Genomic DNA, 144,179 nt, shown 5'->3' with positions numbered 1-144,179 from the left:
CACAGTTGTGGAGACACTGATACAGATAGAATGAGACAGAGAGAGAGAGAGAAAATGAGACAGAGAGAGTTCAGAGAGGGAAATAGAAAAAAGGATAGAAATTGAAACAAATAAATACAGACAGATACTGAAATAGAGAGGAAAAGTGACTGTTATCGAAGAAAAGAAAGAAACGGGCTAGGATTGCCCGATAGGTGGAGAACCGGTGGGGAACCCCCATAACAGCAAAAGGGATTATTATTTAAATAACAGCAAAAGGGATTATCATTTAAATGATAAGAGATTAAAATATACTGCTGTGCAGAGGGACCTGGGTGTGCTCGTGCATGAGTCGCAAAAAGTTGGTTTACAACCGCAACAGCTGATTAAGAAGACAAATAGAGTTTGTCCTTCATTGCTAGAGGGATGGAATTTAAGACTTGGGAGGTTATGCTGCAACTATATAAGGTGTTAGTGAGGACACACCTGGAGTATTATGTTCAGTTTTGGTCTCCTTACCTGAGAAAGGACGTACTGCCACTGGAGGGTGTGCAGAGCAGATTCACTAGGTTAATCCCAGAGTTGAGGGGGTTGGATTACGAGGAGAGGTTGAGTAGACTGGGACTGTACTCATTGGAATTTAGAAGGATGCGGGGGGGGGGATCTTATAGAAACATGTAAAATTATGAAGGGAATAGATAGGATAGATGCGGGCAGGTTGTTTCCACTGGCGGGTGAAAGCAGAACTAGGGGGCATAGCCTCAAAATAAGGGGAAGTAGATTTAGGACTGAGTTTAGGAGGAATTTCTTCACCCAAAGGGTTGTGAATCTATGGAATTCCTTGCCCAGTGAAACAGTTGAGGCTCTTTCATTAAATGTTTTCAAGATAAAGAGATAGTTTTTTGAAGAATAAAGGAAAGCATGGGGCTGGTTTAGCTCACTGGGCTAAATCGCTGGCTTTTAAAGCAGACCAAGCAGGCCAGCAGCACGGTTCGATTCCCGTACCAGCCTCCTCGGACAGGCGCCCGAATGTGGCGACTAGGGGCTTTTCACAGTAACTTCATTGAAGCCTACTAGTGACAATAAGCAATTTTCATTTCATTTCATAAAAGGTTATGGTGTTCGGGCTGGAAAGTGGAGCTGAGTCCACAAAAGATCAGCCGTGATCTCATTGAATGGCGGAGCAGGCTCAGAGGGCCAGATGGCCTACTCCTGCTCCTCGTTCTTATGTTCTTATGTTCCAAGATCAGTGAAGAGGCCTGATGGAATCAAGTGCCTTTCCGGCATTTGGATAGCCACCATCAGGTCTTCCCTGCAATCGAGGTCCCTGGTGGCAGAAATCCTCTCCACTGAGAGCTGGCAGCTAACCAGAGACTGGCAATTCTTCATGCCACCAGTGGGAGTAATATCACCTGGCAGAAATACACCCACCCAAGGTTATAGTGGGATACCAAGACAAAAGGTGAGATGGAGTCACGTGGGGGGAGAGGGACAGTCGCAGAGGGGGTTCAGAGGCAAGGGCAGGGGGCTTCTTTTCAGCAGCTTCCTTTATCTGGCACAAAGAGGTGACTAGAAGGGAATCTCCTGTGAGGCCGTTGACAAACTCAGCAGATTTTGCTGAGTGGGTTTCTGAGGGTGTGGGATAGTCGTGCAGGCCTTATCTAATCCCTGAGCCACCTCTATATTGCAGTGGGCTCAGGGACAATGGGTGTCAATGGGTTAATTAATGGCTATCTTAGTGCTGATGGTTGGGAATCCCACATCATTCCCTTTCACCCTCCCACTTAAAAGGAGATGGTTTTGCTGTCTCGCCCACTGCCAGCTAATCAGAGGCCAGCAGTTCTATTGATTGGAGCACCAGCAGAGACGCGGTGCCTGCTCACACTACTACCACTGGCCAAGGCCTTGCATCATCACTGGATTCCAGGTGATCCTAGGAGGGGGGGACATTGCTTGTGGGGTCATGGAAGTGGGGGCTGAAGGGAGGGTTGGCAGTGGGGGGGGTTCCTTTAAGCAACCCCCCCTCCCCACCCCCCTGAAGCCAGCAAGCAACCATAAGCGGGTTTGCTTGTTGTGCTCCATTCAGGTCAGGAACCCCTTGACCACAACTCGGTTAATGCCAGCAGTGATGGAATGTGGCCCATAAGTGGGAAACTAATGACCACTTAAGGGCCCTAAATGGCGGTTGCATGAGAAGACTGTCCATGGGCCTTTCCACCACAGGCTTTATCAGAGTGGAGGCAGGATGGTGGCAGGGCCTCCTCGTGTACATATTCCTATGTACACTGACGTCAGGTGCTCTGGGCGCAAGAGAGATTCCTCCTATTTGTAGCTGCTAGCAATGCTGCTGTGAGCTCCAGGGCCTCTGGTGAACAACCCATTAAGAAGAAGCTGAAATCAGGAACAAAGCAGTATAAAGATGATTTTTTGAGGTATGGCTTTATTAATTATGCCAGTGAAAATCAGGATGCAAAGCTCATGTGTGTCATATGCAAGGAAGTACTGGCAAATTAAAGATTAAAACCCTCAAAACTTCAAAGGCATTTGAAGACTAAGCATGGTGAGTCAGAGACAAACCTCTTGATTTTTTTCAAAGGATGTAGTGAGAACTTAAAACATCTGCTGAAGTCCTTAGCAACAATGTAACATCGAATGATAGAGCAAGTGAGATTGTGAGGACCACGCAGGCACACCTGTCTCATTAAAGATAAGGAAAATGGTGGGTCCTAAAGTTTAGGGGGCGTGGATCGCGAAGGTTGGCCGGCATGGATCGTGAAGGTCAGCAGGCGTGGGTCACGAATGTCGGCCAGTGGGGGTCCTGAAGCATGGCTGGTTGGTAAAAATGGATCCTGGGCAAAAAAGTTTGAATAACACTGATGTAGAAGCACAAAAAACCATAGAAAATAGGTACAGAAGTAGGCCATTCAGCCCTTCGAGCCTGCTTCACCATTCAATATGATCATGGCTGATCCTTTATCTCAACACCATACTCCCACAATCTCCATACCCATTAATACCTTTAGACTCTAGAAATCTATCTAATTTAATCTTGAGTATATTCAGCGAAATCTATCGAATGCCATCTTAAATATGTTCAGGTGATTAATAATAATAATCACTTATTGTCACAAGTAGGCGTCAATGAAGTTACTGTGAAAAGTCCCTAGTCGCCACATTCCGGCACCTGTTCGGAGAGGCCGGTACGGGAATTGAACCCGCGCTGCTGGCATTGTTCTGCATTACAAGTCAGCTGTTTAGCCCACTGTGCTAAACCAGCCAAGGTAAAGCGATTGAAGTACAGAGAGAAATTGTCAGAGGAACAGTAGCCAAGATTGGAGTAGAGAGAGAACGAGACAGACTGAAAAGCAGATAGATAGAATGCAACAAAAAGAAACAGACAGAAAGACTGAAACAGTAAAATAGGGAGAGACAATAACCAGACAAAGGTAGTAAGACTGAAAGGCAGAGTAAGATATATCGACATAGACATCAATAAAGATACAGATACAGGAAGAAGCAGAAATAAACACAAAGGTTGGGATAGGACAGAAATGTGATACGGTGTTACAAATAGAGATAGAAATAGAGAGATACAGACAATTAGAGAGAGGCAGAAACAGCTATCAGAAAGAGTATAGCAGCTGTGAGTGCACCGAGACCAATTGCTCTTCCATTGCCACATTTGCATCTCATTCTGTCACCATGGGAAATGCCCTTTGAGCAGGGAGAAGGATGAGTGGAATTGTCCTCCCGACCTCTTCAATGAAACCAGTCCCTAGAAGTCTCACAAAATGGCTGCCAGTGGATAGTCCCTCAATGTTGTTCCCCATGCAAGGTATTGGATAATTACAGCCCCGAAGAGACATGTTCACATGTTTCCACTCAACAATTACTAACCAAAGTCATAGGTAAAAAATGGTGACTAATTGGGTGATGTACCTGTGGGGCAAGGAGAGGTGCGAAAAAAATCCCAGAATGAAAATTTCAAATGCCTTTGCATAGGGTAATGTGGATTGAAACTAAAGTGAATGTTCTGAATGGGGACACATTGAAATATTTCTGAGAGCTCATGGTGTCAGCTAATTCAAATAATGGCTCAATGTCCTTATTAAAATGATGGTCATAGTAAATTTCATACAGGCTTATTGGCCGGTTCATCAGTAACATATCACAGTCTGATCTCAGGAAGGAATGATAAGGAGAATGATCATGTCACTTTTTCTAGGTTAGCTGGGCATCAAATGACAACAAGGTATTTTAAATTAGGCTGCCAGCCCAGTTGAGCCTCTTCATTACATCATTCCCTCATAGTTAAAGCCAGAGCTGCTCACTTCTGCTGAATCAAGTCCTTTATTTCATCAGAGGAAAGATGTTAAAAATTTGCTCCTTTCACATATCTCTGGAGGGTTTGTCACGGATCGTGTTCCATTTTGACACGGCCTGTGACTATTTTTATATTGGGTACTGTGTGTTATAGAAACATCCTGACTGAAGAAAAGCAGGCGGTCAGATGGCTCAGTTGTAGCACTCTTGCCCCATTTTACTGAGGCAGGGCTGCACTGTTGGACTCTTGGATAAGGCGAGATCTCTGTTCACCTGGGCACTGAGGTCAGGAAACGTGAATGCCACTTAAATGCCTTATTTTTTTGATTACAATATAAATTGAAGCGTTTCCACACACACACTGTTAAATCTGGGTAGGGAATTGATTTGTGGACAGGAAGCAGGGATCAGAGGTTTATTTTCCGGAAGAAGCAGTTACAGTTCGATGCTGAGGTTAACAATCCATTCAATGGCTTCAGCTGAAGCCACCATCATAGAATCATAAAATCCCTACAGTGCAGAAGGAGGCCAACAAGTCTACACCGACCCTCTGAAAGAGCACATTAATTAGGCCCACTCCCCCAACCTATCCCTGTAACCCCCTAACCGCACCTAACCTTTGGACACTACGGGCAATTTAGCATGACCGATCCACAACCTGCACAACTTTGGACTGTGGGAGGAAACCGGAGCACCTGGAGGAAACCCACACAGACACGGGGAGAACGTACAAACTCAACGCAGACTGGCATCCGAGGCTGGAATTGAACCCTGATCCCTGGCGCTGTGAGGCAGCAGTGCTAACCACTGTGCCACTATGCTGCCAAGACTGGATCTCTTGGGGCAGGGGTTCAGCATATGGGTGATGGTCTGACTTGGATGGGCACTGTTACAATTTCAGCTGTTCCTTATGTTCCACTTGTGGAGCAAGAGGCCAAATATTCCCTGGTCTGTCCTCAGAGCAGTTGAGGGCTGTCCTCATTTTCCATAGAAAGGATGAAATCTGAGATTTCACCAGTCAAGTCAGCTACCAGGTTGTGGTTGATGATGTTTGCAGGAGCTGGGTCATTGAGATGTGGAGGGCTCTCGTCAGTTTGCAGGGTGTGGAGTGTGTTCCAGTATGGGCTAGAAAAAAACTACTGGAAAGAGGATTATTGGGTATGGACATAAATGGGAAAGGAGATCTTATAGACCGGTGAGTAGCCTCACAGCCTCTGAGCCAGAAGCTCTGGGTTTGAGCTCATAACACGGCAAATAGATTGAGTATCAACCTGCAAAATCCTTCCAACACGCCAGTGGCAGGCAGTACAAGTGGGAGAGACTCCTGGTCAGCCATGCTTGATGCGGAGTGGTGTCCCTCAAACTATAAGCTTCAGGCGACAGCCTCGTGACCAGTTTTACATAGTCCTCACTACCGGGACAGGTAAAAGTCTGTCTTGTGCATCAGAAGGTGTGGGAAGAGAAACAACACAAATGAGCAAAGATGTGACAAGTGTGGTGTCTCTCCAGTATCTGTACTGGGACCTCAGCTTTTCATCACACTTAGAAATTACTTAGGTGAAGAAACAGAGAGCTGTATACCCAAGTTGACTGACGCCACTAAGCTAGGTGGCACAGTAATAGTGCAGAAAGTTGCAATGGACCATTGGTAAGTGAGTGGGCCAGGCTGTGGTAGATGGAGTTCAATAGGTGGAGGTGTGAGGTCATCCACTCTAATACTAAAATAGGTAGATCAAAGCATTTTCTAAATAGAGGAGAAGCTGAAATGTGTGGGCATGGAAAGAGCTTTAGGGGTGCAAAGGCAGAAAGATCTCAGAAACTAGCAGGCAGTCACAGAAGGTAATTCAAAAAGACTAATGATGCCCATTACCTCAAAAGGGTTGGGAGTTAAGTTACAGCTGTAGAAACCTCTGGTTAAAACTCATCGGGTACATTGGGTTCAATTCTGGACACTGCAGCAGAGGGAGACAGCTGAGAGCCTAACACTCTGAGGTGAGAGGTCAGGGATGCCTGGCATTCACCAGTGGATTTTTGTCCCCCTTGTTTCGCTACTTTCTGTGACTGCTCCGATAGTTTTACTATTGAAAAGGCTGAAGGGGCTGTTTTCCTTTATCTTGAGATACAAAGGGAAGTGATCCTCCAACGTGCAGAGCCTTGGCCAGATGTCCTTTGAGGATACTGTGGTCAATTCAGAGCAGCACCCCTCAGGAATCATATATTGGCTTTCGAAGAGTTGTAGCAAAGATTCACTGGGATTCTTGAAGAGTTAAATTATGAGGACAGGTTGTATTCCTCTGAATATAGAAGCTGAAGGGGTTTGAGATGATTAAGGGATTTGATAGACATAGATAGAGAAACTATTTCCTCTGATACAAGTGTCCAGAACAAGAGGTCATAACCTTAAAATTAGAGGTAGGCCATTGAAGGATGATGTCAGAAGCCCTTCTTTGCAAAATTGGTCCTTGCAATAATTTGGAACTCTGTCCCCCAAGAAGCTGGAGAGTCAATTGAAAATTTCAAGTTTGAGATTGATAGATTTTTGTTTGTTAAGGGTGCCAGGGATATGAATCAATGGCAGGTAAATAATAATAATCACTTATTGTCACAAGTAGGCTGCAATGAAGTTACTGTGAAAAGCCCCTAGTTGCTACATTCTGGTACCTGTTCAGGGAGGCCAGTATGGGAATTGAACCCGCGCTGCTGGCCTTGTTCTCCATTACAAGCCAGCTGTTTAGCCAACTGTGCTAAACCAGCCCCTGGTTAAATGGAGTTGAGTTGTCAATGGGCCATGATCAAATTGATTGTGGAACAGGATCGAGGGGCTAAATGTTCTACTCCTGTTCCAAGTTCCAACCTTGTGCGAGTATTCCCAGGTATAACACAACTCGCACTTACGCAGTGATCCACCTTTAAGATCTTGGAGTCTATGTGTGTGTGTGCAATGAATGTCAGTATGCCTTTTTAAAATCTGTTCTTGGTGAATGGCTTTGCTGGAAAGGCCTCATTTACTGCCCATTCTGGTTTCCCTGAGATGGGGTTGACAAGTATCCCATGGAGGCCACGTTTGGGTGAGAATGGCAGGCTATCTTCCATAGCCTTTTGAAACATTTTCTTTTGTAAATTCAGCTTGCCACATTTAAGTATAAGTAATAATTGCTTATTGTCACGAGTAGGCTTCAATGAAGTTACTGTGAAAAGCCCCTAGTCACTACATTCCGGTGCCTGTTCGGGGAGGCCGGTAAGTGTAAATCTGCGCATGAAAATATAGGTGTGTGTTTGTGAAAAAGTGTAAGCAATTGCATGAGTTTTTGTGGTCCACAGCAACTATCACCAAAATACTGATGTCAACCTTAGCTCAGCCTACAGCCCCCAACATTTTGGTCTCAATTTGTCTTATTTCATGATCTAAAGCATTTTCTGATTGAATTTAACAGCCAATAAGTTCCCATTGGAGGATGGATCAAAGGTCTGAATACAAAGATCTAATAATAGTTATTAAAGCTTGAGATGCATGTAAATTAGTCATTGTAAGATTTGATGTGACACCCCCCCCCCCCCCCCCCCCCACACACTCAGACCTCTGGGGAAGAGGAAAACAGCCTGTCAGATCTGTGAATAGGCTTGCAGATCTGACTCACAACTGCCCTCTGGTGGCTATTGGGTCAATGTTATTCTGTTTCTCAGTGAAAACCCACAAAATTGAAAAGCATCAATGGGGCGATTCTGCAGCTGTGCCTGCAGCCACCCTCCGAACAGGCTCCGCGCCTCGCGAGATTCTCCAAAGTCCCGTGAGTTGTCGGACTTGGAACTCCGCCCCAAATGGGCGTGACCAAACGCCGATCCCGGAAGTAATAATAATAATCTTTATTATTGTCACAAGTAGGCTTACATTAACACTGCAATTAAGATACTGTGAAAAGCCCCAGTCGCCACATTCTGGCGCCAGTTTGGGTACACAGAGGGAGAATTCAGAATGTCCAATTCACCTAACAGCACGTCTTTCGGGACTTGTGGGAGGAAACCGGCGGGCACCTGGAGGAAACCCACACAGACACGGGGAGAACATGCAGGCTCCGCACAGACAGTGACTCAAGCCGGGAATCGAACCTGGGACCATGGCTCTGTGAAGCAACAGTACTACCCACTGTGCTACTGTACCGCCCTAAAGCTACTTATGATCTACCTGCCCTGGATCCACCGGCCTGTGTCGGTTCTCCGGCCTCCCCAGGCAGGCTGCAGCTGGGCGCCGAACAGTGCTGGTCCACACAAATGTGGACCAGGTGGAACGGCACCCGGGGTGGGGGGGGGGGGGTCTCCCAGGCCATGGGAGACCCCTATGTGGTGAGGGTAAGTGCAGGGAGGCCACTGGCCCTACTCCATGGCACGTGGGTACCTTGGCACTGCCCAGCTAGCACCTTGGCACTGCCACCCTGGCCACTTGCTTTTCATGATATATATCAATGATCTAGATCTTGGTGTTCAGGAGACAGATTCAAAATTTGTGGATGACGCAAAACTTGAGAGCATTGTAAGCTGTGAAGAGGACAGTGTAGAATTTTAAAAGGACATAGTCAAGTTGGTGGAGTGGGCAGAGAGGTGGCAGATGATGTTCAATGTGGAGAAGCGCGAGGTGATGCATTTTAGTAGGAACAACATGACAGACTGGATAAAATAAGGGGTACAATTCCTAACGGGTGCGGGAGCAGAGGGACCCGGATGTATATTTGCATAGATCATTAAAAGTAGAAGGACAGGTGGAGAGAGCAGTTAATAAAGTATACGGTATCCTAAGATTTATTAATAGGGGCATATAGTACAAGAGCAAGGAGGTTTTTCTGAACTTTTACAAGACACTAGTCCTCAGCTGGAGTATTGTGTACAGTTCTGGGCGCCACACTATAGAAAGGATGTGAACGCATTGGAGAGAGCGCAGAAGAGCTTTACAAGAATGGTTCCAGGATGAGAAACTTCAGTTAGGAGGGTAGATCAGCGAGGTTGGGACTATACCCCTTGGAGAGAAGAGGGCTAAGACGAGATTTGATAGAGATGTTCAAAATCATGAGGGGGCTGGACAGAATAGATAAGGAGAAACTGTTCCCGCTCATAAAAGCATGAGAAAGCAAGGAGACAGATTTAAAGTGGTTTGCAAAACAAGCAAATGTGAAGTGAGAGAAAAACTCAACGAGTGGTTTGGGTCTGGAATGCATAGCCTGAAAATGTGGTGGAGGCAGGTTCAATCAGGACATTCAAGAGGATATTGGATGGTTACTTGAGTAGAAAGGGTGTGCAGGGTTACGGGGAAAAGGCAGGAAGGCAGAGTCTGTCAACTGCAAATGCTGGAGTGAATCAGTCTCTGATTTCACAAGAAGCTCCTTGAAGACCTTTCATTCAGCATAGCTGTAAATTGAAGAGTGAGTCCATGAACAGGTTACAGGGGCTTCGATTGTGGCCCATGGGCTGGAGATTGGACTAGACTGAGCGAAACAATTTTCTGTGCTCTTATGGAATAATCCCACAATCTACACCAGATTTCCTGGCTCATGAGTTAATGTTTAAACATGTTCCTGAAACAAGGTTTGGCTTCCTTAAGCCTGAAGTCAATAGCAAAGTAAGACAAAGCAAGACAAAATTAAGATCAGTCATGATATGTGAGGCATGAGACTTCAAGAGTTCAGTGCTGCACAGAAGGTCATGGTGCAAAACCACCAAGGGGATAAGAAGAAGGATAAGATTGAAGGTGTTGGAAAAAGACTCAGTCCGTTCACACATCAAGTGAAGATTGGAGAGAGCCTATCTGTGTCATATAGAGCATTTACTTTAAAGAGGAGATCAGACAAAGGGAGAACATGAGGCCCTCCTACAGCATAAAGTGAAAGTCAGAAAGTCAAAAGCAGCTGAAAGTTTGTCCGTATTGGAGATTACACTGGGAGAACAAAGTGAGTCACGGACTATGTTTGAGACAAATCGATCAGTGTCACAATCCCAACCATTGAGTTGGTAACCAAAATCAAAGTTCAGCTTTGCAGTCAGAGATGTTAAGAGAGCGGAGTCAAGCGAACAGAAACAAGAGATAGCCAGACAGAAAGAGAAAGAAGCCAGGTAGAGTATTGCTTAAAAAAGAGACGTTGTTTTGTTGAAGCTTTTTGTCTTATGCTCATCAGGACATTTGCAAAAATAAAATCGAAGGGAGACAATAAATTTATACTGTATGAGAAGAGACTGCTGATTGGTTAGCCAGTGGATTCTGATTGTGGTGCACGATCAATTGCACAAAGACGAGAGTTGAATACAACTGAGGCTTTATTGCTCTAAGATGTGTGGCCTCCCACAGCAGCTGGCGAAATGGGCTCTGATACGGGCGAAGGCCTGTTGTGCCTCGGCCGTCAGGGGAAAATGGGTGGACTGTATGAGTGGGCGGGCCTTGTTCGCATAGTTTGGGACCCAGTGGGCGTAGTACGAAAAGAACCCCAGGCAGCGTTTGAGGGCCTTGGGGCAGTGGGGGAGGGGGAGCTCTATGGGGGGGCCCATGCGGTCATGATCAGGCCCCAGAACTCCGTTCTAGACCACATAGCCGAGGATGGCTAAGCGGCTCGTGCTAAACACGCACTTCTCCTTGTTGTAGGTGAGGTTTAGGAGAGTGGCGGTGTGGAGAAATTTGGCAAGGTTGGTGTCGTGGTCCTGCTGATCATGGCCGCAGATGGTGACGTTGTCTAGGTACGGAAAGGTGGCCCGCAAACCGTTCCGGTCGACCATTCGGTCCATCTCCCTTTGGAAGACCGAGATCCCGTTGGTGACGCCGAAAGTAACCCTGAGGAAGTGATAGAGGCGACCGTCTGCCTCGAAGGCAGTGTATGGACGGTCCGATTTACGAATGGGGAGCTGGTGGTAGGCGGATTTGAGGTCTACCGTTGAGAAGACCCGATACTGTGCAATCTGATTGACCATATCAGATATGCGTGGGAGGGGGTACGCGTCGAGCTGCGTGTACCGATTGATGGTCTGGCTGTAGTCCATGACCATTCTGTGTTTCTCCCCAGTCTTAACGACTACCACTTGGGCTCTCTAGGGGCTGTTGCTGACCTCAATGATGCCTTCAGCCGCTGGACCTCGGACCTGATGAAGGTCCTGTCCTGGGTGCTGTACCGTCTGCTCCTGGTGGCGACGGGTTTGCAATCCGGGGTTAGATTTGCGAAGAGGGAAGGCGGATCAACCTTAAGGGTCGTGAGGCCGCAGACAGTGAGGGGGGGGGGTAGGGGCCCGCCGAATTTCAGTGTTAGGATCTGGAGGCTACACTAGAAGTCCAGGCTGAGTAGTAGGGCAGCGCAGAGATTAGGGAGGACATAGAGGCGGAAGCCGCTGAATTCTATGCCCTGGACAGTGAGTGTGACCGTACAGTACCCTCGGAACGCCACGGAATGGGATCCGGAGGCCAGGGAGATTCTTTGGTTGGCGGGGTGTACCGCGAGGGAACAGCGCCTTACCATATCCGGGTGGATGAAGCTTTCGGTGCTCCCGGAGTCCAGCAGGCAAGAGGTCACGTGTCCATTGATTTTCACGCTGGTCGATGCGGTGGCAAGGTTGTGCGGACGAGACTGGTCGATGGTCACTGAGGCGAGTCGTGGTCGGTCGTCACTGGTGTAGGATGATGGGGAGCCCGGGGGGCACAGGTCATGGAACGCTGGCCCTGGAACGCTGGCGGTGCCCATGTGCCGTGGGGGAGACAAGATGGCGGCGCCTGAGGGTCTTGAGAACAAAATGGCAGCGCCCATGGGCCGCACGTAGCGGGGGTTGAACAAGATGGCGGCACCCAATGGCCGCGCTTGGTCTGAGGGTGAGAAGATGGCGGCGTCCATTGGCCGCATGTGGTCCGGGGAGGTGAAGATGGCAGCGCCCATTGTCCGTAAACGAGGGGGGTGGGGGCGATAGCGGTGACTGCATGTGCCTGGCACACTGCGGCGAAGTGCCCCTTCTTACCGCAAGCCTTACAAAAGGCAGCGCGGGCCGGGCAGCGTTGGCGGGGGTGTTCTGCTGGCCGCAAAAGTAACATCGTGGACCCCTGGGTTTCGCTGGCTGGCGCGTGGCGCAGGCATATTGGCTGGGTAAGGCCCCCGCTGGGGCGGCCGTCTGTGGGGTCCACGATGCGTAGGAGGGGTGGGCCGCGTGGCTGGGGGTGTACGCCTGAATGTTGCACGAGGTGACCATCATAGAGAGCGCTAGCTTCTTTGTCTCTGCGAGATCGAACGTGGCCCCTTCTAACAGTTGCTGGAGTATGAGGTCTGACCCAATCCCCGTAACAAAAGCGTTCCGCATAAGGAGGTTTGAATGTTCCGTGGCCGTAACAGCCTGACAGTCACAGTCCCAGACGAGTGGGATGAGGGCCCGCCAGATGTCTTCTATATATTCACCAGAGAGTTGAGAGCGAGTGGCGAGTGCGTGCCTCACGAAGAGCGTGTTCGTCTTCTGAGCGTAATTTTCTTTGAGAAACGTCATGGCTTCGGCGTAGTTTGGCGCGTCCTGGATCAGCGGAAAGACGTTGGAGCTCAACCTTGAGTACAGTATCTGTATTTTCTGAGCCTCCGAGACAGGGCTTGGCGCCGTGTTGATGTACGCCTCAAAACAAGCTAGCCAGTGCTGATTTTGGCGTCGCCTGATTGCAGATCCAGCTGCAGGCGATCCGGCTTGATACGGAAGTCCATCTTTTGAAAATCGTAGAGCAATAAATTGATACATGATCAATTGCACAAAGACAAGAGTTGAATACAACTGAGGCTTTATTGCTCTAAGATGTGTGGCCTCCCACAGCAGCTGGCGAAATGGCTGCAACACGGAGGATTTATACTCCGGAGCCAGCAGGCAGGGACTACCGACATACCTTTAGTACAGGTCCTACCATACATCACCTAATATAGGTGCAACAGTGGTTTACCACAGATTGTTAGAGGCATTTTCATGGGATATGCACCAATTGATTGTGACTTTCAACTGGCGAGCATTGCTTGAAATTTAAACCAGGCAGCTTGACTCCGATTGGTCATGACATTTCCCCGAGCAATAAACCAGAGAATGACAAACACTTATTTGGTTTCGCAGGAACAATGTGAGTACATGTTCTTTCTGTCTGTAAAAATAGAGACCTGTATATTAACATATGTAGCTTCTCTTACATACAGCGAGCCACACTGTGAGCCGAACTGACAATCTCAAACTCGCTGTCAATGTCATTCTTAATGCACTGAGAATCAAGGGAGAAGGATTCTCAGTTGGGATTGAAACCCTGTGAGAAGGGCCATTGAGATAGGCCCACACACTGAGTGGGAGTGACCTTTCCAGAGAATTCCAAGGCAGGATCTTCAATGGTGCAGATTGGAAGCTCCCTTGAGAAAGACAAACTTTCAGTAATTGTGGTTGACTCAGAGTGGGGCTAACATCGCGTGATTTGTTGATAAATCTATGGTATCTTTTTTGGTTGTATCTGTCATTTCCTCTATAGTGTGGTGTGTCCAATCAGTTTGTTTGACAATTCATATGGAACTCATAATTACCCTGAATGTTGGAGTAGAAGATACACACTGTAAATTGTTTTTTTTTTGGATTGGATTTGTTTATTGTCCCGTGTACCGAGGCACAGTGAAAAGTATTGTTCTGCGAGCAGCTCAAACAGATCATTTAGTACACAAAAATAAAATAAAATGTTTTTAAAATACATAATAGGGCAATACAAGGTACACAATGTAAATACATAGACACTGGCATCGGGTGAAGCATACAGGTGTGTAGTATTGATCAGGTCAGTCCATAAGAGGGTCATTTAGGAGTCTGGTAACAGTGGGGAAGAATCTGTTTTTGAGTCTGTTCATGCGTGTTCTCAGACTTTTGTATCTCCTGCCCAATGGAAGAAGTTGGAAGAGTAAGTAAGCCAGGTGGGAGGAGTCTTTGATTATGCTGCTGGCTTTCCCCAGGCATCGGGAGGTGTAGATGGAGTCAATGGATGGGAGGCAGGTTTGTGTGATGGACTGGGCTGTGTTCACGACTCTCTGAAGTTTCTTGCGTCTTGGGCCGAGCAGTTGCCATTCCAGGCTGTGATGCAGCCCGATAGGATGCTTTCTCTGGTGCATCTGTAAAAGTTGGTAAGAGTCAATGTGGACATGCCAGATTTCCTTAGTTTCCTGAGGAAGTATAGGTGCTGTTGTGCTTTCTTGGTGGTAGCATCGACATGGGTGGACCAGGACAGATTTCTGGTGATGTGCAACCCTAGGAATTTGAAGCTGTTAACCATCTTCACCTTTTCTGAACTTGTATAGTAAAGTTCACTTGAAAAAAAATGAAAAAATTAAAATCGCTTATTGTCACAAGTAGGCTTCAATTAAGTTACTGTGAAAAGCCCTTAGTCACCACATTCCGGCACCTGTTCAGGGAGGCTGGCACGGGAATTGAACCACGCTGCTGGCCTGCCTTGGTCTGCTTTAAAAGCCAGCGATTTAGCCCAGTGTGCTAAACTTGTATTTAAAGTTTATACCCATGGAATCTTGTAGCTTTTTTCCAAAAGCAAGTGTCTTGAACCTTAATATAATAATAATAAAAGCAAAATACTGCAGATGCTGGAAATCTGAAATAAAAACACAAAGTGCTGGCAAATCTCTGCAGATCTGTGGAGAGAGAAACAGAGTTAACATTTCAAATCTGTCTGACTTCTTCAGAGCTATGATGTGCATCATTGATTTTATCTATATATGTCGTTGTGGAATCCACCTCTTCACTCACCTGATGAAGGAGCTGCGCTCTAAAAGCTAGTGATTCGAAACAAACCTATTGGACTTCAACCTGGTGTTGTGAAACTTCTTACTGTCTTCAGAGCTAAACAGAGGGAGAAGTGTGATGAACCACAACCTTTATCTACTTTAAGCAAAATGTTATTGATCCGTAACTGGACATCCCCCGACATCCTAGGCTCTGATCAAGGATTACAACAGCTCCAAAATGTGGAGTGCTGCTTGAACTCACAACCTTTTGGCCGAGAAAGGGAAGAGTTTGACACCTCAGTGACACTGATAATAAATCATTCTTCAATTTGTTTCTATTGAAAAAATGATCCTCCCCGATCACTATGGCAATGTCATTGAATGGTCGCGCCTTGGTACGGAAATGTTTCAGGCATTATTCAGCTAGAGCCTGCTCCCACTGAGTTCAACGCAGCTAATTGTATGAATTAATGACTACACGCACAAAAACTGCTGACTATCTGACAAGGCAATTAATAATAATCGCTTATTGTCACAAGTAGGCTTCAATGAAGTTACTGTGAAAAGCCCCTAGTTGCCACATTCCAGCGCCTGTTCGGGGAGGCCGGTACGGAAATTAAAATTAACCCTATATGTGCCTGAATGCAACAAGTCTTTCCTGCTGCATCAATTCACATTAACAACCGTGCTCTGAAAAGTCACTCGTGAACTGTTCTTCAAGTGAAAGTCTGGTGAATGAGCATTAGGAGGCACTGGTGTGACAACCAAGCCTGACTCTATCCTTACTCAATATCCACATGTATGTTACAGCAGTGGATATGGGACACGAGGGAGGATCAAGAACTTTGGGAAATTAGGCTTTGTTGTTTCCCTGAGACAGGGCCATTGAGGTTGATTATAGTGCCATAGTTTCTGCCTTGCATTTTACACTCATCCTCACTCCCCTCCCCCAGCACCTCCACCCATTCTCTTTCCCGGGTCGAGTTCTCACCTTGTATGAGAATTAGAAATAGGAGCAGGAGTAAGCCAATCAGCTGTTACGACCAGCCCCATATGAGACTCCCCAAAGGTTGTTGATTTGGATGAGACCCCTCGATTTGTCATCGTTTGGTTGAGATACCCCAGATTGTTACAAACCTGTGTGTGAAGGGAGGACTGGCTCCATGTCCAGGGTCCCAAGTTCGATTCCCGGCTGGGTCACTGTCCTTGCGGAGTCTGCAAGTTCTCCCGGTGGCTACGTGGGTTCCCTCCGGGGGCTCCGGTTTCCTCCCACTAGTCCCGAAAGACGTGCTGTTAGGTAATTTGGACATTCTGAATTCTCCCTCAATGTACCCAAACAGGTGCCGGAATGTGGCGACTACGGACTTTTCACAGTAACTTCATTGCAATGTTAATGTAAGCCTACTTGTGACAATAAAGATTATTATTATTACGTTTTTATTCAAACCAACCCCTGCTGATAGCAATGAAGGTTCAATTTAACAAGGTTCCCTCCAGACCCAATAGTTGCATTTAAAAAGGAGCCAATTTAGCCAGGCTTTCTTGAGATAAGATACAGTAAGTTTATTAGCTACTAAAAAGTTAAGGAGATAAATGGTAAAACACATGCATCGATAGTCAGATGGATTAGAAGTGAGAATTAAATCCAATGGTAAACAAATATGAAACGTTATACGGAGCAATCCTTGATTTACGAGGAGTAGATGATGATGCTCAATGCCATTATGAATTGATTCCAGTACAGTTGGCTCCTTCAGGTGCGTAGTTGATTTTTTGATTCAGGTGTTCAGTGGTTTGGTAAAGATATATCAGTTCTTTTTTCCAGCTTTGACCCTTTTTGCTGGCTGGTTGACTTCCAAAGTCAGAGAGAGACTTGTGGATATTCCTGCAAAAGATGGCTATTTTTGCACGGGTTCTGCTTCAGTTACAGTATCACACACCTTCAGTGTGGAAACGTTCCAGCTGCTTTTCCTCACAGCACACATGCAGAGACTGCCAGACAGTACATAGGCAGGAAGCAGGCAAGCGCGCTTCTTTTAAAATATATTTTTATTGGATTTTTTTTTTCTTTTACAAATAATGCAACAAAAAAAAAGTTTTCAATGCAGAACAGGTACAGGACAGAACAATAATCAGTGCAAATATATGAACGAGCAACACAAGATGACTTTAGAATAACAGACTTTATGAATTAGTGCCTCCAGTTTTAAGAGCAGATCAATCATAAAAAATCAATTGGGGAGACAAATGATAAGACAACATAAATGGATATCATGACTTGCAATGTAGCTCCAGAGAAATCTAACAGCAGTAGGTCAGACAAGGTGGAGTCTGTAAATTTGATGTAAGGGTCCCATACTTTAAGGAATGCATCAGACGTAGAACAGATCACAGACGTCAGGAATTCCATAGGAATACATTCTGTGACTAATTATGCTAATTTTGAATTGTAGGATACTTGTCATTGCTCCAGCAGCAGAGGATAATTTTACAAGCTGCTGAAGTAAGGATATTGTCCAGCCTTATATCATTAACGTCAGTTATTCTCCCACCTGGATGACCCAGGATTAAGAACAAAGAATCAAAGCTCTGTCAAATCTCCTCTCAAGCTCCCTAAATACACCAGACCAATAGTATTGAATCTTAACACAAGCCCAGTGAATATAATCATCTTTAACTACCAGGCACTTTAGGCACATCAGGGATATAGCAGGATCAAACCTGTGTCTCAAACTAGGCATGAGATGCACACGATACAGTATCTTAAACCGAGTCTTCGTCATTCTATTGCAAGCTAAAATGTTATTGCTTTTAATCCGATATACATAATCCATGTCTCCTCATCAATATTAATCGCCAAGTCTTTTTCCGAAGACTGCAAAGAACTAACACATGATCTAGAACACAAGGTATCATAGAACTAGCTAATCACATGTTTAAGCTCCGCAGAACTCAGGGTTTTTTCCCACTGGGGAAATAGAGGAGCTGTGCTGCAGGATTGATTTATTCAGGATAATGTCTCTGAGTTGCAGATACTTAAACAAGGAGTGTCATGGGATGTCAAATTGTTGGCATAACTGCTCAAAGGAGGCATCTCTGAACATGTCTACCAGCCTCTATCTCTCCAAGTATCGAATCCGTAGTCCATAAGATCTGGTGGGTAGTCTGGACTCTCCTGGATGGGAGAAAGAGCGAAGTCAGTTTAGATCTCCCTTCCAGTTGGTGAACCATTCTCCATGCTCTAAGATTATTAATAATGATAGGATTTTTGCATCTCATTGCCCCCATAAAATAATAAGACCTGCAAGGGGTGAACTGACTGATCTGCTTCAATATCAAGCCAAATAGCGGCAGGGTCCTTCCTAACCCAATACTTTTATAAATCCATGGTGTGAAGCCAGTATGTAGCCTGATATTCAGGGCACCAAATCCTTCCTTGGGACCTGGCAAACTTTAGACAAGATTTCTTCCTATTCCAAATAAACAAACTGATCATTCAATTAATCTCCTTTAAGATTCCAGTTGACAACAAGATTGGCAACATCTGCAAGAGGCACAGTAATCTAGGCAACACATTCATTTTAATTAAGGCACTCATGCCCAGCCAGTCTAGTGCCCGCTTCCAGAAAGCCTGAATCACATTCAATAACCTTCTAACATTGTTACTGGAAAACCTACCCTTCGTAAACCCAGTCTGATCCTCCCGAACAATCATCGGTAAAATTCCCTCTAACTGCCTCGCCAATACCTGAGACAACAACTTCAGATCAACATTCATAAGTGAGACTGACCTGTAGGAGGCACACTCCTCCAGGTCCTTCCCTGTCTTCAAAATCAGGGAGATGTTTGCCTCCCGAAGTGTCGGTGGCAGCAGACATGTCTCAAAGGAGTGACAGTACATACCAACTCATGGGTCTATGAACATACCCTTAAATTCCCTGTAATACCCTGTAATACTCACACCCAAAGCCATCTAGTCCAGGGGCTTTACCCATCTGAAGTTCCTTCATGGCTACAGGCAAATCATTTTTAGAGATAGGACCACGAAGAGCCAAACGCTGATCCTCTGAAACCACAGGGAGCTCGAGGAAGAGAATAAGCACTCCATAGTACAATTCAGCATAAAAGTCCCTAAATGCCTATTAATATCTTCAGTTTTCATTAACCTCTCACGCCCCAAGTTCGACACAGAGGGGATATCCCCAGGGTGAGCCCTTTTCTAACTCAAAAACACCAAGTACTTACTCAGCTTATTCCCAAACTCATGCAGTTTTTGCTGCATGAATCTTAGACTTCTGTCAGCATGTTGTGTCAATAAAAAATCAAGAGCCACCCTCAACAACTGTTTGCTAGGGTCCCTCCTGTATTTCTCCTCTACATCAGCCAGACAAACCTCCAACCTGCTCTAGCTTTCCAGTAATCTCCGCCTTTTGTTAATTGTGCAAGAAATAATCAACCCCCTAGTTTAGCCCTTGCAGGTCTCCCACAGAATGGAAGGAGCAACCTCAGGAACGGAATTGACGGATGCCATGGTGGCGCAGTGGTTAGCAGTGTGCCTCATGGCGCCAAGGACCCGGGTAGGATATCGGTCCCGGGTCACTGTCCATATGGAGTTTGCACATTCTCCCCGTGTCTGTATGGGTCTCACTCCCACAACCCAAAGATGAGCAGTGTAGGTGGATTGACCACACTAAATTGCCCCTTAATTGGAAAAAATAATTGGGTACTTTAAATTTGTTAAAAAAAAGAAAGAGAATTGATCAAGTAAAAAAACTCAAACTCCTTCTTAAAGTATGTAGTAACGGATTTATCCCTAAGCAGGAGGGGGTCAAACTTCCATTACCAAGACCGGTGGGGGTGGGGGAGGGCAGAACGTTCAAGTAAAAATTGTACGAATGGTCCGAGATTACAATGCTTCCCATAGCGCAAGAGGACACTAAATCTAAAATAGTCCTAGGCACATAAAATAGTCAATTCTAATGTGCCATTGAAGAGGAGCTTAGAAAACAGAAAAATCTCTATCTCCATGTTGCGAGGTCCTCCACACATCCAGATATCACATTTCCTTACACCCCAAGGCCAGCACTCTAGGCTGCAGGGCTGGGGGACTTGGAGCGACAGGGAGCTTGTCCATTAAGGGGTTCAAAATACAATTAAAATCTCCACTCCAAATGAGTTAGCCGAGGCCAACCCCACAAAGTCGATACAAAGCTCAGGGCGGGATGGGGTAATTCGGCGGGCCATATACATTGATTCTTGAGACAGTTTCTCCATGTAGTAACCCTTAACAATCACATATCTGCCTCTCTTATCCTTAACACAATTCTACACCCTGAAGGGGACACTCTTATTGACCAAAACTGTCACACGCCTGTCATTGAGAAGGAAGTAAAAAAGACTAGCCCCATCCATTCCCGTCTTAAGTGTTCCTTGTCATCCGAGTCTCCTGTAACAAGGCTATATGCATTTTCTCTTTCTGATGAAAGCATTGTTTTCCTTTTCATAGCATAATGTATTCCCCATAGATTCCAAGAGCAAAATTTAAAATTAGTTGCTGCCATTGCAGAGACCACCAGAAAAAAGCAGATAGGATTTTCGTGCAACATTCGAGCATGTGTCATAACACCCTTACCAGAGACACCAAGCAAACATATCCCTAGCATGTTCTTCTCTCGGATAAAAGACCTGTCTGTACCAATATAGGATATGGTCAACAATACAGAAAACCCAACATAATAGACTTATAAAAGAATCACATCCACAATAGTTGTAAAGGGACAATCCTCAACAAAGGTGAGGACTCGCTGGCTAAGCCTATGGCCATACTGTCATTACCATCAGGAAACAACCTCCTCAACAAGGAGGAGAAGAGAAAAGCCATCAAGGGAATGGGAGTCAAATGTCCCTCCCACATTTTGAATCCACCCATGGAGACCAGCACCCTCACCCACCTGCCAGCAATGACACCACTCGGTTATGACATGATTAAAAAGAGAATATAATAAGAAAAGATGACGGATAATTGGTGCATTTCACAGCTACCATGAATAATAAAGGTCCCTCAAACACTTAAGGACAAGCAAAAGATATTCATTACAGCGCTCAAATGTTAACACCTCCCAATAAGCAGGATAAATGACAATGACACCAGGCAAACAACATGACAGGGAGAAAGTCCAGATTTCAAATATTCCTAGCTTCAGATTATCAGTCCAACTCCTTACCCTCTCTGGACTTAACGAAGGCCAAGGTACTGGTCGGCTCATCAAAAGACTTAACGGAGCCGTTGAATATCACTTTCAGGGTCGCAGGATAATGCATGACATCATTAATTCCAGCTACTGGAGTTGCCTTCGAACTTTGTCAAAACCTCGATGCTTCAGCTGCATCACCGTCGAGAAGTCCTGGAACATGGAAATCCTCACCCCCACATGGAGCCAGGTCCCACTACACCTCGCCATCTCCAGGACCCTCCAGCGATCTCTAAAATTGTGGAAACGAATTACTATAGACGTGGGACATTGATTGTACCTCAACCTTGAAGACAGGATACATTGTGCCCTTCCTAATGTGAAACACCTTCACATCCAGTTTACAAAAACATGGCAGCCAGTTCTCTAAAAACTTAACAAAAGTTTTACTCTCCTCTCTTTCTGACAGACCAATGACCCGGATATTCTTTGTCTGGCCTCAGTTCTCCAAATCTTCCAGGAAATCTGATGTACCACCTAGCTGGTTGTCCAAGGATTGGATATGGGTTTCAGCTGAGGAAATAACATTGTTGCCATTCAGGATTCATTCCTCCGTTTCATTGAGCCTCTTATTAGTATTATGCAGCACGGCACGTAAATTTCCCGTCAGCAAGCCTAGCCTCTGATCCCTTACTCGGATAATGTTTACAGTCATAATTTTTAGCGCCTGAGAGACCGCTCGAGGGTCAGGTTGTCATGTTGAAATGGCGGCTCCACCCCACCGGCTGCTCCCTTTTATCGCTGGATTTCTTCAAATGTTTCAGCATTTTCTCTCCAATACTTATCCAAAAGTCTTCCAGGGACACTACCAATTATTAACTTTCAGATTAGGTGAGCATGTGTCGGGGAAACAGGATACAAGTTGGGTTATAAAGTGAGGGTGCCAAATGCTGAGGAAAAGCTGCGGTTCCCACGCAGTCCCCGCAAGCAGCCTTATAAACTCATTCTTTGTATATTTCAAGAGGAACTGGAATGCACGAGTCAGTCTGAGCAATTACACCCAGGCTGTTTGAGATGTGATAGTCCATCAAAGATACCATAGAATCCCTACAGTCCAGACGGAGGGCATTCAGCCCATCGTCTACACCAACCCTCTGAAAGAGCACCCTTTCTAGGCTCACTTCCCCACCCTCTCGTCATAAACCTGTCTAACCTGTGTGGTGATCACAAGTTAACCAGATGCAACACAACTGAGCGACCACTAGAGGGAGCACGGGAGAGCCATATAAATAGATCAGGACAGGAAGTGAGGACAGACTCTTCACAGCAGGGGGGCTGGTAAGCAGGACACACGGCAAGCAAAGCTGGTAGTTAGCACTGGAAGGTAGTTCTAGGTCGAGCTCTGGAAACTGAACGAACCCACAATAAAGCATCTTCTCCACACTTGAGACTGCGAGCTTTATTAAGACACGAGGAACAACACATGGTACCAGCAGTGATTTCAGGACGCTTACGACAGGACAACTCAGCTGCAGATACAGAAAGCACAAAATGGCATGGAAATCTCCTACTGGACATTTGACTGGGGAAGACATCGCTAATTCGAGGATGTGGCATGGATACCCACCTCAGCTGGACACGACTGGTAATGTAAGAAATGTCTGGAAAAGGTTTAAACAAATGTTCGATTTTTATCTCATAGCTAATGATGTTGCAGAAGCCTCAGACAAAATTAAAATAGCAATTCTCATCGAAGGGCCTGTCAATAGGAAAGTGTATAATGGACTTAAACACTCAAAAGGTGAAGACAGGAACAGCTTACAAACGTTACTAAACAAATTTGAAGAGTACTGTGAGAAATTTGAACAGCAAGGCATGCTCACAGTCCAACCTGCACAGAGACTGAGTGATGCAAGACTTAAAAAATCACAAAAAGATCAGGAAATCGCGAATGCACAGTACAGATCAAAAAGAAGAAATAACATGAATTTTTCACAAAGCCAAAACGCTGAAATCCAGTCCAGATCGGTAAGAAAAGGTAACTTACAACTTTTAGAAAGAAAAAACGCTGAAATCCGCGATAAAATGGCGTTGGAGCACATTTTGCAGTCTCTGGTAAGCAAAGAACTACAAATCGCGTCTGCGCATGCACCGGAACCGGAAGTCGCGCATGCGCCGGAACCGGAAGTCGCGCATGCGCCGGAACCGGAAGTCGCGCATGCGCAGTTTACAAAAGATCGTGGCGCCGATCGTTATGCGCATGCGCAAGCCGCGCATGCGCAGTCAAAAAAAGTCTTCGTCGCGGACCGTCATGCGCATGCGCAAGCCGCGCATGCGCAATGGACACCGAACCGCACAAGGAAAGAAAGCCGATTTGCGCATGTGCAAGTCGTTCCTACGCGTGACGTCATGACGTCTGAGAATCCTGACCACGCCCACTTAAAAGGGAAATGCCCGAAAATTGAAAACAAGACACTTAAAGTGGTAAAACCAAATTTTCTTGCCTCAGAACACAGAAAAACGCCTGAACTTAAACCAACAGTGAAAAACAACTTGCACAAAACCTTGGAAAAAGCTGCCTTCACCACACACAGTGAAGCGAACAAAAAGAATTCCGAAACAACAAAAGATGATTTGTTTTTCGACGATTACCTCTCAGACCTGACTGGGTCAGTCGGATATGCTTATCACAGCATCAGCGACACGGTCGCAAAGCACAACACGAACCAACTCGTGGTAGATGAATCCAACCAAGATGATTTGGTTTTCAAAGAATACTACTCAGACATGGCTGAGTCAGTCGGATATGCTTATCACAGCATCAGCGACACGGTCGCAAAGCACAACACGAACCAACTCGTGGTAGATGAATCCAACCAAGATGATTTGGTTTTCGGAGAATACTACTCAGACACAGCTGAGTCAGTCGGATATGCTTATCACAGCATCAGCGACACGGTCGCAAAGTTCAACACGAATCAACTCGTGGTAGAAGAAGCCAACGAAGATGAAATGGGTTTCAAAGAATACTACTCAGACATGGAGGAGTTATTTGGACATGCTGATCACAGCATCAGCGACACCGTTGCAAAGCTCAACACGACTCTACTCATGGTGGATGAATCCAACACCATGGTGCCATGGCAGCTCGTCGATACATTGGATGACAGCAATACCCAAGACGAAGACGACGCCACACAGAGAGCACAGGAAGACTCCACGGAGCGAGCGATGACAGGCTCCACAGTGCGAGTGATGAAAGACGCCAACAGGGATGCAAGCAAACACTCCCGGGCGGACACCAAGCATGAACAAGACCATGAAGGTAAACCCGCTGTACCTGAGCAACCGCAAGCAGACTATGAAAGTCTACCAAGCTCACAGGAACAAGAAGAAAGAGCGGACTATGAAAGTCCAACACGCTCACAGGAACAAGAAGAAAAAGCAGACTATGAAAGTCCAACACGCTCACAGGAACAAGAAGCAAGAGGAGACTATGAAAGTCCAACACGCTCACAGGAACAAGAAGAAAGAGCGGACTATGAAAGTCCAACACGCTCACAGGAACAAGAAGAAGACAATGCACCTCTGCCCACTGCATGCGAAGACAGTGACAAGGTGATCACACTCAACGTACAGGATCACAGTGAGACTGACAGTTCTCAGCTTGTCTGTACCGAAGCACAGAGCGAAAACAGTGACAAGGTGCTCGCACTCGACGTACAGGATCACAGTGAGACTGACAGTTCTCAGCTTGTCTGTACAGAAGCACAGAGTCGGGCCACCCAACAGTCCAGAGAGACGATGCCAAAAGAAAACATGCAGATTTTGACTCCAGAAGAGGAGCACCTGGAGCCCAGAGAGACAACGCCAAAAGAAACCATGCAGATTCTGACTCCAGAAGAGGAGCACCTGGAGTCCAGAGACATCAAACAAAAAGAAACCATGCAGATTTTGACTCCAGAAGAGGAGCACCTGGAGTCCAGTGAGATAACATCAACAGAAATCATGAAGATTTTAACTCCAGAAGCGGAGCACCAAGAGTCTAGAGAAACCACGTCAACTGAAATCATGCAGATTTGGACTCCAGAAGAGGAGCGCCGAGAGTCCACAGACACCGCGTCAAATGTAATCGAGAAGACTTTGACTCCGGAAGACGAGCACCAAGAAAGCAAAGATGCGGAATCCAATTCTCCACAACTGATTGATGTCACCTGCACCGATGCAACATCAGATCATTCGCACCACTCGCGAGACGGAATGCTCAATGACTCAAATTATCCACTCGGGACACTCATAGAGTATAACAAGAAAAACAAAAGTCAAAAGAAACACAGCAAGAACAAAAACAACATGAAGCGCGACAAGACCAACAACAATAGCAAGAAGCACAGCAGAAACGAGAACGACAACAGCAAGAATAAAAGCAACATGAAGCGCAACAAGACAAACAACAACGTCAGGCACAACGATAGCGACAACGACAGAGACAGAAACAACAAGAATGGCAACAAACACAACAAAGTCAGGAGCAAAGATAGCGACAACAACAAAGACGGAAACGACAAAAACAGCGACAAGTACGGCAACGGAAACAACAAAAACAGGAACGACAGAAACAACAGCAATGAAACAACGACTTGTACACAATGGCAAAGCACACCAGCATCCAAGGCGGATGAGACAATAAATCAACACCACAAGCACAGAAAAAAGTCCATGCCAGTCAACATCAGTGATGTGACCATGCAGACACCTCGGGATGACGCATTGGGTACTTAAGATAACAAGGAACACCAACAACATTCACAGCGGACTTGCAATATCAATATCACCACGTCATCAACAACAAAAAGAAAAAAAAAGCTCTGAACAAATTCATCAAGTTTGGACTCATAAATGTTTTTATTAAGATTGGACATATAAATACATTGGCTTTGTTAACTAAGGCAATAGCATCATCACTTGTATAGATACGCATATCATAAGTTACTGTTTTGTATAAAATTTCTTTAATGATGTACAGAAACTATGTAATGAGAAAAAGGGGGATGTGGTGATCGTAGATTGACCAGAAAAAAAAAAACAACAGAGCAAACACGAGCGGGAGAGCTATAAATACACTGGGACAGGATGTACAATTTTCTTTAACGATGTTCAGAAAATATGTTAAGAGAAAAAGGGGGATATGGTGATCACAAGTTAACCAGATGCAACACAACTGAGCGACCACTAGAGGGAGCACGGGAGAGCCATATAAATAGATCAGGACAGGAAGTGAGGACAGACTCTTCACAGCAGGGGGGCTGGTAAGCAGGACACACGGCAAGCAAAGCTGGTAGTTAGCACTGGAAGGTAGTTCTAGGTCGAGCTCTGGAAACTGAACGAACCCACAATAAAGCATCTTCTCCACACTTGAGACTGCGAGCTTTATTAAGACACGAGGAACAACACAACCTGCACCTATTTGGACACTAAGGGGCAATTTTATCATAGCCAATCCACCTAACCTGCACATCTTTGGACTGTGGGTGGAATTCAGAGCAGCCGGACAAAATCTATGCAGACATGAGGAGAACATGCAAACAGTCACCCAAGGCCAGAATTGAAACTGGGTCCCTGGTGCTGTGAGGCAGTAGTACCACTGTGCCACCGTGCCACCCTCTGTGGATAGAACGAATGAGAGCAGGCCGGTAAAATTAGATTTAGATTTAGATTTATTATCATGTGTACCAAGGTTCAGTGAAAAGTGTTGTTCTGCATACAGTCCAGGTACATAAGAACATAAGAATTAGGAGCAGGAGTAGGCCACCTGGCCCCTCGAGCCTGCTCCGCCATTCAATGAGATCATGGCTGATCTTTTGTGGACTCAGCTCCACTTTCCGGCCCGAACACCATCACCCTTAATCCCTTTATTCTTCAAAAAACTATCGCTCTTTATCTTAAAAACATGTAATGAAGGAGCCTCTATTGCTTCACTGGGCAGGGAATTCCATAGATTCACAACCCTTTGGGTGAAGAAGTTCCTCCTAAACTCAGTCCTAAATCTACTTCCCCTTATTTTGAGGCTATTGGGGAGGGGTGAGCTGCACAGGATCTGATTGCACGACGAGGAACTCCATCAGGATCCATTGCTTTCTGAGGGTTCACTTTCAAGAAGACCCATCTGAGTCTGGAGGCTATGACAGTAGGTATGGATGCGTCTGAGGCTGTTGAGGCAGTTGACAACGATTTGTTGGTTTCCTACTCGAAACGAGTATAGAATGCATTGAGTCCATTGGGGAGGGGTGAGCTGCTGCCAGAAATTTTACTCGGCTTTGCTTTGTAGCCCGTAATGTTGTTTAGGCCTTGCCACAACTGAAGAGAGTCCGTGTCGATCGTCTGTGACTCTAGCTTAGTCTGGTATTGTCTCTTGTCATCCCTGGAAGCATTGCGGAGGTTGTACATCGATTTCTTGTATAGGTCAAGGTCGCTTGCCTTGAACACCTCAGACCAGGCCTTCAGTAGGGAGTGGATCTCCAGATTAAACCATGTTTTCCGGTTGGGGAACACACCTACTACCTTCATTAGCAAGCAATCTTCTACACTGCAGGATGGTTCCACCTGTGTGCCAGCCTGGCACTGCCAAGATGGCACTGCCAGCTGGCATGGGCACTGCCAAGATGCCAAGTTGGCACTGTCAAGGTGCCAAGTTGGCATTTTCTGTATGTGTGCAATCGGGCTGGTGTTGCCCGAAGTGGGTGTTGCAGCGTGTGGGGGATGGGGGTGGGGACCTTCCCAAAATGCCTTCGGGCTAGGGGTAGGTCGGGGATTGTTTTGGGGGCTTCGGAGATTGGGACGCCATTTAAAAATGACATCTCAATCTCTTGCTACAATGAGGCGTTCCGGCGAGTGGAGCTCCCCAATGTACAAAACGGGGCTATGTGCAGCCTTGGCCGCGCATTCCCCGTTCAGCCTATCCCCTCAACCAAAGGACAATTTAGCATGGCCAAGCCACCAGTCACCTTAACATTGGTGGTCGTAATAGAAGAATAGAAAGGGAATAGAAGATATCTAGGAGGCAAAAGTATAATAATAAATAAATTGTGCACAACTCCCCATTTCTATTATTCGCTCCCTCCGCAGTTTCTGTTACTGTCTCCATCGCAACGTCAATTTATGTTACTTTCTCTCTCCTTCTGTTATTTTCTGTTTCTCCCCCACTCCCTCTGCAGTTTGTGTTGGTCTGTCTCTCCCTCCACAATTTGTGTTGTTCTTTCTCGTCTCTTCCCCCCATCTCTGAGTCAGGATTCATGTCATTTCCAGGTGATTTCTGTCCGTTTGAATGTTGTGACCCTCACAATTGAGAATCAGTCGCTGCATTCTGTGAGGAGGCCAGCAGAGGGCAGACAATGCAGATTAGTTGCAAGTCATGAAGGCCTGGGTGCTTGCACATCCACGAATTGCACACACGGTGTCTATTTTTCCCACACTGCCAGCAGCAACAATTAAAAGATCACTGCCAATTCTGGACTCCTGCTCTGTGGTCACCTGAGCCATCTGGATGTGGAAATTGGACCATGTTCACAGATTCATAATAAAGGGTGAGAGGGGCTGCACGTGGCGCAGTGGTTAGCACTGGGACTACAGCGCTGAGAACCCGGGTTTGAATCCCGGCCCTGGGTCACTATCCGTGTGAAGTTTGCACATTCTCCCGGTGACTGCGTGGGTTTCACCTCCACAACCCAAAGATGTGCAGGTTAGGTGGATTGGCCACGCTAAATTGCCCCTTAATTGGAAAAAAAATAATTGGGTCCTCTAAATTAAAAAAAAAATAAAGGGTAAGAAAACGTGTAAAATGTCACCCCACCTTTGCAGTTGCATCAAGTTTTGTGTAAACCCTTGGTATGCGAATACCAAGTGTCACCATGTGCTGAGGTTCTTCTGTTCCTGGTGTTACAAAGGATGGGGCTGACCACATTGCCGCAGAATGCTCCAAACAGTTAGATCGTGTTGTACCATGTCACGGTGATGTTTATGCAGAAAAGCATGGTTGACCCCCAAGTTCATCAGAGAATAACCCGCACAAAATGCTTTAGAGGCCCTGCGAGAAAAGGAGATGGAAGATCTTGCTGATGGTTGCCTGAGCAGACTGTCAGTCATTTGGCAGAATACCTCATGGCCAGAACTTTCAAACAAACACCAAGACATACTTTGGCTGGTGGTGAGAAAATGTGTCCTTCTCACATTCTCCTTACACTCCCACCTTCATTGCCCTTGAGGTGCTATGGTAGGAGGAGACCATTATTCACCTCCTTGTACATTTGGAATATGCCTTTGCAATGAAGCTCTGGTGAGAGATGTACTGGTTTTTGTCGGAGGCCCATCGCGTGCATTCTATGGGCTGCTCCCAGGGATGCTCACCAAGACAAGCATCAATTGCAACTGGAGGACCATCAATTGGGTGAAAGATGCATTTTGGTCTGCCAGAACCTCGGTGATCTTCCATTGCAAAGAGTTGTCCTTGGCTGAATGTTGCAGACTGGCATAGTCAAAAGTCCAGGGTTGCAGGTTGAAGGATGGACTAAAGCTTGGGGCAGCTGCTGCCATAGTGCAATGGGGAAAGGTCGCTGTCCAAGACTCCTGGGAGATGATCCACCAGATTCTGACGGCCTCATTTGTAATGTTGCATTACATGTAAGCTGCAGCAGTGTAGTCTTTTAAATTGGAGTCAGCTGTAAGTTAATAACTGACTCTGGGGTCTCAACCTCAAAATACATTTTTCACGCAAAACTTCTCTTTCAGATTCTGAATCGTCTCTCATTTGCCAGTACTTTCCTAGATATAACATACATGGGCTTTGCCTCCTTATTTGCATTGGCACAATTAATAAAACCAAATCTCAAAAATCATCTTTATACTTTTTAGTTCCGAGCTAAATTTCTTTGCGGGACTGTTAACCAAAGACGCTGCAGCTCTTAACATTGCCACTGCTCTGTCCTGCCCCGGACTCTCCTAAGCAGCTCTCTCCAGCAGATTCTGTTGTGAGATCCTTTCTAATAGGTAAACTGACTGTTCGGTGATTCTCCCATGATCGGGATTACCACTGGAACGGCGGGACTGATCGCTCCGTGACCTTCCTGTCATGAAATGTGAGAATGAGGGGGACTCTATCCTTGTTCTGGGAGGGCGTGGAGGGGGCGAAGGTAGTGGCGCGGGAGATGGACCGCACACTGTTGAGGGCCCTGTCCACAACTGTAGGTGGGAAATCACGGTGAGGAAGAAGGAACAGATTTTTGAAGCACCATTGCATTCGCTGCTCCCAATGTGGTCTCCTCTATATCGGAGAGACCAAACGCAGACTGGGTGATTGCTTTGCTGAACATCATCGGTCTGTGCGCATTCAGGATCCTGACCTTCCTGTTGCTTGCCATTTTAACAAAAGTCCCTGCTCCCATGCCCACATGTCTGTTCTTGGCCTGCTGCAATGTTCCAGTGAAGCGCAACGCAAACTGGAGGAACAACATCTCATCTTCCGGTTAGCACGCTACAGCCTTCCGGCCTGAACATCGAATTCAACAACTTCAGGTGATCAGCCCCACCTCGACCTATTTGCTTTCATTTTATTTTAACTGTCTTTTACCATTTATTTCTTTCCTGCACCTTTCTCCTCTTTGCTTAACCCTTCCCCTCCCCCCACACCTACAGTTTATCCTCTGATGTTAGTTTCCCTGCTGTTTGACCTTTCACATCTTTTGTCCTCTCTGGGCACTGCCATTAGCACTCTTTCCTCTTGGTATCTGTGGCCATTAGCAGCCGGTTTCCCTGGGTTTCTGTGGCTATGACTCATCTTTCATTCTCACTCCACAGTACAGTATAAATATTTCACACTCTCTCTGTCTGTTAGCTATGACAAAGAGTCATCGGACTAGAAACGTTAGCTCTTTTCTCTCCCTACAGATGCTGCCAGACTTGCTGAGATTTTCCAGCATTTTCCCTTTCATTTCAGATTCCAGCATCCGCAATAATTTGCTTTTATTATAGAGGATGGAAGGTAATGGTCAATCGCTTTTGCCTCCTGTACGTTGGCTACACCTGAAAATAAGTACTTGCAGATAGAGAAGGGAGATCAGGCAGTGGTGTTCACCATGAAACGCTTTCATCAGTATGTCTGCGGCCACCATTTCACACTTGTTTCAGGTCATAAGCCTTTACTCAGACTCTTCAGAGAGGATAAAGCGATTCTGCCCATTTCTTCCGTGTACATCCAGCTTTGGGCCCTATTACTCGTTGCTTATGAGTATTTATTTGAGTATAGACTGGGGACTCAAATTGCGAATGCAAACGCTCTGAACAAGTTGCCTTTATCAACAGGCCCCTTGTCTACCCCATGACGCTTGAGGTGATTGTGACCCTGAATTCATGGACTCTTTGCCTGTCACAGCATCCCAGATCTGTGATGGACCCAGGTGGACCCAATCCTTTCCAAAGTTTGGAACATGGTCTGATACGGGGTCATGATGTGGAGATGCCGGCGTTGGACTGGGGTGAGCACAGTAAGAAGTCTTACAACACCAGGTTAAAGTCCAACAGGTTTGTTTCAAACACGAGCTTTCGGAGCACGGCTCCTTCTTCAAGTCACCTGAAGAAGGAGCCGTGCTCCGAAAGCTCGTGTTTGAAACAAACCTGTTGGACTTTAACCTGGTGTTGTAAGACTTCTTACTGTGATACGGGGTCAGCATCGACAGCTCCCAGGCATGTTGAAGGCATTTTCCTCTAAGCTGTCTGAATTTAGTGTGGATGATGACATCATGTTGTGGATGCAAGCACAGTCGTCCTGGACAAGGGGCAGGAGTTAATTCTGAAAGACCCCCACAACCATCACCCAGGCATGTCCAAGATGAAAATTCTGGCACACAATTGCATATGGTGGCCAGGCCTCGACGGTGAAATCGGATCGGTGGCCCAACAATGCTGTTTGCCAAGAACATCGGGTACCGTGCCGGCTGCTCCCCTGCATCATTGGGAATGGCCCGGAGAGCCGGGGACGCGCATGCTGGCTTTGCAGGTCCCTTTCAGGGGTCCATGTTCCTGATAATGATTGACGCACATTCGAAGTGGCTTGAGGTGCACAAGATGGCAGGAGCCACATCAGGGAAACCAACGAGAAGCTGCGTTTAGCATTTTGCACGCATGGCCTTCCTGAAGTACTTGTCACTGATAACAGCATTCTTTTCATGAGTGAGAAGTTCTCCGTGTTTCTGAATGCAAATGGAGTGCGGCATATTCGTACCACCCCACACCACTTGGCTTTGAATGGTTTAGCAGAACGAGTGGTGCAAACTTTTAAACGCGGTGTTAAGAAACTATCATCAGGACTGATGGACACCAGGACGGCTCATTTTTTTGTTCAATTACACGACCACGCCGCACGCATCCACTGGGGTAGCCCCCATGGAATAACTGATGGGCAAGTGACTTCGGACCGCCTTAGCATCATTTTTTCAGACCATAGGTGTGAAAGTACGACACAACCAGGAGCAGCAGGGGTGTTGTCCCTCTCGACATCGACCTTCCGGGGATTTTGTACCAGGTGACTCGGTGTTTGTTCGAAACCTCCCCGACGGCGCCCAGTGAGTCCCTGGCATAATCCTTCGCCAAATAGGGCCTGTGTCCTATCAGGTGCAAGCCCAAGGTCGTGCTATGAAAAAGCACCTCGACCATCTTCGGTCCAGGACACATCTTCTTCGAAAAGTTCCTTGTCCTCAGAAACCGCTTCTGCTGCCTGATCAAGCCACGGTGAAACCTCATCTTCGGCAACCTCCTCCAGAACAGCATCTGCGGCCGTCTGTGGGACCCCAATGAGGTCAGGATGCCAAGATGACGGATGTCGTTGAATCGGACTCAGAGATGCAAACATCGGGGATCTCCAATGGGGAACCCTCGGATTCACAGCCTCTGGAACTGCAGCCATCACGTTTGTACCGAAGGCAAATTTTGCCCTTTATACGCCAGCCAAAAGAAGGGCTGGCACCCTTCGCCAGTCTTTGGAAGATTCTTCGGACTTTGGGAGGGAGGGGAGGGTTATAACATTCACGGGTCTTACGGGATAGGGATGATCCACTACCCTGCGGAGCTTGTAGAATGAGCTGCCCTGATAAGGGGACGGGAGACCCTTAACTACGTTCATGTGCCTTTGTCGATATAGAGTCGCCAGTCAGGCACTGAAGAGAGAAGACCCAGTAGGGAAATACTGGAGTTGTGCATGATAGTTAACGTGTTAAATAAAATACATTTTGTTTTTCTCTACAAGTTGGTGTGGCCTACCTTCGTTACCCCTGACAAAAATTTGTCATCATTATTTCCAGTCTGGGCACCTGAGCTTTTGTGTAGAAACGTGAATGCATGTGGTAATTCAAGACAAAGAAAGACTGAACAGAGTTGGAAAACTAGGAGGTGCATCCTTGCAAAAACAACTGAGATAACGTTCTTTTTTAAAATTAACTTATTCTTTTTCTTTTCCAATTAAGGGGCAATTTTAGCATGGCCAATCTACCAACCCTGCACATCTTTGGGTTTGTTGGGGGTGAGACCCACGCGGACACAGGGAGAATGTGCAAACTCCTCATGGACAGTGACCGGGGCCAGGATCGAACCTGAGTCCTCGGCGCCGTGAGGCAGCAGTGCTAACCACTGTGCCACCGTGCCATCCCGAGAAAGCGTTGTTTTAAAGGAGAGTTGCAAAACCTGGAGCAGGATCTTTGATGTAAACAGCTGAGGGAAAGCATCTTTGAGAGTGGGGATTGGAATCCCCCTCGTGGAAGCCAGAGCCAATACAGACGGGAAAGCTTTGTTCTGCACAAAACCAGTGAGATATGACAGAAAAAGCAACCAAATAAATGCGGATGCCAGAAGTCCGAAATAACAGAAGTTGATGAAAATATGCAGTGGGTTAGGTACAGAAAGAGAAACAGCGAATGTTTCCAGCTGCGGTCTAAGCTGCGGAGCCTCACCATCTTTTTATCCCATACACTAGAGGGCAGCAGAGGTTTACCCTCACACAAAGATGGCGTCTCACGCTTTTAGCCTGCACGCCAGATGCCCCTCAACAAGGTGGCGGCGCACGGTTTCTCACTGCACGGAAGATGCCCCTCAATAAAATGGCGACGTACGGTTTCTAAACGCAGGGAGGATGCCCCTCAATGAGATGGCGGTGCACGGCTCCTAACCGCAGGGAAGATGGCCCCCCAATAAGATGGCGGCGCGCGGCTCCTAACCGCACGGAAGATGCCCCCCAATAAGATGGCGGCGCGCGGCTCTTCACCGCATTGAATATCCCCCCTCAATAAGATGGCGGCACCTGGTTTTTAACTGCACGAAAGATGACCCTAATAAGATGGCGGCACCTGGTTTTTAACTGCACGAAAGATGACCCTAATAAGATGGCGGCGCAGAGTTCCTAACCGCGTGAAAGATGCCCCTCAGTAAGATGGCGACGCACGGCTCCTAACCGCATGGAAGATGCCCCTGAATAAGATGGTGGCACACGATATCTCACTGCGCGAAAGATGACCCTCAATAATATGGCGTCGTACGGGTTCCAACTGCACGAAAGATGCCCCTCAATAAGATGGCGGTGCTAAATCGTCATCAACCCAGGCCGCATTTCTAAAGGAAGTCGAAGTAGTTTTTCCTGCGAGGTCGGGGCTGTGGACGTGACGGGATCGGCCGTGTGTTTTGTTGTTGTCGGCTGTAAGATGATGGGATCGGCTCGGGGAGGGGTACGCGGCGGACAGGATCAGTTCACCTGGGAGGAGGTGAAAGCGGATAAACATCGGGAGAACTACCTGGGTAAGGAGAGGCCCGGGGAATGGGGGAGGAGGTTTCTGAGTGAGGGGGTGGGTGTTTGGGGAGGTCCTGATAAACACAAGTTACAATGAGGAGCTGGAGGAAATTAGTATTAGGAAATAAATAGTTTTGGGGAAATTAATGGGACTGAAGGCGGACTAATCTCCAGGGCCTTGATAATCTTCATCCCTAGAAACAGTAGATTCATTGGTGGTCATTTTGGACGTGGAATGGTTCCTACAGATTGGAGGGAAGTTAATATACCCCAATATTCAAAAAGGGCGGTAGAGAGAAAACAGGGAACCAGTGAGCCTAACATCAGTAGTAGGGAAGTTGCTTGAGTCAATTATCAAGGATTTTATGGAACAGCATTTGGAAAGCAGTGGTGTAATCAAAATCAGCATGGATTTATGAAATGAAAATCATGCTTGGCAAATCTACAGGAATTCTTTGAGGATGTAACTAGTAGAGTTGACTAGTGGATATGGTTTAGAACATAGAACATACAGTGCAGAAGGAGGCCATTTGGCTCATCAAGTCTGCACCGACCCACTTAAGCTCTCACTTCCACCCTATCCCCGTAACCCAATAACCCTTTTGGACACTAAGGGCAATTTAGCATGACCAATCCACCTAACCTGCACGCCTTTAAACTGGGAGGAAACCAAAGTACCCGGAGGAAACCTACGCAGACACGGGGAGAACATGCAGACTGTGACCTAGTGGGAAATCAAGCCTGGGACCCTGGTGCTATGAAGCCACAGTGCTAGCCACTTGTGCTACTGTGCTGCCATTTCTTTAGACTTTCAGAAGGCTTTGGACAAGGTCTCACATAGCAGATTAATATGCAAAGTTAAAACGAATGGGATTACAGGTAGTGTCCTGAGATAGATAGAAAGCTGGTTAGCAGATAGGAACAAAAAGTTGGAATAATTGGGTCTTTTATAATCAGCAGGCAGTGACTAGTGGGGTACTGCAGGAACCCCAACTGTTCACATTATATATGAATGATTTGGACGAGGGAACTAATTGTATTATCTGCAAAATTGCAGTTCATACAAAGTTGGGTGGGAGGGTGAGCTGTGAGGAGGTTGTAAAGATGCTTCAATGGGATTTTGACTGTCGGAGTGAGTGACAGATGCAGTATAGTGTGGATAAATGTGAGGTTATCTGTTTTGGTAGCAAAAATAGGAAGACAGATTATTATTTGAATGGGTGTAGATTGAGAGAGGTGGATACTCAACGAGACCTTGGTGTCCACGAGCATCAGTCATTGAAAGTAAGCGCGCAGGTCCAGCAGGCAGTAAAGAAGGCAAATGGTATGTTGGCCTCCATAGTGAGAGGATTTGAGTATGGGAATAGAGATGTTTTACTGCAATTGTATAGGGCATTGGTGAGGCCACACCTGGGGTATTGTGTGCAGTTTAGGTCTCCTTCTCTGAGGAAGGATATTCTTGCTGGGGGGGGGGGGGTGCTGCAAAGGTTTACCAAGCTGGTTTTGGGATGGCAGGATTGCCGTTTGAGGAGAGACTAAATTGGTTAGGATTATATTCATTGATGTTTAGAAGAGTGAGAGAGGATCTCATAGAAACATTCAAAATTATAACAGGATTAGACAGGGTGGATTCGGAAAGAATGTTCCAGAGGGTGGGGGAGTCCAGAACTCGGGGTCATGGTTTGAGGATAAGGGGTAAACCTTTTGGGACTGAGCTGAGGAGAAATTTCACTCAGAGAGTGGTGTATCTGTGAATTCACTACCACAAAAAAGTAGTTGAGGCCAAAACGTGTAACGCCAAGAAGGAATTAGATACAGCTCTTGGGGCTAAAGGGATCAAGGAATATGGGGGGGGGGGGGGGTAAATCAGTAATCACTGAAGGGATAGTCCCCGAGAAGTGGTAATGCGTGGGATGTGTGTGTTGCGGCAAGGTCAGCATACTTTGCTCATCCCTAATTGCCTATGAACTGAGTGGCTTGGAGAGAACAGAAGAGAAGATGTGCGGAGAGATCAGTTCAGTCCATAAAAGGTTCATTCAGCAGTCTGGTAACAGTGGGGAAGAAGCTGCTTTTGAATCTGTTAGTGTGCTGGGCAGAACTGATTAGTCCTTGAAAGGAGAAGGAACAGTCTTTCTTTCTATGTTGCTGCTGAAGTAAAGAACTGCTTTTTTTGTTCTAAAACAAGTGAGTGCCTGGCAGTGTTACTTTAATTTGAAATGATCTTGAATCTACAGAGAAAGTAGACAACCTTGCCAGAGAAAGCCATCTCAAGCCTGGAAGGAAGAAGTACTGAAATGAAAGCTTGAACTTCAGAAAGACATTATTGGAAGCCATTTTAGTGCATCAGAGACCCTTTATCCTTTTATTTTATCATTATATTCTTCCCTCCCCACCATCCTTTCCTTCTGTTTTGTGTGTGTGTTAGAGTGAGGCAAATTGAAAGGGGGGGCTTGGAAAGGGATATTGGGTAGATTTTTGTCAGTTTACTTATATTACTGTTAAATCAGAAAAGGTTAGTGTGCCACTCTGCTGATGATAAACAGGCAGCTTGCATTGACAGGCCACATTCAGTGGCAGAGGTCCAGTATCTAATGTGAGTAAAATCATGCGTCAGAATTATTTTTTTAGATATGAAACATTAGAAATTGTGAACCGATTTGTTAATGGCCGGTTGCACAGACACCGAGAAATGACAGCAGATATTGTTGGTAGAAGATTGGTGCAGGTGATTATTGGAGCGACAGGCCATGGACTTGTAATGTGAACTGTGTCTGAAGTAGTCTCACCTGAGGATTTGTTGTTGTTTAAAAAAAATATATATACATCCTTATTTGTCACTGCATGCAGGAAATTCATTGATGGCGCCAGTTGGGCGATGGCAGAAAGGGAAGGACCTGACCTGGTACGCAAAGGAGAAGAAAGCTGACATGGCACAGTCTCGCAACGAGGAATTGATGGCTGTTCGAAAAGCTGAGCAAGAGGCCCTCATGGCAGCACTGTGAGTGTTGAGAATAACCGATACCCCCTCCCATTGTCTCCCTCCTCCCTTTAAGGTTATGGGCTACAGTTCATTGGGGAGAAACGTTCCTGCTGCATCTCTCACAAGCTTCCCCTAGGTCAGCTGCAAAGTCATTCAGCTGTGAGTGCCATAACCCATTGCCAGCACACCTGCAAACTAAAGATCGGTGGGCATTAGAGTGCAAAGTTGTTCCTGATCTCTCTATATAGCTCAACACTAAGCAGTGTATTTCCTTATTACTTCATTTGTAGCCTGGTGTGTTGAGGTTAGGGGGAAGATTGGAGAGAGTCTTGACTATAACACCAACTTGGATTTATGTGGTGCTTTTTACCTAGTTAAAATATCCCAAAGGGTTTCCCAGGATTGTCATTTCAACCACAATTATTACAATGTTGAAGAAGGAAATATTGAGACAGATGCCCAAAAGTTTTGTCAAAAAGATAAGTTTTAAGCAGCACTGAGGGAGGAATGGGGAGGGAATTCTAGTGCTTAGAGTCTCAATGGTTGAAAGCACAGCCAATGATGGTGGCGCAAAACAAGTGGGAAATGCACAAGGAGGTGAAGAAGCCCAGAGCCTGGGAGGGGGGGGGGGTGAGATTTGAACATTGAGGATACAAATTTTAAATTTTATATTTTATAAAATAACTTCTTTGACTCAGTGTTTGATTTGTAAAATGTGGCACACTGCATTTCTCAGCACATTGCCATTTCTCAGCCGCCGTCACTGACTTCTCTCCTGTCTTGGGTTTTGAACCCAGACTTCCTGGTGTCGAGCTGTAGATTGTAAACTCTGCCACTCACACCTTCGTCCCCCAGTGCGTCAATAAAGGTACCTCCATGGACATGGTCCTGTAGGTGCCCTGCTGCATTCTATGTATGTGTCCCATGTAGTAAGGTTCAGTATAAGATCTGCTTGTTCAAACGTGATAAGACCATAAGACATAGGAGCAGAATTAGGCCACTTAGCCCATCGAGTCTGCTCCGCCATTCAATCATGGCTGATGTTTTTCTCATCCCCATTCTCCTGCCTTCTCCCCATAATCCCTGATCCCCTTATTAATCAAAAACCTATCTATCTCTGTTTTAAAGACAATCAGTGAATTGGCCTCCACAGCCTTCTGTGGCAAAGAGTTCCACAGATTCACCACCCTTTGGCTGAAGAAATTCCTCTTCATCTCTGTTTTAAAGGATCGTCCCTATAGTCTGAGATTGTGTCCTCTGCTTCTAGTTTTTCCTACAAGTGGAAACATTCTCTCCACGTCCACACTATCCAGGCCTCGCAGTATCCTGTAAGTTTCAATTAGATCCGCCCTCATCCTTCTAAACTCCCGAGTACAGACCCAGAGTCCTCAAATGTTCCTCATACGACAAGCTGTCCATTCCAGGGAACATTCTTGTGAACCTCCTCTGGACCCTTTCGCAAGGCCAGTGCATCCTTCCTTCGATACAGGGCTCAAAACTGCTCATCATATTCCAAATAGGGTCTGACCAGAGCCTTATACAGCTTCAGAAGTACATCCCTGGTCTTGTTTTCTAGCCCTCTCGACATGAATGCTAACATTGTATTTGCCTTCCTAACTGCTGACTGAACCTGCACGTTAACCTTAAGAGAATCGTGAACAAGGACTCCCAAGTCCCTTTGTGCTTCTGATTTCCTAACCATCTTCCCATTTAGAAAATGTCTATGCCTCCATTTCTCCTTCCAAAGTGCATAACCTCACACTTTTCCACATTGTGTTCCATCTGCCACTTCTTTGCCCACTCATTTAGCCTGTCCAAGTCCTTCTGCAGCCCACCTGCTTCCTCAATACTACCTGCCCCTCTGCAGATCTTTGTATCATCTGCAAACTTAGCAACAGTGTCTTCAGTTCCTTCCTCCAGATCATTAATGTATATTGTGAAAAGTTGTGGTCCCAGCACCGGCCCCTGAGGTACACCACTAGTCACCGGCTGCCATCCTGAAAAAGACCCCTTTATCCCCACTCTGTGCCTTCTGCCAGTCAGCCAATCCTCTATCCATGCCAGGATCTTACCTGAACACCATGGGCTCTTAACTTATTTAACAATCTCCTATGTGGCACCTTGTCAAAGGCCTAATGGAAATCAAAATAAATCACGTCCACTGATTCTCCTTTATCTAACTTCTTTGTTACTTCCTCAAATAACTCTTAACAGATTTATCAGACATGACGTCCCCTTGACAAAGCCATGCTGACTCAGTCCTATTTTATCATGCACTTCCAAGTACTCCGCGATCTCATCTTTAATAATAGACTCTAAAATCTTATCAGTGACTGAAGTCAGGCTAACTGGCCTATAATTTCCTGTCTTTTGCCTTCCTCCCTTCTTAAAAAGTGGTGTTACATTAGCCTCTGGGATCCTTCCTGCTCCAGTGATTCCTGAAAGATCATCACCAATGCCTCCACAATCTCCTCAGCTATTTATTTTAGAACCCTGGGGTGTAGTCCGGTCCAGGTGATTTATCCACCGTCAGACCTTTCATTTTCCCCAGAACCTTCTCCTTAGTAATGGTCACTGCACTCACCTCTGCCCCCTAGTTCTCCTGGCGCTCTGGCACCTCACTGATGTCTACCACCATGAAGACTGATGCAAAGTAACTATTCAATTCGTCTGCCATTTCTTTGTTTCCTATTATTACTTCTCCAGCCACATTTTCCAGTTGTCCAATGTCTATTTTTGTCTCTCTCTTACCTTTTATATATTGAAAAAACTCTTCCTATCTTCCTTTATGTTACTATCTAGCTTGCACTCATACTTCATCTTCTCCATCTTCTCCCCCTTATTGCTTTTTTAGTTGTCCTCTGCTCGCTTTTAATGGCTTCCCAATCCTCTGGCTTCCCACTAATCCTCGCCACTTTGTATGCTTTTTCTTGAGCCTATATGCTGTCCTTGACCTGCCTCGTCAGCCATGGACGCTTTGTCCTCCCCTTAGCATGTTTTTTCCTCCTTGGGATGAATTTCTGTTGTGCCTCCTGAATAACCCCCAAAAACTCCTGCCATTTCTCTTCCAATGTCTTTCCTGCTGGGCTCCTTTTCCAATCAACTCTCCCAGCTCCTCCCTCATATCTTTGTAGTTACCCTTATTTAATTATAATACCGTTACATCTGATTCCAGCTTCTGTCTCTCAAACTAGAGGGTAAATTCTATCATATTGTGGTCACTGCTCCCTCAGGGTTCCTTCACCTTAAGTTCCCAAATCAAGTCTGCCTCATTACACATCACTAAATCCAGAATTGCCTGTTCCCTAGTAGGCTCTGTCACAAGCTGCTCCAAAAAAATAATCTCTTCGACATTCCACAAATTCCTTTTCTTGGGATCTACTACCAACCTGTTTTTCAGTCCCCCTGCATATTGAAGTCCCCCATGATTATTGTAATATTGCCTTTTTTACATGCCGGTGCCTTTTTTACATGCCTTTTCTATCTCCTGATTTATTTATTTTCTGCCCCACCTCCTGACTACTGCTAGGCCTGTACATAGCTCTCATCAGGGTCTTTTTACCTTTGCGCTTCCTCAACTCTACCCACAGAGATTCTATGCCTGCTGATCCTCTATCGCTCCTTGCTGTCGATTTAACTTCATGATGGTTGGACCCCAGCAAGTGACTATTTTTTAATCACACTGGGTGTTCATTATTCTGCACATAGGATCCAACCTCTATACATTTGTGGGCAGCCATTATTCGATGTATTTACCATCCCAACCCTAGACCTTGATTGGTGTAAGTAACCTTTTGAACATTAAAAGGTATAAATTATTAAAATTTTTAAAGAGAGAAAACTGCAATAATTGTGAAATGCTAGTATCTACCTCCTTTGTGTCCAGTATGTTTTATTTTATTCTTTCAAAGGGCATGGACTTCACTGGCTAAGTCAGCATTTGATGGGCATCCCTAATTGCACTCCCCGTGGTGTAGGTACATCCACAGCGCAGTTAGGGAGTTCTAGGCTTTTGATCCAGTGACAGTGAAGAAATAGCGATATATTTCCAAGTCACAATGGTAGGTGGCTTGGGGGAGTTTGCAGGTGGTGGTGTTCCCATGCGTTTCCTGCCTTTTGCTGCCTTTGTCCTACATGATAGAGACCTTGGATTTCAAAGGTGCTGTTGAAGGCGGAAAGACAAGTTGCTGCAGTGCATCTTGTAGATGGTATGTACTGCTGACACTGTGCACTGAAGCAGTGCTGGAAAGAGGTATTTTCAAGGTCTAGGGTTGGGATGGTAAATACATCGAATAATGGCTGCCCACAAATGTATAGAGGTTGGATCCTATGTGCAGAATAATGAACACCCAGTGTGATTAAAAAATAGTCACTTGCTGGGGTCCAACCATCATGAAGTTAAATCGACAGCAAGGAGCGATAGAGGACCAGCAGGCATAGAATCTCTGTGGGTAGAGTTGAGGAAGCGCAAAGGTAAAAAGACCCTGATGAGAGCTATGTACAGGCCTAGCAGTAGTCAGGAGGTGGGGCAGAAAATAAATAAATCAGGAGATAGAAAAGGCATTTAAGGTATAGATGGGGTGCCAATCAAACAGATTGCTTTGTCTTGGATGGTGTTGACCTTCTTGAGTGTTGTTGGAACTGCATGCAACTAGGCAAGTGGACTCCTTTATTGTCACAAGTAGGCTTACATTAACACTGCAATGAAGTTCTGGCGCCTATTCGGGTACACGGGAAGAATTCAGAATGTCCAAATTAAAAATCTGTACAGACTGTATAGTTGATTGCTGGGAAGTATGCTTCCCGGAGTGTTTATTAGCTGTAACCTGTTTTAATACATGTTTGTAATAAAATACATTTTTAAAAAGGGCTGAACCGAGACAGCAGTTGGGTATTAAAAATGAAAAGGTTTTGATTGCAAAATGAAAAAAAAACCCCACAATGTCCAAATTACCTAACAGCATGTCTTTCGGGACTGTGGGAGGAAACCGGAGCACCGGAGGAAACCAGCGCAGATACGGGGAGAACGCGCAGACTCCACACAGACAGTGAACCAAGCCGGGAATCGAACTTGGGACCCTGGCGCTGTTGAGCAACAGTGCTAATCACTGTGCTACGGTGCCGCCCTGAGTTATGCCTTGTAGATGGACAGGCTTTGATAAGTCGGGGGTGAGCAGAATTCCAAGCTTCTGATTTGCTCTTTTAACCACAGCATTTATATGGCCGCTCTGAATTAACTTCAGGTTAATGGTAACCCAGGTTGTTGATCATGGGCGATTTCAATGCTGGTAATTCCATTAAATATCATGGGGAGATGGTTGGGTTCTCTCTTGTTGGAGATAGTAATTGCCTGACATTTGTATTGCATGGTTTTCCTTACCACTTCGCAGTCCAAATTTGAATGTTGTCCGGGTCTTGCTGCATATGGACATGGACTGCTTCAGTATTTGAGGAGTTGTGAATGGTGCTGAACGTTTTGCAGTCATCAGCGAACATTCCCACTTCTGACCTTGTGATATATGGAAGGTCATTGAATCAGCTGAAGATGGTTGGACCTCTGACACTACCCTGAGGAACTCCTGCAGCGATATGCTGGGACTGAGATGATTAATTTGCAACAACCACAATTATCTTTCTTTGTGCTTGGTATGACTCCAACCAGTGGAGAGTTGTCCCCCTGATTCCCATTGACTTCAGTTTTGTTAGGACTCCTTGATGCCACACTCAGTCAAATGGTGCCCTGAGGTCAAAGGCAGTCACTCTCATCTCCCCTCGAGTTCAGCTCTTTTGTCCATGTTTACACCAAGCCTGTAATAATGTCAGGGCCTGAGTGACCCTAGAGGAACCCAACCCAGCATCAATGAGCAGGTTGTTGCTGAATAAATGTGGCTTGATAGCACTGTTGATCCCTTCCATCAATATGCTGTTGATCAGAGGCGGTGATTGGCCATGTTCGATTAGTTATGCTTTTTATTGGTAGGACCGAGCTGTGTGATTTTCCACCCTGCTGGGTAGATGCCAATGTAGCTGTACTGTAACTCACTTCCTTACCTAATAAGGCTCTAAGGAGCTGTGGAGAGTTTAGGCGAGGGTCAAATAGACCTAACTGACTTGGCACAGATGTGACTACAATGCACTCATTTTAGCAGGAGATGCTTTCCATATAAAAGGTAATTGTATATTTACGTCTTTTACCACCATTCAGTGACCAAGGAAGTTGAGCATTGTTTTCCATTTTAACATTCAGCACACAAATGTTGAAAGTTTACATGTATATCATGTATCTGAATATTGAAATCTCATGCTCATTGACGGTGTCAATGACTCATTTCTTAATCAGAAAAAACATTTTATCCACATCTAGATGCCCTTTAGGCTGTTTGTCCATTCCATTTGCCAATAACCACAACCATGATTTAGAAAACACAGTAGTTTGAATATACTCTGACTGTTACCCTTCAAGTTGAAGACTCAAAGGCATTCCACAGGGAATGGGTGATACAATGTTTCTGTAGTGCTTTTCTTCAACTTGCAGGTGGTCTTATTCCAATTCATGAACAATACTGATCTGACTTTTTTGGAGACCATGACTCGCCTTCACACTACTGGTGTAGTGTAGTGGTAATGTAGTTGTGCTCCATTGGATTTCATTGGATCTATGCCACTACCACGTCAGGCATTGTTGCAGGTGTTCCTCAGGACAACGTCCTAGGCCTGACTATCTTCAGCTGTTCATTAATCATCTTTCCTCCAATACAAGGTCAGAAGTGGGGATGTTCACTGATGATTGAACTCTGTTGGGTTCCATTTGTAACTCTTTCGATAATGAAGCAATCTGTGCCCCATGTGGTAAGGCCTGGACCACATTCAGGCTTGGACTGATTAGTGGCATGAATGTTATTGCCACTTAATTGCCATCTTCAAGAAGAACTTAACCATCTCTCATTGACATTGGAATTATCATTGCTGAATTTCCCACGTTTAACATCAGGGAGTTCCTGACTAGGAAATGAATTGGACCAGTCATATAAACGCTCTGGCTACAAGACCAGGTCAGAGGCTGGGAGTTCTGTGGCAAGTAACTCGCCTGTCCGCTATCTATAAGGCTCAAGTCGGGATTGTGATGGAATACTCCCCACTTGCCTGGATGAGTGAAGTTCCAACAGCATTGAAAGAAGCGCAACACCATCCAGGACACTTGCGCACTCAATCACCCCAATTACCATCTCAAACATTCACTTGTCCACTACAGTGGCAGCAGTGTATACAATCTACAAGTTATCTGTAGCAACTCAGCGGATCTCAGCAGCTCCTTTTCATATTCATGACCGCTACCACCTAGAAGGACAAGGTCAGCAGGGAACACCATGTAGATCGTCCAACAAGCCACACACCAAACTGCCTTGGAAATATACCACTGTTGCTTCATTATCACTGTCAAAATCCTGGAACTCACTAACAGCACCAGGAGTGGAAGAACATGGACTGCAGCAGTTCTAGTAGGCAGCTCACATTACCATTAGTGTTGGGAAATATGCCAGCTTGTATCCCATGAGTACATTTTAAAAATTAGAATGATAATTGGGTCTTATCAATCTTATTTGATTAAAGATAGCTATGGAAATTAGGATACTGTTAATGGAATTAAGACTTATTGGGGCAGAATTGAGGGAGATTTGCTCAGCATCAAACCTGGACTGTACCTGGTGTCAAGTGTTTTCTGGGCTTGTGTAGAGGTAGCTGTACTCTTTTTACCTAGCCCTTATTCCAGTCAACTTGGGAGTGTTTGATAGGTCAGTGTAGAATGTACCTTATACTGTACCTGACTGAAAGTGTTTGATGGGCAACGTAGAGGGGGCTTTATTTGGACTGGGAATGTTTAATGGAGTGGTGTAGATGGGATGTTGCCCTATATGTAAGATTGAGAGAATTCTATTTTATAATGCTCACCAATGGCATTTATCAAACACCAGAAAATAATAAATCCCTCCAGCAGTAGCTTAACAAAAAATTGATGGTATTTTCTTCTGCCATTAGAGGGTACAAGAATCCCAAAAGGAAACCCACTGGAGTAACTAAAGAGGTAAGGAATAAGTTGATGGAAATTTCACCAGAACAGGTGTTTGACTCTGTGTAATATACTGCATCCTGTGTGTGTTATCTTCTTTGTAATGTACTGCATCCTGCGTGTGCGCTCCTCTCTGTAATGTACTGCGTCCTACATGTGCGATCCTGTGTAATGTACTGCATCATGTGTGTGTGATCCTCTGTGTAATGTACTGCATCCTGTGTGTGTGATCCTCTCTGTAATGTACTGCATCCTGTGTGTGTGATCCTCTGTGTAATGTACTGCATCCTGTGTGTGATCCTCTCTGTAATGTACTGCATCCTGCGTGTGCGCTCCTCTCTGTAATGTACTGTGTCCTGCATATGTGATCCTCTCTGTAATGTACTGCATCCTGTGTGTGTGATCCTCTCTGTAATGTACGGAATCCTGTGTGTGTGATCCTCTCTGTAATGTACGGAATCCTGCATATGCGATCCTCTGTAATGTACTGCATCCTGCGTATGTGATCCTCTGTGTAATGTGCTGCATTCTGCGTGTCTGATCCTCTGTAATGTGCTGCATTCTGTGTGTCTGATCCTCTGTGTAATGTACTGCATCTTGCATATCTGATCCTCTGTAATATACTGCATTCTGCGTGTGCAATCCTCTTGTGTAATGTGCTGCATCCTGCATGTGCGCTCCTCTCTAATGTACTGCATCCTGCATGTGCAATCCTCTCTGTAATTACTGCATCCTGCGTGTGCGCTCCTCTCTGTAATGTACTGCATCCTGCGTGTGCGCTCCTCTCTGTAATGTACTGCATCCTGTGTGTGCAATCCTCTCTAATGTACTGCATCCTGCGTGTGCAATCCTCTCTGTAATGTACTGCATCCTGCGTGTGCGCTCCTCTCTGTAATGTACTACATCCTGCGTGTGCGCTCCTCTCTGTAATGTACTGCATCCTGCGTGTGCGCTCCTCTCTGTAATGTACTGCATCCTGCGTGTGCAATCCTCTCTAATGTACTGCACCCTGCGTGTGCGATGCTCTTGTGTAATGTACTGCACCCTGCATGTGCGATCCTCTGTGTAATGTACTGCATCCTGCATGTGCGATCCTCTGTGTAATGTACTGTGCTTTTGATACACTACATAGGTCAGCCAGTTCAACCTCCGTGGTGGAAAATCTTTGGGAAACTATAATCCTAGACAAAATGAAGTAATTAGACAAGCGTGGATTAATTATGTAAAGCCAGGAGAGATTTGTTGAAGGCCCATCATGTTTAACGATTTGAGTTTTTTGATGGGGGAACTGAGTTGGTTGGTGCAAATAATACAGTTGATGTGGTGTACATGGATTTTCAAAAGACGTTTGATAAAGTGCTATGTGATAGATTGAGTCCCATGGAATGAAAGGGACTATGGCAGCATGGATACAAGGTTGGTTGAGTCAGAGAGTAGTGGTTAACAGTTGTTTATTTGGAATAGAGGAATATAGATCACGTGGTCACCGAGGGTCGGTATTAGGACCACTGCTTTACTTGATCTATATTAACAATTTAAAAATTTGCAGATGGCACAAACCTTGGAAGAATTACAAATTTTAAGGTTGATAGTGATTGAGTTCAAGAAAAGCATAGGGCAGAGTCGTGGGAGGAGAAATTTATTGCCGGGAAATGTGAAGTGATACCATTTAGTAACATGAATAAGGCAAGGCATTATAAAGGAATGGATACCATTATGAAGCAACAGAGGGATCTGGAGGTATTAGCCCACAAATTGTTCCAGGTGGGAAAGATGTATGACACTCTGGGCTTTATATGTGGAGGCATAATAGAGTATGAAAGCAAGAAGTGTTTGATGGACCTTTTAAGATACGCTGGTTCAGTGTCAACTAGGGTATTGTATCTGATTCTGGACATCCTACTTCAGGAAGGATGTAACAAGAATCAGTTACGAGGATAGATTGGACAAGCTGGGATTGTTTTCCATGGGAAAGGTTGAGAGAAGATTTGAAAGAATTGTTCAAAATCATGAGGGATGTAGAGAGATGAGCGGAGAACCAGACAATGCAAAGTAATCAACATCAATATGAAGGAAAAATGTTTAAGGAGCAAGTGGTTAGGATGCGGAATGTCTCTGAGAGTGATGAAGGCAGATTAAATTGAAGCGCTCGAGGGAATTTCAAACCTAAAAGAGAAAATACTGCAGCAGTTTAGGATGAGAGTGGAACTAGCTGAGTTGCTCTTGTAGAGAACTGGCATGAAATTGACAGGCCAAGTGGCCACCTCCTGTGCTGTAACCATTGTATGATCTGATTCTGTGAGTAGCGAGGTGTATGTTGTTATTTGCTACCTTATTAAAAATCATTCTCATCTAATTTCAGGAACTGGCGGAGGTCTGTAAGCGTGAGGTTGTGGAACCAGACAGCAAAGATGTTGACAGAATCCTTGGGCTTGGCAGTTCCAGGTGGGGAGTGCTGTTTCTTACCTGTTTTAGTTCTCCCATATTTATCCATTGTACACTATACTGTATATTACTGTGTATAACACTCCCAAATGTACATTAACATATCATTACTGGATATAACACTCCTGAATATCAGATGTTACTGGATATATCATTCCTGTATACATTGTATCGTGACCCTCCTGCATATATTTACGTCACTGAAACCTGCCTTTTACTCTAATTGGTTGATATGTTTCTGCTGGTCAACTGCTTCTATATCTCCATAAGATCCATTTCGAGACATCTCTTTGTAAGGCTTATATCTAGTTCTCCCTTTTGGTTAACTCCCAAAACCAGGCGTAGAACTTTTTTTTTATTCGTTCATGGGATGTGAGCAACACTGGTTATGGCAGTATTTATTGACCACCACTAAAAGCCCGTGGTGAGCTGCTGCCTTGAACTGTTGCAATCCATGTAGTGTAGGTACACCCACAGTGCTGTTAGGGAGAGTGTTCCAGAATTTTGGGCAACAGGATAGCTGGTGGTTAGGAGGGGAACCTCCAGATGGTGGTGTTTCAATGTGTTTACTGCCACTGCTTTTCTAGATGGTAACTGTTGTGGGTTTGGAAGGTGCTGTCCAAGGAGCCTTGGTGAGTTCCTACAGTGCAACTCGAAGATGGTATATACGGGTGCTATTGTGCGTTGGTGGAGGGAGTGAATGTTTGTGGTTGGGGTGCCAGTCAAGCAGATTGCTTTGTCCTGGATGGCGTTGATAAGATATAGAACATACAGTGCAGAAGGAGGCCATTTGGCCCATCGAGTCTGCACCGACCCACTTAAGCCCTCACTTCCACCCTATTTTATCATGGCCAATCCACCTAACCTGCACGTCTTTGGACTGTAGGAGCAGAATAAGGCGATTCGGCCCGTCAAGTCTGCTCCACCATTCAATCATGGCTGATATTTTTCTCAACCCCATTCTCCTGCCTTTTCCCTGTAACTCCTGATCCCCTGATTAATCAAGAATCTATCTATCTCTGTCTTAAAGACACTCAGTGGCTTGGCCTGCAGCAATGAGTGTCAAGTTTCTTGAGTGTTGTGGGAGTTGCACCCATCCAGGCAAGTGGAAAGTATTCCATTACACTCCTAATTTGTGCCTTTTTAAAAAATATTTTAATCAAGGCATTTTCGTATAACAAACAAAAGCAGAACAACCATACAATATTATAAACAACCAAAGTCCACTCCTGCCCCCTTCTCCCATTCTGTCTTCCCCATTTTAACCCCCTTAACCTCTCATCTTTGCTGACCCCTCAAACCTCCTTAAAGAAATCAATAAATGGCTTCCACCTCCAAGTGAACCCCTTGACTGACCTCCCTCAGGATGAACTTGACCTTCTCCAGCCTCCGGAATTCCACCTGGTGGCTCACCCACACCCCTGCTTTTGGCAGCTCCAGGTCCCTCCACCCGAGCAAAATCCATCTCCGGGCTATCAGGGAGGCAAAGACATTGGCCTCTCTCGCTCCCTGAACTCCCGGGTCTTCCCATACCCTGACTATCGCCACCTCTTGAGTCGGGGTCACCTTCACCCCCAGATACCTCGGATATCACGTCTGCGAACCCCTGCCAGGACCCCTTCAGCTTCGAACATGCCTAGAACATGTGGACATTGCTCGCGGGCCTCCCTGTGTTGGAATCTGTAAGTCTCACTCAGTTCATTCTCCATCCCAGCTAATTTGGGTCAGTAATTTGAAATTAGTTCTCAGAAAGAATTAGCCTCATAGGGTGGCACGGTGGTGCAGTTGTTATCACTGGTGCTTCATGGCGCCAAGGACCCGGTTTTCATCCTGACCCCAGGTCATTGTCTGTGTGGAGTTGCACATTCTTCCTGTGTCTGTGTCGATCTCATCCCACAAACCAAAGATGTGCAAGGTGGTGGATTGACCACGCTAAATTGTCCCTTAATTGGAAAAATTAAAAATGAATTAACTATTTAGACTATAGAAAACATAGAATGGTTATAGCACAGAAGGATGCCATTTGGCTCATTGAGTCCGTGCCAGCTCTGCAAGAGCAATTCAGCTAATGCCACTTTGCCGCCCTTTTCCTTTAACCTGTATTTTTTTCTATCTTCAGTTAATTATTTTTAAAAGTCTCAATTAATTTTCTTGCATCACACTTTCAGCAGTGCATTTCAGACCGCTGCACATTTTGCCAATCACCTTAAATTGGTGTCTTCTGCCAATGGGAAGGATTTCTCTCAGTCTGGATCCCTCATGATTTTGAATACCTCTATCAAATCTCCTCTCAGCCCCAGCTTCACTGATCAATCCACATAACTGAAACTCCTCATCTGTTTCCATAAACATTTCTGCATCCTTTCTAAAGCCTTCACATCATATCCACAGTGCAGTGCTCAAATATGGACATGCTGCTCTAGTTGAGGCTAAATTAATGTTTTATAAAGGTTCTCTCTAATTTCTTTGCATTTGCCCTCTATGCCTTTATTTACAACACTCAGGATCCTGTTAGTTTTCTGAACTGTCTTGCTACCTTCAGTGATGTGCACACATATATTCCTAGGGCCACTCTATGGTTTACAAAGGAAATTAGAAATAGTAACGGATCCCAGGAAAAAGTATACATTATTGGACAAGAAAAATAATAGGTCTGGGGATTGGGCGCAGTTTGGAATTCAGCAAAGAATGACCAAAAGATTGATTAAGATGGGGAAAATACAGTACAAAAGTAAGCTTGCAGGGAACATGAAGACTGACACTCAGAGTTTCTATAGTGTTATGGGAGCGGTGTTTTCAGAACCCCAAAATGTATCATGGAGTTCAACCAACCTCTCCCTGTAATGTATTATTGCTTTTGAAGCACACGGCTTGGTCTCCAGGTGTGGTATTACAATTATGGACACGTGGGTTTTTAAACACAAAACAATGTTTATTCCATGAATTCAATTTAACCTTTTAAAATAAACATTGGATCACTTACCACCCCTTTCTTCAAAGATAACCCCAAAAATAATACAATACTAAATAATCCCTCAAAATGTTCCTTCAAACCTCCAAAAGACTTAACACCTTTAAACAGAAACATATCAGGTTAAAGACATTACTATTATGAGTTTAAATCTCCCAAATGATTTAGAGATAGTCTTTCATGGTAGAGATCACCTCAGATCCAGTTCACTGCAAACACATACGCACCCAAGCTCTTTTCCTCAAAACTGAAACTAAACACTTCAAAATGGCTGAGCTAAAAACCCAGCTCCACCCACACTCTGACATCACTTCAGTAATATGAGCTGCTCTATTTCTTAAAGATACATGGCTTAAACATCCATTTCTTAAAGGTACTCTCACATGACAATAGATATGTGAAGAGAAAGAGATTGGTAAAGACAAATGTAGGTCCCCTACAGACAGAAACGGGGAATGTATAAAAGGGGACAAAGAAATAGCTCAGCAATTGAATACATACTTTGGTTCTGGCTTCACAAAAGAGGACACAAATCAGATACCAGAAATGTTGGAGGATGAAAGGTTTAGTACGAGGAAAGAGCTGGGGGAGATCAATATTAGTAGAGAAGGTGCAGTGAAAATTGATGGGATTGAAGGCAGATAAATCCCCCAGGGCCTGATGATCTGCATCTCAGAGTGCTTAAGGATGTGGCTCTGGAAATAATGGATGCATTGGTGGTCATCTTCCACAATTCTATAGACTCTGGAACAGTCCCTGCAGATTGGAGGGTAGCTGATGTCACTCCAATATTTAAAAAGGGAGGTAGAGATTATTGTGCAAGATTAAAGTGCATGGGATTGGGGGAACTGTATTGAGGTGGATAGAAAATTGGTTGGCAGAGAGGAAACAAAGAGTAGAAATTAATGGGCCCTTTTCAAATCGGCTGACCGTGGGATGCCACAGGGATCGTAATGGGACCCCAGCTATTCACAATATATATTAATGATTTGGATGAGGGAACAAAATGTAACATCTCAAAGTTTGAGATGATACCACGTTGGGTGGGAGGGTCAACTGTGACGAGGATGCAGAGATCCTGCAGCATGATCTGGACAGGTTGGGTGAGTGGGCAAATGCAGTATAATATGCATAAGTGAGGTTATTCACTTTGGAAGCAAAAACAGGAAGGCAAATTACTACCTGAATGGTTGTAAATTGGGAGAGGGGAGTGTGCAGTGGGATCTGGGTGTCCTTATGCACCAGTTGCTGAAGGTCAGCATGCAGTTGCAGCAGGCGGTAAAGATGGCTAATGGTACCTTGGCCTTCATTGCGAGAGATTTTGAGTACAGGAGCAGGGATGTGTTGTTGCAATTATACAGGGCCTTGGTAAGGCCATACCTAGAATATTGTGTGCAGTTTTGGTCTCCTTTACTGAGGAAGGATGTTCTTGCTCTCGAAGGACAGCAAAGGTTTACCAGACTGATTCCAGGGATGGCGCTCCTGTCATATGAGGAGAGATTGACTAGGTTAGGATTGTTCTCGCTGGAGTTCAGAAGAGTGAGGGGGGGATTTCATCGAGACTTTTAAACTTCTAATAGGACTAGACAGGGTAGATACAGGGAAGATGTTTCCGATGGTGGATGTGTCCAGAACCGGGGCGCTCAGTCTGAGGATTCAGGGTAAAGCATTTCGGACAGAGATGAGGAGGCTTTTCTTCACCCAAAGAGTGGCGAACCTGTGGAATTCATTACCACAGGAAGTAGTTGATGCTAAAACATTGAATATATTCAAGAGACGGCTAGATAAAGCACTTGGGGCGAATGGGATCAAAGGTTATGGGGAGAAAGCAGGATTAGGCTATTGGGTTGGATGATCAGCCATGATCGTGATAAATGGCAGAGCAGACATGAAGGGCCAAAAGGCCTCCTGCTCCTATCTTCTATGTATCTAGGTCTCTTTGTTCCTGTACCTGTTTAGAATTGCTCCTTTATGAAAATGAATGAAATGAAAATCGCTTACTTTCACGAGTAGGCTTCAATGAAGTTATTGTGAAAAGCCCCTAGTCGTCATATTCCGGCGCCTGTTCGGGGAGGCTGGTACGGGAATTGAACTGTGCTGCTGGCCTGCCTTGGTCTGCTTTAAAAGCCAGCGATTTAGCCCAGTGTGCTAAACCAGCCCCTGGTTTATTTATTGTATATTGCTTCTCTTCACTCTTTAACTAAACATATCCGTTCACATTCCTGTGCATTAAATTAAATTTGCTGCATGTCTGTCCATTTCACCATTGGAATGTAGGATTGGAGCAGAGTAGGTCATTTGGCCCTTCAAGTCTGCTCTGCTATTTGATTAGATTGTGGCTGATCTGGTAGCAGTTTCCGCTCCACTTTCCTGTCTGTCCCTCATAACCCTTGACTCCCTTTATGTCATCTTGATGTTTAGCACTTTCCTCACAGTTCACAATGCTTCCAAGGTTTGTGCCATCTGCAGATTTTGAATGTGTGCCCTGTTAACCCTAAGTCTAGGTCATTAATATAAATCAGAAAAGCAGTGGTTCTAGTACCTACAGCAGGGAAGCCCACTGTATATCTTCCTCCAATCCGAAAAAGAACCATTTGCCATTTCATTAGATTTGACTTTTCTTCCCCCTCCTCTTGTTTTGTCGTGTGAGGAATATTGGCTTTCTCACATTACTTCAGAATAATGAATAGATTATGTTTCAAACTCTACCTCCTCTCTAACTGTGGGCTGAGAACAATTGGTAATGCTTTGTGTCAGAAGAGCTGAAGTCCTCCTCCAGAAACTGGAGTACCTAATCTACAGTGCTGCACATTCAGAGGTACCATCTTTCAGAGGCAACATTAAACTGAGACTCCTGTCTATTCAGACAGATGCTAACTATCCTGTGGCAATACTCATTAGGAGAGCAGACAGTTTTCCCCAAGACCTTTCTGTATATTGGGAACATTGTTTCTCCCCCTGCGAATGGTTTCGTCTAAAGTGCTTTGGGACACCCTAGGGCTCGTCTGCTAGGTAAATGTGATTTATTTAACACTCTCTCTTAATCTGGCTACTTCACATTATCTTTAATGTCGATAGAAGTTCTGCTGATTCAATTCCCCCCATAAACTTAGGCTCATCTTGAATTCTGTTGCCTATATCCTAATTTGCAGTCCCCAATCACCGTCCTTTTTTTAAAAAAAAATCCTTTGTTTTCAGATCCCTCCCTGGCTGTGTCGCTGCCTATTCCCAACCTCCTCGAGGCCAGCAGCTTCAAAAACTCTGCATTCTTCCAACTCACCATGCAGGCACGACACAGTGGTTAGTGCTGCTGCCTCACAGCACCAGGGAACCCGGGTTCAATTCCGGCATTGGGTGTCTGTGTGGAGTTGCACTTTTCCCCCTCGTCTGCATGGGTTTCCTACAGGTTAAGTGGGGTTACGGAGTTAATGGCGCGGGGTGGGGTTGGGGTGGGTGGGGGGTGGGGGGCATGGTTGGGCCTAGGTGGGGTGCAGTTTCAGAAGATCGGTGCAGATTCGATAAGCCAAATGGTCACCTTCTGCACTAATGATTATATGATTTTTACACTGTGTATCCTTCACCCCACTATTGGGTCTGTGCTTTCAGCCATTGAGGTCCTAACCACAAATTCCCCCCTAAACCAACTTCTTGATTATCCACCTCGATTTATTTTTTACCTGAATACTGTGAAATGTGTTGGGAGGTTTTTCTGTGTTAAAAGGCAGTACAGAATTGCATAATGTATAGAACATACAGTGCAGAAGGAGTCCATTCGGCCCATCAAGTCTGCACCAACCCACTTAAGCCCTCACTTCCACCCTATCCCCATAACCCAATAACCCTCCTATCCTTTTTGGTCACTAAGGGCAATTTATCATGGCCAATCCAGCTAACCTGCATGTCTTTGGACTGTGGAAGGAAACCGGAGTACGCGGAGGAAACCCACGCAGACACGGGGAGAACGTTCAGAACACACGCACACAGTGACCCAGCGGGGAATCGAACCTGGGACCCTGCGCTGTGAGGCCACAGTGCTATCCACTTCTGCTACTGTGCTGCCCACGAATGATCTGCCTGATCTCCAAGGCAGTGAAGAAGGCAATGCAGTTTTCTCTTGCTTCCTAGAAGAAGATAGTTCGATGTTAAATAAGTCACATTAAAGAAGTTTAAATAAAGTTTGCTTTAATACACCATATCCTTATTTGTGTATGGAATCACTCCTGGAGTGAAGTTCTTTTCCTCACAGTTTACAAATTTAAAAAAGTGATTGGTGTTCCTGTCCAGCGTCCTAGCAAACGTTGGTCCAGGATCGTAATAGCATCCACCCTCAGGATCTTGTATGATTTCAGTAAGATCACCTCTCATTCTTCTAAACTCCATTGGATGCAGATCCAATGTATCCAACCTTTCCTCATAAGATAACCCCTTTGTCCCAGGAATCAGTTGAGTGAGCTTTCTCTCAATAAAACTTCCCCACTTTTGTTCTCGATTCCCCATGCAATAAATACAGCACTGCAATAGTCTTCCTAATCACTTGCTTCGCCTGCATACCAACGTTTTGAAATTCACGTCCTGGGGCACCAAGATCCCTCTTTACCACAAAGTTCTGCAACCTTTCTTCCATAAGACAAAGGAGTAGAAGTAGGCCATTCAGCCCATCGAGTCTTCTCCCCCATTTAATGAGACCGTGGCTGACCTGATCTGGTAATTCTCAACTTCAATTTTTCGCCTTTTCCCCATAACCCTTGATTCTCTTACTGATTAAAATCTGTCTATCTCGGCCTTAAATATAGTTAACGACCCAGCCTCTACAGCCCTCTGCAGTCAAAAATTACACAGACTCACTGCCCTCTAAAGAGGAAATTCCTCCATTTCTGTCTTAAATGGGTGACCCCTTACTCTGAGATTATCTTCATTTCGCTAATATTCTGCCATAGTGACCAAGTTCACATTTTCACAAGTTATATTCCACATCTCAAATTTTTGACTACTGATTTAACCTACCTATATCCCTTTGCAAACTCCTTTTATCCTCTTCATAACCTACTCCCCTACCTATCTTTTGTGTCATCAGCAAATTCGACAACTATGCATTGAGTGCGATTCTCCAGTTGCGCTGCGCTCAATGCAGCCAGAGAATCCTGGGAGAGGGCTGCAGCGAGCCTCCCGACAGCCTCCATGTCTCACGGGATTCACCAAAGTCCCGTGAGACAACGGAGTCGGAACTCTGCCTCAAATGGGCATGGCCAAACGTGAACCAGGCGGAACAGCACCGGGGGGTCTCCCCTGCCACCGGAGACCCCTGGGTAGTCGGGGTAGCTCCTTGGCCCTCCCCCTGGAACGCGGGCACCTTGGCACTGCTCTCCACTCTTTCCTCCAAACTCTTCTGAATCTTGGTCCCATTGTTGTGCGAGTATAGATGCAGAGAGACACTTTTCTGCTCTGCCATTGTCGCTCATCTTGCAGCTGATATAGCGTGACAATGGTAGAGGCCTGAGATCAAGCTGCCTCACAGAGGCTTGAGACTTGAGAGCAAGTTGCTTAGTGCCCAGCCCATTGAAGTCAGGAAGAAAGTAGGAAAACTTTCTTGACGTGAAATAAAGAAACGACAGAGAGCCGCAAACACTGCCCAGTCCATCACATGAACTCGCCTCCCATCCATTGGCTCTGTCTACACCTCCCACTGGGAAAGCAGACATTATAATCAAAGACCCTTCCCACCCGGCTTATTCACTCTTCAAACTTCTTCCATCGGGCAGGAGGTACAAAAGTCTGAGAACACACACTTACAGATTCACAAACAGCTTCTTCCCCTCTGTTCCCAGACTCCTAAATGGCCTTCTAATGGACTGATCTGATCTCTTCACACATCTTCTCCACTGAGTAGATGTGCACTCCTATATGCTTCACCCGAGTTTGTGTGTTTACGTTGTGTATTTTATGTTTGCCCTCTGTATTTTCCATGTATGGAATGATCTGTTTGAACTGTACTCAAAACAATACTTTTCACTGTACCTTGGTACATGTGACAATAAACAAATCCAATTTAATATGGACTAACGAGAGTAAATTGGCATCTGATTAACCAATTCAAAACTGTTTGCTTCTAGTGGGAGCGCTCACAGAATGATGCTGACTAAAGAGGACCGTGCGGCGTCTAAGCTTGGACTGGCTATTTTTACGGTAGGAAAAGAGGCATTTCTCAATCATGTTCAAAACTGGATGGCAGGCTGTATTACAAAAATGAGAATGTTGTCCTACAGTTATACAGAACCTTGATCAGGCCTCGTGCAGGGCATATTGATTTGGGAAGGGTTATAGTGCAGACCCACTCCAATGAAATCAAGGCTTCAAGTTACAATTATGAGGAAAGGTTGTAATAACTTACAGTATATTCCTTTGAACAAGGTTTGATCTAATCAAGAGATTTTAAATGAGAAAGGGATTTGATTGGGTAGACACAGAGAAAATGTCCTCTCATGGAGGATCCAAAACATGGGAGCATAATAAATTAGAGCCAGGCCTTTAAACAGATATTGGAAGGCACTTTTTCACACAAAGGGCAGTGATCAAAGATGGCTAAATCGAGTTGAGATACAGATCAGCATGGAACCTATGACTCTCGTATTGATGTAGTAATGACTCTTGATCATCTAAAAATTGAATATGTAAAGTGAGTTATTCATATTTTGCAGTTGGAATGATAAATTCCTTGTTTCCATTGAAGTTTGGTTTTCAAAATGTGGCCGTGAGAATTTACAAGGGGCCTGTGGTGATTTTGGGTGAATCCCTGTGATCAGTAGCTATTTTTGTGACTCCCAGCACATTTGTACTTCACTAATTTACGAGTACATTGTTTCTGGTACATAGTAATTTTTGCGATAGTGATTTGAGAAGCTGATTCTGCCTTTCCGAAATGAAGTCATAGAGTCTCTGAGAGGGTGCCAATATTAGTTGGAGCTCCTAGGGAGAGGGCTGATACTGGAACAGGTTTTCTGGAAGCCGCAAATAAGTGGTAATTGCTCATAGCAAAGATGTCGGTCATAACAAACGATTCCCAAGAAACCCACACAAGATGATGCCAGTGTATTTGAGGTGCCCTGGGACTGGGCTGTAATTAATTGGGATTTCACACTTGTGTCATGATTTGCTCAATAAAGCCGTTGTATCTCTTATCAACCACTCCTCGCGCAGTCGAGCTTTCAGGTTTTGTGGCATGAAAACTGTCAAACTTCCAAATAATAATCTTTTTGTCCATCAAATTCTTATTCCCAGAAGTTAACCAAACTTCATAGCGAGAAATATCTGGCTTCCTAAGTGGCAGGCAGTAAAGGCCTGACCGAGTAAACTGTAGTTCTGCGTTTTTCCCCAAACACACCCTATCATTCTTCTGTCCAGCATCATCTGAACCTTTCTCTTTGCAGATTTACTTAATAATAGAGGTATCTCACTAGAGCTCACATCTGTACCGTTGAACAGACTAATCCCTGCTATTTTGTAAGCAAGGACTACCCCTTTTGGAAGACGTTAAGCGTGTTATCGTCTCCAAACCTGAAACAGGTAGAGCTTTCATACTCCTTGACCTTCCGCCGGTCAGCCTCATCGACAGACTCCAGGTAGCAGTTAAGCCAATCGATGTCACATGCTGTCGAAGTACGACTGCTGCCCAGAGCTGCGCAGTTGAATGAATCGATCATCAATATATTCATCACTGGATTCAAATTCCTACATGACAGTCACCATCACTGTTTTCAGCCTCAGAAGAATTTGTTTCATGGGTTACTTCAAAAACACGATTTTTTTTGCAGCGGGCAGTTTGTCACTTAATGATACTTGGAATCACATTGATTAACCATTCCCTGTGCATTTCTCTGGTTCAAACACCGATAGTCACCGTCACAGGCTTGCTTTCTGTGTTGACTCTCAAATTGACAAAAGGGACGACCAGTCTCAGACTGCCTGCCAGCAACCCTGTCTTTGTACTGGAATCTTCATCTAATGTTTTGCCAATCTCGAAATACAGCCATCATGGGATCCTTCACCTTTTGTTTCACTGCACAGTTGTCTATATTTGATAAGAAATGGTTGGGAGCGACTGTTTTCCCAGGCATTTGTTTAGAGCAGTGGCCATTTGGTCTAGGAGAGTCGTTTGCATGGAATTGAACCAACGTCAATACTAAAAGTGTTTCAACATGAAAATGCGTGTACAATCAGTAATTTAAATGCCAGAACACTGGGACCAAGCCATATCTTGTTTCTTTCAGGGTAATGTGCCCACAACTCCACTTCGGTGTTCCAATGTTGATATGGTTTTGCCTCTGGAAAAATTTGTGGATAATTAAAGCATGAGATTTTGTATCATCTTTCTACCATTCTGCAACTTAAATTGCCAATAGCAGTATGCTGCTTTTCCCTCCGAGGATAGAGACAAAAGACTTCTTCCACAGCACCAAAGCTTATTGTTCTCCCTCTGCTATCATGTTAATTCTGATCAATGCATATGGCAGAAGGATGAATCCATTGCTAGTCTTCATCTGATGCAGGTTGATTTTTCAAGCCCGCTGAGCAGAGACACAAACTATCCCAGCATATTCCTCCCCAACACGAGTCCTAAAAGCAAATTTCTGCAGATGCCAGTGCTGGCTGACTCTTCATTTTATACAATTGAAGTATAATGAACAAATCTAGCATCTGTTCACCTTGTTATCTTCAAATACTCTGTGTTTAACATGACGCCCTGGGGCCTTGGTTGCCCTGGGGCCCTGGCCGCCCTCGCTGCCTGCAGTATGTGCTGATATTGGGAAGGAGGGGATCGCCAAAGAACACAAATCACCATTATACAGAGGTCACTTCCCCAGTATCCTATAGGATGGGACCTCTAAAATAAATAACTATGTTCAGCTGTGGAATATATTTCAGCAATATTACTAGTCAAACATAATATACATTGCTACAAGATAATTTAGAAATTAAAGCAGTAAAGTGATGGAAATTAATAGGAGGTTTGATGATACCTCAGGATAAATTTGAATAGCCAAGTTCCAACCTAAGACTACTGCCCCAGAAGTTCAACCTGCTTTGTTAACTGTGCCTGTTGTTTATTTTAACATGATATTCCTCCTTTTTCTGTTTCTTTCCAGTATTCATGTTCTTTCTTCTCTTACAGCACCACAAATCTGACCACATCGGGGAATCATCGAGCCAGAAGCGGAAAGCAGAGCAGCAACCTGAGACCCTGAGGTGAGCTGTGGTCAGAGTCACTGTGTTTTGATTTGTCTCATTTCACTTTACTCTTCCTGAAAATGTTGACACTTGTGTAAACAAGAGTGGACAGCTTTTTCTTTATCTTCGGGGGCTGGAATACAGAGTGGAGCAGATTACATACCAGAGTCTTGGGCAGACCGCATCTGGAGCAATGTGTTCAGTTTTCAGCACGCACCTCAGGGAGGGTATATTGGCCATCAAAGTATGGGTTGCAAATTCACCAGAATCATTCTGGGGGTTTAAAGTGTTAAATTGTGAGGATGAGTTGCATAAAATTGGGCTGTATTCCCTCCAATTTAGAAGGTTGAGAGGTGGTCTAATGACATTAAAATTATTAAGGGATCCTTTGATGGGTAATGCTGCTCCCCTGCTACAGTGAGCTAATGAAGAAGTACAGCAACTGTAAGTGATACTAACCCTAAAGCCTCATTGGCCCTCGGGTTGGGTTGATGCCATAGATGTTTACAGAATGGAAACGGGCCCTTTGGCCCAGCTTGTCCACTCGCCCAGTTTTTATCACTAAGCTAGTCCCACATGCCTGCATTTGGCCCATATCCCTCTATACCCACCCTGCATGTAACTGTCTAACCTTTTTAAAGGAAAAAATTGTACCCACCTCTACCACTGCTTCTGGCAGCTCATTCCAGATGCTCACCACCCTCTGTGTGAAGAAATTTCCTCTCTGGTGTCTTTTGTATCTCTCCCCTTAAACATATGCCCTCTAGTTCTAGACTCCTTTACCTTTGGGAAAATATATGCTCCTCATTAATTTATAGACCTCTATAAGATCACCCATAAGCCTCCTACACTTCAGGGAAAAATGTCCCAACCCCTCCTTATAGCTCAGACCAAGTCCTGGTAGCATCCTCGTAAATCTCTGCTCTCTTTCTAGTTTGACAATATCCTTCCTATAATAGGGTGACCAGAACTGAACACAGTATTCCATGTGTGATCTGACTAATGTCTTGTACAACTTCAACAAGACGTTCCAACTCCTGTATTCAATATTCTGACCAATAAAACCTAGCATGCTGCTTCACCACCCTGTCCAGCTGTGACTCCACCTTCAAGGAGCTATGAACCTGTACACCTAGATCTCTTTGTTCTGTAATGCTCCCCAACTCGGTGAGATTTAACCTTTTGCAACAACCTACCATGCGGTACCTTGTCAAAGGCCTTGCTAAAGTCCATGTAGACAACGTCAATTGCACTGCCCTCATCTATCTTCTTGGTTTACCCCTTCAAAAAACCCAATCAAATTGGTGAGACATGACTTTCCCCAAAAGATGTAAAACATCTTTTGACACTGTTCAAAGAAGAGCAGCAGAGTTCTCCTGATGTCCTGGTCAATAATTGTGGAAAATAGCTACCAACTCTCCTACATTAAACAGTGAATATACTTCAGTACTTTAGGGGTATTTAATTGATTGTTAAGCACTTTTAGGTGCTCTGAGGACATGGAAGCTTTCTTTCACATAGCACCACATAGCATCACATAGCCCCATAAAGCATAACACAAGGGTCCTATTGAGAAGGAGTAGGAGGTTGTGGTTGGGTTGGGGGCTGATATAAGGGGTCATGAGAGCCCCCTTCAGAGTCTTGCTTGGGTTCGGAGCCATCCATGCTCTGGGCGTAAATGGAATGGATGACTATGACAAATAATGTGTTTAAAAACAACAATTTTATTGAATATTTAATAATGATTATAATATGACAACTATAGTAATTATAATTAACTTGAAGGCAGGAGGAAGGGTCAGGAAAAGAGAAAATTGTGAAAAGAAAGATAACTTAATTGAAAGGAGAAAGCATTTTATATATATATATATCCGAAGAAAAGAAGGAAGAGATTTGTCTTAAGCAGAAACAATACCCCAATTAGCTTGGTTCCATGACCGTTCCCCTCAATCGATAACACCAAATTGACCTGTCCCACCACAGTGCCCAAATGAATACATACATTAACATCTCCTTGGTACTTATGAGTGGGCACTACAGTCAGTCACTCTGTTCCTGACCCTTCCTCCTGCCTTCAATGGTAATTATTCCATTATGGCTGCAGCAACGAATCCTCAAAGCAATGTTCCTCTTTTTTTTTAATTTAGAGTACCCAATTTTGTTTTCCAATTAAGGGGAAATTTAGCGTGGCCAATTTACCTAACCACATCTTTTTGGGTCGTGAAGGGTGAGACCCACCCAGACACGGGGAGAATGTGCAAACCCCATATGGACAGTGACCCGGGGCCAGGATCAAAACTGGGTCCTCGGCGCCATGAGGCAACAGTGCTACCACCAGCAATGTCCCTCTCAAGGAAAATGTTTAACTCCATTCGAGCCTTTCGAGGCCTGGTACAATCCCTTATCAAATAATGCTCAGCACTTATCGGTACATCTCACAAGCATTGCTAGTCCATACAGACTTTGCGATATCCAAGTTGTTTACACAGCTCTTGATGGTGTTTTCTCATCAATCACGTGTTGTGTCCATATTTTACAGTCATAGATTCATATTTTTGTAAAATCTAGTTGGAATAAACCTTTTCAGATCCCATTGGACTTGCATTTTATTTGCACGTTGCTAAAACCATGGTTAGATTAGCAGAAACAGAATTATTATATTTGAACAAAGACTGATGCATGTGATATAATCCTAACCCATGAATCAAATATTCACACTCAGGCCCCAATTGCATCCACCATGCGGTGATTTTGATAGCATCAATTTTTCTTAGTCATGTATTCGGTATTCCATTTTGGAGGCTGACGGGGGTGTTCCCTCGGAGTGCAGACAGAACCAAGCTTCTGGCCCCACGAGCCTGCCTATACAGGAAGAGAGGGGAGGAGGAGAAGACGAACAGTAATAAGGGACTCTATAGTCAGGGGAACAGATGGGCACGATTGTGGCCGTCAGTGACTCTAGGATGGTGTGTTGCCTCCCTGGTGCCAGGGTCCAGGATGTCATTGAACGGCTGCAGGGCATCCTGAAGGGGAGGGTGATAAGTCAGAGGTCTTGGTACATGTTGGTACCAATATCATATGTAGAATGAGGGATGAGGTCTTCCATCAAGAATTCAGGGAGCTAGGCAGTGGACTTAAAAAGTAGGACTTCTCTGATTGTAATCTATAGATTACTCCCAGTGCTACGTGCTAATGAGTACAGAAATAGGAGAATTGCACAAATGAAATGAAATGAAAATTGCTTATTGTCACGAGTAAAGCTTTAAATGAAGTTACGGTGAAAAGCCCCTAGTCGCCACATTCCGGCACCTGTCCGGGGAGGCTGTTACGGGAATCGAACCGTGCTGCTGGCCTGTTTGGTCTGCTTTAAAAGCCAGTGATTTAGCTGAGTGAGATGAATGCATGGCTTAAGAGTTGATGCAGGAGGAAGGGTTTTAGGTTTATGGATCACTGGAACCGTTTCTGGGGAAGGTGCGACCTGTACAAGAGGGACGGTCTACCTCTGAACCAGAGCGGGACTAACATGCTTGAGGGTGGGTTTGCTAGTGCTGTTAGGAGTTTAAACTAATTTGACAGGGGTGGGGACACAAGAGTGTTAGCAGAATAGGGACACAGCATAACACAGAAAAGCAAACAAGTCAGAGGGAATACAGCTGTATTACGTTTCGAGGAAGTAAGACCAGGCTGGATGGCCTCTACTTTAATGCCAGGTGTATTACAGGTAAAGGATGCCTGTTTAACTCACTTTGCTGGACAGCTGGTTCATGACACAAAGCGTCAGCAGCGCTGATTCAATTCCTGTACCGGCTGAGGTTACTCATGAAGGCCCTGCCTTCTCACTTGAGGTGTGATGATCCTCCGGTTAAATCACCACCAGTCAGCTCTCTCCCTCAAAAGGGGAAAGCAGCCTATGGTCATGTGGGACTATGGCGACTTTAATAATCTTTATTAGTATCACAAGCAGGCTTACATTAACGCTGCAATGGTGTTGCTGTGAAAATCTCCGAATCACCACATTCCAGCGCCTGTTCGGGTGTATTGAGGGAGAATTCAGAATGTCCAATTCGCCTAACAAGCACGTCTTTCGGGACTTGTGGGAGGCAACCGGAGCACCCAGAGAAAAGCCATGCAGACTCTGCACAGACAGCGACCCAAGCAGTAAGTGAACCCGAGACCCTGGTGCCATGAAGCAACAGTGCTAACCACTGTGCTACCGTGCCGCCCGTAAATCTCCAAGTTTGGATGAATTGTGTCCCAGGCTGCTGTGGGAGGCAAGGGATGAGATTGCAGAGGCTCTGACCCAAAGCTTTAATCCCTCACCGGCCACGGTGAAGGTGCCAGAGGACTGGAGAACAGCTAATGTGGTTCCACTATTTAAGAAGGCTTGTAGAGATAAGCCAGGGAACTACAGACCAATGAGTCTCACATCAGTGATCGGGAAACTATTGGAGAAAATTCTGAAGGAGAGAATCTATCTCCACTTGGAGAGGCAAGGTTTGATCAGGGATAGTCAGCATAGCTTTGTCAGAGGTAAATCATGCCTAATAAATTTGATTGACTTTTTTGAAGAGGTGACCAGGTGTGTAGACGATGGTAGTGCAGTTGGTTTGGCTAATATGGATTTCAGCAAAGCCTTTGACAAGGTCCCACGTAGAAGATTCACAAAGAAGGCAAATGCACATGAGATACAGGATAATTTGATGAATTCAAAATGAGCTCACTTGTAGGAGGCAGAAGGTGATGACAGAAAGCAGCTCTAGTGACTGGAAGCCACAGGGATCTGTATTGGGTCCCCTGTTATTCATCATCTAAAAACTACGTCGATGACTATGTGGGGGGTAAGATGAGTAAGTTTGCGGATTACACAAAGACTGGTTAACAGTGAGGTTGAGTGTCTTGGGTTACAGGAAGATGGTCAAATGGACAGAAAAGTGGTAGATGTAATTTTGCCCTGAAAATTGAGGTGATGTACTTTGGATGGAGAAATTTAACAAGGAAATATTCAATGAAGGGCGTGACACCGGGAAGTTCCGAGGAACAAAGGGACCTTGGCCTGTTTGTTCAAAGATCTCTGAAGGCAGAAGGGCAGATTAATAGGGCGGTGAAGTAGGCACATGGGACACTTGCCTTTATCAATCAAGGCATAGATTAAAAAGCAGGGAGGTCATGTTGGAGTTGGATAGAACTTTGGCGAGGCTGAAGCTGGAGTACTGAGTGCATTTCTGATACCCATATTATAGGAAGAATGTGACTGCACTGGAGGGGGTGCAGAGGAAATTCCCCATGATTTTGCCTGGGATGGAACATTTAATTTATGAAGAGAGGATAGGCTTGGATTGTTTTCGCTGGAGCAGAGACCAAGGTGTGACTCGATCGAGGTGTACAAGATTATGAGGGGCATGGACAGGGTGAATAGGGAGCAACTGTTCTCCTCAGTCATGCGGGGACATAAGTTCAAGGTGAGGGGCAGGAGGTTTAGGTGGGATGTGAGGAAAGGCCTTTTTATCCAGAGGGTGGTGAGGGTCTGGAATGCACTGCCTGTGAAGGTGGAAGAGACGGGTTGCCTCACATCCTTTAAAAAGTACCTGGATGAGCACTTGGCACTTCATAACATTCAATGATATGGGCCAAATGCTGCAAATGGGATTAGGTAGGTAGGTCAGGTGCTTTTCATGTGTTGGTGCAGACTCGATAGGCCGAAAAACCTCGTCAATCTGTTTTCTGTGCTACATTATGTTGCTCGAACAGAAATACACTGAGATTTAGCAATGCCCACTTTTAATTGATTTACATGATGTGGAGATGCCGGCGTTGGACTGGGGTGAGCACAGTAAGAAGTCTTACAACACCAGGTTAAAGTCCAACAGGTTTGTTTCAAACACGAGCTTTCGGAGCACGGCTCCTTCTTCAGGTGAATATTTTATATTTTGACAGGTATACTTTGACAGGTATTCACCTGAAGAAGGAGCCGTGCTCCGAAAGCTCGTGTTTGAAACAAACCTGTTGGACTTTAACCTGGTGTTGTAAGACTTCTTAATTGATTTAGTTCTGGCAACTGTTAGACATTATAACCATATTTCCCACAAATTCCTGTAATTGTTCCTTTTTCCTATATTGTACATTAATTCATGTGATGGTAAATATTCATCAATATTCGTTGACCAATTCTGACAGATGTTTAGAGGGTAAAACAAAATGTTTTGGAAACCGGGCCTGGATTTTCGTTTCCATAATATTTTTTTTCTATAGTTCCGAATACATAATCTCCCAAATTTACAGCATTTGCACTGCTGTCCCAAATCAATCTTGTGTTTTCTACCCGATGTATTGTCAGTGGTCCATAATTTAACACACTTTGAGCTCTCAAGTCCTGGCTGGTATTCCTTTGGTTAAAATATCTTAATTTACTCTTTTTAGGTTTTGCATCTCTACCTCCATAGAGGTTAAATTCAAACTATTAATTTGTGATGCCCATGTTAAATACTGTGGTACCGTCATTAGCTAGATTCCTTCCCCCTCGAATTCATCATCGGCAGTACCAGCTCATGGTGCATATTATGAAACAATATTTTCCCAGTGGTATTAACATTAAACTATTCTGTTAAATGTTGTTTTCATAGGACAAGATCTTATCTCCTCTCATTTCTTGTCTCATCCTTGTTCTTGATCACTTTTTCTTCCTTTAAAATGTGTGGAGAACTTTCCCTACATTTCTCACTTGTAGATCACCTCATTTAATAATAAAATCAAATCAGAAATGGACTTAAAAGATTCTCAAGCTCCCCCTTTACCTGTATCTACTTTGTGGATAATTCTCAGTGTTCTTACTCCCAAGCCTTTACTTATTCAAATCAAAATTCTCCCCCCCCCCCCCCTATTTTACTTTGACAGGTATTCTAAGTGAGGCACCCCATTAATTGTTATTGTATCTCTTTCATGGGCTCCGGAGAAATTTTACAATCTAATAAAATATTCTCCTCATATATTTGTGATAAGTTGACCACACAAAGGTAGTCAAGGTGCGTTGTTAATAAAGTAAATTTTCTTTAATAGGGCGGCATGGTTGCACAGTGGTTAACACTGCTGCCTCATAGCGCCAGGGTTCGATTCTGACCTCGAGTGACTGTGGAGTTTACACATTCTTCCCATGTCTCCGTGAGTTTCCTCCGGGTGCTCTGGTTTCCTCCCACAGTCCAAAGATGTGCAAGGCAGGTGGATTGGCTATGCTAAATTCCGCTAGTGGGATTACAGGTGGGGGATTGGATTGGGCCTAGGTAGTGTGCTCCTTCAGAGGGTTGGTGTAGACTCCTTCTGCACTGTAGTGATTCTGTATAAAAATAACAAAGTTTAAAAAACAGTATGGACTACAGAACCGAGGCGGCTAGTTAAACATCGAAATAACAGTAACTGAATAAAATTAAAACTAACAGCAGTTAAATATAAGTATACACTGGTGGCAACTAATGACATCATAGCCCTTACTGATGACATCAGCAATGGATTTAAATAAGATGCATAATAATCGCTATAGCAGTGTTCTTCAAAGTTGGGGGCGGGACCTGCGGGTGTGTCGCGGGCGGGTATCGGGAGGGTCGCGGAGCCGTTGTCCGCGGCACTCCCGATCGCGCAAATCCCCGCGCAGCAGCCGGCTTTTCATAACGCTGGCTGCAAGCGGCCGCGAACATGTTTTAAAAAATTCGGCCACACTGCGCATGCGCGCACGATGATTGGCGTGCATGCGCGCCTATAATCGGCACGCATGCGCAGTGCGGCCGCTTTTTTTTTAAAGGGTTCCAGCTTTTTGCTTTACACGCTCTAGTGATTTTTATTCATTTAATTCTTTTTTTTCCATTTTTTTTTTCCACTCATTTTATTTTTTTTACAAGTTCGGGGGGGGGGGGGGTGGTTTATTTGATAGAATTTTACAGGAAACAAGTTCAGAACTTTGGACAGATGGAGACTCCATACTTTTCGACACAGGAAGGCTTCACCTTCATCCAACAGGTTCCATTGGAGGAGCGTGTATGAGAGCCAAAGAGACCCAAAACCATTTCCTCCATTTTTTTTCAGCAGCAAACCAGGTAAGAGAAAATGGTGGGTCGCGAAGGTCGGCCGGGTTGGGCCCCGAAGGTTGGCCGGTTGGTAAAAATGGGTCCCCGGAAAAAAAGTTTGAAGAACACTGTACTATAGCACTTCTCCCCTCCCCCCCTCTTAAATTTTAATCCCGTTTAAAGACAGGAATACAATTAAACTAATGCCTTAATTATACTTTAGTGTTTCAGGAGCTATGCGATTATGCTGTGACTCCATCAACTCTGGTGATGCTGGACTTAGTTCAACTGAACTTGTGGGCGCGGAAGTAGGTTGAGTATCTGTGCATGAGTGTCCCTCTCCTGAAGTAGTGTCCACTAGAAGTTCTGGTACAACAGAAGCACTTCTTGTTGAAGTTCCACAGCCGCATTTCCTTCTATTATCTAGAACTTTTGCTGTCTCCGAGTCATGGCGTTGACGATATAATCTTGATGCCTATGAACAACTCTTCCATTGTTCAATTTCACTAAAAAAAATGGACCACTTCAGTTAAGAATAACTCAAGTAGCCAGTGCTGGTTACTGTCAAAATTCCTGATATAAATGTGTCTCAGCGTAATAATCCTGCCTCCTGCTTTTCTTGTCTCCTTCCACTTTTGTTTTGACATCTGGATGCAGTAGATCCACTGAGACTGTGGTCTTTTACCCATCAATAATTCAGCCGGTGAGAGTCCCGTAGTTGTTTTGTGTGATACGATATTGAAATAAGAACCTTGAGAGCTTGGTCTCTAAAGTATCACCTGACATTCTCTTCAATCCTTCCTTCAATGACTGAATAGCTCGCTCTGCCAAACCATTTGAAAGCTGGATGAAAAGGTGTGGTGTACACATGGTGTAATCCTTTGCAAAAACTCTTGGAACATTCTAGATGCAAAACCAATGGGTTTCTCTGATCCATCCTTCATTTTTTTTTTTAAATTTAGAGTACCCAATTAATTTTTTCCAATTAAGGGGCAATTTAGCATGTTCAATCCACCTACCTTGCACATCTTTGGGTTGTGGGGGGCGAAACCCACGCAAACACAGGGAGAATGTGCAACTCCACGGACAGTGACCCAGAGCCGGGATCGAACCTGGGACCTCAGCGCCGTGAGACTGCAGTGCTAACCCACTGAGCTACCGTGCTGCCCATGATCCATCCTTCATTACGTGAGAAACTAGTGGCGCCTACACCGTAGATGAGACATCATGTGATAGATTAAGTTCCGTGTCTGGATCAAAATGGGACGAGCAGATATTTTGATTGCAGCAGCACTTTTGCATCTTTAAAAGCTGTCTTTTGTGCAAACTCCCCACTTCCATTTTGTTTCTTTGTGTAGAAGTAGGTACAGTGGAGCCAGTAGTGTAGATGAGTCTGGTAACAATTTTCCATAATAGTTCATCAAACCTACAATGACCCGAGCTCAGTCACCAGCCTGGGCTCTGGCGCTTCCTTAATCGTTCGAACATTCCTTCCACAGGAGAGAAGCCTTGTGCAGTGATTCTGTGGCCTAGATACTGCACGCTCCGTGTTTGAAAAGGGAACTTGCTCCCTTTTCAAACACGTCCTGCCCCTGAAAAACCTTTAAAACGTTGATCCAGGTTGCTGAGGTGCTCCTTCACAGCATTTTTTAAAAATGTATTTTATTACAAACGTATTAAAAACAGGTGACAGAGAATAAACACTCTGGGAAACATAATTCCCAGCAATCAACTATACAGTCTGTACAGATTTTTCTCCCCTTTTTCACCAGCCCCCTCCCCTGTGATGAACAACCCCTCAAACACGGTCACAAACATCTCCCCCACCTTTCCTCAAACACCTCTGAAGAGCCCCTTAACTCACACTTTATCTTCTCTAATCGCTGGAAGTTGCACAGGTCACCCAGCCTAGCCGCTACCCCTGGTGGCGATGCCGACCGCCACTCCAGCAAAATTCGCCGCCGTGCAATCAGATACGCGAGGGCCAAAACATCGGCTTTCCTCCTCTCCATGAGCTTTGGCTTCTCTGAAACCCCAAATATTGCCACCAAATGGTAGGGGCCACCTCCTGCACTAAATGGCTAAGACCGCGAACACTCCCACCCAGAATCTTCCCAATTTTTCATGACCCCAAAACATGTGCGCATGATTCGCTGGCCCCCACCCACACCTCTCTCACTCATCTGCTACCCCATAAAAGAACCCACTCATTCTCGTCCGACTCATATGCACCCTGTGCACCACCTTAAACTGTACCAGGCTCATCCTTGCACAAGAGGAGGTCCCGTTTACCCTACGTAGTACCTCACTCTACACTCCCAACTGATCTACCCATTTCTCCTTGATCTTCCCTCCCCTTCTACATCCGGAAGCAGGAGCCGCTCCAGCAGGGTGCATCCCAGCACCTAGGGAACCACCTCCTGACCTTTCGCGCAAAATCCCTAACCTGCAGATAGCTGAACTCATTCCTCCTCGCAGCTCCACCCTCTCCCTTAGCTCCTCCAGACTGGCAAACCCTTCCTCCAAATACAGATCCCTCACCTTGACCAGCCCCACTTCCCTCCACCTCCTGTATACACTATCCACCCCCCCCCCCCCCCCCCCCCCCCCCCCCGGCTCAAACCCATGATTCTCGCACAACGGCGTTAGCACTGACATCCCTTCCACCCTAAAATGCCTCCACTGATCCATATCTTCACTGTGAACTGCACCACCAGGCTCCTTGAATACCTACTCAGAGCCATTGGCAAACCTGCCGTCACCATAGCCCTCAAACTAGACCCTTTACAAGATTCCTCCTCCATTCTAACCCACTCTCCCCCATTTCATCCCACCACCGCCGCACCTGTCCACGTTCACCGCCCAATAATAATGAAGCACTTTCGGCAACACCAACCCCATCCTGCCTCTGCCTCTGTAGCAGGGTCCTCCCCACCCTTGTCACCTTCCCACCCATACATGTCAGAAATGATCGTGTCCACTTTCCGAAAAAAGACCTTTGGTATAAAGATCGGGAGAGCTTGCAAGATAAACAGAAACCTAGGCAGAATATTCATTTTCACCACTTGGAACCCTCCCCGCCATGTTAAGTGCAGTGTATCCCACCTCTCAAAATCCTCCCTCACCCTCCTCCACCAGCTTCGTTAAGTTCCACTTATGGAGCCTCGTCCATTCCCTCGCTACTTGAATCCCCAAATAACTAAGCCTATCCCTCACTACCGTAAATGGCATCCCCCCTAAATTAGCCCGCTGTGCCAGCTCGTTCGCCGGGAATACCTCGCTTTTCCCTACATTCAGCTTGTACTGAGAACCCTACAAAACTCCCCAGCAGGCCCATAATCATTCCCATACTCTCCAACGGATCCGAAACATACAGCAAGAGGTCATCTGCATAGAGCAACACCCGATGCTCCCTCTGTCCCCTCATAATCCCTCGCCACTCTGGCGACCCCCTGAGAGCCATCGCCAATGGCTCTACGGCCAGCGCAAACAACAGCGGTGACAACGGGCACCCCTGCCTCGTACCTATGTGTAAGTCAAAGCTTTGTGAGCTCATATCATTTGTCCTCGTCCTTGGTGCCACATACAGCAATCTTACCCATGCCGCAAATCTCGGCCCAAACCCAAACCTTCCCAAAACCTCTAACAAGTACCACCACTCCACCTGATCAAATGCCTTCTCCGCGCCCATGGACACAACCACCTTCAGTACCAGAGCCCCCGATGGATTAGTCACCAAATTCAACAGCTATCTTTTATCCATCGCGAGCTGCCTGCCCTTCACGAAGCCTGTCTGACCTTCTGCCACCACCCCGGGGACACACTTCTCCGCCACCCCGCCCCGCGGCACCAACTTAGCCAATACTTTCACATCCGTGTTCAATAGTGTTATAGGTCCATACGACACACATTCATAGAACATAGAACAGTACAGCACAGAACAGGCCCTTCGGCCCTCGATGTTGTGCCGAGCAATGATCACCCTACTCAAACCCACGTATCCACCCTATACCCATAACCCAACAACCCCCCACACCCTTAACCTTACTTTTAAGGACACTACGGGCAATTTAGCATGGCCAATCCACCTAACCCGCACATCTTTGGACTGTGGGAGGAAACCGGAGCACCCGGGGGAAACCCACGCACACACGGGGAGGACGTGCAGACTCCACACAGACAGTGACCCAGCCGGGAACCGAACCTGGGACCCTGGAGCTGTGAAGCATTTATGCTAACCACCATGCTACCGTGCTCCACGGAGTCCTTCCCCTTTTTCGGGATTAGTGTGATTACTGCCTACGTCATCGTTTCCGGCAACTCGCCATTCTCCAGAACTTCATTAAATGCCCCCAACAGATGCCAGGTCCGTCGAAAATTCCTTATAAAATTCTGCTGGGTACCCATCCGTTCCAGGGGCCTTCCCTGACTTCAAACCCCTGATAATATCCAGCACCTCCCTCAGCCGCAGGGGCTCCTCCAACGCCTGCCTCTTTGCTTCCTCCACCTGGGGAAATTCAAGCTTGCCCAGAAACGAACCCCATGTCCCCCTCCTCTCCTCCTGGTTCTTCCTCATAAAGATCCTGGTAATACTCTCTAAAAGCCTCATTTATCTTCCCTGGCTCTGACACCACATCCCCAGTCTGGATCGTAAATATTTTCCTGGACACGGCCTGCCTCTGCAGCTGGTGCGCCAGTAAGCGGCTCACCTTGTCCCCATGCTCATATTGCACCCCCATTGCCCCACGCAGTTGACCTACCGCCCTCCCTGTTGTCAGCCTGTCAAACTGCCCCTGTAACTTTTTCATCCTCGCCAATCCCTCCCTCGAATATTCCCTGTCCACCTCCACTACCTTGCTCATGGGACAGTCATGTTCCTCCCTCCTGACCCTATCCGCACAAGCCTTAAACAAAATAATTTCTCTCTTTCCCCCCCCCCCCCCGACCACTGTCTTCAGTGCTTCCCAAAAAATGGCCGCCGACACCTCCCCATTCTGATTCAACTCCACATACTCCTTAATCGCCGCCCGAACCTTATCACAAAAACCTCCATCCACCAACAACCCCGAGTCAACCCTCCACCCCGGCCTCTGCTCTCGTCCCAATCTAAACCGAATCTCCAGCCAGAGGGGCGCATGGCCCGAGATAACAATCCCTGCATACTCTGCCCCCTCCACCCCAACCAAAATCTCCCGACTCACTACAAAGTAATCAATCCTCAAATACACCCTATAGACATGCAAAAATAAGGAATACTGCCTCCCCCTGGGTTCTAAAAGTGCCACTGATCCACCATACCCATCCTCTCCATAACCCCCCCCCCCCTTGCCATTCGTACCCTTCCCATCAACTTGGGGCTTGACCTATCCACCCTCGGCTCTAGGACACAGTTAAAATCTCCTCCCATGATCAACTGGTGCATGGCTAAATCCGGGATTGCTGCCAGCAACCCCCTCATAAAAGCCACCTCATCCCAATTTGGGGCATACACATTTACCAACACCACCGGTGCCCCTTCCAATACCCAACTCACAATCATATATCTCTCATTTTTTTTGCTCATTAAAATCACCATTCCCCTCTATTTCGAATCAAACCCTGAGTGAAAAACCTGACGACCCACCCCTTCCTTAACCTAACCTTGTCCTTCACACGGATGTGTGTCTCCTGCAGAAAGACCACCCCCACTTTCAAGCTCCTGAGGTGTGCAAACACCCACGACCTTTTAACCAGCCCATTCAGTCCCCGGACGTTCCATGTTACCAACCTTACCGGAGGCTTGTGCTTCCAATCCCCTCTATCATCTGTCATCTTCCCTGCTTAACTTCCACTCTGTACCTAGTCCATCCCAGGTGGTCCTTTTCTCCGCCCATATCCATGTCATTTCTCACCCCCTACCTCGGCCACCCCTCTCTGCCTTCTTCCACCATCACCTCACTTCCGTCCACCAGCATAACCTGCGAGCGCAGTAGCAGCCCCTGCCCCAAGGCACTTACCAATTACCTCTTTTCCCCTCCCCTCCCTGACCCCTCAGCTCAAGGAGGAAAGCGCCCTGTTGACCTTGCCCTCCCCCACCCAAACAAAGACTTCTGAACTCCAGGCAGCCTTCTCCAAAAGCAAACAAACAACTGTTACAGGTCCCAGAAAACAGGAGGGGACAGGAACATCCATCCCCACATAAACTTTCCATCCTTACAGTCCCAACAGTAAACAACAAACCTCCCCCCCCCCCACCCCAAAAAAAAGATGAACATTCCCCAATCCCTACCTCCACTTCAAACATGCTCCCAACCATTACAAAGTGCCAGCACCCCAGTCCCAAGCATTGTCCGCTCAGTTCTCCCCCCAGGTTATGCTCCTAATGAAGTCTTCAGACACTCTGGGGTCTCTAAATAAAACTCCCGGGCCTCTGAACATTACCCATAATTTTGCCGGGTAGAGCACCACAAACCTGATCTGCCGCCGGAACAGCACCACCTGGCCTTGTTGAAGACTTGCCCGTCACTTTGCTAACTTGGCTTCAATGTCCTGATAAATCCAGACCCTATTCGCTCTTCCAGTCACAGGTACGCTTCTCCCTGGTCCACCGCAGAATCTTCTCTCTCTTCAAATTGATGTGATATTGGCGTTGGACTGGGGTGAGCAGAGTAAGAAGTCTTACACCACCAGGTTAAAGTCCAACAGGTTTGTTTCAAACATGAGCTTTCGGAGCACTGCTCCTTCTCAGGTGAATGCCTCCACACCTAAAACACTCCACTGTCTTCATCTTTTTACTTGCAACTTAGTTTTCTCCTTGATGCAGTGCACCTGCCTGAGTGTGCCATTGGCCCTCTGAATATCTTTTGCATTATTGGCAGCCAAATCCATGTCCTGAGAAATTTCTAGGGCCTTCTTAAAGTAAGTGTTTGGGGGTCTTCTTAATGCATTGTGACTTCTCCCAGCCAACACCATGTGAATGTTGTCCTTGTTAATGGCATAAAGTAGTCTGTCCTCGAGCATGTCTTTCAAAAGTGCCCCAAACTCATTGTTCAGAGATCTGGTGCAAATCAGCAACAAATGTAGCTACTGTCCAGTCTTCCGAAATCACGATGGAATTTGAAACGTAGTTACTGAAGGCTTAAGAGTGTTGTGATTCTGAACGAGTATAACTAAATCTGCAAATGAAATGTCCTGATTTCCGTGGTGTAGCTAAATTTCTCACTAGCTCATATGCCATTTGCCCACACACAGAATTGAGTGGCTTTCTAGCCTCTTCTGTGATCCCATTTGCCAAGATGTTCCATCCTTTCCCACATAATAATCTTTATTGTTGTCACAAATAGGCTTACATTAACACTGCAATGAAGTTACTGTGAAAAGCCCCTGGTCGCCACATTCCAGCACTGTTCGGGTACACGGGGAGAATTCAAATTACCCAACGGCACGTCTTTTGGGGCTTGTGGGAGGAAACCTGGAGCACCCAGAGGAAACCCACGCAAATACGGGAAAATGTGTAGACTCTGCACAGACAGTGGCCTAAGCCAGGATCGAACCTGTGACCCTGGCACTGTGAAGCACAGTGCTAACCACTATGCGACCATGCGCATATTCAATCCAGTTTATTATTTTCCACAAACTCGCTGTTCGACCCAAATAAAGCCAATGGTACTGCTAACTTGTTTCTGTTGGTAAACTTAGCAAAACTCTGTATTGAACATGCTGAAACTTGAATTCTTTTTCGTTCTTGTCCCCAAACTTGACATCAGTAGGATGAATAACCTCCTTCTGCACTGTAGTGATTCTATATCAAAATAATGAAGTTTAAATACAGTTGACTCAACAGGAGCAGCTAGCTAAACATCAAAATAAACTACTGAAAGAACCAGAACCAACGGCAGTTAAATAAAATACACAGGCAACAACTAATGATATCACAGCACGTACTGATGGAAGATGGATAATAATAACACTAACAATATTAAACATAAATCGAACATTTCTGTTCGGGCGTGACATATTTGCTTGTTTGTCTTTTATCTTGGGTGGCATCTAGTTTCCTAGAAGTCACTTGCTAACTTAAGCTGCAGGTCCCCAACCACAATATTATGCCAAATCCAAACAGCAGTGTTGTTGCCCAACAGGTTTGTTAAGTGTTCAGTATATTTCTTCCAAAAACAAACTTTATTTTGATACCTATCAACCACCTAGACTGCTTTTCCATGAGCTATTTTTTTTTTTTGAAAATTAGAGTTGAACAATTTCAATTCTTGTTCCCAGGCCTGGTCACTCTGAAAAGTCATTGTATTTCCCATTCCATCCATGTCACAATCTAAGGGGCTGTTTAGCACAGGGAAAGCAGACCAAGGCAGGCCAGCAGCATGGTTCAATTCCCATACCAGCCTCTCCGAACAGGCGCTGGAATGTGGCGGACTAGGGGCATTTCACAGTAACTTCATTTGAAGCCTACTTGTGACAATAAGCAATTTTCATTCATTCATTTTCATTTATTGTGATTCAAGTTTTGAAACTCCTATGCAAAATTTCGATCTAGCGGGAGATCGCACACATACACATTACACACGCTATATTGTGGAAGCTTCTGCCTACTATACCATTCTTACAGCATTTAACAATTTAAAACTCGGTCAAAACAACAAAATAGCACATACTTGTATTTAAAACAATGGAATAAATTACATAATTGGTCTTGTTTCTTCTTCAAACAAACTAATTCAAAACTAAATAAAAGGATTAATTTGCACAATATAACTTCACATTCGCAAAACATATTCCAACAAATTTCAAGCAGTGGGGGTTAGGTCACAGGGGAGAATGCATCTTGAGGTTTTCACCTAGAATAACAATTGAATTGACAAAAGTTCACTTTGTTCCAGAGTGTCATTGCATATCTCTCAAGGGGTGTTCCTTCTCTTTCTGTTTGAGGAAAGTGCTTTAGTAATTACAATACAGCCACTTAAACTACACAATATTAATAACATACATGTTTTTACTTTTATTGTCTTTTCCAACACCATTTTAACATTGTGGTGCTTATAACTTATTTCCTCCTAACCCTTCTCTGACTCTTGACTTTGCCAAGCTTTCCCTTCCACAGGCCTCTGCATACTGGTTTTTAATATATTCCACCTTTCCTGCCCAATGGTAGCAGATTATTTTCCATTCCCTTCTCCCTTCACTCTCCACTTGGAGCTAATGTTCTGTAATTGCACACTGTCCTTCCTTTTCTCTTAAAAGATTTGCCAATTCTTCTTTCTGTATCCATCTATCTGTTTCATTAGCCACGTTAGTTTTATACTCCAGCTGTTACTCCTGATCTCGCCCTACTTTTATTTCCATCTGGCTCTCTAATCTCAGACATCTCTCCCGTGGTACTGACAACCAGACTGCTTTTAACGGCCTTGATTTACCCGCATCAGCCTCCAAGGACTGAAGCATTGGAATGTGTCAAATCCACCTCTCCTTCAGGGGAAACTTAGCTTTAAGATTCTTGGGCTCTGTAGCCCCATCCATGTTCATCTTCAGGTTCCTGGCAACTCAAAATTTGTGAGGAATAATTTGTTTTTTGCACCACATAGGGAGACCCCATCCTGTCTGTATCAAGTTCCTTTTGGGACCATGCTCTCAATGTAACAGGAATGAGTGACTATGACAACTCCTGTTTATAAACAACAATTTTATTGTATCATGATTATGTCTGATTATAAAAATAATGTTTAAGAAAAAGATATAGGGCAGTACGGTGGTGCAGTGGTTAGCATTGCAGCTTCACAACGCTGAGGTCCCAGGTTTGATCCCAGCCCTGGGCCACTGTCTGTGGGTTTTGCTCCCACAATCCAAAGATGTGCAGGGTAGGTGGATTGGCCATCCTAAATTGCCCCTTAATTGGGGGAAAAAATGATTGGGTACACTAAATTTTACAAAGAAAAAGATAATTATAGAAAGGTGAAAGCACAGATCAGAAGAATGGAAGAAAACAATAATCCCAATTTGGTCTGTCTCACAACAGCTCCCCAAATTGGTACATATCCCCTTAATACATATATTACCAAGCTGCAGAGCAACCTTGTGGGTGGGTACTACGGTCAATCACTCTGTTCTGACCCTCCTGTCATGGTGGCTCCTGCAATGTGTCTTCAAATTAACATTCCCTCTTAATCCAAATTTTTGGCTCCATTCTAGCCAATGCTTTCCCAAAACAAGGCTTTTATCACCACTTCTCTGGCAGTACAAGGCTATGCAAACTTTGTACTATCCAAGTTGTTTATAGTTCTATAAATGTTGTTCTTCGATGTTTTCTCATCAGCCATCGATAGGTGTTGTGTCCATCAATCAAACTTCATCGTATGCTTCAGGTGACTACCCCATAAGGTTACTCATTATCCTGGTTTGTAATGCAAGGGTCACGGAATGCTGTTTTTAAAAAAAAACTTGTGCCAAACAGAAGACAACTTATTTTAGTAGTCAGTGCTAGCTATGTGTGACCAGTCTGACAACAATGTGTGGGAGCTACTACTGATTATTTTGGATTAATTAATCAAGGCACAATCATGGTTATGATAAATGTCTAGCAAGAAAGATTTAATACAAAATGACTTTAATGTTCACTATAGGCTTGAAATCAAGAGCAAATCAGAAATAAAAATGCAAAATACAAAAATTAGTTGCTGTAGGTCCTACAGTAGTGTCTGACTGATTTCCAGATGAACAAATGGGGTCCGTGGAAGCATGTGTACGCTCAGTTTCTCAGTCTGTTTGTCCCACGTAGGTGTGAAGGCCGGAAGCGACACAAGAAAGGGAAAAAGAGCAAAAAGGAAAGAAGAAAAGGGAAAAAAGAACAAGCATAGGAACCATGCAAAATCACCACCACATTCATCAACCCATCGAGATAGGTAAAGAGGGGTGGGGGAAGATAACAGAGCAAGAAGTAAGCTATTCAAAAAGGGATGGGGTGACTCCCAACTTTTCATAAGCAGAAATGATTAGAACTGGAAATTTCTTTAAACATTTCCTTTTGCATGACATTACCGTATGCATTTGAGTGGCAAACTGTACTGTTGCTCAGTATAGCTGCAATGAGTTTAACACCAAAATAAGATTTAGATTTGTCACGTGTACTGAGGTTTTCTGAATGCTGGCCAGGCAGATTGTTCCACATGAAAAACATCGGACATGATAAATACACTGTTTATGCGTGTTTAGTAAGTGAGTGATCTGACCTGTTAAATAACAAACTTATAACAAAAATGGTTGGCATTTTAAAAATATAGTTGTGGCCAGCTTAGGAAATGAAATATATTTAGAATGTGCCTGTTTGCACCCAGACAAGAGGCTTCTCTTCAAGGCATGCACAAACAATCAAAATTGAGCAGGAATTAATTAGGGCGATCTATATTTGTGTGGGATGGGGCAACACATCTAGATGAATGTATTTAAACCAAAAAAAAAATCCATGGCAATGCAATTTGTCCTCGGGGAGGATAGAGAACCTAGTGAAGTATACTTCATCCGATGCCGGTATCTATGTATTACATTGTGTAATGGTGTTGCCCCATTTTCTTTTCAAGTACTTAATGATCTTTTGAGCTGCTCAGAAAAATACTTTAGTCACATGTACCAAGGTGCAGTGAAAACAAAATCCAATCCAAATTCCATAAACCTTTTGGCTTTTTGTACTAGAAACACCTAAAACTCTACCCCACTATCATTGAAACCAGCTAGCAGCTCCCCAATGGACTATGTTCGCATTCTAACCATAAGGTGCAACTAGTTATTCTGCATATGATGTAGGTCCACACCACTAAGCATTAAATTGGTGAGTCGGGCAGCACGGTGGCAGTGGTTAGCATTGTTGCCTACAGCACTGAGGACCTGGGTTCGAATCCTGGCCCTGGGTCACTGTCCATGTGGAGTTTGCACATTCTCCCTGTCAGTGTGGGCTTTGCCCCCACAACCCCTGCAGGGTAGGTGGATTAGCCACACTAAATTGCCCCTTAATTGGAAAAAAATTGGTGAGTCAAGAGAGGTCCTGGAACCCCCAGCAATCAAGCTCACGAGGCATGTTATTTGAATAATGCAGAATGACTTTTACTTTATCTAACCTGTGCTGAACCTAGTGGAACTGTTTGGTCCTATGGTTTAGTGTCTTTAACATGGGTTTCCAAAGTTTAGACTGCCTAACCGAGGTTAGGGTAGATTGGCCAAGTGTAGGGAAAAAGTCTGGGGTTGGTGGAGGGGGTCTTTATGAAGTCTTGTCACAGAGCAAGAGAGTTTAACTGAAAGCAACACAAGCATAAAATGGCATTTTACAAAGGGCTTTAATTAATTCACATCTTATATACTGAATGTAGTGCTGCTTTATTGGAACTTTAAATCAGTTGTCTGGTAGAACATCTTTTTGGACTGATGCTTCAGAGTCAGTGTGAAACAGCTTGCTTAATCTGTTCAAAGTTCAACAAAAATATTCTGCCTACCACACAATTGAGCAACAGTGCATGAATTCCATTGGCTGGTTACTGTCATGTGGCTGATTTGCACTTCAGAAACAGTGTTCATTCATACACAGGAATTCCACTTTCTGCACACAGAAGAAATGTGTCTTCAGCTTTGTTTGAATGAGTCAGGTTTTTGGAGAGCCTATCCCTTTTGCATTTTCCGTACCAATACCTCAGTCAATGAGCACTCCATCCTGTTGTATAAATTGTTGCATTGCCTACTGAGTGCAAGGTGGAAAATAGTTTGCAAGTACTTGCTCTAACATTTCCTTTTCCTGTTTGGTGATCTTCCAGAAAACAGCAGTCGTCATTTGAACAGAAGATGCACGATACAGATTATTCTGTCGGTAGTGGAATCTCTGTTCACCATGGCCGGGGGTCACAGTAACTAATCATTGCTCTTGATTACTAACCAGAGTACTGAAATGAGGATCTGCTTTTTGAAATTTAAGGAAACATACCAGGCATGCATGCATGACAATTTATACTATTATTCACTGGAGTGGTCTTAATTCTCAGCAGCACAAATCTATGACTAGTCAGTACTTACTGCTCAGTGTTCAAGGTGTCCATCTCTGTACAGGTGCAGTATCTTTTAAGTGTGTAAATATTTTTACTTTCTTTTACTGAGTTTACATTAAACAAATTATGTTAATCATTTCTATGGAGTTGTTCTCTTTCCTATCCTTCACCCAACTATGAGAACAGATCCCTTGATTCTGGTATCCATTAGAATGCTCAGTTATGACTTCAATATCAGCACAGGTATCACATAACTGAAATTTGAAAGAGCATCTGACCATTAAAAAAAAAAGCTAGGCAAGGGTAGGAACCAAAACTCATGAATCTTAAGAGATTTTATTCTAACAGCTTTAATTACAGTGCTTGTCAAAATGAAAATTGAAACAAGTATACAAAACATTTGATTAGTAGTGTGTAATGAAAGGAATAACTTCACACCAATAACCCATCTGTCAGACCCAGGTATTTACTGTCCATATATTTCTCAGCCTTAACTAAGGTAAAGAAAAAAAAACAGCTTTCTGCTGGCAAGCCAGGTCCTTGCAGTATTCATGTAGTAGGTGGATGGGGTCTTGCTTTGAGTTCCAAACACTCAAGAGGGCATGGGGAAATAGGAATTGATGGAATTATGATGTCTTGCACAACACCAAAAATGGAATGACTCGGGTGTAATTGCAACACACTGGAAAAAAAAACCGAAACAAAGTCATAGTGAGGTGGTTTAGGTGCATTCACTGAACATTGCTACCTACTATACACTAGCCAAAAAGAGACAAAGCTAATGAAAGCAAAAGATCATCCTTTTTTCATCTGACCCAACAGTGCCTGCATGCTGTGGTCAGCTTACACTTCAGTATGGGGTAAGCCACGAGGGAGAAAGGGAGAGTAAACACAAGACTCCAAATTCAAACAGGCTATATAATCAGGCATTCTTGGCTACTCATCTTTTTGCTTCACTTGCGGTCAAACTTTCTCTTCCCTTTCTCTCTCTTTCCCCACACAATTCATGATATTGTAGAACAGTGACCCATTGTTCACAAGAACCTCTAGAATTTCACTAAAATAACTCATCAGCTCAGAAGAAACCTTAAGAGTTGGACTTAAATTATTCAGAAGGCAGAAAAAAAGTGAGTTAGAATATATTTTATTCTGTTGAATTTCAAATGCAGCCTGTATCGGTCTAGGAAAGGGATACTTGAGCAACCCATGAGACTGACTCACAGAATAGTGCAAGAGAATCGGAACCTAGAAATCACAAGTGTATGTTAAAATTTTAAAATAAAATCACAAGCGGTCCTTCACTCCTAAAATCTCAGATTTAGGAAAACAAGTTGAAAAATCAAAGTCACATGCAAGCTTCCCTCCCTCCCAACAAAAAGCCATACCCCACACCATGGAACAGCCTTGTTCCAGAGCTAGCAAGCCAAATCTTCTAACATACTTTGTAGTGCATTGTACTGTTGGGAGCATACATAAGCACCTCCCGTTTCTAAGATGTTTGTATATCCCTTTCCTACACTTAATACTTACAAGTCAGTTTAAACCTTCAAAAGAAGGGAAAATAAAGAACAACCAGGGGGGTATATATTGCATAGGAGTAGCAAGAAACTGCCTCATTACAAAAAGAGGGACGATATATACACATTTAAATAAGAAACCACATTTCCTTTCAAGTCTGTACTTCTCACCCATACAGTGTGATGTTATTTATAGTTCTAGTGATTGGATGTAATGAAGCAGGTTCCTGGCACCCAATACCACAAAGTAGCAGTTTGTCACACTACATAATAAAGCAGGAAAGAAGGGACGGGCAGGAAAGGAGGGAGGAAGGGAGAAAAGAGGAGCTATTTGTTGCTTTTGAGTTGGTTGGACAGCCAGTCCAGTCCTTCATACAGGCCGTCTCCGCTGGTCGCACAGGTTGCTTGAATGAACCAAGTCCTCTGACGGAGTTGATGCAGACCCAATTTATCTGTGATCTCTGCTGCATTCATTGCATTCGGCAGATCCTGGAGAGGGGGAAAATGCATAATTGGAGACAACAGATTCAAAGCTAGATCTATCCCTTGGTGTTGCAGTGTCACCTTTGGGAAAAGTGAGACAGAAGGCACTCAACAGTTAAGCGGGTCAAACAAAAAATAAAGCTGGAGTGGTAAAAATTAAAATAATGCCCATGGGAATACAGCACACAATGTTTAACACATTCTGAAATTACAACAAATGCCCAAGCACTCCCATGCAGCTGGCCAGGATGATATCTGGGCTATCACAAGGTTGTACCGCAATGCAATACATGACTGACGGGTATCTGAACAAGAATGCCTGTCCTTTAAGTACAGCACAAAGCTTTGAGTCATCCTGACTCAAAACATTAGCTCCCTTCTCTCCAAAGATGCTGTCAGACCTGCTGAGATTGTCCAATATTTTCTGTTTTATAGCACTTACCTGTTTGTTTGCAAAAAGTAACAATACAGCATCTCGTAGCTCATCTTCAGCCAGCATTCTCATCAATTCTTCTTTAGCTTCATTTACTCTCTCCCGGTCATTACTGTCAACGACAAAAATCAAACCTGGAACACAAATAAATATTGATATTAGTAAAGGCAGTTTCTTACCCCATCTAACTCCTCGCTACAATACAGCCACTTTTTCTTTTAACCTTTCACAGCATGAGAGAGTCAATAGCAAGGCCAGCGTTTGTTGTCCACCAATTATTGGCACCTTTTTGAACCACTGTGGTCCATCTGGTGTAAGAACACCTAGAGTGCTGTTTGGAAGAGAGTACTAGGATTTTAATCCAGCAATACGTGCGTGGATTAGTTGAGTTTCCAAGCGTCTACTGCTCTTTCTAGGAGCTAGAGGTCAAAGGTTTGAAAGGTAGTGTATGAGGCTCAGCAATTTGTTGCTGTGTTCCTTGCATATAGTACACACTGCTGCCACTGTATGGTGGAAGGGGTGCCAATCAAGCAAACTGCTTTGTCCTGGATGGTGTCAAGCTCGTGTTGGGGTTGCACTCATTCAAGCAAATAGACGGTATGCCATCACTCCCCGCAAAAATGAAGGATAGAAATGGCAGGATTCGGGAACCATGGATGACAAGAGAAATTGTAAGCTTTGTCAAAAGAAAGCATACGTAGGCATCTAAAAACTGACTAAGGCCTTGAGTACAGTGAAAGTAGGAAGGAACTTAAACATGGAATTAGGAGGGCTAAAAGGGGCCATGAAAGATCTTTAGCAAACATGGTCAAGGAGAATCCCAAGGCTTTTTGTGCACATAAAAAGGAGCAAGAGAAAGAGTAGGCCCACTGAAGGGAAGATAGCATGGAACCACAGGAAGTGGATGAAATCCTTAATGAGTACTTTGTATTGGTATTCACCAGGGAGAAGGATGTAGAGGTCATGGATAGGTGTGTGAACTCTCTTGAGAATGTCAATATATCAAAAGGGGGAAGTGTTGAGTATCCTAAATTGCATTAAGGTAGAAAAGTCCCCGGGGCCGGATTGGTCTGGGTCATATCCCAGGTTACTGCGAGAAGCATGGGGAGAAATAGCTGGGGCCTGAAGAGATATCTTCACATCCTCTTTGACCATAGGCGAGATCCCAGAGGACTAGAGAATAGCCAATATTATTTCCTTGTTTAAGAAAGGAAGCAGGGACAAATTATAGGCCAGTGAGCCTGACATCAGTGGTGGGGAAGCTTTTGGAAAAGATACTGAGGCACAGGATATATGCACATTTGGAGGAAATTGGACTAGTTAGTGACAGGCAGCATGGTTTTGTATGGAGAAGGTCATGTCTCATCAACTTGTTTGGGGCTGGCTAGATGGTTACAGAACTGGCTTGGTTAGAGAAGACAGTAGCAGTGTAAGGGTGTTTTTCTGAATGGAGATCTGTAGCCAGTGGTGTTCCACGGGGATCAGTGCTGGGAGGACCCCTGTTGTTTGTAGTATAAATAAATGACCTGGGGGAAAATGTACATGGTCTGAATTGTAAGTTTGCAGATGACACAAAGATTGGCAGAGCTGTTGATAGCATCGAGGATTGTCAGAGGATACGACAGGGTATAGATTGGAGACTTGGACACAAATGACAGATGGAGTTTAATCTGGACAAATTCAAGGCGATGCATTTTGGAGAATCAAATCTAGGTACGAATTATACTCGAAATGGCAGAACCCAGAGGAACATTAACATACAGAAGGATCAGGATGTGCAGGTCCACAGTTCCCTCAACTTAGCAACACAAGTAGCCAAGGTGATTACAAAGGCATATGGCATGCTTGCCTTCATCAGCCGCCCGGTACGGAGTATAAAAGTTGGGAAATCACGTTGCAGCTATAGGTGTATTTGGAGTATTGCGTGCAGTTCTGGTCACCGCATTATCAGAAGGACGTGGAAGTTTTGGAGGACCACCAGGATGAGTTGCGCATGGTGCTGAACACTGCCATCATCTGTAAACATCCCCACTTCTGACCTTATAGAGGGAAGATCAGTGATGAAGCAGCTAAAGATGGTTGAGGCCTTGGACACTGAAAACATTGACTCATCAACTATCTAATTGAAAGGGCAGCATGGTGGCGCAGTGGTTAGCACAGCTGCCTCACTGCACCGAGGTCCAAGGTTCGATCCCGGCTCTGGGTCACTGTCCGTGTGGAGTTTGCATTCTCCCCGCATGTGTGTGGGTTTCGCCCCCACAACCATTGGAAAATTAATTGGATACTCTAAATTTAAAAAAAACTATTTCCACGAATACAGCCAATCTATTCACGGCTTTGAGCACTTTTTGGTTTGAGCATGTGACACACAAAAAAAAGAGTTTCTAGTCAGGATGCTATGTGCCTTGGGAGGGGTACTTGCATATCTTGCCATTCATATGTTATCTGTTGCCCTCGTCTTTCAAGGTGGTAAAGGTCACAGGTTTTCATGGAGTTATAGCAAGTTGCTGACTCAATGCTCTTGGTTTTAATAATGGATCATCTTCCTGCCTGTGGGAAATTGAGAGACTTGGTTCCTCTGTGGCTGATACCAAGAATTGCGCAATGTGATCACAAAGCCCACATCACCTTCATCAGACCGTGCTCACCAAAATCTTTTCTCCAACATTGAAAGAGCTAGCCAATCAGCAGCAAGAATGAAAAATACAAGAATGTCTTTTGGCAAGATCCTAAACATTGAACAAGGTCACAAAATCAAGCAATGGAAAAATGTGCTCACCTTGTGTGTTTTGAAAGTAGTGGCGCCAAAGTGGACGGATCTTGTCCTGCCCACCCACATCCCACACTGTAAAACTAATGTTCCTGTATTCCACAGTTTCTACATTGAAGCCTAGGAAAACAAACAAAAAATTATACAAATTTATGTAGAATTTGGAGTCAGTGTCATCATTACCTCCCAGATCCATGCAACATCCTTATGGGGCAACGCCTCCCTACTGTATTCCACACGTGAATCTATTGTTCCAAGATGGCGTGTGGAGCCCATTGGCCAAGGAGTGACTTCTTCAAAATCTGACCATCAACTTGTCAAAGCTGGATCGTATTTCCTTCCCTCTTCTATGATGCCACCCACATCCACTCAAAACTGTTTTGAAACCATTGAGCCAAATTTGCATTCGGCAGTCCAAGTTATGAAAAAATGTATGTGCTATTCAAACCAGTCACTTCAGAGCAATACATTATATACAAAGGGCTTTGATAAGACTCTACATAAACACTAAGTTTAAAAACACAATGCTGTTTTGCGTCCAGACTCGATCACAGGTTGGAAAGATTTTTCTACTACCATAAGACATAGGGGAATTAGGCCACTCGGCCCATTGAGTCTGCTCCGCCGTTCAATCATGGCTGATATTTTACTCATCCTTCTCCCCATAACCCCTGATCCCCTTATCAATCAAGAACCTAGCTCTGTCTTAAAGACAAGTGATTTGGCCTCCACAGATTTCTGCGACAAAGAGGTCCACAGATTCATCACCCTCTGGCTGAAGAAAGTCCTCCTCATTTTGGTTTTAAAAGGATCATCCCTTTCGTCTGAGATTTTCCTCTGGTTCTAGTTTTTCCTACAAGTGGAAATATCCTCTCCACGTTCACTCTATACAGACCTCACAGTATCCTGCAAGTATCAATAAAATCCCCCCCCCCCTCATCCGTCTAAACTCCAGACCAAGAGTCCTCAATCTTCCTCATACGACAGGCTCTTCATTCCAGAGATCGTTTACGAGGCCAACACATCCTTCCTTAGATACAGGGCCCAAAATTGCTCACAATACTCCAAATGATGTCTGACCAGAGCCTTATACAGCCTCTGAATTACATCCCTGGTCTTGTATTCTAGCCCTCTTGACATGAATGCTAACATTGCATTTGTCTTCCTAACTGCCGACAGAACCTGCACGCTAACCTAAAGAGAACCGTGAACAAGGACTCCCAAGTCCCTTTGTGCTTCTGATTTCCTAAGCATTTCCCCATTTAGAATATAGTCTATGCCCAAATTCCTCCCTCCAAAGTGCATAACCTCACACTTTTCCACATTGTATTTCATTTGCCACTCTCCTAGCCTGTCCAAGTCCTTCTGCAACCCCCTTGCTTGCTCAATACTACCTGTCCCTCTACAGATCTTTGTATCATCTGCAAATTTAGCAACAGTGCCTTCAGTTCCTTCTTCCAGGTCATTAATGTACATTGTGAAAAGTTGTGGTCCAAGCACAGACCCCTGAGGCACACCACTAGTCACTGACTGCCATCCTGAAAAAGACTCCTTTATCCCCACTCTTTGCCTTCTGCCGGTCAGCCAATCCTCAATCCATGCCAGGATCTTACCCTTAACACCATGGGCTTTTAACTTATGTGGCACCTTGTCAAAGGCCTTCTGGAAATCTAAATAAATCACATCCACTGCTTCTTACATGCATAAAAATCTCAAAACTAAAAGCATCTTTATACCTCAAGCCAATAAGTTGAATATTCAAATTTTGAGCTCACTTACCTATAGTGGGAATCGTGGTTACAATTTCACCCAATTTCAGTTTGTATAAAATGGTAGTCTTGCCAGCTGCATCTAGACCCACCATGAGAATACGCATTTCCTTTTTTCCAAGAAGGCTTTTGAAGAATAAGCTAAGTGTATTCCCCATGGCTTAAGCTTCTGGTTAGATTCTAGCTTTAATATTAATCTGAAAAAGATTTTAAAAGTGTCAGGCAAGTACAGGCAGTGAACATGCATAATGAGACAACACAAACAGCTCCGTCAGTTATTGTACACTGGCCAATGCAGATTCAATTTCCCACTCAGCACTGATGGAGCCCTGTGGCCTGATGCCAAGCATCTGGGTTAACACTTGGATATTAATAGTCTCATCCGTCAACACATCCACCTCCACAAGGACAGTAGAATGGTGGCCTTCAGAAGAGTAGGAAAGGACAAATAGTGCAAGTCTTCAGGATGTACCCCATTCAAACAGTTGTTCAGCATTAAGACCATTAGGAATGATGATCGCTTGAAGGAGTGCAGTCCAGACCATTGCACTAATTGGCAAGGAAGGCAGGAGAACGGAGAAGTGTAGAAATGGGGGATCTGACAAGTGTTTCAGCATCATCTAAATCGTGCAAGGTATATTGCCTCTCTGATGTCAGAGTGCAGAATATTTTGCAGGGGAAAGGAAATGAGGCAAAAGTCGGTACCAATTAATGACACACACGGGCAGGTATTAATGTGCTATGGAGCTTACGGAGGAAGTTAAGTAGGTTCCCCCCACCCCTCCATGATGCACACCAGCGAGTAGAAATAGGAAGTCGGGGAAGATCAAAGCTCAAGATTCTCAGGGCATTGAGGAGTTCTACAGCAGGAGGCAATCTGTTTAAGAGCGCTCAAACCACAGTAGGACTGGGACCAATAATTTGAAGAGGAAGGTTTAATTAAATTTGTGTACTGAATATCCACAAATAGAAAGTGGGAGAGAAATAAGGTGCATAAAATGAATGAGTATTGGATAATACTACAGACGATAGTTGATTCTCGCTTGGGTCACTGTGCGGAGGTTGCACGTTCTCCCCGCCTGCATGGGTTTCCTCTGGATGCTCCAGTTTCCTCCCACAAGTTCCGACAGACGTGCTCGTTAGGTGAATTGGACATTTTGAATTCTCCCGGTGTACCCGAACAGGTGCCATAGTGTGGCAGCTAGGGGCTTTTCATAGTAACTTTATTGCAGTGTTAATGTAAGCCTACTTGTGACAATAATAAAGATGAAGGATCAGACTAATAATGGAGAAGACTAAGAAACCATCTAAGCTTCTGAATGAAGAAGGTATGTCAGGTGAATTCTCCAAGTAAGAACCAGGCCATCTGAGGTAGATAATTCCAAATATTGAGTCAATTTCTCCTCCCCTCAAGTCATAAATAATTGGCCCCCTTATGAGCTGTGCCTACCTTTTAAGATTCCCTAGCCAAGAGAAATAACATCCAAATATCTATCCTGTTAAGCCCTTCATAATATGCAGCATTCGTGCTCAAGGGTGCAAGGACATTCCACGTTTGCCCCGTCTGTAGTTACATCAGTGGGTAAGGTTTTGAAACAAAGGTCAGGGAAAATGTTAACAGGCACTCAAGAGGGCTGATTGAGAGCCAGTACATATTCATAAGTTTGACTAATCTAATCACATTTTACAATGAAGTAATAAAAGGTTTACTGAAGGGAATGCAATACATAATGTCCATAAGAATTTTAGGAAAGAGTTTAACAAAGTACCATATAAAAGGTTGATTCACAAATGGAGTCTCATGGTGCAGGGTCAGTGCCAGTTGAATAGACAATGACTTAGGATGGCTTTAGAACAGAAAGACATGGCAAAATAAATTAAAAATGCAAATGCTGCCGGACACGGGGGACTGTTTGTCCCCCAACATTTTCTGTTTACATTTCAGATATCCAGCTTCTAATATTTTGCTTTCAAGACATGTTAAGTTTCTTTTCCAAACTGGAAAATTGTAGAAAGTGGTGTGCACCCTTTTTATCCCCCCCCAAAAAAGGTTTGTAGAGTTAAGAGTTTCTTGGAGGTGTGATACCAACTGACTGCAACAAATCATAGGCTAGTAGAATGGGCAGACAAAAAAGACAGAATTTAACAGAGAATTGGGAGGTGATGCACGTTGGCAGAAGTGATAAGAGGCAATATAGATTTGAAAGCAGAGTTCTGAAAAGTATGCAGGGACAGAGACCTGGGGGTTCATGTGCATACATCTTTGAGGTGGCAGGACGTAGAAAACAGGAGTAGGTCATTCGAGCATGTTCAATACAATCATGCCTGATCCTCTATTTCAACACCATACTCTCATGCTCTCCCTATACCCCTCAAAACCTTTAAAGTCTAGAAAATCTATTTTGCTGTTGATTATATTCAGTGACAGTGACATCACCTCCACAGCCTTCTGTAGTAGAGAATTCAATTGGTTCACCACCTTGAAGAGGTTTCTCCTCATCTCAGCCCTCAATGGCCTATTCCGCATCCTGAGACTTTGACGCCTTGTTCTTGACCCCCTCAGCCAGCAGAAACAACATCCCTGCATCAAGTCTGTCCAGCCATGTCAGATGTTTGTGTTTCAATTAGATCCAAGTAATTCTTCAAATTGCAGCAAATACTGGCCCAATCAACACAATCGCACTTCATGACAATCCTGCCATTCCAGACATTGAGAATCATTAGCATATAGGATCTTGAAATTGGCCACAATTAGAGTACTGCATCCATTTCAGGTCACCATACTTTAGGAGAGCTGAGGGCCTTTGGAAGATAGAGATTTGCCAGAATGCTTCAAAGGATGGGTTAGGTTAGAGAAGTGGATTGGTGCAAAGGAGGAGGGGAGAAATCTGCTAGAGGCGTACAAGATGGTGCCAGGTTTAGGAAAGATAAGAAAAAAAAATCTATTCCCATTTGCTGATGGCATCAGGACTAGGGGACACAAATTTAAGATTTAGAGGAAGATGCGAGGCTGATTTTATTTTTGATATTGCATTTAAGTGGTAATGATCCAAATTCATGGCCGAAAAGGATGGTGGTAGCAGAGTTGATCAATGATTTCCAAAGAAAATTAAATACATACTCGAGATAAATAACCTTGCAGGACTTCAGAGGTAGACACAGGAAAATGGACCGAGTGGAGTGCTCCAGAGAAAGCCGGCAAAGAAATTTAATAGCCTCCTCCTGTACCATAATAACATGTGACATGACAAAAACAGCTTTAATACTGAATAAATTGGGTCTGGGACATTTAAGAAAAGTTTTGCAGATCATGGGTCTCAATTACAATTTACATAAAATGAATGTAGCAAAAAAATAAATAAATGGAAACCGCACAAATTTAATTCACAACAATGCCATTAAGTGCATCGAAGACACTAGACCATAAACTAATAGGTTATGACATCTAGGGAACTAAATGTGGAAAGAAAGGTTTAGATCATTACAGTAATGTGGTTACAGGATATATCAGTGTGTAGCTTTAAATTTAGGGTAAATGAAGGGGGTTATGTGACCTCCTCCAAGGTCTGCTGGACAGCAAGCCTGAGTGATTTCCTTGTTGAGATGGAAAGACTTAAAACAGCTAGCACCATCTCAGTAAACCAATTTAAGTTTGGAGACAATTACAGCATCTCAGTAAACCAATTTAAGTTTGGAGACAATGACAGATGTCTCACAGCTTATTAGTACACAGAGAGTCTCCCAAAATCCCAGAAAGATGCTCAAGGTACCAGGCTCTAAATGGTTGTATTGTAACCTGTCCATTTACTCCCGAGATGAAAGGGAGTAAGAATCAAATATATTCAGCATTTCTACCTAAAGAGAAAGCCATTTTTGAGATCACATTACAGCTTTCCTACAAATCAATGAATATCATAGACAAACAGCAGATATTCTGTGTCGTGCATGGCTTGCAACTACCACAGCCAGATGTGAAAAGCACATGGTCTCCAAGTCAAAGATATGCATCCTGCAACCATCTAAGGATTCCAGGAAATTCGCCCTGGCATGTCCCTGGGTCAGAGTATCATGGAACCTGCTTTACTGCAGGTTGTAGATTTTAGAAACTCTTCAAAAATTGAGAGAAGCACCTGGAGAAGGTCACTTGGTTACCTATTCAGTGAAACAGGAACCCACTGGAAGCAACTGTGGACTGTTTGCTGCAAGAACTGTAATTCCAAGGGGACTGCAATGTGTGAAAAGTATAAACGGGGAACCTTCTTCTCGCAGTTTAAAGCATAGGTTGCCTACAAAAGTAAGAGAATGTTTAGTCAATAGTGCTTTTTTAAAAATTTGTTACAGTACAATGTTAAAACATGAAATCTTGATGTCATTCTTCAGCTATTAACTTTTGGCGGTGGAAGTAAGAGCAGTGTCAAGGAATACTGCTGCAGGAAATGTGAAAGGATATCCCAATAGCAGTGCTTAAACCATGGTCGGGAGCCCCGAAGACATTTTCTATTTCCTGCTAGTTTCTCCTTATTGAATTTCACAGGCCAGGGAACGAAAGAGCCTCCCAACCACAGTCCCTACCAGTGCACCATTCTAGAATTCACAAACAACACATAACACCAAGCTGGTGAAATTAAAGTGAAAAACCCAGCAGAGCAATAAAATGCAACTAGGTAAAGTCAAGCACATCAGATAAGTAACACATGGAAAACGAAAGATGATGCAAAGATGCCAGCAGACGGAGAGGTGGAGAAGAGGAAAAAGGTAGTGTTTGGCTGCCAAGTTACAATATAATTAAAAGCAGGCTACTCAGATTGGCAGGCCCTCCTTTGTAACTCCATTTAACACTCCACCTGTCTCCTTCCCCACACCCCCCACCAGTTTCAAAACTCCTCACTGCTAATCAGTATATTTCCATACAACGTACAAAGTTAAAGCCACTAGCTTATTTGTACTTTAAAAGTCATCTTAACATTTGTGCTTCCGCTCATGTTTAAATTTCCTTGGCTCTGCCCAGTTATTCTGCCAGACCAGACTATATGCCTTGGCTGCCATGACTGGTGCTATTTCACCTCTTCCAGCCTGCCGTTTGGTGTACTGGACAGAAACTTGCCGACTCGTACTGGACAGAAACCTGCTTTAATCTTGGATCAATGTATACTGCTCCACTGTTTGCTGTGACCTCTAACATCCCATAACTTTCTACTAAAACTGCACTTATGCTGGATTGGCCATCCTCCAACACCAGAAGGTATTGTGTTCAAGTCCAAGAGACCCACCTGCAACTCACTCCTTTGATTAAATTCCCACAAAACTGCCGACCACCCAACTTCCCAGCCTGGTCCCTATGCCGACTAATCTTGTAAATGATGCCAATTTATCTTGTAAATTGTACTCTTATCATATAGTGCACCCCTCCCCAACGATCCCAAATGAGGAAACTTCAGCCTAGCCTCCCTGATCTATACTGGATCCCAGTCCAACACCTCAAATTTAAAAGTTTCCTTCCTCATCTTGGCATCAGCTCTTCCCCTTCTGGCTATGCACGAGGTTCCATACCTACAAATTTCCTCCAATTGCCAAGCCTTAGAACACCAAGCTTTCAGCCACCGTTCAAATATTTCAAATATGTCCTTTTCTTTGTCAGTAGACCTCAATCTTTTTGGGACATTGCATGTTTTACAAACGCAGGATATTATTGTCCTAATTATTGACATTAACATGGCTGAAGTTACAAGTTCTCATGACAATCCAAGAATACAAATTTGGTAGTTACATTGCTGGATGTTCTTCACAGTTTATACGACAGTGCTTCAGACCAAAGGCCTATGGTGTAATATTTACTTAGTCATTGGTGAATAAACATCTATCCCTATTGGTCTTCACAAAGCATTCACTAATGTCATAGAATAGTAGGTAAACATTTTGATGAAGTGGTACAAAGGTATGTTTAACATCCAGTAATCTTATTTGAGGATGGGGAGGCAGGGAAAATTGCTCAATAGACCAGAGTTGTTTGATGCAAGTTTACAATAATGCAACCCTAGAAGAGGCAGCTACTGGTTTCAAAATTTTGATGGGAGAAATTGGTCAAACTGATAACAGAAATTATTCAGTGACCAGGGATTCAAACAGGATACGGTTTTAGAACAAGAATAATTTGCATAAACAAATTGAAGGACGACTGCTTTATACATCTGATATTGTAAGCCCCTAGACAAGCCGTTCCAGTAAACTGCCGAGGTCCACAGAAAGGACAATCTAATCTAGCTATCGACTCTCAGTCAAAATGATTACTCAGTGCTATCTAATGGCTTTTAACAATAAGTACCTGATGTTGAGTTTGGATTCCATCAGATATTATAGCCTAGGTCCCAACATACAAAAAGCTGAATTCATGGCTGCCTTTGACATCAAAACAACATATGTTACATCATGGAGCCCTAGCAAAACTGAAGTAAATGAAATCAAATGAAAATTTATCATTGTTTGGAGTCATGCCTAGCATAAAGGTAGACTGATATTGAAAATCTTATCGATTGATTTATTGTCACGTGTACTGCAGTACAGTGAAAATATTGTTCTGCGTACAGTCCAGGCAGAGTGTACCATATATGAAAGAACATGTCCTAAATAGAGTGTAAATACATTGGCACAGGCAAGCATATGGAGTGCAGTACTGCTCAGTAGAGGTGTGTGAAGAGGTCAGTTTATTTCTTAAAAAAGGTTCATTCAAGAGCCTGAAATAGTGGGGAAGAACTGTTTTAAAACTTGTTAAGTGCATGCTAAGACTTTTGTATTTCCTGCCCGGAAGTTGGAAGAGAGAATACCCAGGATTGGAGTCTTTGATTATGCTGCCCACTTTCCCCAAGGCAACGTGAGGTGTAGACTGAGTCGATGGATGGCAAGCGGGTTTGTATGATGGACTGGGCTGTGTTTACAACTCTGCATTCCTAGGTCTTGGACGAGCCAGTTGCCAAACATACCAGATAGGATGCTTCTATGGCGCACCTGTAAAAATTGAGTCAATGTGGACATGGCAAATTTCCTTATATCCCCCCCCCCCAGGAAACATATAGTCTCTATTGTGCTTTCTTGGTCATAGCATCGATGTGGGTGGACCTGGACAGATTGTTGATGTGCACACCTAGGAATATGAAGCTGTCAACCATCTCCACCTCAGCACAATTGATGCAGACAGGAGTATACGATACTTTGCTCCCGAAGTCAATGAACAGCTCTTTGCTGACATTGAGGGAGAGATCGTTGTCATTACACCACTCCACTAGCTTGTCCTTCATGTTCTGGTCGTGTTTTCAGCGAATGTCGATGGAGTTTGAGGCAAAGTTTGCCACACAGTCACAAGTGTATAGGGAATACAGTATTGGGACCCCAGCATTGAGGACTATTGTGGAGGTGGTGCTGTTGTCTATCCTTACTGATTTTGATTTATGGATCACAAGTCAAGGATCCAAGTCCTAGGTTTTGGAGTTTTCATATGAACTTGGCTGGGATTATCAGTGTTGAAGGCAGAGCTGTAGTCAATGAATAGGAGTCTTTGTTGTCAAGATGCTCCAGGGATGAGTGTAGGGTCAGAGGACATGGCGTCTGCTGTGGACAAGTTGTGACAGTATGCAAATTGCAGTGGGTCAAGCATTCTGGAGAATGGAGTGATGTGTCTCATGACACATCATAATGATAGCTAAGGCCACTGGACAGTAGTCATTGAGGCACATTTCCTGGTTCTTCTTTGGCACCGGTATGATGGCAGCCTTCTAGAAGCAGATGGGAACCTCTGAAAAGATGGAGAGGTTGAAGATGTCCACAATCACACCACCAGTTGGTCTGTGCAGGATCTGAGTGCATGACCAGAGACTACGTCAGGACCTGTTGCTTTCCGAGGGTTATACTTTCAAGAAGGCTGATCTGACTCAGAAGCTGTGACGGTAGGTATGGGTGTCCGAGGCTGCGGAGGCAGTTGACAACGGTTTGATAGTTTCCTGCTCGAACAGAGCATAGAAGTACAAGTTAATTGGAGAAAGGTGCACTGCACCAGAGATTGTACTCGGCTTTTGCTTTGTAGCTAGTTATATTGTTTAAGCCTTGCCACAACCACAGAGTCCGTGTCTTTAGTCTGTGACTTTAGCTTAGTTTGGAATCTTTCAGGTCAACACTGCAGAAATTCCTCAGGATAGTGCCCTGGACCCAACCTCCCTCCATCACAAGGTCATAAATAGGAATGGTTGGTAGACAATTGCTTTGGTATTTTCCGACCCTTCAAAACACAAAACAGTCCACATCACAAAGCAAAACCTGAACCAACATTCAAGCTTGGGCTGCGAAGACAGGCCAGTGCTGGGCAATGACCATTTCCAACAAAAGATAATCTTCAAAACTCCCCTTGGAATCCAATGCCATCACCACCACCAATCCCCTACTACCATCCATGTGGGGTTATTAAATCAGAAATTTGACCTGCAACAAGCCTTCAGCAGAAGAGGTCAGAGCCTGTAGCAAGTAACTCACTTTGATGTTCCCCAAAATGCCTGTCCACCATCTACAAGGTAGAAATGTGCGGGAATACTCACCTGTTGCGTGGCATGAGTACAATTCCATTGATGGTTGATCCCAACTTCTTCGGCACCAGTCAGGATTAAAATCAGCCAACTTGATTTGCACCTCATCCGCCACCTTAAACATTCATTCCCTTCACAAATAACAATAGTGGCAGCAGTAAGTACCACATGAAGGATGCACTGCAACTCAACAAGGCACCTGCAACACCACCCCAGTCAAAGCAGTAACCTTGATCACCGAGGACAAGGGCAGCAGATGCAGGAGAACTCCATCATCTACATCTGCAAGTCACTCATTTACCTCACTTGGAAGTATAATCACTAACTTTACTGTTGCAGTCAACAAGATAGATAAAAAACAGGGATTCCCTTCCCTACAGCACTAACTCCACCCTAACTAAATCAAGATCACCTTCATTACCATCCTGGCAGTGACAATTAGGGTAGGGCAAAATGCAAACCACAGGAGCAGCAACATTGACATCAAGATAAAATTTAAAAAGGACACAATTAACTAGCATAACTGATTCAAGAGAAAAAAAGGCACTTAAATTAGCCAGCGTAATAGATTAAAGTAATTATTTCCATCTTTTCAGTGTGTCTAATCACTTTTCGTACCTGCTCAATCCATACATGGAACGCAAGGTTTGCTGGGGCATAAATTTGCAACGAGGACTAATTGGATAGCTTTCAAAAAGAGCCAGTACCACAAAACGGCAGGATGGGCTTCTTTGTTGCAAAACCATATCAGGTGCCAAAGTCAGCAAGTTGCGTATGCCTCCAACAGCCTAGCATTTTGATTTGGGGCAGAAGCCAAACTCAACAATGCCTCAAGGCAGGGGTGCTCAAGGGCTGTAGGGCCAATTCATATGCCACAAAATAATTTATGTAAAGTGAAATGTACATAATTTTTTTGTTGAAGTACTCTGACTGTCACCTCAATAGTGTCTTTACTAATCAAGGAAGTTCTGGAAAAATTTCTTAATTGCTTGCTCCCATCCTACCCTAAAAAACCTCAAGTGCAATTCATTTCAGAAATAACTAATAGCACTGGCACATTTTAAGGGAACACCCAGGGTTTCAAATGGTTATTGTCTCCTAATTTTATATCGAAAGACAGTTACAATTGGGAGTTCCCTGGAGAGAAAGCCAAAAGTTGCTATCGTGTTGGAATTAACACAACAGATCAAAGTACACAGAGTCTTGCAGAGACAAAACTTCAAGGCTGGCAAACCTCTTTCCTATGCTATGATCCTGTGAGAGCGCATGGGAAGATTAGAAAGGTCAACATGAGGGTGGCGACTGGTGCATAGAAAAGAATTGTAGTGCATGTCATATAAAGAAAAGCCATACCGAGGAGAATTTGCTTAAGATGTGATAACATCAAATGAACTTGTGGATAAGTTAAACGGAGAGCCGTGATTTATGTAGCAAGGGCAGGGAAGTTGAAGTTTGAAACTAGAGCAAAATTGATACAGGTGTTGGAATAACAAAGCTTAGCTGACAGAAATGGAAACAAAAGAAAGGGATATATAAAAAACACTGTATTGAAATAGTTAAACTAAGAAAATGAATAATTCAAAAGGAGTCAGGACTAGAGCTATGTGAAATATATTCCAATCATAAAGCTAAAATATGGTTCTATTAGGACTGTTGAATTACCTGATTTTCGGGGATGGGGAAAGAGAAGGAAAAATGCAGGGCAGTGAAGGGTCTATAGTAGAACTAAGATAAAGCTTTGCATTATTGCAGCAGTGGGTTAGCACTGCTGCCTCAGCTCCAGGGACCTGGGTTCAATTCCAGCCTTGGGTGGACTAGTGTTTGCATGTTCTCCCCGTTGGCCATGCTAAATTGCCCCCTAGAGTCCAAAATGTGCAGGTTAGTAGGGGTTACTGGGATAGGGGAAACAGGCCAGGTACGAGTCTCTTTCAGGAGGGTTAGTGCAGACTCGATGAGCCAAATGCACTGCAGAGATTCCATGGATTCTGAGATAGAATATGGATGAGAATCTGGACACCATATCCTAAAATTATATCGAACTGCATTTTCCGAAATAGCTAGAATTTTGAACTGTTTCTTACAAATAGGCAGTTACTGATCATTGTGGGTTTTAAATTAAATTAGACTGGAAATAATGAAAGTAACTTGTATTTAACAGCTAAATAAAAGATTATAAAATTATAAGTATAAATTCTGATCGCTGAGGGTCATATCTAAAATCAAAGGTGAATTCTGCCAATATCACACATTCCCACTAAGATTCTCATGCCCAGAAACATCTTGTGGTCACAAGAACCTCAAATCAAAAAGGGAAAAAAAAAGAGTTGCTTGCCTTGTGGTCTCTCAAGGATTAGGTTGAAGAGGAAGTTGTTTTTCTTTTCCTTACCTTTTATATTACATCATCTTGGTACCTCAAGGCCCATGTTCCAAACACAGATCAAATACACAGATTCATGAGAGATTTTACATTCAGCTTTGTCATTACATTTCCTTTGATCATGCCAACAGTGCAAAAGTAGGAGGTCAGGGTGTGAGACAAAGTAAGGATTGGTAAAAGATACAGACTGATTGAATGGACGATCATGTGGTGCAAGTATTTTAATGTGGTTCATGTGGGAATAGATGATTTTGGGAGGAAAAACAAGAAATGGGAGAGTATACATTCAATCAAGAGACACCTTAGGGGCATGGTTGACCAGGAGGTGTAAAAAATGTAATTCCCTAAAAGTGCATGTTGTTTGAGTTTTATGAATAGGGATTGAGAACACACAAGTAAACTATATTTATACAAAACATGGATTTGGTCAGTTATGATTATGCCATAAGTTTTTAGTCCATTAAAGCCACATATCAGAATAATATCATACCATGGTGGAAACTGAAGTACAATTTCAGGCCAAGACTTAATACATTTCTTTTCAAACCTTTGGACAGACATGTAGGCCTAACTCCTACGAGTGCAATTGCAAGTAAAGCAATAAAACAGCACTCAAAAACATTGGTAGAACCAACATTTATTCAGATACAGGGCTGTGTGGAGAGTTTGGCAACAAGATACAAGGCTATGTGGAGAGTTTGGGCAATGGAATTAGCTTTTAATTGCTTCCAAGTGTGCGCACAGGTGAAATAAGGCCTGCTTCAATGCTTCAAATTTCAATGGTTCTGTGGCATTGAGAGAATGACCCCCTTCACAGCGTTCCCACATTTGAAATATGTACAAATTGTCATGGTGCGGGCAGCACGGTGGCACAGTGGTTAGCATTGCTGCCTACGGCACTGAGGACCTGGGTTCGAATCCCAGCCCTGGGTTACTGACCGTGAGGAGTTTGCACATTCTCTCAGTGTCTGCGTGGGTTTCACCCCCACAACCCAAAGATGTGCAGGATAGGTGGATTGGCTACGCTAAATTGCCCCTTAATTGGAAAAAATAATTGGGTACTCTAAATTTAAAAAAATACATTGTCATGGTGCAAATTCTTACTTCAACTAGTGTATGGCCATATACAGATGTCAACTTTGGTTGTAGCACTCAACACCTCTGAGTCAGGTTGCAGAATTCAAACACTCCTTTACACTGACCTAGTTGAAATTATATTTCAAAGGACTACTATACATGCAGAATGAAAACCCATGCACACGCCCTATCTGTAAAACAGGCTGAGGAAGGCTTCTCTTCTATTTTAACCATTCAACAAGCACACCATCAACTAACTCCCTTTGGCCCAATCCCTTGGCAATTAATACCTTCCCCTGTTCCGAATGTCTGCCGTTTGGAGTTAGCTTGCATGTCTGGTGTATTTCACAGGAAATAATATTCCTGCATTATTACCTCTCCAACATTAATCTATTCAGTTGAATGTGTGCCAGTGATTTTTAAATTATTTTGCTGCAGTAACAGTGGGGTAGTGGAATAAGGTGGGTCATACATGCCCTGCCAGATGAATAAGGAACATAACTTCCAAAGCAAGAAGGTTGTGTTGACGTGAATGTTCTGCAATTTAGGCTTCTTTCAATACAGCTATTAGCAAGAGGTTAACTCGAGAAGAAATCCGACTGGTGTCTACACAATTTGATACTTACCTGCAAACCATTAATAGTTTATGCTGGTGGCCAACAATAATCATAGTAGGGGGAGGGGTGGAAAAGCCAGATCACCCATTTCATACAGAAACCTTTGAGACAAAGGCATTCAGACCTCAGGTGAAAAGACGTACTCACAATACCACCCTCTCAAACAAAAACTGTGATCAAGGAAACATATGTGAAACTCTGAACTAGGCTCATGGAAAGACCTAGCAAATGCACCACAACCATAAGATTTAGAACCAGATCTCAGTTAATTTTAATAAAGCAGAGAGAGTTTGAACACAGAACTGCCCACCGCTTCATATTTTTTGGTATTGGTAGTCTTCAAAATGATATTTAAGTATCCAATACATTTGTAATTAGGATAGCATGCCCACCTGGATATCCAAGATGGACAGAACCATCAATTCACCCGAATACTCAAAGTTTTGAAATTACACTCATCGTGGTAGCTTGCCCACAGATTTGATAATGAATGATGCCTTTACAGGTTTACCAACAAAACAAAGAAAGCATCACTGTTGTTGTACTGGAAGTTTAATGATGCTAGAATACAAAGTATTTCTTGCCAAGCAGTCTTCTCCAAAACTTCAAATTCCTACCATCAGACAGAAATTACACCCTGCACATTTACCTAAATTATATTTCCACTTTGTGTAATGAACAAGACTGACACACAATGAGTTACATCTAACTTCATATTCCAGCCAAAAGCTGTTATTATATTAAAAATGCACACTTTGTATTTAATTAATATAGAGGCATATAATCTTACACCACACCTCTGATCACCTGTAACACATTAAGTAGAAGATTTCACAATGGGACTATAGCACCATACAACATGTGGCCATACTCATTAGATAAGGCAGATTTCAGAGACTATTTAACCTTACAATTGATCAGTGTTAGTTCAGATCTTAACACCAGGTTTCAATACCATTTTAATAATTCCTAAATTGGCAAGCCTGTAACTAAGACTAAGTTGATGAGTCTGTAACTAGATTAAATTTGGGAGCAGGGAAAAAGAAAGTCTTTCACAAGAATTAAGGCAACAAATATCCAATAGCAGTGATTTAAGCAAAATCCAGAACAACTCTTTTAAATGAAGTTAATAGATTTCAAAAAAAAGGAAGTGTTAAAAAGTGGTTGTACCATTTGAGGAAGTTTTTCTTGTGCAAAGACCAATACTTACGTTTTGCCCAACATAATTTTAAAGAGGATGATTATTAAATCTCATTGCTGCTTATGGAAACTTGCTGTGCACAAATTATCTGCCGCAATTCTCGACACAACAAAAATACTTAATTAGCCATGTAGTGCGTAAGGGACACACTAGACGCTGTCAAAGACTCCAAACATTTGAAATTCTTAAAATTGTTCTTTCTTGGCAAAGCACACCACTGACACACGCTTGCAATAATAGCAACGGAGGTGTTCTGTTCGTTACTGCGAATAGCGGAATTCGGCACACGAGGAAGATTTTAGTGAGTCAGGAAAAGGGAAGGGAATTAGAAGTGGACAGCCTTTAAAAACATATATGTACAAGAGGGCCATCGCCGGAGCTGTACAACTCCAAAGTCGTTTTTTTTTCTTCCCAACCCCGATAAGACTCAATGCAATCGAAGAGTGTCAGAAAACAGGAAGGCACAAATGAGGGGGTTACCGCAAAGAAAAACCGCTTTCCCCCTGCAATAAGGCAACCCGTGCCCCAAAACACCGGACTGTGAATTGGAAGCACTTTTTAAACATCCGTCCCCGTCTCTTCAAGCCAAGATGGCGGCACACTTCCACCCTCCCTCCCCTCTCCCCGCAGATACCGGAGCCCGGGTCGTAAAACCCGGCTCGAAGATCGAAAGCGCCGCGAGAAACTGGCGAGGGGGGGGGAAATATTCGGGCGGAGGGGGGTGAAATATTCGGGCGACGGGGGGTGAATATTCGGGCGACGGCGGGAAAGCTTGGCTCTCCCACCCTCCCAAATGAGCCGGATTCATATACAGCGTGGACAGTACCCCGCCCGAAGCTGTTATACGGGGTTTTTTTTTTTCTTTCTCTCTTTCGGGCACTCATCCGCTCTCGGTGCGTTTTACCCGTTATCTCCTCCTTTTACAGGGAAGGGTCTCCTCTCGCCTTATCATCCTCAGCCACAAGCCGCTCCCCGGCAGTTCATTTCCTCACCTCGATTTAAGATGGAGACCACAGCTCGCTGGAAGCCTTTCTCAGCTCTCCTCTCTTTGGCCACTCGAGGGAGGAGGGTGGTGACGGCTGAGGTCATCCAATGGCGAGCCGGGACATGCCACCATTGTGTCACGTGACCACACATCCCTTACACCGGTGGTCACCATGGTAACCCAAGGACGGCCAATGTCATGCCAACAGTGGCTGGAGTGAGAGGCCGATTGGCTGGGGAGGAACTGGTCCTGATTTATTTGACTGCCCCCTTTCTTTAGTTTTTTTTTGCAAGTTATTTTATTTATCGTCCGTTAAATTGATGGGGAAAATCATTTTTTTTCTCTCCTCTCAATCGCCAATTAGAGAGAGGAAGGGAGGATTGTGGGTTGATAAAAGCGAACGGTTTTTTTTGCAGCCTGACATATGCCTAATCCAATGTCAAGGCTCCCCCATATGTACCGATGGTGACATCCAGCTTTATTCATCAGCACTACCAACCACCACCACCATCTTTCTCTATTGCCCTCTTGCCTGCTACATGGACAAATTAGCTCATCCAAGTTATAGTTGTTAACACAGTTGCTTCACAGCTCCAGGGCCCCAGTTCGATTCTGGCTTGGATCACTGTCTGTGCAGAGTTTGCACTTTCTCCCCGTGTGCGTGGGTTTCCGCCGGGTGCTCCGGTTTCCTCCCACAGTCCAAGATGTGCAGGTTCAGTGGATTGATCATGCTAAATTGCCCTTAGTGTTCATAAAGGTTTTGTGAGGTTACGGAGATAGGATGAAGGTGTTGGTCTTGGGTAGGGCTGCTCTTTCCAAGGGCCGGTGCCGACATCAATGGGACTGAATGGCCCATTCTGCATTGTAAATTCTATGCATTCCCTCAACCTCTAATAACCTGGTAGCATTGATGCTTCACAGCTCCAGGGTCCAGGATCAATTCCAGCTTGGGCCACTGTCTGTGCGGAGTCTGCCCGTTCTCCTCGTGTGTCGCGTGGGTTTCCTCCGGGTGTCCCTGGTTTCCTCCCACACGTCCCGAAAGACATGCTGTTAGGTAATCTGGACATTCTAAATTCTCCCTCTGTGTACCCGAACAGGTGCTGGACTGTGGCGACGAGGGGTTTTTCATAGTAACTAATTGCAGTGTTAATGTAAGCCTATTTGCGACAATAAAGATTAAAAACAAAGAAACTGGGTGAGCAGAATTTGCCACCGCCTTGAATAATTAGGAAGACTGAAGCTATTGTCCTCCTGTGCTTCACACTCCGTGCCTTCGCCTCACACTCCATCCCGCTCTCTGACAAATGTACCTGGCTGCAGCAGACTGTTCACGACCCGTGGTGCTGTATTTGACTTTGAAATGAGCTTCTGATCTCAATTCCCCACCATCACTCCGACAGAACCGCAGAATCTTTCCAGTGCAGAAGGAGGCATTCAACGCATCGAGTCTGCACGGGCTCTCTGAAATAGCATTCTACCGTTGTCTCACTCCCTGTCGTATCCTCGTGACCTTGCACATTCTCTCTTTTCAGAAAGAAATCCAATTTCCTTTTGAACACCTCGATCAAACTGACTTCCTCACCCCTCTCGAGAAGTTTGTTCCAGACTCCAACTGCTCTTGGTGAAATAACTTTCTCACATCCAATATTTGGAATCTGTGCCCTCTAGTTCTTGAGTGGGAACAGTTGCCTCAGTATTTACCCTGCCATACCTCTTATCATCTTGAATACCCCTATTATAGAGTCTCCTCTCAGCCCATCTTTCTCCAAGGAAAACAATCCCAACGTTTCCAATCTACCCTCAAGCTACGATTCTTTATCCCTGGAATCATATTTTGAACCTCTCTAGTCCCTCCAATGCCTTCACATTCTTCCACAAGTATGGCACCCCAGAAATGGAAGCAGCACTCCAATGAGGCATATAACTATTGTCTTAACATGTTCCTTACTCTTCTACTCAGTAAAGCTCTAAGATACTATGTTTTATTAACCTGCTCTCTCAATGTGCACTGCTGCCTTCGATGACTTCTGTTCATATACACCAAGGTCTCTCTATTCCTGCACTTTCTTGAGTTCCTCCTTTTTTATACTGTCTCAATATTATTCCCGCGGGGAAAATGAATTGCCCCACATTTCTCTGCATCGAACTTCATCTGCCACTTGTCTGCCCAATCCACATGTTTATGTCTTTTTGAAGTTCAACGCTGTCCTCATCACAGTTGACAACATTTTCTTATCCAAGTGACCACTTGCCCTTTTTTTCCCACGAGCTAAAATTTTGCTCACAAGTCTGTTGTGTGGCATTGTATCAAATGCCTCGTGATTTTAAATCCATATACGTCATATCACAGCATTTCCTTTGTCAGGGAAAATAGAGATGATGTGGAGATGCTGGAGGTGGTTGTAAGTAATCTACATTGTATTGTTAAGTATTGGAAATAAGGTATAGTTTTAAGTGGGTTTTGTTTCGTATTCTGTGTAAGGAAGGATAAACATATAGTTAGATTCATGCTAGACAAAGGTGTTGCAACTGGGGACGTTTGGTTTCAGATATAACGTTGCTTCTATTATGCTTAGAGAAGGTTATGCTTAGAAGCTGGGAGTGCTTAAGTAACTGTAGCCATCTGGGATGGCCACTTACAAAGTAACCATGGATACTTGCAAAAGACTCAAGGGAGATCTGGCCCAATACAGGATTCAGGCAATACCCAGAGCCTGAATGTATATTTGCTGACAGAGAACCAGACAGTATCGAACCCCTAGTCCGATTTTGCAGTCTAATCACGCATTTCCCCAGGACAAAGGACTCGTACTCAGGTATCAGATACAATAACAGACAAATTGGCGGCCACCCCTTCACCCAGGAAGCCCAAACAGCAAGGTCAATGACCGCTCAGGACACGCCCAGCCATCAAGGTACCGCCCCTTTATTGGCTCAAATCGAAGGCAGTGATCGAAGCCTGTACGATTTATTGGGTCCAAAGTGAAGGGACCGCCCCATAGAGCGCAAAACCCCAAAGGCTAAATAGAGATACTACCATGTGTTCAATCTCTTTAGGCCCTGGCACACCGGCACTCTTCGGCCCGGCCTATACCTGAAGCCAACTGCAGCACCATGACCAGAAGCAAGTTCAAGATCAACGATTGCTACCAGACGGATGAGCCCAGCAGAATCAAAGTTACTGCTCCAGCCCCAGCCACTCCAGATCCGAACAAAGGCCTTGTTCCTCTATCAAAGCTGGGTGCCTGAAGTTAAGTACAGGTGTTGTAGTGTTAGGTATAATTTAGCTTGTAGTGTTTTTATGTTGCATGTGTGAGTTAATCTTGTGTGTAAATAAACCATCATTGAACTTGACCTAACTGACTGGTTGTTGGGTCTTTGATCAATATCCGGTTGAACCTTGTGGTGGTATCATCTGATACCTGGCGACTCTGAAAAGCAATATTACTCGATATTAAGAAGGGCAACATTATTGGCGTCTCCGGTACAGAATTGGCAACAGTTATTTATGACGCTACTGGGATAGTATTCCACTCCTCAAAATTGGCAACCTGTGACGGGACTCGACCTAGAAGTGATTTTTCATTCCAAGAGAGCCCACAAAACGTTGAATTAGAAATCCAATTGGAAAAGTGAAAGAAACCACAAGTGTAAGACCCACATTGATCAAACCTCCAAGATTCGGAAGTGTGTAGTAATTTGCATGCGTACTAACTAAATTTACGATAAGGTAAACTTGTTGCGTAAAACTATCGGGAGTTTTGTAAACCGGTAAATAGCTTAGGCCATACTCGCTGTTTGCATCGCCGCCCTATTCCCCCTGTCCCAAATTTACGATAGAGAAACAGAGATACTAGTAGAAATGGCAGCAAAAGCAATGGAACGCCTTATGAACCCACAGGAACCCGAGGTCGCAGCTACCAACAGAGCAGAGCAATGCCCCATATGGGAGGAAGAGTTGAGGAAGTACTTCAAGGGGAAAGGATGGCCCCTTTTGTGCGAATGAAGAGTCAGGTCCTGGTAGTATAGGACAAACTTGGTGGGACAACCTAACTGAGATGCACATGAAGAATTTAGGGAAAGTTCATAAGCCGATGGCAATCATGTCCTGTCTGGCACAATTGCGAGGCACAGAGAATGTCAATGTCGTGAGGACGCTTCGCAGACCGCTTATAGAGAAAGAGGAGAAGAGTGAGGGAAACGTTAGCAAGTATGAAAAGCTTAATGTGCAACTCCGAGAGCAGCTAGCAGCAAAAGACAAGGAGATGGCTGATGTCAAACGGGCACACCAATCTTGTCTAGTTCACCTAAGCAGCTTTCAGACACAATACTATAAGGCCTACGAAGATACACAATGCGCAGTCTTGGTAAGAGAAGAGACGAACAACAGGTAGAACAGTTAAAGAAGCAATGCGCAGACTTAAAGGCAGCTTTACGAGCATTCCACAGTTCCACAACGGAACAAAGGCAGAGTTCGGTAGACCACGCCAAATGCAGGCAGCAAATTTCACTGTTAGTCACTGCTTTCAGTGCAAAATGATTTCAGACACACCCTTGGACCAAATTTAGACCAGGAAGATGACCCCGATTGGCAGGAACTAGAAGACACTGAGAATCAGAATAGACCCCCCTAGGCCCGAAAAGGAAAGCACCCGCACCACCGACTGCACAGGCAGCACACAACCCTATGAATCCAGTCACCACGCAGCACAAGTCACCAATTGACGACGAACCCAAATTCGTATACACCACCCCATTATCCATCATAAAATTGAGAGCTGCCTGTGCCAAAATTGAACCATTCCAACCCACAACAGACCCACTCCATTTCTTTGAGCGAGTAAGACAACAGACAGTTATGTACGGTCTGGACGAACCAGAGGAAGTGAAACTTATAGTGATGAGCCTTGACCCATCTGTTAGTTCAGCACTACCCGATCCACAGAAGTAGAAGGAGGAAGCCTCCAGGACATGAAGGCAGCTATTTCGATGCAATTGGTTATAATAGAAGAGATCCGTAGAAGGTCTAAATCGCTGCAGAGAAAAGCAAGGGAGAGCAAACCGACAGCATATGTGTAGGTAATCACCATGGTACCACATTACATGTATACGGTACTGCCACTGTTATACAGGTACCACAGTAAATCCCACGCCTGCTAGCTCTTCCCAGCAAGCGACATATAAAAGTGTGTGCTCTCTCTACGCTGCTCCCATTCTGGTTCCAGCTGCAGGAGGACAACATTTTGTGCAATAAAGCCTCGATTGTTTCACCCTTCTCGTCTCGTGGTAATTGATGGACATCAAATTGTATTGCGCAAGATTTTAAAAGATGAACATCTTTACTCAAGCCTGATCGCCTGGAGCTGAACCCTCATGCAGCCGACGTCACGTCCACCTTCGAGCACTGGCTAGCCTGCTTTGAGAGGCTACCTCAGAGCAGCCACTGAAGAACTCTCAGACCCAACAGAAGTCTCCAAGTCCTCTACTCACGGGTGAGTCCTCAAGTTGTTTCCTCATAGGGAATGCACTCACCTACACAGAAGCGATGACGCTACTAAGGGACAGTACATCAAGTCTGTGAATCCAGTGTACGGCAGGCAACCTCCTGGCCACGAGACAGCAACTCCGGGGGAGACTCTGGACAATTTCTTGCGGGCTCCACGGATTCTCGGTAGGAAGTGTGACTGCCAGGCAGTTTCGGCAGTCCAACACACCGAACTACTCATTAGAGACGCTTATGTCATGGGCCATGAAGTCTACTTACGTTCGCCAGCGCTATTGGAAGGGGCTACGCTCGATCTTGCAGAGACTGTGCACCTTGCTTATTCCCTAGAAGTGGCCTCCCGTAATCTGGAGGCCTCCACCCCGACCTCGCGGCACCCCTCGTGGGCATCGTGGGCCCCACCAGCTGTCGACTCGGTACACCGCAAGCCTGCGCCGCGCGGCAGCCAGCCAACTCCGGAGGGCCCAAATGTTACTTTACTGGCAGAGCAAACATCCCAGGCAGCGCTGCCCGGCGCGAGCGCAACCTGCAACAGGTGCGGGAAGAAGGGCCACTTTGTTTCCGTTTGCCAGGCCGGTTGGTCGCCGCTAATTCCAGGCACGGCATTGCTACACCACCCACGTGTGATCCAGGGGCGCCGCCATCTTCTCCACCACAAGCCACGTGCGGCCTGTGGGCGCCGCCATCTTTGATGCCGTCTGCCATGGGCGCCGCCATCTTCAGCGCCATCTTGGACCGCGCCTCAGGACCCCTCCTCGTCTGGCCGTTCGCGGACCGCCGATGCCGCCGCTACCGCTGATCAGCCCGGGACCTCCCAACATCTTCCGCAGTTCGCCTCCATCACCCTTGATCAGTCTCGGCCCTGCAACCTTGTGACCGCTATGACGACGGTAAAGATCAACGGGCACGAGACGACCTTCTCTTTAACTCCGGGAGCACAGAGAGTTTCATCTACCCTGCTACGATAAGGTGTTGCTCCCTCCCGGTACTCCCCGTCACCCAGAATATCTTCCTGGCCTCCGGATCCCATTCCGTGCAAATCCGGGGGTACTGCGTCATGGCCCTCACCGTTCAGGACGCAGGGGTACAGCAACTTCAGGCTCTACGTCCTCCCCCATCTCTGCGCTGCCCTGTTACTAGTTCTTGATTTTCAATGCCACCTCCAAAGCCTTACTTTGAAATTCGGCGGACCCCTGCCCCCCCTCATCGTCTGCGGCCTCACGACCCTTAAGGTCGATTCACCTTCACTTTTTGCAAACCTGACCCCGGACTGTAAGCCCGTCGCCACTAGGAGCAGACAGTACAGTGCGCAGGACAGGACCTTTATCAAGTTGGAGGTCCAACGGCTTCTGTGGGAGGGGATTATTGTGGCCAGTAACAGCCCCTGGAGAGCTCAAGTGGTGGTAGTGAAGACTGGGGAGAAGCACAGGATGGTCATTGACTACGTCAGACCATCAACCGGTACACGCGCTTCGATGCGTACGTCCCTCCCACGCATCATCTGACATGTTCACATCAGATTGTGCAGTATCGAGTCCTTCTCCAAAGGAGACTTGAAGTCCGCCTACCTACCACGAAGCTTCCCATCCGCCCGGAGGACAGTCCAATACACTGCCTTCAAAGCAGATGGCCGCCTCTATCATATTCCTAGAGTTCCCTTCGGGTGTCACCAATGGGTCTCGGTCTTCCAGCGAGAGATGGACCGAATGGTGACCAGTACGGGCTGCGGGCTACCTTCCCGTACCTAGATAACGTCACCATCTGTGGCCACGATCAGCAGGACCACAACGCAAACCTCCAAAAAATTTTCCATACCGCCAAACTCCTTAACCTCACCTACAATAAGGGAGAAATGCGTGTTCTGCACCAACAGCCATCCTTGTCTACGTAGTAGAAAATGGAGTCCTAGGGCCTGAACCGCTCGACCGCATGTGCCCCACCTCCTGGAAATTCCGTCTCCCTCAACGGCCCCAAGGCATCCGAAATGATGCCTGTGGTTTTCCTCATATTACGCCCAGTGGGTCCCTAATTATGCGGACAAGGCCTGCCCACTCATCAAGTCCACAGTTTTTCCTCTGACGGCTGAGGCCCAACCGGCCTTCAACCACATCAAGGCGGACATCGCCAAGGCCGTAATGCACACAGTCAACGAGACCCTCCCCTTTCAGGTGGAGAGCGATGCATCGGACATAGCTCTGGCCGCCACCCTCAACCAGGCGGGCAGACCCGTGGCTTTCTTTTCCCGCACCCTCCATGCCTCCGAAATTCGGCACTCCTCTGTCGAAAAGGAGGCCCAAGCCGTTGTGGAAGCTGTGCGACATTGGAGGCATTACCTAGCCAGCAGGAGATTCACTCTCCTCACTAACCAACGGTTGGTTGCCTTCATGTTTAACAATGCGCAGCGGGGCAAGATCAAGAATGACAAGATCTTGAGGTGGAGGATCAAGCTCTCCACCTATAACTATAAGATCTTGTATCACCCGGGGAAGCTCAACCAGCCCCCAGGTGCCCTATCCCGCGGTACATGTGCCAGCGCACAAGTGGACTGACTCTGAGCTCTCCACAATGACCTCTGCCACCCGGGGGTCACCCGGTTCTTCCATTTTATCAAGGCCCGCAACCTGCCCTACTCCATTGAGGAGGTCACGACCATAACAGAGACTGCCAAGTCTGCGCAGAATGCAAGCCGCACTTCTACCGGCCAGATAGAGCGCACCTGGTGAAGGCCTCCCGGCTCTTTGAGCGCCTCAGCGTGGACTTCAAAGGGCCCCTGCCCTCCACCGACCGCAACGTGTACTTCCTCAACATAATTGATGAGTACTCCCGTTTCCCTTTCGCCATCCCATGCCCCGACATGACTTCTGCCACGGTCATTAAGGCCATGCACAACATCTTCACCCTGTTCGGTTTCCCCACCTACATCCACAGCGATCGAGGATCCTCCTTCATGAGTGATGAGCTGCGTCAGTTCCTGCTCAGTAAGGGCATCGCCTTGAGCAGGACGACCAGCTACAACCCCCGGGGAAACGGGCAGGTGGAGAGGGAGAACGGGACGGTCTGGAAGGCCATCCTGCTGGCCCTTCAGTCTAGAAATCGCCCGGTCTCCCGCTGGCAGGAGGTCCTCCCCAACGCGCTCCATTCCATCCGGTCGCTCCTGTGCACCACGACTAATGAGACCCCTCACGAATGTGTGTTTACCTTCCCTAGGAGGTCCACCTCCGGGGTCTCGCTCCCAACATGGCTGACAGTTCCTGGACCCGTCTTCCTCCGGAAGCATGTGCGGAGCCATAAATCGGACCCCTTGGTTGAGAAAGTCCACCTCCTCCATGCAAACCGATAGTACGCCTACGTGGCACACCCCGACGGGCGACAGGACACAGTCTCCCTCCGGGGACCTGGCACCCGCTGGGTCCCCATCTACAACCCCCGACCTAATACCGCTCCTCCCCCCCCCCGGTTGCTTCATCACCCCTGCGCCACCCACCCTCCCACCAGCGAACCTCACCGCAGCCCCCACCCCAGCAGGATCCGTCCCCTCACTGGATCCACTAAGGGGTGATGAAGGAGAGGGGAACACGCTCCCGGAGTCGCAGGTGACCACATCGGCGCCCAAACCACCACCAGGACTGAGGCGATCGCAGCGGAGGGTCAAAGCCGCCGACAGACTCAATCTGTAACATTGTTTTCACCCCCGCTGGACTATTTTTTTAAACAGGGGCTGAATGTGGTAAACACCACTGGTAACACATTATATGTATTACGGTACTGCCACTGTATTACAGTTACCACAGTAAATCCCAGCCTGCTGGTTCCTCCCAGTAGGCGACGTATAAAAGTGTATGCTCTCCTGCGCTGCTCCCATTCTGACCCCTCAGACGCCACACATCATGAAGTGTGGGTTCTGAAGAGACTCTCCAGTGCTTGGGAACAACCCCTACATAAAAAGGCACAGCAGGAGAAAGTAGAAGCAAACATGAATCCAGTAAGGACGCATCAGGACCCCGCATGGGTAAACGAGGATAGACATGACGGACAGCACCACAGGGCACAGGGGTGCTATAATTGCAGACAAAAGGGACATTACGCCCGCGAATGCAATGCCCCCCCCGAACCAACAATGGAATCAGCAGTCCAACAGGTAATGGAAAATGTTAAGGCAGCCCAGCTCGCTGCAGCTGTCCGACTAGGCGCAAGGAAAAAGCAGAGTGATATGCCATCAATGAATAAACGACGAGTGGTGAACGTAACTGAGGCTTTAATACACGAAAAGGAAAGTCTCCTGGCCTCAGATCCTGAACTGGATCAGAGGCGGAGACCAGCCACCTTTATACATGAGCCCAAGGGGAGGAGCAACAGGCGGAGCCAGCAGGGACAAGCCCAGGCATGTAACAATACAATACAATACAGTGGTTTATCACATTCACCCCCTGTTAAAAAAAGAATCCAGCGGGGGTGAAATGGGCTTACAGATCAAGTCTCTCGGGGGCCTTGACCTTCCGCCTTGATCGCCTCAGTCCCGGCTGTGGTGTGGGCACCGGTGTCATGACCTGCGCATCTGGGAGCGTGTTGTCCTCTTCTTCACCCAGTTGTTTTTTAAAAAAATATATTTTTATTTTCCTTTTTCACAATTTTTCTCCCGAATTTACACCCAACAACAATCAATAACCAACAACAAATATCTCAAACCCCATAACAGTAACAACGATCCCATCCTCCCACCATGCCCAGACATCAGCCTGCATGTTAACATAAACAAATGACAAAGAAAAAAAAGGAATCAGGGATTACCCATAGCCATCTTCAACATACACAGCCCCCCTCCCCCCCGCACCCCACCCCAACTAATGTTCGATGTTATCCTATTCTTAAAAGTGCATAATAAATCGTGCCTATGACTTGTAGAACCCCTCCCACCTTCCCCTCAGTTTGAACTTAACCTTCTCAAGGGTCAAGTATTCCAACAGGTCCCCTCGCCACGCCAGGGCACAGGGTGAAGAGGCTGCTCTCCATCCCAGCAGGATCCGCCTTTGGGCGATCAACGAGGCGAAGGCTATGATATCTGCCTCCGCACCTGTTTCCAACCCTGGCTGATCCGACACCCCGAATATGGCCTCCCGGGGACCCGGGTCCAGCTTCACATGCACCACCTTGGAAATTACCCTAAACATCTCCTTCCAGTACTCCCCAAGCTTTGGACAGGACCAAAACATATAAACGTGATTAGCGCCCCCGCAACGTTCACACACATCTTCTACCCCTTCAAAGAATCGGCTCATCCTTGCCCTCATGATGTGTGCCCTGTACACCACCTTCAGCTGTATCAGCCCCAACCTCGCACACGAGGTGGAGGCATTCACTCTCCGGAGCACCTCACACCAGACCCCCTCTTCTATAACCTCTCCCAACTCTTCCTCCCACTTCGCTTTGATCCCCTCCAGTGGTGCCTTATCCTTTTCCAACATAGCTCCGTATACTGCTGACACTGTCCCCTTCTCCAGTCCACTTGCCGCCAGCACCTCCTCCAACAATGTGGAGGCCGGTTCCTCCGGGAAGCTCTGTATCTCCTTCCTGGCGAAGTCCCGAACCTGCATATACCTAAACACTTCTCCCTGCTCCAGCCCATACTTCGCTTCCAGCTCCCTCAATCCTGCAAATCGACCCCGAGGAAACAAATCTTTTAGAGTCTTGATCCCCTTCTCTTCCCATTTCTGAAAGCTTCCGTCCCACCTCCCTGGCTCAAATCTGTGGTTCTCCCAGATCGGCATTTCCTTCGACCCTTCCCCCAACCTGAAGTGTTGGTGAAACTGCCTCCAGATTTTCATGAAGCTATTACTCCCGGACTCCCTGAGTATTTCCCCGGAGCTATCGGGAGCGGGACCGTTGCGAGTGCCTTCAGCCCCGACCCCCTGCACGAACTCTCCTCCATTCTGACCCACTGGGAATCAACCCTCTGACCCAGCTCTGCACCTTCTCCACATTCGCCGCCCAGTAATAATACATCAGGTTCGGGAGACCCAAACCCCCTGCCTGCCTTCCCCTCTGTAGCAGCACCTTCCTCACTCTGGCCACCTTCCCTCCCCATATAAACGAGGTAATCCTCCCCTCAATCTCCCTGAAAAAAGACTTTGGCAGGAAAATCGGTAGGCATTGAAAAATAAACAGAAATCGCGGCAACACATTCATTTAACCGCCTGCACCCGACCCGCCAGTGACAGAGGGAGACCATCCACCTCGCCAGGTCGGCTTTCACTCTCCCCACCCAAAATAGTGATGTTGTATCTGCGAAGCCTTCCCCATTCCCGAGCAACCCTGCACCCCCAAATACGTAAGTGAGTCCCTGCCTACGGAATGCCAGCCCACCACCCCTGCCCCCACCCCTGGTTGGGACACCACGAAATACTCACTCTTGTCCAAGTTCAGCTTGTACCCAGAGAAAGACCCAAATACCTGCAAGCAACTCCAATATTCCTCCTATCGACGCACTGGCTCCGACACATACAGCAGCAAGTCGTCGGCATACAAGGACACCCTATGCTCTATCCTCCCCCTCACTATTCCTTCCATGCTCCTGAACTTCTTAATGCGATGGCCAACGGCTCAATCGCAAGCGCAAACAGCAGGGGGGACATAGGGACATCACTGCCTCGTCCCACGGTGGAGGGAAAAGTATCTCAAACTGATATTGTTCGTGCGGACACTCGCCTTCGGCTCCTTATATAATAACTTTACCCAGTTCACAAATGTTGGTCCAATCCCACACTGTTCCAGTACTGCCATCAGGTACCCCCATTCCACCCGATCAAACGCCTTCTCGCCATCCAGTGCCACCACCACCTCTGTTTCCTTCCCTTCCGTCGGTGCCATAATGACATTCAAGACCCTCCTAATATTTGAAAACAGCTGCCTCCCTTTCACGAACCCTGTCTGATCCTCACCTATCATCTTCGGGAGGCACCCCTCCAGCCTACCCGCCAGTACCTTTGCCAATACCTTTGCGTTCACATTAAGAAGTGAAATGGGCCTATACGACCAACACTCCGTCGGATCCTTATCCTTTTTAAGCAACAGTGAAATCGATACCTGCCCCAAGGTTTGCGGCAGCACTCCCTTCCCTATCGCCTCTTCAAACATCCCTACCATCAGGGGTGCCAACTTATCCTTAAATTTTTTATAATATTCCACTGGAAACCCATCCGGCCCTGCCACCTTCTCCGACTGCATCCTCCCAATCGCGTCTTTTATCTCCTGCTCCAGTATTGCTCCTTCTAATGTAGCCTTGTCTCCCTCCCCTAGCCTCGGGTACTCCAACCCATCCAGAAATTCCAGCATCTCACGGTCTCCCCCGGGTGGCTCTGAACTGTACAACGTCTCGTAGAATTCCTCAAAAACCTTGTTAATCAGCTCCGGAGCCACCTCCAACTTCCCGGCCCTATCCCTTACCTGAAGAATTTCCCTTGCTGCTGCCTCCCTGCAGAGCTGACCTGCGAACATCGCTGGGTCCCCATCCTCCGCATAACTCCTATCTGCCTCCAACATCTCATCTATTAGCCTCTGCCGCTCCAACCTCTCCTCTTTGTCCACCCTGGCCGTAAACAAAATTACCTCACCCCTCACTACCGCCTTTAGAGCCTCCCAAGACGACTGCCATTGACACCTCACCCGTACAGTTGAATCTTACATATTCCTTAATTACCTTTTCAATTTTTTCACAGAATACTTGGGGCGCGATTCTCCGCACCCCACGCCGGGTGGAAGAATCGCGGGAGGGCCGGGCGACTCATGCCACGCCGCCCTGGCACCCCCACGATTCTCTTCCCCCCCCCCCCTCCCCAAAATGGCATGTCGTGTTTAGCAACAGGCCACTCGGGGAATTTCCGCTCGCCGTATCTCACGGCGACCGGCGATTCTCCAGCCCGGATGGCCTGCCGAGCGGCCTGCTGAACCCGACCGGTTCACGCCGGCGCCAACCACACCTGGGCGTGCTCAGGAGATATCTGGCCCACGATCGGTGCCCACCGATCGTCGGGCCGGCGTCTCTAAAAGACGCACTCTTTTCCCTCCGCCGCCTCGCAAGATCAATCCGCCATGTTGTGCGGGGCAGCGGAGGGGAAGATGGCAACCGCGCATGCACGGGTTGGCGCCGGCCAACCTGTGCATGCGCGGCTGACGTCACTTAGGAGCCGCCGGCCGCATCATTCCCGGCCGCCGCTTTGACGCAAGCGTCAAGGCCGGGCGCTCGGAATTCACGCGCTGCCGCTCCTAGCCCCCCCGGGAGGGTGGGGGGGGGGGGAGAATAGGGGGCGAGGAGCAGCCTCCGACGCTGGAGTGAAACGCTCCGGGTTTTCACTCCAGCGTCGGCTGTTTATCTCCCTCTGGGAGAATTGCACCCTAGGTTCCCAAAAGTCCCACATCCAGTTTCCACCCCGGCCTCTGCATTACCCCCTTCTTCAGCACCATATCCACCCAATGTGGCCCGTGATCTGACACAGCAATTGCAGAGTATTCCGACCCCTTGACTCCAGCCAGCAAAGCCTTTCCCACCACAAAAAGTCAATCCGCGAGTATACCCTATGGACTGCTGAGAAAAATGAGTACTCCCGTTCCCCTGGGTGCAGGAACCTCCAAGGGTCCACCCCTCCCATTTCCACCATTAGCCCAGCTAGTGCCTTTGCCCCCCCGATGGGACCAGCGAGCGCGGCCGTGATCTGTCCAACCTTGGCTCCTGCACCAGGTTCCAGTCCCCCCCCCCCCCCCCCACAATCAGCTCCTGTGTGTCCAAGTCAGGAATGGCTCCAAACACCTTCCTCGCAAATCCCGCATCGTCCCAGTTGGGACCGTCTACACTTACCAGCGCCACTAATCTCCCGTCCAGCGCCCCGGCCACAATCACATATCTACCCCCCTGATCTGCCACTACCTTCTCCATCTGGAACCATACCCTTTTGCTGGCCAACACTGCTACCCCTCGAGCCCTTCCATCAAATCCAGAGTGAAACACTTGGCTAACCCAGCCCTTTTTAAGTCTCACCTGGTCCTTCACCCTCAAGTGAGTCTCCTGCAGCATTGCCACATCGGTTTTCAGACTTTTAAGATGCGCAAGCACCCTTGACCTCTTGACCGGACCTCCTAGCTCTCTCACGTTCCACGTAACTATCCTTACTGGGGGTCTCTCACCCCCCCCCCCCCCCCCCCCCCCCCCCCCCCCCCCCACCTTTCTTATCCACCATCAACATATCGCCGGGCCCTGCCCCATAAGCCTGACCTGCCCCTGTCCATTGTTAACATCAAACCCTTTCCCCCTCCCGAAAACCCCCCCTACCTTTCCCCCAAAAACAACATCCCCAGTATCCAACCCTTCCTCCCCCACTCTCGCTCGCCTCGTAGGCCCATTGACGCCTGCTATCCAGGCTCCAATGTCCGCAGCCCTCTTCTCCTCTCACCTCTGTTCACTAGCTGACTGACTTTAGCTAGCTAGTGTGGGTGGCTCCCCCCCGCCAAGACATATCATCCCCTGCCACCCGGTCCCAGAGAAAAAAAAACAAACCCAACAATCCAACCCATACAATTCACTAACATAATATTTAACCGTCGCAACACAGAGCGCCCATCAACCCACCATTAACTTAAACTCTATAACAATAGAAAGAGAAGTAGATTACAATACAAATCCGTAAAAAGAAAGTTATAACATTTGTACATTTTCCGGCTGTTCAAACACAGTCCACAGTCTCTCTTCCAGCTCCGCTCTTCATGTCTGTCCCAAGCCTTCTGCCTTCACGAACGCCTCAGCCGCATCCGCTGTCTCGAAATAAAAGTCTTTGCCGTTATACGTTACCCTCAACCTCGCTGGGTACACCATACCAAACCGTACCCCCTTCTTGTACAATGTCGCCTTCACTCGCCCAAATGCCGTTCGTCTTTTTGCCAACTGCACCGTCAAGTCCTGGTAGATCCGGACCGTAGTACCATCCCATAGTATCTCCCGCTTCTGCTTTGCCCAGTTTAACTCCTTCTCCTTCATGCAAAACTTATGGAAGCAGATAATTACTGCCCTTGGCGGCTCATTCACTTTGGGCTTCGGCCTTAATGACCGATGAGCTCAGTCTAGCTTGTACTGGGAGGGGCTCTCACCCTCCCCCATCAGCTCCGCCAACTTCTTAGTGAAGTATTGTGTTGGCCTTGGGCCCTCTGTCCCTTCGGGCAAGCCCACAATTCTCAAATTATGCCCCCTTGAACGGTTTTCCAAGTCTTCCAGCTTTGCTCGGAGACCTCTATTAATCTCCACAGCCCTCCGCAACTCATCCCCCATCGAGGTGACCTGGTCGCTGTGTCGTGACATGGCTTCCTCCCCTTCTTTCACCTTATCGCCCTGCTCTCTCAACTCGGCCAATGCCTTTGCCACCGCCACATTCAACGGGGCAATTATCGGGGCGATTGCCTCCTCCACCAGTAACTTCAATGCGGCCGCTGTCTCCTTTTTCCAGGCCTCCATGTGCCTCGCAAACTGTTTTCCGAGCTCCCCCGCCATCACCTCGGTCATCTTCTCCACCGTAAATAGTGCGGCCCCGCTTTGCAGTTTGGCTTCGGCCATCCTATCACCTCTTTTATTCGTCTTCTCCTTCAGCGGCGACCCCGCGTTTCCTCCTTTCTTCAACGCTGCTTTTCGCATCCTTTAGCAGCTTATTGTTTTTCACTTTCTTTCTCTTCTCCTCTCTCTCCCTCCACCTTTCTGTCCTTCATCAATTTGAATTATTCTTTTTTTTAAAGGAGGAATAAAAACTTCACCAAACGTCTTTACATTTCTTTAAATCTTCCAGCTCTCTTCCTTTCCTCTCTGTGCTCATCCAGAAAACCCCTGGGACCAGGTTCCAGCCCTCTTTCTTCCTCCTAGGTGTGGTGATCCTCGCCTGAGTCACCAGGGGGCAGCGCGGGGACACCCATAAAAGGAACGCCGAAGGCCCGCCTCCGCCACTTGAAACCGGAGGGGTTGGAGTGGCAAGAGGTGCAAGAAACTGAAGGGGCTAGTCTGTTTGGGGCCTAGTTGCAGAACATTGAAGAGCAGCCTTTTCTCAAGTGTAATCTGTAATTTATTGTGGGACACAATAAATCATCCTTAACCTAAAGACGACTTCGAGCATTCTTTCAAGAAGCATAACATGGTACAGGAGTGGATTCTCTGAACAGAGGGAACCAGCGCTACCAGCAAGACAAAGAAAGAAAAAGACAGCAGACAAAGAAGAAGCACCAGCAACAGGCAGGCCACCAGACTTTGCAGCCTCTCAACTTCAGACGACTTTCTGCAACAATGGAACACACGGTACTTCCAGCGCCAATGAGAGCTACAGGTAATTTAAATTATAATTGGAAAATGTTCAAACAACAATTTGAAATGTACTTGTTAGCTCAGGACTTACATACAGCCACCGATGGAAAGAAAATTGCACTTTTAATCACATCGTGTGGCCAGCAACTGGTAGACACATATAACTCGTTCACATATGCGGATACTGAAGACAAAACTAAGTTTCAAGTGATAATGGCAAAATTGGATGAACACTATAAGTCTCAATCCAATGAAATCATTGAAAGATTCACCCTCCGTCACAGACTCCAAAAACAAGGGGAGACTATCACCCACTTGGTCACAGAGTTACGCTTGCTGGCACAAGGCTGCAACTTTGGTGATTTAACAAACTCACTCATCAGAGATCAGCTAATCTATGGTCTTGCTGACAAAAAACTAAGAGACTCACTATTACTGCAAAACGATTTAACACTAAAAACTACCATAGAAAAATGCTTGTTACAGGAGCAGAAAATGCAGCAGGTACAGGAGCTATTTGAAAAACATTCCTTACAAAACATCCACCACGAGGACGATATAAAGATGGTGAATTCCCCTCACAGGTCGTCTCTTCCGTTTTCCAGGCCGTCTCTTCCGTTCTCTGGCCCGTCTGCGCATGCGCACCGTCCTGAAAGACGTGATCCCGGAAGTGATCGGTCCGCGCATGCGCACTACTCGCAATACCGGCCCTGGTCTGAAAACCGCAATGCGCATGCGCGAACGCAGCATACGCATGACGTCATGACGTGTCATTACTGCGGCTCCTCCCACTTAAAAGGGCAATGTCCTGCCCAAGGAAAAAGGTGCAGAAAGTGTTCAAAAATGAATCACTTCGCCTCCCAATGTCAATCCACAGCTAAATTTCACTCGTCCACTCAACGGCATGGCAACCTGAAAGTCCACACAGTTGATGTCACGAACACTCAGGCTCCCGACGACAATTTTTCCGACCATGAAGAATTCAACTCCTGGGAGCACACGTACAGCATTGGCATTATTAATGCCACAGCGGGACCACAGGAGCTGACGACACAACCTCGACACGTGCATGCCATCAACTCTGCAAGTGAATGGACTGCCACGGTGCACGTACAGGACTTCCCCATCACGTTCAAACTGGACACGGGAGCCTCAGCAAACTTGCTAACGAGCAAAGATCTCGCATCGGTCCCAGGGACGCACGAGGTGTTACCTGCAGCATGCAAGCTCACTGACTACAACGGCAACCCGATCATCTCCAAGGGATCCTGCCACCTACAAGTTGCCAACAAACTGTCGTAACAGGCCTACGCTTTGAGATTGTGGAAGACAACAGGTCCTCGCTGCTCGGCGCTCAAGCCTGCAAGGATTTGCAGCTCATTCAGCGGATTTTCATGCACACGGCTGCATCATCACGCATTTACGAGGACATACAGCTGCTACTCACCGACTACCCTGACGTTTTCTCGGGCATGGGTACACTGCCCTACACGTACAGAATCTTGCTCAAAGAGACAGCCATACCGGTTGTTCATGCCCCACGGAGGGTCCCGGCTCCATTGCGGGACAAGCTAAAAGCCGAACTTCAGCGTCTCCAGACTCAAGGCGTCATCTCAAGAGTCACACAGCCGACTGACTGGGTCAGCTCGCTGGTGTGCGTCAAGAAGCCGTCTGGTGAACTTCGGATCTGTCTAGATCCCAAAGACCTGAATAAGAACATTCGCAGGGAACACTACCCGATCCCCAAGCGCGAGGAAATCACGAGCGAAATGGCAAAAGCTCGCATCTTCACCAAGCTTGATGCCTCACAGGGTTTCTGGCAAATGCAGCTCGATGAGTCCAGCCGCCTGCTATGCACCTTCAACACGCCGTTTGGAAGGTACTGCTATAATCGGATGCCCTTCGGCATTATATCTGCATCCGAAATATTCCACAGAATCATGGAGCAGATGGTAGAAGGCATCGAAGGCGTACGTGTCTATGTGGATGACATCATCATATGGTCGGCGACGGAGAAAGACCATATTGCGAGGGTGAAGCAAGTCTTCCAGAGGATACACCACTTTGGACTCAAGCTCAACCGGGCCAAGTGCACTTTCGCACAGTCCTCTCTGACATTCCTGGGCGACACAATCTCAGAGCACGGGGTGAAGCCGGACGCTGAGAAGATCGCTGCAATTCAGAGCATGCAGCGACCACAGGACAAGAAAGCGGTTCTAAGGTTCCTGGGATTCGTCAACTTCCTTGGTAAATTCATACCCAACCTGGCAGCACGGACAAAGGCGTTGAGGAACGTGACAAGGAAGGACACGGAGTTTGCCTGGACCCAGGCTCACCAGGCTGAATGGGATGATCTAAGATACCAGCTGATGGCAGCTCCAACGCTTGCATTTTTTGACCCGGTGAAACCTACCAAGATCTCCACTGACGCCAGTCAACATGGGATTGGTGCTGTGCTACTGCAACAGGATGACCAGTTGGACTGGGTTCCAGTGGCTTACGCTTCACGGGCGATGACCGCCACAGAGTGCAGGTATGCACAGATAGAAAAGGAGTGCCTAGGGCTAATAACAGGAGTGACCAAATTCCACCACTAGTGTACGGTCTCCCCACTTTCATCGTGGAAACGGATCATAGGCCGCTGGTCAATATCATTGACAAGGACCTCAATGATATGACGCCGCGCCTACAGCGCATGATGATGAAGTTGCGCAGGTACGACTTCACGCTGGTCTACACCCCTGGCAAGGACCTTGTGATAGCTGACACGTTATCACGAGCCATGGACGCTGACAACCCGCCACTGGCGTCCATCAATGATGTGGAAGCTCATGCACAGTGGTGCAAGGAGACGCTCCCGGCAACGGACGAGAAGCTGCAGCAAATTCGTCAGGCGACACAGGAGGACGCCACCCTCCTTCAAGTCCTACACAACCTGCAGCATGGCTGGCCAAAGGGGCGGTGCCCACAGTTCCAGAATGTCAAGACTGAACTATCCGTGGTCGATGGCATTATACTGCGGAACGACAGGATCGTCATTCCAATGGCTCTCCGGGCGGACATCCTCCACAGGATTCACGAAGGGCACCTTGGTGCCGAAAAATGCAAAAGGAGAGCGCGCCAATCTGTTTACTGGCCAGGGATTAACGAGGACATCACCAACATGGTGCTCTCCTGTGACACGTGCCAAAGACATCGACCGGCACAATGCAAGGAGCCACTGCAGCAGCATGAGATGGCCACGTCACCATGGGACAAAGTGGGCATTGATTTGTTCCACTCCATGGGCCGCAACTATGTCCTGATCATTGACTACTTCTCCAACTTCCCGGAAGTCCTGCAACTCCCGGATCTCACAGCAGCAGCCGTCATCAAGGCCTGCAAAGAAACTTTCTCCAGGCATGGCATCCCACGGACGGTCATGTCCGACAATGGTCCTTGTTTTGCCAGCTGGGAGTGGACGGACTTCGCCAAGATTTACAATTTCCAGCACATAACGTCGAGTCCCCACTTTCCACAATCGAATGGCAGGGTGGAGAAAGGTGTCCACATAGTCAAGCAACTCATCAGCAAGGCTGCGGACTCAAAATCTGACGTACACTTGGCCCTCCTATCGTACCGTTCGTCACCTTTGAGCTCGGGACTATCACCAGCTCAGATGCTTTTCAACAGGGATGTGCGGACAACTTTACCAGCGCTACACTTCACCAATCCTGATCACTCGCCTGTCCTGGATCAAATGCGTCAACAGCGCCAAGCGCAAAAGCAGCACTATGACAAGCAGGCCAAGGTACTGCCACCGTTGGCCATCGGCGACACAGTGAGGCTGCGAAACCCAGCTGGGGGTTGGTCCAAAATGGCGGTGGTCCTCCGCCTAACATCGCCACGGTCCTACGTCGTGCAGTCGGATGATGGAACAATGGTTCGACGAAATCGGCGAGACCTTCTGAAGGTCACACCTCGTCCACGGGTCCCTCCGACACTCGATCTGCAGGACACACTGGATCCACAGGACACGGTCATACATCTTCCTGACACCCCAGCAGCAGATGTCCGCACGGACACAAACGACCCTGGATCTCCAAGCCCACTCAAGAGGTCTACACGGATCAGACGTGCACCTGACCGTCTGAACCTGTGAACATGGACTGACAAATGCATCGCCCTGCCCTGTTCTGTGTATATATATATATAAACCTAACTCTTTACCTTTGTGTTTTACTACAGCTCTGCAACTACGAAAAAAAAAAAAAAAAAAAAAAGTGAAGGGGGATGTGGTGATCCTCGCCTGAGTCACCAGGGGGCAGCGCGGGGACACCCATAAAAGGAACACCGAAGGCCCGCCTCCGCCACTTGAAACCGGAGGGGTTGGAGTGGCAAGAGGTGCAAGAAACTGAAGGGGCTAGTCTGTTTGGGGCCTAGTTGCAGAACATTGAAGAGCAGCCTTTTCTCAAGTGTAATCTGTAATTTATTGTGGGACACAATAAATCATCCTTAACCTAAAGACGACTTCGAGCATTCTTTCAAGAAGCATAACACTAGGTGGGAGCCATCCGTTGTGCGACACCGCTCTTACATGGTGTCCTGGACTCGGGCCTGCCTCCTCGGCCTCCTCGTAGCTCCGCCCCCGCTGCTCTGGCCCCGACGCCGCGCTGGGCCTAGGACCTCAGCCCCCGCCGCCCCAATACCTGCGCTGGGTTCTTCACCGGTTTTTAAAGCGGCCCCGCTGGCTGCTCGCGACGGACCCAAAGGCCGACGGTAGTCGGGGGGTGCGTCGAAACTCAGGGATTTCCCCGAAATCGCCGCGACTCGCGGCCACCGGCGGGAGCTCTTCGCGCTGCGGCCGCCCTGCGCGCCCACGCCACTGGAAGTCGGCTCTTCACCCAGTTGTTGAGTCGGTGAGGGGGGGGCCGGTGTATGGACGGGGTGGTGATGATGGTCACTTGGGGAACCTGTAGGTGCCAAACCCCGAAGGGAGACTGTGTCCTGTCGCCCATCCTGATGTGCCACGGAAGCATATTATGGAATGGCATGGAGGGGAGGGGTTCAGATTTCTCAAAGAGGGGATCAGATTTATGGCTCCTCGCATGCTTCCGGAGGTGGACGGGCCCTGGGACTGTCAGCCAGGACGGAAGCGAGACCACGGAGGTGGACTTCCTGGGGAAGGCAAACATGCGCTCGTGAGGAGTATCGTTGGTGGCAGTACACAGGAGCGACCGGATGGGGTGGAGCCCATTGAGAGGATCTCCTCCAGCGGGAGACTGGGAGACGTCTAGACCTTAGGGCCAGGAGGACAGCCTTCCAGACCGTCGCGTTCTCCCTCTCCACCTGTCCATTGCCCCGGAGATTGTAGCTGGTCGTCGTGCTAGAGGCGATGCCCTTGCTGAGCAGGAACTGATGCAACTCATCGCTCATGAAGGAGGAACGCCGATCGCTATGGATGTAGGTGGGGAACCGTGGAGTTCTCCCAGTGAGCCAGAGAAGACACAGCCAGAGTGAGACACAGCTGAGAGTGAGTTTGGGAATTTGAAGCAAGGTGGGAATTCGAAGCTTAGGGGGGAGGAGGTGCTTTTTATCCCTGGTAAGTGAATGGTAAGTAGTTTTGCTGTTTTCTTTTTCTTTTCCTTGGTTTATTTATTTATTTTTTCTTTGTGTTTTTTTTTGACATTGTAGTTGTTGAAGTTAACCAAAGGTTTAAGACATGGCAGGAGACCCCAGACCCATGTCATGCTCCTCGTGTGCGATGTGGGAGCTCAGGGACACGTCCACTGTCCCTGGCTCCTTCACGTGCAAGAAGTGTGTCCAGTTGCAGCTCCTGTTAGACCACTTGACAGCTGGAGCTGCAGATGGACTCACTTTGGAGCATCCGCAATGTCGTGGGTAGCACGTTTAGCAAGTTGGTCACATCGCAGGTGAAAGTTACTGAGGGAGATAGAAAATGGGTGACCAAAAGACAGAGCAAGAGTAGAAAGGCAGTGCAGGTGTCCCATGCGGTCATCTCCCTGCAAAATAGATATACCGCTTTGGATGCTGTTGGGGGAGATGGCTCACCAGGGGAAGGCAGCAGCAGCCAGGTTCATGGCACCGTGGCTGGCTCTGCTGCACAGCAGGGCAGGAAGAAAAATGGCAGGGCTATAGTGATAGGGGACTCAATCATAAGGGGAATAGACCGGCGGTTCTGCGGATGCAATCGAGACTCCAGGATGGTATGTTGCCTCCCTGGTGCAAGGGTCAAGGATGTCTCGGAGCGGCTGCAGGACATTCTGCAGGGGGAGGGTGACCAGCCAGCTGTCGTGGTGCACATAGGCACCAACGATATAGGTATAAAACGGGACGAGGTCCTACAAGCTGAATTCAGGGAGTTAGGAGTTAAACTAAAAAGTAGGACCTCAAATGTAGTAATCTCAGGATTGCTACCGGTGCCACGAGCTAGTCAGAATAGGAATGTCAGGATAGATAGGATTAATGTGTGGCTCAAGAGGGAGGGATTCAAATTCCTGGGGCATTGGAACCGGTTCTGGGGGAGGTGGGACCAGTACACCTGGGCAGGGCTGTAACCGATGTCCTGGGGGGTGTTTGCTAGAGCTGTTGGGGAGGGTTTAAACTAATGTGGCAGGGGGATGGGAACCAATGCAGGAAGTCGGAAGGTAGTAAAACAGGGACAGAAACAAAAGGCAGTAAGGGGGAAAGTGTAAGGCACAGGAGCCATAGTCAAAAATCAAAAAGGGCGACAGTACAGTGACTGAGGGAAGCTCAGTGAATAGGCCCAGTAATACTAAAAGGAATAAAACGGGAAGTAAAAACATAAATGGTAAGCGACGCGGCAGGTTGTTACATGAAGATATGGGTTCAACGACAAGGAAAATTAGGGGAAAAGTTAAGAGGAAATATAACGTAGGAGAGGTTACTGATCGAGGTGTTAAGATTCAAAACAGACGTATAAAAGCCATCATAAGTGTACTTTACCTGAATGCTCGTAGTATTCGGAATAAGGTAAATGAGTTGATGGCGCAAATCATTGTGAATGACTATGATTTAGTGGCCATCACTGAAACATGGTTAAAAAAAGGTCACGACTGGGAGTTAAATATACAAGGGTATCAAACTATTCGGAAGGACAGAGTGGATGGTAAGGGAGGTGGTGTAGCTCTGTTATTTAAGGATGACATCCGGGCAATAGTAAGGGATGACATTGGTGCTATGGAGGATAAGGTTGAATCCATTTGGGTGGAAATCAGGAATAGTAAGGCAAAAAACTCATTGATAGGAGTAGTCTATAGGCCACCAAATAGTAACATTATGGTGGGGCAGGCAATAAACAAAGAAATAACGGATGCATGTAGAAATGGTACAGCAGTTATCATGGGGGATTTTAATCTTCACGTCGATTGGTTTAACCAGGTCGGTCAAGGCAGCCTTGAGGAGGAGTTTATAGAATGTATCCACGATAGTTTCCAAGAACAGTATGTAATGGAACCTACAAGGGAACAAGTGATCCTAGATCTGGTCCTGTGTAATGAGACAGGATTGATTAATGATCTCATAGTTAAGGATCCTCTCGGAAGGAGCGATCACAATATGGTGGAATTTAAAACACAGATGGAGGGTGAGAAGGTCAAATCAAACACTAGTGTTTTGTGCTTAAACAAAGGCGACTACAATGGGATGAGAGAAGAGCGAGCTAAGGTAGACTGTGAGCAAAGATTTTCTGATGAAACAGTTGAAGAACAGTGGAGAACCTTCCAAGTGATTTTTCACAGTGCTCAGCAAAGGTTTCTACCAACAAAAAGGAAGGACGGTAGAAAGGAAAAATCGACCGTGGATATCTAAGGAAACAAGGGAGAGTATCAAATTGAAGGAAAAAGCATACAAAGTGGCAAAGACTAGTGGGAGACTAGAGGATTGGGAAATCTTTATGGGGCAAGAGAAAGCTATTAAAAAAGCTACAAATAAGAGTGAGATAGATTATGAGAGTAAACTTATATAAAAACAGACAGTAAAAGTTTCTACAAATACAGAAAACAAAAAAGAGTGGCTAAGGTAAATATTGGTCCTTTAGAGGATGAGAAGGGAGATTTAATAATGGGAGATGAGGAAATGGCTAAGGAACTCAGCAGGTTTTTTGGGTCGGTCTTCACAGTGGAAGACACAAATAACATGCCAGTGACTGATAGAAATGAGGCTATGACAGGTGAGGACCTTGAGATGATTGTTATCACTAAGGAGGTAGTGATGGGCAAGCTTACGGGGCTAAAGGTAGACAAGTCTCCTGGCCCTGATGGAATGCATCCCAGAGTGCTAAAAGAGATGGCGAGGGAAATTGCAAATGCACTGGTGATAATTTACCAAAATTCACTGGACTCTGGGGTGGTCCCGGTGGATTGGAAATTAGCAAACGTGACACCACTGTTTAAAAAAGCAGGTAGGCAGAAAGTGGGTAATTATAGACCAGTGAGCTTAACTTCGGTAGTAAGGAAGATGCTGGAATCTATCATCAAAGAAGAAATAGTGAGGCATCTGGATGTAAATTGTCCCATTGGGCAGACACAGCATGGGTTCATAAAGGGCATGTCGTGCCTAACAATTTTAGAGGAATTTTTGAGGACATTACCAGAGCGGTAGATAATGGGGAGCCAATGGATGTGGTATATCTGGATTTCGAGAAAGCCTTTGACAAGGTACCACACAAAAGGTTGCTGCATAAGATAAAGATGCATGGCATTAAGGGTAAAGTAGTAGCATGGATAGAGGATTGGTTAAATAATAGAAAGCAAAGCGTGGGGATTAATGGGTATTTCTCTGGTTGACAATCAGTAGCAGGTGGTGTCCCTCAGGGATCAGTGTTGGGCCCACAATTGTTCACAATTTACACAGATGATTTGGAGTTGGGGACCAAGGGCAATGTGTCCAAGTTTGCAGACGACACTAAGATGAGTGGTAAAGCAAAAAGTGCAGAGGATACCGGAAGCCTGCAGAGGGATTTGGATAGGTTAAGTGAATGGGCTAGGGTCTGGCAGATGGAGTACAATGTTGAAAAATGTGATGTTATCCATTTTGGTAGGAATAACAGCAAAAGGGATTATTATTTAAATGATAAAATATTAAAACATGCTGCTGTGCAGAGAGACCTGGATGTGTTTGTGCATGAGTCGCAAAAAGTTGATTTACAGGTGCAGCAGGTGATTAAGAAAGTGAATGGAATTTTGTCCTTCATTGCTAGAGGGATAGAGTTTAAGACTAGGGAGATTATGCTGCAATTGTATAAGGTGTTAGTGAGCCACACCTGGAGTATTGTGTTCAGTTTTTGTCTCCTTACCTGAGAAAGGACGTACTGGCGCTGCAGAGTGTGCAAAGGAGATTCACTAGGTTAATCCCAGAGCTGAAGGGGTTGGATTACGAGGAGAGGTTGAGTAGACTGGACTGTACTCGTTGGAATTTAGAAGGATGAGGGGTGATCTTATAGAAACATATAAAATTATGAAGGGAATACATAGGATCGATGCGGGCAGGTTGTTTCCACTGGCAGGTGAAAGCAGAACTAGGGGGCATAGCCTCAAAATAAGTGGAATTAGATTTAGCATTGAATTTAGGAGAAACTTCTTCACCCAAAGGGTTGTGAATCTATGGAATCCTTGCCCAGTGATGCAGTTGATGCTCCTTCATTAAATGTTTTTAAGATAAAGATAGATAGTTTTTTGAAGAATAAAGGGATTAAGGGTTATGGTGTTCAGGCCGGAAAGTGGAGCTGAGTCCACAAAAGATCAGCCATGATCTCATTGAATGGCGGAGCAGGCTCGAGGGGCCATATGGCCTACTCCTGCTCCTAATTCTTATGATCTTGTGAACCCGAACAAGGTGAAAAGACTGTGCAGGGCCTTGATGACGGTGGCGGAGGTCATGTCAGGGCATGGGATGGCAAATGGGAATCTTGAGTACTCGCCAACAATGTTGAGGAAGTACACGTTACAATCAGTGGAGGGGAGGGGCCCTTTGAAATCGACGCTGAGACGCACAAAGGGGCGAGAGGCCTTTACCAGGTGCGCTCTGTCTGGCCGATAGAAGTGCGGTTTGCACTCCGCGCAGACCTGGCAGACCCTGGTCACACTCTTGACAGCCTCGATGGAGTAAGGCAGGTTGCGAGCCTCGAAAAAGTGAAAGAAACGGGTGACCCCTGAGTGATAGAGGTCATTGTGGAGGGCCCGGAGTCGGTCAACTTGTCCGCTGGCACATGTACCGCGGGATAGGGCATCTGGGTCTCATTGAGCTTCCCAGGTCGATACAAAATATCGTAGTTGTAGGTGGAGAGCTCGATCCTCCACCTCAGAATCTTGTCATTCTTGACCTTGCCCTGCTGTGTGTTACTGAACATGAAGGCAACCAACCGTTGGTCAGTGAGGAGAATGAATCGCCTGCCGGCCAGGTAATGCCTCCAATGTCGCACAGCTTCTACAATGGCTTGGGCTTCCTTTTCGACGGAGGAGTGTCGAATTTCGGAGGCATGGCGGGTACGGGAGAAGAAAGCCATGGGCCTGCCTGCCTGGTTGTGGGTAGCAGCCAGTGCAAAGTTCCACCTGGAACGGAATGGACTCATCTACAGCGTGCATCGCGGCTTTGGCAATATCTGCCTTGATGCGGTTGAAGGCCAGGCGGGTCTCAGCCATCAGGGGAGAAATGGTGGATTTAATAAGTGGACGGGCCTTGTCCGCATAATTGGGGACCCATTGGGCATAGTAGGAAAAGAACCCCAAGCACCTCTTCAGGGCCTTGGGGCAGTGGGGGAGGGGAAGTTCCAGGAGGGGGCGCATGCGGTCGGCGTCGGGCCCTAGGTCTCCGTTTTCTACAACGTAGACAAGGGTGGCTCGGCGGGTTGTGCAAAAAATGCATTTTTCCTTATTGTATGTGAGGTTCAGGAGTTTAGCGGTGTGGAGGAAGTGCCGGAGGTTTGCGTCATGGTCCTGCTGGTCATGGCCGCAGATAGTGACATTATCAAAGCATGGGAACGTGGCCCGCAGTCCGTACTGTTCAACCATTCGGTCCATTTCTCGTTGGAAGACAGAGACCCCATTGGTGACGCCAAAGGGAACCCCGAGGAAGTGGTAGAGGCGGCCATCTGCCTCGCAGGCCGTGTATTGGCGGTCCTCCGGCCGGATAGGGAGCTGGTAGTACACGGACTTCAAGTCAACTGTGGAGAAGACTCAATACTGCGCATTCTGATTGACCATGTCAGATATGCGAGGGAGGGGGTACGCATCAAGCAGCGTGTACCGGTTGATGGTCTGACTGTAGTTGATGAACATTCCGGTGCTTCTCCCCAGTCTTGCCGACCACCACTTGTTACTAGCCTCAATGATCCCCTCTCGTAGGAGTCGCTGGACCTCCAACCTGATAAAGGCCCTGTCCCGGGAACTGTATCGCCTGCTCCTAATAGTGCCGGGCTTACAGTCCGGGGTGAGGTTAGCGAAGAGCGAGGATGGGGCTACCTTAAGGGTCACGAGGCTATGGACGGTGAGGGGGGGCAGGGGTCCACCGAACTTTAAAGTAAGGCTTTGGAGGTGGCACAGGAGTCGAACCCCAGTAATAGGGCGGCGCAGAAGAGGGAAGAACGTAGAGTTTGAAGTTAGTGTACTCTACGCCTTATACAGTGAGGGTCGCAAACACAGTACCCCCGGATTTCTACTGCATGTGATCCAGAAGCCAGGGAGATTTTCTGGGTCACGGCTAAGATTGGGAGGGAGCAGATCCTTACCGTATCTGGGTGTATGAAGCTGTCTGTGCTCCCGGAGTCGAAAAGGCAGGTCCTCTCATGCCTGTTGATCCGGACGGTCATCTTCGATTTTGTGAGATGATGAGGCCGGGACTGGTCGAGCGTGATGGAGGCGGGCTTCGGAAGGTGATGGGTAGGCTGGTCGGAGGTAGTGGCGGCCAGCGAACGATCGGGTGAGCAGGCCTCCCGGGAGGCTGTGGAGTGGTCCCAAGATGGCGGCCCCCGTGGGTTGCGTGTGGTAGGTGGCATCGAAGATGTCATCAAAGATGGTAGCCCCCATGGGTCGCACGTGGTGGCCGAAATCGAAGATGGCGGCGCCCACGGGTCGCACATGGCGAGTGGCGCGGCAGTTGGGGGCGGCCAAAACAGGCAGCAGGCAGCGCTGCTGGGCCTAGAAGCTTTAGGGAGAGATCAAGTATGGCAGGCTTTCGCAAAGTGGCCCTTCTTCCCACACCCGTTCCGTGCAGGGCAGCGTTGTCTGGGATGATTACCCTGGCCGCAAAAGTAGCACTTCGGGCCTCCGGCATTGGCGGGCTGCTGCGCGGCACAGGCTTGAGCTGCACCCGGGTCAGATGATGGCGGTGCCCACGAGGTCCATGAGTGTGCCGCGCAGTTGGAGGTGTAGGCCTCCATGTTCTGGTAGGCCACCTCCAGCGGGTTTGAGAGCTGCATTGTCTCTGGGAGGCCGAGCGTACCAGCTTCTAGCAATCGCTGGCGGATGTAGTTTGATTTCATGCCTGCGACATAAGCGTCCCTGACCAACAGCTCCGCGTGTTGGGTATCCAATGCCGCCTAGCAGTCACAGTTCCGGCAGAGTACCCGCAAGGCACGCAGGAATTCTACTCGTGATTCCCCAGGGCATTGTCGTCTCGTGGCAAGAAGGTGCCTGGCATACACCTCGTTCACAGACTTAATATAGTGTCCCTTCAGCAACATTATCACCTCCGTATACGAGGGGGCGTCCCTGATGAGAAGAAGGACTTGCGGGCTCACCCGTGATGGAGGATCTGCTTCTTTTGGAGGTCGGTGAAGTCTTCGGTGAAGGATCCGAGGTACGCTTCGAAGCAGCTTAGCCAGTGCTCTAAAGTTGCAGTGGCGTCGGCTGCCTGTGGGCCCAGCTCCCTGCGATCAGGCTTGAGTGATTAATTCATATTAGATGTTTAGTGTATTAAATTGATATGCCATCAATGAACACACGTAACTGAGGCTTTAATACACCAAATGGAAAGCCTCCTGGCCTCAGATCCCAAACTAGATCAGAGGCGGAGACAAGCCACCTTTATACATGAGCCTGAGGGGAGGAGCCACAGGCGCAGCCAGCAGGGACAAGCCCAGACATGTAACAATACGATACAAAACAGTGGTTTACCACACAGCGTAAAGCCTGCTTTGATAGAACAGTACACCCAGTAGAGTATTCAGTCGGTCAGCAGGTGATGGTTTTCCTATATAATCCTAGTTCATTCCTCTCCCCTAAATTTGCAGGACCCTACTCGATTTCAGATAAAGTAAGCCCCTCGGTATATAAAATAACGTATCCTAATGGAAAGTTAGGATGGTTTCATATCAACCAACTTAAGGTTTATAGAACCCAGTGCAGCCACCCACACCACGTCTCCCTGGCAATATCAGACGACTACGCACTGCCCACTGACAACCTAGCCCGACCCTCCCCCAGCCAGGACAGCACGTCCATAGACCCGACATTGTTCCCTCCCCGAGGAATGATTTTCCACCTTAAACATGATCCGAACGATAGCGACAGTGCTCCAGACCTGTTTGAAATCAATGACCAATAGCACAACCGCCCAGGCCCCAGTCGCTCCAGCCCCAGGAACCCCGACCAAGATAAGTTTGGCCCCACATACCCCCTTTCATTGCCACAACCAGAGCCCCAGAAACTGCCCGACAATAGAAATTTGCCCTTTGCAGCTAACGCCCCACAGGACAAGAAACAATGGCACCGCGATAACTCTTGTCGGTTGACAAGGAATGATGATTTGGAACCCACGACGGCCCACGCGACACCGGCACAAAATAGCCAGACACGAGTTTGGCAACCGGGAGATGGTGATGACTCAGAGTCTGACTCCCGTTATGGTAACCCCTTTATGACACTTTTTGAAATGGAACCCTGAGGTGTCCAGATGATGAGAAAAAGGAACCGATTGAGATTCACGGTGTCCTATTTTCTGATGGAGCTTGCCCGCCTTTATTTCTTGAATTTCTTGTTACAGTTTCTTCTTTCGGTCTCAGATGTTTTACTTAATGTCGCCCTTCCGCTAAATTTCTTGATGCAGTCATGATTACTCGTCTGCACATTCTCAGAGTTCATATGTTACAAACTCTTTCCGCTCGTGTAAGGTCACCCAGGCAGTGGAGTAACAGCACTAATCCCCGCCCTGTCTGTGAACCCCCTATATATTCGGTCAGCCAAGCTTGGGTAGTGGAGCAATGACACTGACAGCGACAGTCCTACTCGGGGATCCCACCCATTCGTGCCCTGCCGCGGCTCATACGCACCCCATGTTCCCATCACTGATTTGGAAACGTTTTTTTAACTCTTTACTGTCTTTGGCAGGTCTTTGTTTCCCCTGATCTGTTTTTTTTTGCATGTGGTTTAAAGAATGCTCTTTGTCACAGTTTCTGCACTCAACTTTGGTTTCCGGCGACCTTTCGGTCATTAACCCCAACTGCTATTTACATGTTCAACACACTTGGTTGAAACAAAATTTGCTGCTATTACACAACGCATCAACCACAAGCTGCACTTTAATAAAATGTTCTTTTCGGATATCTTGTCTCCAAAATGGTTGGTTTAAAAAAAAAATGAGTCACACGTGGTGACAATTCTAATGGGAAATTGATATTAATGAGAAACGGAAAAACGAGATATTAATCAAAGGTAATAACAGATATGCTTGCTCCCCCAGGAATATAACGAGGATACAAGGAACAAAAGACAAGATGAAGACAGAACTGATGACCTCCATCATGATCATCGCTGGATTGCCTGAATCCTGTATTGGCCATATTTCTCCAGAGTCTTTGCAAGTATCCATGTGCGTGCGTCGATGGCCCCTGTAACTCACACCACACTGGCTCCAAACACAACCATACCACACAATACCCCTAGCCCGGACACCACACCTCACACTGAAATAAACATTGATACCCCCACATGGTGCGATAACATCATAAAATGATATTCCCTCTCAGACATGGTAGAAGCCCTATTGGTTATTGCAATACTCTGCAGTGTCGTTCAGACACTGAAACTTCGAAAATGGTGGAGGAGAGCCTCCTGCTGTCCGATATATACTCTCCGAGCCCCCTTTGTTGAACTTCAACAGACCCCACACTCCTTTTGAACTCTTTCTGATGAATAAAGTTTGCATTTTCAGTCAATGTAATAAGTTAAGTAGGAATGTGATGCTGCTATTGTTTAAAATATTTGTACTGTAATATAAGTTCCTTTTGGTTATTAGCTAGCAGCATAACTGTAATTTAGGTAAGTGCAGTTAGAGGTTCCCCTTTTTGTGTAAATAAGTTAACTGTGTAATGATGAAATGTTATAGTGCCCCTTTATAATTTATGAATTTGAAAATTTTAAACATGTATTTTTGGGAATAAAGTTGTGGAAACCCTTATGTGACAATCATCTTGGGGAGGGGGGGTGGAATTGAGAGAGAAATCCATAGAAGATCGGTGAGTGGCATTGGCCATTTGGTTTCAAAGTAGGGTGTTATCTTTGATAACTGTACACATGTGACGCTAAGGGGCAGGGCCAGGGGGAGAGGGGGCGGTGGTGGGAAAAAAGTATTGCATCATAATCAAACTTTTAATTTCATGTTTAAACTAATCAGTAGTCCTGTGACCCTGTTCCCTCCCGTTTTCTAAAATAAAAAAATAAAAGTTAGAATCTTTTGAGCCAAGGCTACATTCTGGAATCTTCTCTTCCAGTCGTAACCCCAATTGAGGTCATAACACATTTATCAACCTTCTCTGTTGCCTCCTCGGAAAATTCCAAATTAGTTCAACATAATTTTGCCCTCATGAATCCATGCTCGCTTTCCTTAATTATCATCCTGCACCTGTCTAAGTGACTATAGATTTTCTCCTGAACTATAGTTTCCAGAAGCTTCCCTGCCACTGAAGTCAGACTGACTGGTTTGTGGTTGCCAACTTTATCCTTGCATCCCTTTATGAACAGGGGCATAACATTCGCAATTCTCCAGCCCACTGGTACCAGCCCTGTGTCTACAGAAGACTGGAAGATTATCACCAGAGCTCTGTTATAATTGTCCTCAAGAAGATGGCTATAAGCCACCTTAGAACATAGAACATAGAGTGCAGAAGGAGGCCATTCAGCCCATCGAGTCTGCACCGACCCACAGTGACCCAGCATGGAATCAAACCTGGGACTCTGGCGCTGTGAACCCACAGTGCTAACCATTATGCTACCGTGCTGCCCTTCTTGAACTACTGCAATCTATTGCAGGTACAACCCCAGTGTTGTTAGTGAAAGTGTTTCAGCACTTTTTCCCAACAACGATGAAGTAATGGAAATATAATTCATGTCAGAATGGTATGGAACCTACATTGGCTTCTGGTCTGGCAATGCTTACATTTTAAAATTTCCAAATCCCTCCTTGACCTCACCCTCCACTATCTCTGTACCCTCCTCCAGCAATAAAAGTTTTTGTGATATCTGCATTCCTCAAAGTATAACCTCTTGCGCATCCCTGATCTTAAATCGCTCCACCCTTAATGGCTGTGCCTTCAGCTGCCTTCACACTAAGCTCCTTAATCAGGATTGGTTCTCTGCATGATAGAGGTTTTTCTATCCCAGACCAGACCCCAACAGTGGCTGGGATATTGGACAGAAACCTCAATATTTTATTTTAATTTTGTCATACTGTGAGGAAAGGATACCTCGCTCCAGGAGTGATTTCATGCCTGGAGGATATGATACGTTCAAACAAATGTTATAACTAACACAGTATGAAAATATATTTCACATCCCACCAGAAAATAGCTTCTAATTACCCCTTTAACAATGCTAATCAATACAGTGAATACAGTAACCCTTAACTGCTATCTTTATTCCCACTCAAACAACAAAGAAAACCTATCCCCGCTCTCAATCCACTGTTAAAATATAGTTGGTTCTCAGGAATACCTGCTTTGAGCAAGAAAGATCTTCTGACACTGCTTTAAAGAAAAGATCTGAATCCTGTCAGAAACATGCAGAAACTCTGGTTGTAGTGATTCAGAAGCTGCTTCAGCTGGTTTCAGCTCACCTTCTAACCAGACTTCTGAACTGCTTGAAAAGAAACTGCTAATCAATCTACGGACATATGTTTTAACTGAACGGAGATGCTTTACTTATGCTCATATCTGCAACTAGCACACAAACTAACACTGGTTTTCTGCACAATGCCTGATATCTTGGCTCTTCCCAGTGATCATATCATTTTACCAAGCTGAAATATAGTTGACTCCACAAGAAATTCCCATAATCCAAATAACATCCCATTACCCAAGCTTTTATGATGGCCTAATTGCACACCAGGCGCCGATTCAACCCAAAGTTCTTCAAAAACACTACAAACCCAGGTTGTTAACACATACTGCACCAAATACCTATAATATCTGAAATTCTTGCAATCTTCACAGAGGAAGGCAATCTGTTAAACTGACAACAGAATTAGGTATGATCATGCAAACGTGCAAAATTTTGCCGTGAATGCAGTGGCCTTCCATCTCCCTAGAGATGGTTTTCCTTCAACAGGCTGGGGGCCATTTGCGAGCTGAAGGCTCAATGTCTCAGAGAGGGATGTGGCAGAAAGACCATATCTGTAGCCCAAACAATGCATCCAAGGTTTTCTCCTCCTCTTCGAGGGATGCAATAGGCCTTGCTCCTCAGAATTTTAACTTCCAATACATGCTCGGAGTGCAACTTCATGTTGAGGTGCCTTCACGAACACCGGCCCTCTCAGAACCACCCAGCACTCTGAGTGGGATTTCCAATGCTACAGATGTGCTACCCTCTGATTGGGCCAGCAACACCAAAACCCTGCCCACCTTCCTTAAAGGCACAGTGAGCATGGAACATAGATCATACCGTGCAGAAGGAGGCCATTCGGCCCATCGAGTCTGCACCGACCCACTTAAGCCCTCACTTCCACCCTATCCGCATAACCCAATAACCCCTCCTAACCTTTTTTGGTCACTAAGGACAATTTTATCATGGCCAATCCACCTAACCTGCACGTCTTTGGACTGTGGGAGGAAACCGGAGCACCCGGAGGAAACCCATGCAGACACGGGGAGAACGTGCAGACTCCGCACAGACAGTGACCCAACGGGGAATCAAACCTGGGATCCTGGTGATGTGAAGTCACAGTGCTATCCACTTGTGCTACCGTGCTGTCAATTGGAGGCAGCCAATTAGGAAGCTGGGTCTGGGAACTTCATTGTCGGCATGCTTCCAGTAGGTATGAGCACGGAACCTCCATTTGATGCCAACAACAGAGTCCTGAAACCCTTGGGAAAATCCAGCTCAATGTTTCAGGTCTGTGACCTATCATCATAACTTTGGTAGTATCTTCTGAAACAATCTCGCTGTTTGTTTTATTGGAGTCGGACACTTTAGGAACTTTCAAGCGGTTATTGGATAGGCACATGGAGCACACCAGAATGACAGGGAGTGGGATAGCTTGATCTTGGTTTCGGACAATGCTCGGCACAACATCGAGGGCCAAAGGGCCTGTTCTGTGCTGTACTGTTCTATGTTCTATGTTCTATGTTAAGTGTCTTACAGTCAAGGAAGTAATGCAAGGTAGGAAACATGGCAGCCAAATTGCACACAGCAAGTTCCTTCAAACAGCAGTATGACATTGAGGGATAAATATTGTCCATAGTATCAGAGACAGCTGCCTTGTTCATAGTGCCACGAGATTCTTTACATCCATTGTCATGCCTGATGAATCAACTGAATTTATTGAAGACGTGACAAAAATAATGCTCAAAGAAATATCTAGTGAGGCTATTTGTCAATTTTTTATTAATGTTCATGGGAGGTGGTTACCACTGACAAGGCCAGCATTTGATGCTTGTTCCTAATTGTCCTTGAGAAGGTGGTGATGAGCCTGCTTCTTGAACTGCTGCAGTCCATCTGGTGTAGGTACAACCACTGTGCTTTTAGATATATAGAACAGTACAGCACAGACCAGGCCCTTCGGCCCTCAGTGTTGTGCCGAGCATTGTCCGAAACCAAGATCAAGCTATCCCACTCCCTGTCATTCTGGTGTGCTCCATGTGCCGATCCAATAACCGCTTGAAAGTTCCTAGTGTCCAACTGCACTATCACAGCAGGCAGTCCATTCCACACCCTAACCACTCTCTGAGTAAAGAGCCTACCTCGGACATCCCTCCTATATCTCCCACCCTGAATCTTATAGTTATGCCCCCTTGTAATAGCTAAATCCACCCGAGGAAATAGTCTCTGAACGTCCACTCTATCTATCCCCCTCATCATCTTATAAACCTCTATTAAGTCGCCTCTCAGCCTCCTCGCTCCAAAGAGAAAAGCCCTAGCTTCCTCAACCTTTCCTCATAAGACCTATCCTGCAAACCAGGCAGCATCCTGGTAAATCTACTTTGCACCCTTTCCAATGCTTCCACATCCTTCCTATAATGAGGTGACCAGAACTGCACACATTATTCCAAATGTGGTCTCACCAGGGTCATGTATAGTTGCAGCATAACCCTGCGGCTCTTAATCTCAAGCCCCCTGTTAATAAACGCTAACACACTATAAGCCTTCTTCACAGCTCTATCCACTTGAGTTAGGAAGGGAGTTCCAGCATTTTGACCTGGCGATAGTGAAAGAACAATGCCATTGACCTCGCGATAGTGAAAGAACAGTCAGGATGGCGTGTGACTTGGACGTATTTGAGGTTCCCTCTAAGCTGCGCTGCTGCACAGCAGTCCAGAATGTACTGCTCAGGGGACAGATTGCACAAGAAGCAGTCTGTTAAGATGCGCACATCTATGGCCATGTGACAATATTGAATAGATTGCAAAGTGCAACAAATGGAATGCAACAGTGAAGCGAAATTTGAGGGAACATTGATGGTGTTCCAATTCATCTGGTGCCCTTGTTCTTAATGTGGTAAATGTTGTGGATTTACTGTGTTGTCAAGGATCCATGACAGGTCATAGCGGAACATCTTGTCGAGTAAATCATGCTGCTGTCACAGTGCAGTTGTGGCAGAGTGAATGTTTAAGGTGATGGATGGATGTAGTGCTGCCAGAGCACACCAGAGCACTACTCCAGCACCTCCCATTTACTTCTATGATGATTCCCGAAGACCAAGGAACTTACCGTAGTCCGTAACCAAATCAGATATTGCGCGTTTCACATATGCACCAGCCAGCAACTGGCCGCACATCCGCAGTTAGTGTTTATTTGTTCCTCAGGCCAGGGAATGGCTGTGCGCACTTGTGCAGCAGAAAAAAAAATTTAAAAAGTGAAACAGTTCGAAACTACAGGTCGGGTGGCCTGAACAGGAGCACCATTCGAGAGGTATTCCTTATGTTGCCACACACCTAGAGGACCTCCCCTTTGAGAGTGTTATGCCGTACATTCACTGTGAGAACGAGCTTTAATATCCATGAACTGGCCTGCCAGAGTCGGCTGTACAAATGAGTGCCACCCACAGGTGGCCGGACTATATATGGCCCCGGTGAGGGCGGGGCCAGAGGCGGAGCCCACCGGGGTTCCAGTACAGTACCTGGAAGTAGCCCGTATCATCACTTCCAGGTCATGGGTCACATCATTATACAGACAGTGCAGACAGCTCATGCATTAGGTGAAATACATTAACCACAGGGAGCAAGCTGATTGGTGGTGATATAACCTGAGGGTCACCACACCTCAGCCAAGGGGTAAGACAGGGCTTTCATGAATAATCTTAGCCAGTACGGGAGTTGAACCTGCACTGTTGGCATCACTCCGCATCACAAACAAGCCATCCAGCTAACTGAGCTAATCGACCCCCTGACTGGCGTTCCACGAAGCAGGGCACAGGGAAGGGCTCAAAAGTAAAGTCCCAGGTAAGTGACAAAGTTAGGGAGCATGTCAAGATAAATAACAAGAGCAGAGAAAAAGGCTCCAAGTTAAAGAAAGAACTGGCAGACTTGAAAAAAGATGGGCTTGAAAGAAGCCATGAAGATCCAAGGAAGCAGACAAAGTTTGGTGACTCCTTACTGGTGCCCTTTTGAGCAGTGGTATTCTGCATGACATGGCCGGAGATCTGAAAAGCGAGCTTGGAAGGTGAAGTTTGTACGTGGAGATCCAGAGGGATCACAAAAGGTGACATTGAAACCCTAAACATGAACAATGCCCCAAAAATCCTTGCTGTTTCCAATACCGCCGCATTGCGCGGCAGTTGTCTGTTTAGTGTCTGTATATTTTGTTTCCCGCCCCTGCCCCTCGCCACCCACCCGCTTCCCTACCAACATCTGTCTCTCAATGACTTGAAATGGCAGGTTAGCAGCTTATAAAATAAAATCCACTGGCCTACTTAGTACTCACTGCCAGCCTGAAGGGAGAAAGGCCTCAGTCAGAATGTCTAATAGCTGCCCACATGCAGAAGTTGAGCGATTTTTAAAACCTCCAACTCAAGAGCCTGCTGTCTTGTGTGTGTAATTGGGGGGAGACAAAACAATGAAATCTTTAAAACGGCTGGATAACAGCACAATGACCATAAAACAAAAACGCAAAACCTCCTCCTTTTGTAGAAAAAGTGAAGAAATTAAAGAACATTCGAGTAATGTCAAACGGAGTGATGAGGGACAGGAGATTTCCTCCTGTGTTGCAATTGCGTCTGATTGAAAATTGACCTCGCAATGATACTGAAACTGAGATGGATATAATGGACAGCTTGTATCCGTGTGTGGATTTATGGACAGGGAGAAATGTGGAAAAGGGGAAAAAAAGAGAGATGTTTGGTGAGAACATAAGAATGAAAAACCTGGGTATAAAATGTGTGCAGATATTGGTACAGTATCACTTTTCATGCCCAAGGGATTTAGATTTTTGAATGAATGGCATTTGTACCAAGTGTCCATTTGGCCATAAGATGTAGAAGTGGAGGTAGGCCATTCGGCCCATTGAGTCTGCTCCGCCATTCGATGAGATCATGATTGATCTACCATACAATAGATCCAAGCGGAGTGCAAGTTTAAAATCTCTCAAATTGTAGAACACAAACTGTCAAAAGCTCATATCACTGCACAATGTGTCGTTGAAAAAGTAGGGGGCGATTCTCCAATATTGGGCCCAAGCGTTCGCGCTGTCATGAACGCCGTCGCGTTTCACGACGGCGTGAACCGGGCCCGGTTATGTCCGATTCTGGCCCTCACAGGGGGCCAGCACATGCTGGAGCGGTTCACGCCACTCCAGCCTCCTTTCCGCCGCGTCAACCCGTGCATGCGCAGTTGGGCCAGCTCCATCCTGCGCATGCGCAGTTGGGCCGCCCCATCCTGCGCATGCGCAGCGGTCTTCTTTAGTGCGCCGGCCCTGACTCAAGATGGAGTCGGTGTTCAGGGGCCGGCCGCGCCAGGAAGTAGGCCGGGGGGGAGAGGCCGGCCCACCAACTGGTGGGCCCCGATCGCGGACCAGATGCCATCGGAGGCGCCCCCCCGGTGAAGGAGCCCCCCCTGCCCCCCTCCACTGGCCGCCCCCCCCTTCCCCCAACCATTCCCGCAGAGCTCCCGCCGGCAGCGACCAGGGGTGAACGGCGCCGGCGGGACTCTGTCGTATCAGCACAGCCGCTCGGCCCATCCGGGCTGGAGAATCGGCGGCCCCGCTAATTCCAGCGGCACGCGGCCAGCGCCGCGCCAAATGCGCTGGCGCAAATGGTGCCGATTCTCCGCACCACAGAGAATCGCGCGCCGGCGTTGGGGCATCGTGCCACGGATGCGCCAACTCTCCGGCCTGCCGCGGGGCTCGGAGTATCGCCCCCGTAAAGTCTTGAAAAATGTGGCAACCTAATGCATCTCAACTGAAGGCAACTGGTACAGCTTTCCACTCTTCATGTTACTTCGCTCAAAATAACAGACTCACGCTGACCACTTTTGGCTTGCTAGAACATCAAAGTGAAAGTAGTTTGACATGGGGATTGGGTTGCATTCCTGCTAGTGTTGCCGAAATTATTGTCATATAGGTACTGAGATACACAACTGCTTTGTTGTTATTGTTGGGTAGCTAGACTTGAAGAAAAACCACGTTGCTCCTGGACAATTCTTGGTGAACGACAATGTTTTCACTGTCACTTTCACCCCAATGTAACATCATTATTTCACCTGATGAACCAAGGCATTCTTTGGTCCATGAAATGCAAATAAAAAGACTCCTTCTTGAATAGCATGCTTGGTGATATGAACAGAGGTCTGGGCAGAAAGACCTCCGAAAGGAGTTCCCAGTTAAGGATTGATGCGCTATCAATTGCATTTAAAGACACGAATCGGTACAAGAGAGGCTTTATTACAGTGAGATGTTTATCCTCCGACTGCAGCTGGTAGAATGGCAGCTCAGGAGAACTCATACATATTTATACGTCTCCCTGTGGGCGGAGCTAGTCGGCAGTGGCTACCGACGAACCTGTAATACAGGTACTGCTGTACATCCCCTAATACAGGCACACACACAATTACACAGTGGTGGATCACCACATTCACCCCCTGTTAAAAATGAATCCGGCGGGGGTTACGTGGAACAATATACAGAATCCGTGAATTATTTACAGAGGGGAGGGGGAAAAAAAATTAAGTGTCCATCTTGCAACCCGGTGCCTGTCAGAGGTTAAGTCTGTCCAGTGGTCTGATGGTTCGTTGGGAGCGACTCAACAGTGGTGGCGACGTCTGTACAGGCGGTGTCGACGGCGTCGGTGCTGGCGGTGTTGGTGCTGGCCAGTGG

General features: G+C 46.0%; 2 protein-coding genes across 8 annotated transcripts; one reads left to right on the top strand and one right to left on the bottom strand.

The window, feature by feature from the left end:
- Positions 1-34,849: 34,849 nt before the first annotated feature.
- c10h1orf35 (chromosome 10 C1orf35 homolog) lies at positions 34,850-81,942 on the top strand. 5 transcript variants are annotated; one of them, XM_038808877.1, is made up of 8 exons: positions 34,850-35,062; positions 37,902-38,052; positions 46,072-46,117; positions 48,465-48,547; positions 57,629-57,701; positions 60,685-60,758; positions 79,557-79,680; positions 81,577-81,940. In XM_038808877.1, the coding sequence occupies exons 1-7, from the start codon at positions 34,969-34,971 to the stop codon at positions 79,633-79,635; spliced, it is 600 nt and encodes a 199-aa protein (XP_038664805.1). In that variant the 5' UTR covers positions 34,850-34,968; the 3' UTR covers positions 79,636-79,680; positions 81,577-81,940. The 5 variants fall into 5 exon arrangements, with proteins under 5 accessions (XP_038664805.1, XP_038664804.1, XP_038664801.1 ...); XM_038808876.1 differs by lacking the exon at positions 81,577-81,940 and adding an exon at positions 69,015-69,099; XM_038808873.1 differs by lacking the exons at positions 79,557-79,680; positions 81,577-81,940 and adding exons at positions 69,015-69,099; positions 79,095-79,539.
- Positions 81,943-82,120: 178 nt separating this feature from the next.
- Positions 82,121-103,687, bottom strand: arf1 (ADP-ribosylation factor 1). Of its 3 annotated transcripts, XM_038808880.1 has the most exons (7): positions 103,608-103,687; positions 92,929-93,062; positions 91,900-91,998; positions 88,787-88,976; positions 87,017-87,127; positions 84,247-84,371; positions 82,121-83,810 (listed from the first exon to the last, which is right to left on the bottom strand). In XM_038808880.1, the coding sequence occupies exons 4-7, from the start codon at positions 88,932-88,934 to the stop codon at positions 83,649-83,651; spliced, it is 546 nt and encodes a 181-aa protein (XP_038664808.1). In that variant the 5' UTR covers positions 88,935-88,976; positions 91,900-91,998; positions 92,929-93,062; positions 103,608-103,687; the 3' UTR covers positions 82,121-83,648. The 3 variants fall into 3 exon arrangements, with proteins under 3 accessions (XP_038664808.1, XP_038664806.1, XP_038664807.1); XM_038808878.1 differs by lacking the exon at positions 91,900-91,998 and having other exon boundaries at positions 88,787-88,973; XM_038808879.1 differs by lacking the exons at positions 91,900-91,998; positions 92,929-93,062 and having other exon boundaries at positions 88,787-88,973.
- Between the last annotated feature and the right edge of the window lie 40,492 nt (positions 103,688-144,179).

The sequence above is a fragment of the Scyliorhinus canicula genome, chromosome 10 (genome assembly GCF_902713615.1).
Source record: "Scyliorhinus canicula chromosome 10, sScyCan1.1, whole genome shotgun sequence".
Lineage (NCBI taxonomy): Eukaryota > Metazoa > Chordata > Chondrichthyes > Carcharhiniformes > Scyliorhinidae > Scyliorhinus > Scyliorhinus canicula.
This window is presented reverse-complemented; position numbering and strand designations above follow the sequence as displayed.

Coding starts and splice junctions, on each gene's coding strand:
- arf1 (XM_038808880.1), bottom strand. CDS start 88,934: ATGGGGAATACACTTAGCTTATTCTTCAAAAGCCTTCTTGGAAAAAAG. Junction 87,128..88,786: donor AACCACGATTCCCACTATAG/GTAAGTGAGCTC, acceptor TTGTTTTCCTAG/GCTTCAATGTAGAAACTGTG. Junction 83,811..84,246: donor TACTTTTTGCAAACAAACAG/GTAAGTGCTATA, acceptor CCCCCTCTCCAG/GATCTGCCGAATGCAATGAA.
- c10h1orf35 (XM_038808873.1), top strand. CDS start 34,969: ATGATGGGATCGGCTCGGGGAGGGGTACGCGGCGGACAGGATCAGTTC. Junction 46,118..48,464: donor CCACTGGAGTAACTAAAGAG/GTAAGGAATAAG, acceptor ATCTAATTTCAG/GAACTGGCGGAGGTCTGTAA. Junction 48,548..57,628: donor CTTGGGCTTGGCAGTTCCAG/GTGGGGAGTGCT, acceptor GTTTGCTTCTAG/TGGGAGCGCTCACAGAATGA.